At 38.0% G+C, this 144179-nt stretch overlaps 3 protein-coding genes and 1 long non-coding RNA gene across 8 annotated transcripts; 3 read left to right on the forward strand and 1 right to left on the reverse strand.

The window, feature by feature from the left end:
- Positions 1–746: 746 nt before the first annotated feature.
- Positions 747–22068, reverse strand: LOC308654171. Its single transcript, XR_014023193.1, has 4 exons — positions 21934–22068; positions 12568–12684; positions 4822–4912; positions 747–1316 (listed from the first exon to the last, which is right to left on the reverse strand). It is a non-coding gene; the product is annotated as an uncharacterized lncRNA (long non-coding RNA).
- Positions 21893–31545, forward strand: CAMLG (calcium modulating ligand). The gene is made up of 4 exons (XM_081303209.1): positions 21893–22199; positions 23938–24398; positions 25895–25960; positions 30939–31545. Exons 1-4 carry the CDS (start codon positions 22028–22030, stop codon positions 31128–31130), a joined length of 891 nt encoding a protein of 296 aa, XP_081159335.1. The 5' UTR covers positions 21893–22027; the 3' UTR covers positions 31131–31545.
- Positions 31546–37176: 5631 nt separating this feature from the next.
- On the forward strand, positions 37177–100935 carry DDX46 (DEAD-box helicase 46). Of its 4 annotated transcripts, none has more exons than XM_081289476.1 (24): positions 37177–37371; positions 40468–40491; positions 41098–41286; positions 43818–43961; positions 48319–48415; positions 49369–49534; positions 51542–51693; positions 52874–52987; positions 53638–53803; positions 54535–54655; positions 55290–55465; positions 56381–56502; positions 59696–59774; positions 61518–61600; positions 68470–68634; positions 69143–69305; positions 77838–78031; positions 79155–79292; positions 79559–79708; positions 83296–83469; positions 85164–85382; positions 86022–86166; positions 97226–97299; positions 99133–100935. In XM_081289476.1, exons 1-24 carry the CDS (start codon positions 37355–37357, stop codon positions 99178–99180), a joined length of 3120 nt encoding a protein of 1039 aa, XP_081145602.1. In that variant the 5' UTR covers positions 37177–37354; the 3' UTR covers positions 99181–100935. The 4 variants fall into 4 exon arrangements, with proteins under 4 accessions (XP_081145602.1, XP_081145604.1, XP_081145601.1 ...); XM_081289475.1 differs by having other exon boundaries at positions 37178–37371; positions 83296–83472; XM_081289478.1 differs by lacking the exon at positions 40468–40491.
- Positions 100936–115134: 14199 nt separating this feature from the next.
- Positions 115135–125310, forward strand: LOC308651502 (UPF0461 protein C5orf24). Of its 2 annotated transcripts, XM_081298624.1 has the most exons (3): positions 115135–115419; positions 120898–121327; positions 123026–125310. In XM_081298624.1, exons 2-3 carry the CDS (start codon positions 120901–120903, stop codon positions 123064–123066), a joined length of 468 nt encoding a protein of 155 aa, XP_081154750.1. In that variant the 5' UTR covers positions 115135–115419; positions 120898–120900; the 3' UTR covers positions 123067–125310. The 2 variants fall into 2 exon arrangements, with proteins under 2 accessions (XP_081154750.1, XP_081154749.1); XM_081298623.1 differs by having other exon boundaries at positions 115137–115419; positions 120898–125310.
- The last annotated feature ends 18869 nt before the right edge of the window (positions 125311–144179 follow it).

Genomic DNA, 144179 nt, shown 5'->3' on the forward strand with positions numbered 1-144179 from the left:
AGATTAATATAAATTAAAAGTCAACAACAGAGGATGTAGCTCAGTAATAAAGCACATGCTTAGCATGCACAAGGACCTGGGTTCTATCCCCAGCACCAAAACCAAACATCAGGATCCTGTATACAGGATATTGTATTGGTAGTACATATTACTGTGTACATGTATATATGTATACATATATATTTGTTTGTAGTAAATATAAAGAAAGCAAATGAATGATAATTAAAAACTCAGTACAATGTAACATTGGGAAATTAGGAGGGAGAGAATGGATTCAGGGAGGGACTTACATGGGCTTTAAAGATATTCTTAACATTTTTTTTCTTTTTTAATACTGGAAATTAAACCCAGGGGTGCTTTACCACTGAGCTACATCCCCAGCCATTTTTGTTTTTATTTTGACACAGGATCTTACTCAGTTGCTGAGGGTCTCACAAATTTGTTGAGACTGGCCTTGAACTTATGATCTTCCTGCCTCAGCCTCCCAAGTTGCTGGCATTACAGGCATGTGCCACCATACCTAGCTTAAGGTTCTATTTTTTAAACTGTATGTTGGGTGCATAAAAGCTTATTTCATTAGTTTTTTAAACTTTATGTATGTATTCATACATATATATGCTTCATATTTATAAAATTAAAAATTTCATAATAAAATTTTTTATTGCAACTGTCCTAGAACAGTGTATAAGAACCAACCCAAAGGTACTCTGAGACTAAGGAAGAGAGGTAGTCAGATCCAGCCTTGTACAAATTTATTGGGGACCTTTGGAAGTGTAGTCCTGGGCAGCAGCAAGATCAAGTAGATCCTCACAATTTGAGTAAGGAGGGGCATATAAATTGGGTAAGGACAAAAGTGTCTTCATCAAACCCATAATTGTACCTGGTTTATCTAAGGTAACATCAAGGAGACAGGTACATTCCTGATGCCAGGGTACAGTTGTAAAGCTCCACATACCACAGTAATGCTTTTGTCTATTTATATTTGCTGGAAAACTGTGCAGAAAAAAAAAACTAACTGGGATTTTTCCAGGGGACATCATGGTGGTTATGACTCAAGATGGCTGCAGTCATGTCAGGATGAATCCATACAGAAACAAAGAGGACTGCTGACATCTGAAGCAGTTATGAGAAATGAAAATGCTTTTTATCTGTACTCCATGGGAGGGATGGTGTAGTTGGAACTGTTGTCTCAGCATCACCAAATACACACCCCTTTAACTCTCTGAAATCCCCTTGCTGTTTATTAGCAAGAAGACCTATTGGTGCTCTTGGTGGTGGCATCTGGCACTGTTGGTTGTCCTGGGTCAACAGAAATTCTGGAGAAAAAAACAGATGTGGTCTGTGAGATGAGGTAAAAGAAACCATTATTTCTTATTTTAAAAATCTCCCTTGGACTTAATTTTTACATCTATAAAATGAGCATTATTGCTATCATATGGGTTGTTGTGAGAACTTAATGACATTGTCTAGACTCAGATGATGAGAAATGGAATTCTTCTGCACTTGTCAAATTATATCAGAACTCCAGCACCACCTAGTGGGAATCTAATATGACATGGCTGTGCCAGAAAGCCCTCTGTTCCTCTACAAGTTGTAACACTTGCCAGATAAAGTCCCAAGAAGGTCATTGCAGATTATGAGAGATCTCAGAAATACATCCACCAGATGCACAGTGTGCACTTCAGGTGGATCCTGATTTGAACCAAATGACTACAGAACAATTTCTTGAGAAAATCAGAAAAATGTGAATAAGGACTGGGTATTAGAGGCCAAGGTATGATAATGGTATTGTACATGTGCAATAATCTATCTTGACATGACTAGAGCCAACTTGGTTGTATTCACAATTTTGCCCACCAGATGATGGTGGCATGCATTCCAAATCCACCAGATAAGCAAAGCCGTTAACATAGTCAAACATGTTGTGACAACCACTGACACCAGACTGTTTCCTTCTTTCTTTTTTTCTTCTTCTTTTTATTTTTATTTTTTACTTTCATTGGTGCTGGGGATTGAACCCAGGGATTCACACATGCTAATCACACTTCTCTCACTGAGCTACATCCCCAGCTCCCAGAACTGATAAACTGACATTTGACGTATTAGTAGTTTTTGAAAAAGCCCTGGTACATTCTAGTTGGCATAGCCCACCTTTGCCTAGCTTAGCATATAAGCCTCTTATGCTTCCAGGTGCAGGGATCATCCTGTCTTGCTGATACACTTCTATGCATAATTTCCCAATAAATTGCATTTTGTTATATCCTCTTTCTTTTCCTTCAGAACATTCCATTTTTGACAGGCAGTTCTCATATACCAGGTTTTCCCCAATCATGCTTGGATTTTAAATAATTATTATTTGCAGATAGAGCCTAAAAGATTTATAAATAAAATATAATAAAGTCCAGAATTTGCTTTAAAATAATTCAGTGGTGGGAGTGGAAGAGGAGGATAAAGAAGAGTGGTCATGGGCTGGGGTAGTGGCTCAGTGGTAGAGCACTTGCCTAGCCAACATGAAGCACTGAGTTCAATCCCCCACACCACATAAAAATAAATAAATAAATAAAGGTATTGTGTCCATCTCCAACTAAATTTTTTTAAATAAAATTAAAAAGAAAAGAAAGGCATTCTGTCCATCTGCAACTACAAAAAATAAAAGAAAACGACGATGACAATGACGAAGTGATCATGAGATACTCACTGTGGCTGTCCAGTAGTCCCTTGTTATCTTTGTTCTACTTTTATGTGTGTGTGTGAAATTTTCCATGGAAAGAGGAAGGGAGGGAAACAGGAAGGAAGGAAAGACCCCTTAATACTTCCTCTCCTGCAAGGAAGAGCTCCAGTGTCTCTCAGACCACTGCTGCCCAGCTCGTCCATACAGAAGATAATATCACCAGCTCCCAAGACTTCCGGAAGACCATGGCTCCACACACAATGTCAACTTCACCAGTCCTTCTGGGAACAGACACACCCGAAGGACTGCTGCCAGATGAGGAATGTGGGGTTGGCACAGGCTCCGGTATCTGTTCCTCATAGCTTCAACAATACTTGTCTTCTCAGTCCCAAGAAATCCAACACTTACTTTCCTTTTTCAATCTCCCCGCAAATCAGAGCAGTTTCTGTTGAAATCTATTTATTTTTTTCAGTTCACCTCTTCTGGCACAGCCAGACAACCCTTCAGAAGAAGCCTGTATTAAGGGCAATAGAGCCCAGCCAAGCTCACCCATCGCCCAGGCCTCCCCTCCTTTTGGAATGTGGAAAGAGATTGGGTGGGTCATTCTGGATCACTTCTGCTCCTCTCCCAAGCTATACCCACTTCAACCCAATATGGACAAGGAGATTTCATGCTACAGAAATGCCCATGGGTCCTCAGACTATAAAACAGGGAAAAGCTCAATGAGATGCCAGGTTATAATGGGAGCTGTTTCTCCAGATCCAGAGCTCCTTGCTCATCCACCGGCTTTTACTGCCCCCTGGTGGTCATTTGCTTCTCATAGCAGTTCCTGAAACTGATTTCCCACCAACCCCACCACATCACAAATAAAAAAGTAAGTTAGTCACCTTCAAACCTTGCCCTAGGACACTATGTTAGTCTTTATTGAAAGGCATATATTTAGCTCTGTGGTGAAAAACTTCCTTCTAAAGCATGTTATGTATGGGTACGTTCCAGCCAATTTCTTTAAAAAAAAAAAAAGTTCAAAAATTTTCAAAGTAAAAAGCTAGGGATGGGAGGTGTATCTCAGTTTTGGTGAGGTTGTAGTCTCTCAAACTAGAGAGCGACTGGAGGTGTAGCTAAGCATGCATGAGGCCCTGGTTTTGATTCCCAGCATTAGAGCAAAAACAAATCAAAACGAAAAACCCAAAACATTGGGGAGAGGAAGGGACTCTGGGAAGATGGTGGAATAGGAAATAAAGAATCAGTCTCTTAACATAAACAACAATTGCACTAGCAGACTCTGTCTGATGTAACTATTTTGGATCTCTGGAGTCTGTTAAAGGCTTCCAACTCCTAGGAGTGGTCTTGGATGGTATTATGTTTAATTTTGGTCAATTTCAGCTCTTGGAGCAGCTGCCCACCTCCCACTGGTCAACCCTATGGAGGCAGCCATGTGTGTGTTCCTGGAGTACCAACCTGTGCGAGCAAAGGTGGGCAAAAAGGACCCTGCCCTCCACATATTAGGGATCTATGGTCTGATTGCTGCTTCTGATCACAAAGGTAAAAAGAGGTGGTAGCCCCTGCTCTTCTACCTTCCCCCATTACTGCAGGTTCCCTACCCTCAGGTGGCACTGACTTATCAGGGACTTAAGAGATCAGGGTCTTTTGTTCCCCCTTTACTTTCCTCTTTTTCTCCTTCTGGAAGTCAGACATCTGAGATTGGATTATTCAAAACAACTGCATATATGGTGGAAATTAGACTCATTATGCACACCTAGGAGAAGGCACAGGCTCAAAAAGACTTGAGAAGAACTTCAGGTTAGGCCTCAGGTTGATTGTTGTCACAGAGGCAGTATATAAAAGTTAACATTAAAAAATTAAGGCGGGGCTGGGGGGTAGCGCGCTCGCCTGGCATGTGTGCGGCTCGAGTTCGATCCTCAGCACCACATAAAAACAAAGATGTTGTGTCCGCCAATAACTAAAAAATAAATATTAAAATTCTCTCCCCCCCCCTTTAAAAAAAATTAAGGTGGAGGATCACTTGAGCCTAGATCTGGGGCAACCCCCACTCCTCTTCTTTTTTTTTCTTTTTGGTACTGGGGATTGAACCCAGGAGCACTTTACCACTGAACTAAGTCCCTCCCCATCTAAGTTGCTTAAGTACTCACCAAGTTGCTAAGTCTGCCTTGAATTTTCAATCCTCCTGCCTCAGCCTCCCAAGTCACTGGGTGAGACTCCATCTCTTAAAACTTTTTTCAACTAAAAAAAGAAAGAAAGAAAGAAAACAGCAAACCCTGAGGAAGGGGGAGAATGTGTTTTCCAGAGTTATAAGATTATCAGATTAAGTATCCAGATTTGAACAACAATAACAAAAACCCTCAAAGCATACAAAGAAACAGGAAAGTATCCCACTCAAAACAAACAAAAAAAGTAAATCAACAGAAACTATCCCTGAAAAAAGTCCTGACAGGCCGGTCCCAGCGGCACATGCCTGTAATCCCAGTGACTCGGAAGGTTGAGACTAGAGGATCACAAGCTCAAAGCCAGCCTCAGCAATTTAGCAAGGCCCTAAGCAACTTAGAGAGACTCTTTTTCAAAATTAAAAATTAGGAGCTGGAGTTGTGGCTCTGTGGTAAAAGCACTTGCCTAGAATGTGTGAGGCACTGGGTTCAATCCTCAGCACCACATAAAAATAAATTAAATAAATAAATAAATAATAAGTAAAATAAACACACGTACTCTCATATATATATATATATATATATATATATATATATATATAAATTTTTATTTTTATTTTTTTAAAGAAGAAGGCTGGGGATGTGGCTTAGTGGTTAAGTGCTCCTGGTTCAATCTCCAATACCAAAAAGAAAAAAAGACCTGAGTGATGATGGATCTATTAGATGAATACTTTAAATAACTGCTTTAAAGATGCCAGAAGAACTAAAGGAAGAAAGCCAAGACAATAGAAATATCAATAAATGGATGAAATAAGATGGAAATATCAATCAGGAGACAGAAAACTAAAAACGAAACTCACAAAAAATTCTGGAGCTGAAAAGTGTGATAACTGAAATGAAAAATTCATTACAGGAATTCAAAAGCAGGTTTGAGCAAGTAGGAGAAAGAATCAGCAAACTTGAAGACAGAAAAATGTGAACTATTGAGTTTAAAGAATAGAAAAGCCGGGCCGGGGATGCATGCCTGTAATCCCAGTGGCTCAGGAGGCTGAGGCAGGAGGATTTTGAGTTCAAAGCCAGCCTCAGCAACTTAGTGAGGCTCTAAGCAACTCAGTGAGACCCTGTCTTTAAAGAAAATATATAAAAAAGCTGGGGATGTGGTTCATTGATTAAGTGCCCCTGGGCTTAACCTCCAGTAACAAAAAAAGGTGGGGATAGAAAATAAGATTAAAAATCCTAAAGGGGGGCTGGGGATGTGGCTCAAGCGGTAGCGCGCTCGCCTGGCATGCGTGCGGCCCGGGTTCGATCCTCACATACCAACAAAGATATTGTGTCTACCAAGAACTAAAAAAAATAAATATTAAAAAAAAAAGAAAAAAAAATCCTAAAGGATCTGTGGGTCACCATCAAGTGGGCCATTATACACTGGGAGTTCTAGAAGTAGCATTCCTGAAAGCTATGTTTCCCCGACATTTCTAGAGGAAACCTTGTATTTCTAGCTCCTGCTGCCCCAGCTATCCATGAAAGATCAACCCTAGAGCCTCAGGGAGGGAGGTGGGTACAGGAAAGAGATGCTTGAGCTGGTTGGTAGAGCTTCTAAGATTCAAGCCCTGGTTCCTCAGTTCTGAAAATGATCTCATATCCTTGGGAATATGATTTTCTTTACAAAGACTCTTTTCCTCATCTCTAAAAGAGAGAGAACACCAACACCCACTTCAAGCAGCAGGAGGTTTAAATAAGGAAGTACATGCATGGAGGAATCAGATAGCTGAGATTATTTTTACCACCTTTTTTTTTTTTTTTTTTTTTTGCAGTGATGGAGATCAAACCCTCAGCCTTGCACATAAGCAAGCACTCTACCTCGGAGATTTTTCCCTGGCCCTCACAACACTACTAAAATGTGAAAGAAAATGTGGTCAAGTGAATCTTCAAAAGTCACATGGATTAGGAGCATTTTATTAAGACTTTAGCTCTTCTGAGAACCTTTCAAAGTTCAACTTTGAATTATGGAGAGTTTAAACAGTCTGTTTTAAAAAAAAACAATCTCTTACAGAAAAATGTTTCATCATTTGGATAGAAATTTTGTTGGATTCCCTCCTTGTGTATCTTTTGAAAATGGCACGTGTGTTTGTGTGTGTGTGTGTGTGTGTGTGTGTGTCTAATGAATAATTATTAAGCATAGATAGCATCATTTATTCCAGGCATGGTGGCACATGCCTGGAATCCCAACTACTTGGGAGACCGAGGCAGGAGATTCACAAGTTCAAGGACAGCCTCAGCAACTTTGCAAGACTCTTGTTTCAAAATAAAAAATAAAAAGGACTGGGGATTGGACTGGGATTGTGGCTCAATGGTAGAGCACTTGCCTTGCTTGTGGGAGGCACTGGGTTTGATTCTCAGCACCACATATAAATAAATTAATAAAATAGAGGTTCGTTGACAATTTTAAAAATATCTTTTAAAAAAAGGACTGGGGATGTGGTTTGGTGATTAAGTGTCCCTGGGTTCAATCCCTAGTACCAAACATTAATTAATTAATTAGCTAATTAATTAATTAAAAGGACTGGGTATATAGCTATGTGGTAGCATGCTCCTAGGTTCAATTCTCAGTAACACACACACCCACACACACACACACACCCCACTACACACTGACAGTAGCAGGATTTATTGTGGTATATACTGCTAAAAAATAAATGATCTAGTGCTTTCTTTTTATAACTGATGGAAAACACTGAATATTTTATAAGATGAAATAAGAGGAAGGATAAATATTTCATGATATGATTTGATAAAACAGGTTTGAAGCTGGGCACAGGAGCATGTGCCTATAGCCCCAGCTACTTGGGAGGCTGAGGTTGCAGGATCATTTGAGTCCAGGAGTTCAAGATCAGCCTGGACAACAAGGTGAAAACCTGTCTCAAAAATCAATCAATCAATAAATTAAAGGAAAATTAAAAAAAAAGAAAACAAAAATCCAGGTTTTACTTCATTCTTAAATATCACACATGATCTGAAAGAAGTTGCATAAAATATCATCTGTGAGCTTCAGCCACACTTGAAAATGCTGGTGGTCCCAGAGGACAGACCAGCTCCATGCAAAAGACTCTGCATCACTACCCTCTTCCATTCCTGTTGTTCTGAGGCTTGTCCTCCTGCTGAGGACCCATCCTAGCAGAATTTACTGAGAATAGGTGAGATAGCAATTTGGAGATACAGAAAAAGGAAGATATGCTGAGTCTCAGAAGAGAAGCACCTATGGCCGGGTACAGTGACGCATGCCTGTAATCCTAGCAGCTTGGGAGGCTGAGGCAGGAGGATCAAAGCCAGCCTCAGCAAAAGCAAGGTGCTAAGCAACTTAGTGAGACCCTGTCTCTAAATAAAATACAAAATAAGGTTGGGGATGTGGCTCAGTGGGTAAGTGCCCCTGAGTTCTACCCCTAGTACTCCCCCCCAAAAAAAAGGGGGGTTAGGAGATGTAACTCAGTGGTTAAGTGCTTCTGGGTTCTGGGTTCAATCCCTGGTATCAAAGGGAAGAAAGAGGGGCTGTAGCTGTAGCTCAGTGGCAGAACCCTTGCTTAGCATGTGTGAGGCACTGGGTTCGATCTCAGCACCCATCTAAATAAATAAAATAAAGTTCCGCTGAATTAAAAAAAAAAACTAAAAAAATATATTAAAAAAAAGAGAGAAGTGCCCTTTAACCATAGGAATGCAGAAAACACTCACAAACTGTTAGAATGTAAAGCAAGCAGCAAGCACTCCTGCAACCCAGGGCGTACCCTTGACCTGTGTCATTCCTGGCAAAGGTAACATGATGTGAGGGCAATGCCCAAGTTCAGGGAAAATTGGTGAGAAGTTGCATAACTGCACCTTGACTCCACTTCTAGTTCAGTCCTTAGCTACTGAACACCCCCAGCAAAAGGGTTGCTTTCTCTTGCTCTCAAGATGCCCCAAACTCTTCCTTGAATGTATAGTACTTGTTTTCACTCCCAGAACATCTCACTCTCCATATGGCTTTCATTCTCCCTTGAATGTGTCTCTGCTTTCCTAAATAAATCTATCTGCCTCTATCTGACATGTTCTTAAATTCATTTCTGTGATGTGTGTCAAGAACTTTGCTCATCCTGACTTGAGGGACCCTCTCTCCCAGAACTCCTCAGGGATGAAAATTGCTTCCTAATAGTGTCTATTAGTCAGGGTTCTTTAGAGGAACCAAACAAAAAGAAAACACAGTTGTTAAAAGGAGATTTTTGGTGATGGTGTTTTTTTGTTTTGTTTTTTGAGATGAGGTCTTTCTGTGTTGCCCAGGCTGGTCTTGAACTGCTGGACTCAAATGATCCTCCTGCCTCAGTCTCCCTGGTAGCTGGAACTATAAGTATGTGTCACTAACCCCAGCCTAAGAAGGAATTTATTATATTGGCTCACACAATCAGAGGCTAAATAGTCCCACAATGGCCATTTGCAGGTTGGTGAGATGGGAAAATTAGTAGCTGTTCAGTCCAAGAATCCAGAAGCCTCATTACAAGAGGGACAAATGCTGTAGCCCTGTCCCGTGCTGGAGGTCTGGAAACTCCCCGAAGTCTTCCCCACCAGTTTAGCTGAGCCACATGCCAGTCTTCTCTGGGAATACCATAACAGATACACGGATATTGGCTGTGAAGTAGGAGGAATGTTCATCCTAAAAGTGCTTAACATTTTTTTATACTTGGCCAGTCAAAGGCTATTTTTATGTACTTTACATAAAGAACTTGAGGACCCGCCAACAAACTAGACTTTGTCCTTTTTCTAGAGTGCTAATTTCATAAAACTTTGTGATGAACTTCGGAGGTTTCTCTTTTTATTTTTTATTTTGTTTTTCTTTTTTTCACTACAAATCAAATACTCTTGATAAAGTTAAAAGAAGAAGAGTGCAAGAGAGGTTGGGGTAGAGCGCATGCTTAGCATGAAGCTCTGGGTTTGATCCCCAGCACCACAAGAGAAGAAAAAAAGGTGAAGTACAAAAATATGTAAAATGAGACCTGAAAGTCAGGCATGGTAGCACACAACTATAATCCCAGCTATTTGGAAGGCTAAGGCAGGAGGATGGCAAGTTCAAGGCCAGCTTTGACAATTTAGTGAGACTCTGTTTCAAAATAAAGTAAAAAGAGCTGAGGACAGGTGTGGTGGTGCACACCTGTAATTACAGCGGCTCAGGAGGCTGAGTCAGGAGGATCACGAGTTCAAAGCCAGCCTCAGCAAAAGCAAGGCACTAAGCAACTCAGTGAGACTCTCGCTCTAAAAACAAAAAAAAAAAAACAACAACAAAAAAAAAACAACAACAAAAAAAAAACCAAAACTAGTGCTGGGGATGTGGCTCAGTCATTGAGTGCCTCTGAATTCAATCCCCAGTACCAAAAAAACAAACAAACAAAAAAAAAAACTGGGAACATAGCTCAGTAATAGAGCACCTCTGGGTTTTAATCCCCAGTAACACAAAAATTGAGAAAGAGAGAGAGATCAAACTTAATTCAGTGTGTCATACTCCAGAGCAACTGCTCCTTCTCCTTTTCCTTCTCCTTCTGAGATGAGGTCTTGCTGAGTTACCTGTTGAGGGCCACAACCAAGTCAAGATGGCACCTGGCACTTTGCCAGGAGGAGTGGTTTGTGAGCCAAAGCCACCGAGCCATTAAGATGATGAAGATTCCTTAATGACTGACTGCTGTATCTAGATGATGTTAATTAAGTTAAGCTGTGTGTAATTAGTTGGGTATATATACTTCTACTGTCCCGTAATAAAGGGGCTCCCGCTGTTTCAACCTTCACAAGTTGCTTGTCACCTTCTGGTTATTTGCCCAGTCAGACTGGGGCAGTTACCCAGACTGGCCTTGAACATGCAATCTTCCTGCCTCAGTGTCCCAAGTAGCTAGGATTACAGGCATGGTTACCAAAGACTGAGGGGTGTGGGGGAACAGGAAGATGTTGGTCAAAGGGTACAATGTTTTAGTTAGACAGGAGGAATACATAAAAAATAGTTGAGGTGATGGATTGTTAATTAGCTCTATTCAGTCATTTCACATTATATACAATATCATACCACTTTCTACCCCATAAATATATACAATCAAAATTTGTCAATTATAAAATTTATATTTTGACAATTTTATAATTTGTCATAAAAACTGAATTTTAAAAGAAGGAGGAGGCTGGTTGCTGGACATAGTGGCATATTCCTGTAATCCTAGTAACTTGGGAAGCTAAGGCAGGAGGATGACAAGTTTGAGGCCAGCCTTTCCAATTTAGTGAGAAAGTAAAAAACAATTTTTTAAAAAAAGAAGGAAGAGGTACACATGTGATTCTTTCTTTAGTTCTTTTCTGCTCTTTCCCTTCAGTTAGATTAAACTTCTTGATCTTTAAATCTGCTTTCTCTCTCTCTCTCTCTCTCTCTCTCTCTCTCTCTCTTCTCTCTCTCTCTCTCTCTCTCTCTCTCTCTCTCTCTCTCTCTCTCACACACACACACACACACACACACACACACACACTCTCACACACTAGGGCTAGGGACTGAACCAAAGGGCATTTTACTGCTAAGCTACATTCCCCAGCCTTTTTATGTTTGTAGTTTGAGACAGGGTCTTGCTAAATTGCTGAGGTTAGCCTTGAACTTGCCAAGGCTGGCCTCAAACTTGGGATCCTCCTGCCTCAGCCTCCTGAGTCCCTGGGATTACAGGTGTGTGCTACTGCTGCCAGCTTGTCTAAAGATATTCTTTTAACAACTGACATTTACAAAGTTCTGGTGTTTTGTTTTGTACCTGGAATTGAACCCAAGGGGGCTTAACCTGAGCCACATCCAGACCCTTTTTATTTTGAGACAGGATCTTGCTAAATTACTTTGAACTTGAGATCCTCCTGAGCCACTGATTATGCCACTATGCCCAGCTGCATTTTTTAAAAATGTCTTTTCTTGAGGATATAAGGATTTTGTTTTTGTATACAAATCATTCCAGGTTGGGACAAATGTGAATCTAGAGAAACACATTTTTGCTATGTGTCAAGTGTAAAATCAGCCCTTGTCTGACTTTGGAGAGTCCCAACAGGTCCAGTCAGGCCAGAAACCAAACAGAAAAAAATAATGGTGAAATCTGGGTGTGGTGGCACATGCCTATAATCCCAGAGGCTTGGGAGGCTACAGCAGGAGGAGCATGAGTTCAAAGCCAGCCTCAGTAAAAATGAGGCACTAAGCAACTCAGTGAGACCCTGTCTCTAAATAAAATACAAAATAGGGCTGGGGATGTGGCTCAGTGGTCGAGTGCCCTGAGTTCAATCCCTGGTACACCCCTCCCCCGACAATAATAGTGAAAGGTGGGAAAATAATTTATTCACTACAGCTATGTTAGGAAAATAAGGGGGATCAAACGTCTCTAGAGTACTGACAAGGGCTTCAGAATTAAATAGAGGAAGACCTGAAGCAGCCAGCAGGAGGCTCCAATATTTAAGCAGTCCTGTTCAAACTGTTGGTTTGACTGATCATTATCTCAAGTCTGGTTCTGCAGGTGATTGCAGAGAAGTCATTATTGCTGGAAGGGGTGATCCAGGTTTTATCATGAGATGATTATCCTGTGTGGGGGAGGTGACCTCAGTTCCTGTCCTGGACTGATTGCTCCCAGGTAGGCAGGCAGTCTGGTCATGGGGTGATCTGCCTGCAAGACTCTGCTGTTCCTGGAACATTTAGGGCAATGATCCCTCTCACAGGTTTACCTTATGCACACAGTGTTTCCCAATTTGTATAGAGTTGACAATCTCATCTGAGGTGAGGTTAATTCCTTTTTTTAGTGGCTTTTCCTTGAAGGTTTTTAAGCTTGATCATATTCAGTCCTGTACAGAAACAAGGAAGCATTTGTTTATTATTTAAAACTTTATACTTTGTTTCTTTTCTAGGTCTATATCAAGAAAGTTTGGTTTAGAAAAGTTTCTGAAAATAGTGCCTTTATTTAATTTCTCTAAGACAAATCTCTAGACAGATCCAAGGAATAGAGACTTGTCAAATTGACCAGTGCAATTGTTGTTTATTTATTTAAATAAACAAAGCTTAAGCCAATCGCCTCCAGTGACCTACTTTCTCCAGCCACACCCTCCCTGCCTACAATCATCACCCAGTCAGTTAATCCACTAAAGTGAATTAATGCACTCATTGGATTAAGACTATCATAACCCAATCAGTTTACCTCTAAACTTTCTTTTTTTTTTTAAAGAGAGAGAGAGAGAGAGAGAGAGAGAGAGAGAGAGAGAGAATTTTTAATATTTATTTTTGAGTTTTCGGTGGATACAACATCTTTGTATGTGGTGTTGAGGATCGAACCCGGGCCGCAACGCATGCCAGGCGAGCGCGCTACCACTTGAGCCACATCCCCAGCCCCTCTAAACTTTCTTGTATTCTGTAACGCACGAGCTTTTAGGGGACATCTCATATCGAAACCATAACACCAATTAATTCTAAATGTCACTTAACTAATTGGGGCTGGGCTTGTGGCTCAGTGGCAGAGTGCTTGCCTTGCACATGTGAGGCACTGGGTTCGATCCTCAGCACCACATAAAAATGAATAAACAAAATAAAGATATTGCATCTCTGTATAACTAAAAAATATTTTATAAAAGCTTAACTATTTATCCTAATTCCATCAAAGCTTTTACCCCAAATGACATGATATTTTACATCACGTATATAGTCATCAAATACTCTCAGAGAAAGCCTCTAGAAGTAGCTGTTGGATAAATATTGTGATAGTTATCATGGTAAATCAAAAGCCTGTAACAAATCCACTGCTTTACTTTTACATTTTATTTGATGTATATAAATATTTTTGTCTTTTATTCCTAAGGGTTGAGAGTCCAATGAAAGCAAACTTCCTTCAAGGAATTTTCGCAGTAGCATAGACTTGCACTGCCAGTGACTTAGGAGGCTGAGACAGGAGGATCACAAGTTCAAGGCCAGCCTCCAAAACTTAGCAAGACCCCCATCTCAAAATAACACAATGGCTAGATATTATCTAATTGATAAAGCAACTCCAGGTTCAATACACACACACAAAGACATAACAGAATCTGCACTTTCATATTATCAAATTATGAGTTCTTGTATATCCACAGCAAGTAAATAAATGAATGAATAAAGAAACTTGATCTAGTTATTCCTAAGGAAATTGTAACCATTCAGGATTCTTGGATGTATGTAATTCCTTCCTTTTGTGTTTATGAACTACATTGATGATAAAGATGTTTTCGCCGTGATTTCAGTAAACTATAAACAATAGAGGACAATAGCAGAGACCAAAACATGCAACTCTGAACTATTGTTTTTGGTTTCTTTGTTCCCAAAATATTAATGGACTGGGGATATAGCTCAGTAGCAGGGCACTTGCCTAGCACGTGTGAAGCTCTTGGTTCAACCCCCAGTGCCAACAAAACAAAACAACCAAAGTATATCTACATATGATTAGATACCTTTATTCTTTGTTGCCAATTATATTTGAGTTATCATGTATTGAAATAAGAAAAGGCAATATTGCATAGGCAAAGAATATTTGGTAAAAGAAAGACTTTTGTGTTCCACATGTTTATCTATCATTTTTATTTTTCTGATATTTTGGTTGTTACATTTAAAATCCCAAAACACCAAGCATTGCAAGGAAGTTACAAGTCCATTGACAATGAACTTTTTTTTTTTTTTTTTTTGTACCAGGAATTGAACCCAAGGGTGCTTAGCCACTGAGCCACATCCATTTTTTATTTTGAGACAGGGTCTTACTAAGTTGCAGAGGCTGGCTTTGAATTTGAGATCCTCCTGACTCAGCTTCCCAAACCACTGGGATTATAGGCATGTGCCACTGTGCCCTGTGACAATGGTCTTTTTAAAATCAGAAAATACAAAAAAATAAATAAATAAATAAATAAATAGAATGTAGAAAAACTAGAATTCATTCCCCATACTTCTTTTCTTTCTTTAAGGAAGACAAAGGAGCATCATGTTAATTAAAACTAGAGTAAACTAAGTGTAGTCTAGGTTGAGAAGAACTTGAAGGAAAGTGTTCAAGCTTTAAGTGTTCTCTATGGTTGAAGGACAATATCACTTTGATTCGAAGTGAAAGCTGTAATTAGGTGATTTTCTGATTTGGCTGCAGAAGACATGCCATACTATTTTAATATTCAGTAAAAACCCTTTCAGCTGTTTTCATAAATATATTGGAACTGACAGTGATAATAGAGAAATGAGAAATTTTAATTGTCTTGATTTTTGACGTTTTTCTTTTTAAAAACTGTTTGTTTCTGGTACTGGAAATTGAACCCAGAGATGGTTTACGGCTGAGTTACATCCCCAGTTCCTTATTTATTTATTTATTTATTTATTTATTTATTTATTTTAAAGATAGGTCCTTGTTAAGTTGCTTAGAGCCTTGCTGAATTGCTGAAGCTGGCCTTGAACTTGTAGTCCTTCTGCTTCAGCCTCCTGGGTCGCTGGGATCACAGGCATGCCACTACTCCTGGGTCTTGTGGGGTTTTGCTGGATACATTTCTGCTCTCTGATACATAGTAAGTGTTGGGAAAAGGAGGATCAGTGAAAGAAATTAAAGTTCTCTTAAATGCTATCTCAAATGTTATCAGCAACATTTTTCTAAGGTGTTTAATAATTAAGTTTTAATGAAACAGTAACTTTCAGATTTATATCCATATGGGCTAACTTTAACTGAAATGTTTAGGATGGTCCCTTCAGGAGTATAGAACTACTGTTTACCAGATGGATCAGAATAATTGGGTTTCTTGAAAATATCATCTTCCTTAAATAGGATTAAAATTTGTTTTCATTGTTCAAGTGGCGCATTCAACTGAAAATTTTCTTGAAAGCTGCTTGATATATTAGGAAGCAATTTTCAAATTTTAACAAATCAAATTTATATTTACCCCTCTTTTTAAGAAGCAAAGTCATAACACACTGATGTTCTTTTAAAGAATTAAAATTTTCTTCTCAATGTGATTTATGTATTGACATTCCTAGGTCCATTCTTAATAGTAGTAAAGAATCTTACAGAGAGAAACATTTATGCTTCTAGGGATAATCTTCCTTATGCCTCACTGCCTCCTAAATGGATATTACTTTTTTTTTTCTTCCATTGGTACTGGGGACTGAAATCAGGGACACTTTACAACTAAGCTACATCCCAGGTCCTTTTTATTTTTTATTGATACAGGGACTCACTAAGTCGATGAGGATGACCTCAAATTCGTGATCCTCCTGCCTTGGCCTCCTGAGCCAATGGGATTACAAGCATGCACTACTCTGAAGTGCTTGGTTATTATTTTTTGTTTTTTGGCTTAAACAACAGAACTTTATTTTTCACAGTTTTATTCCTTACAGTTCCCTACAGGCTATAGGTCCAAGATAAGGTACCAGCTGATTCAGTTGCTAGTGAGAAATCTCTTCCAGGCTTTCAGACAGCTTTCCTTCTCACTGTGTTCTTGCATAGTGGAAGGACAGAGGGAACTGATGTATTTGTCACTTCTTATAAGGTTATCACACTGTTGCTTTAGAGCCCCACCCTTATGACCTCATTTAACCTTATCACCTCCTCATAGATTCTGCTTCCAAATATAATTCCTTTAGGGGCTAAGGCTTCATTCAACACATAATTTTTGTATGTGGTGGGGGGAGGAGACAAAAACATTTAGTGTCTAACAGAACTTTTTTTAAAAAAATTTTTTGGTATTTGTTTTAATTAGTTCTACATGATAGTAGAATGCATTTTGATATAGCATATATAATGCTATATATAATTTCTCATTCTTCTGGTTATGCATGGTGTAGAATCCCATCGGTCATATAGTTATATAGGTACATAGGGTAATAATATGACTCTTGTTATTACTGCATGCTGTTTTAGCATATATTTCACAAATTTACTTTTAAAAAATATTTTAAAGGCTGGGGATATGGCTCAGTGGTCTAGTGCCCCTGAGTTCAATCCCTGGTACCCACCCCAAAAAAACATTTTAGATATTGTGTAACATGCACAATCCAAAGTAATTTTATAACAGTTCAAAAAAAACATAAATTTCAGCCAGGTGTGGTAGCACACACCTGGAATCCCAGTGACTCAGGAGGCTCAGGCAGGAGGATTGCAATTTCAAGGCCAGCCTTACCAATTTGGAAAGGCCCTAAGTAATCTATCAAGTCCCTGTCTAAAAATTTTTAAAAATAAAAAAAGGCTGGGGGTGGAGCTTAGTGGTAAAGCATCCCTGGGTTCAATCCTCAGTACCAGAAAAGTTAAAAAAAAAATTAATTAGGATTCACAATATTTGTTCTCCAGATAATAAGAGAACAAATGAGCCTGTGTGATGATGCACACCCGTAATCCTAGTGGCTCAGGAGGCTGAGGCAGGAGGATCTTGAGTTGAAATCCAGCCTCAACAAAATCGAGGTACTAAGTAAGCAACTCAGAGAGACCATGTCTCTAAATAAAATACAAAATAGGGCTGGGGATGTGTCTCAGTGATTAAGTGCCCCTGAGTTCAATCCCCAAAAAAACAAAAAGAGAGAGAATAAATGAGCTTTTGGGGAATATTCAATGCTTTCTAAGGTTTTGCAGGGGACAGTAAGAAACTATCTGCAGTCATCTTTTCTTTCTTTTTGATGTAAAGCAAATAATAATTCTACTATGACACATTTTAAAAGATATAGCTGTAAATTATGAAAGATCCTTGAATTTTTTTTAAATACTTCTATTTTATTTATTGATTTTTATGTGGTGCTGGGGATCAACCCCAGTGCCTCATATGTACTAGGCAAACATTCTATCACTGAGCCACAACCCCCAACCCGAGGATCCTTGAATTTTCTACAGCTCTATAACTACTAAAGACTACTAACGTAACAAACAACAGCAATCTTGGTATATGAATCTGAATTTTTCAGTTCTACCATAAAAAGTACTTTTTCTAATTTCTAGAATTTTTAAAATAACATTTCTGTAAGTCTGATAATAACATTCACTCAAGCAGTACCATTTATTTTAGATTGCGAAAATTTTATTGTTTTTAGTGTAACGAATTGAGTCTATTAGATTATTTTGCAACCTTTAGAATAACAATATTTTTGTTTGTTTGTTGTTTTTTTATACTGTGATTGGACCCTGGGTGAGTGCTCTATCACTGAGTTTCATCTCCAACCAAAATAAAGAAAGTGTTTCTCTTAATCAAATATGCATAACAGTTATTATCTAGAGGATCACCAAATGTGACTTCAAAATGTTGTTAACTAGAGGCTGGGACTGTAGCTCAGTGGTAGAAGTACCTGCCTTGCACATGTGAGGCACTGGGTATGATCCTCAGTACCACATTAAATAAATAAATAAATAAAGCTATTGTGTCCATCTACAACTAAAAAAAAAATTTAAAAATGTTGTAACTATTGCATATATAATCCTTATATAGAATTTTTAATTTTATAAATAATATATAATGTTGTAAAATTAAATTCTTATTCTCAAATTCAAGTTATTATTGATTGCCAGTGGGGGTTAAATCTCTATTCTCTCAAATGTTAGAAACAAGATTTGTCTTCCTTTGTGCAGTTTGTAGTTTTCACTGTTTTATTCTTATATATAAAAAATTAATACTGCCGGACATGGTGGCACATGCCTGTAATTCCAGCAATTTGGGAAGCTGAGGCAGGAGGATTACAAATTCAAAGCCAGCCTCAGCAATTTAGTGAAGCCCTAAGCAATTCAGTGATATTCTGTCTCAAAATAAAAAATAAAAAGGAATAGGATGTAGGTCAGTGGTTAAGCATCCTTAAGTTCAATCCCTGGCACCAAAAAATAAATAAATATTGGGGCTGGGGATATAGCTCAGTGGATAAAGTGCTTGCCTTGTTTGCACAAGGTCCTGGGTTCGATTCCCAGCAAACACACACACACACACACACACACACACACACACACGCATTGTAATCCAAGCAATCATTTGATCTGTGCTAATATATCAATTTGGCTATTCAATAAAGTCAACTGAAAGAGCTTACAGTGACTGGTTGTTGAAAGCAAAGTGAATAACTAGCCAGTCACTGAGTGGTGCTATGTTGTACATGTATGCAATATCCCCTGCAATCCAGCCACTTGGGAGGCTGAAGCAGGAGGCTCTCAAATTCAGGATCAGCATAGGCAATTTAGAGAGACCCTATCTTTTTTTTTTTTTTTTAAAGAGATAGTGAGAGAGGGAAGAGAGAGAGAGAGAGAGAGGGAGAGAGAGAGAGAGAGAGAGAGAGGGAATTTTTTAATATTTAATTTTTAGTTCTCGGCGGACACAACATCTTTGTTGGTATGTGGTGCTGAGGATCGAACCCGGGCCGCACGCATGCCAGGCGAGCGCGCTACCGCTTGAGCCACATCCCCAGCCCAAGAGAGACCCTATCTTGAAATGAAATTTTAAAAAAGGACTTGGGATGTAGTTCAGTGGTACAGGGGCACTGGGTTCAATCCCCAACACTGTTAAAAGAAAACAAAATAAAAATGAAAACGAACTTAAATTGAGCAACAAAAATACCACAGACCTTGTACTAGCGATCCTTTTCCCTCAGCCTCCCAGGATTACAAGTGTGTGACACTATACTCAGTGATAAACTGATTTTTTTTTTCTTTTCGGTACTAGGGATTGAACTCAGGGACACTTAACAATGAGCTACATCCCCAGTCCTTTTTTGTATTTTATTTAGAGACAGGGTCTCACTGAGTCGCTCAGTAAGTAGATTTTGCTAAGGCTGGCTTTGAACTTGGCTCCTGCCTCAGCCTTCTGAGCAAGGGAGAAGAAGCAACCCCTTTGTTGGGGGGGTTACTTTTTGTGGGCAATGACAAGCCAAAGACTGGGTTGCTCAGGAGTGCTTGCTGCTTGTTTCACATTCAAACAGTTCTTGCAGGGGGGGGGGTTCTGCATTCCAATGGTTTATGGGAATGGCTCTCTCTCTCTCTCCTCCCCCTCCCCCCCCCCTCGTGGTGGGGTTGAACCTGAGATTTTGTGTATGCCAGGCAACAGGCAAGTACTCTAGCACAGAGCCACATCCCCAGCCCTGGCACTTCTCTTTAGAGACTCGATTTATCTTTTCCTCTTGGTAATCTCAGATTCCTATCTCAATCCTGTACCATGTTTCCTTGCAAGGAGCCCAACAGGCTGATTTACACTGGAGCCTCAGGGACCTGGCCGTGGTCCCTCCCCTCTTAGCAAGTGTTGATGGAGTCTTTCACTTAGTTGATTACTGAATGCAAGGATTACATTTTTATTTTCCTGGGCCCATGGTGTTATTGTCAGGGTCCAGATCCTTGGTGTGCATAAGAAAGAATTGAGCAAGACACACAGAAGTCACAGGCAATGCACAGATTTATTAAAGGTGGAAGTAGCAGAGTGGGCCCAGCAAGAGAGACTCAAGGTCCTGATGTCTGGAAATCAGTGTCTTATATGCTTAGCTATGAGGTGTTCCCTTCCCTATACTGACCTGATTGAAGACCTTACCCACTGGTTACCTTATGATACCTGATTACTGTCCAATTTCCCCATTGGTTACTTTAGAAAACCTAATTAGAATACTGTCCAATTTACCCCCACTGGTCACTTTAAAACACCAAACCTGTGGCTGGCGTTGTCATGGTGATACATCCTCAGTGGCGGGAGTTGTCATGGTAACGGGACTTAAGGTAAACAGGGATGTGACCAGTTTTCTGTCTTGTCCTCCAGCCAAGTCCTTCTTATGTACCCTGCCTCTGCCATTTTGGCTTCCTGAAGTCCTACCTAACTGGCAATTTTGCCTGGGGGCTCCTGCCTCCATGTAAACTTACTTAAAATACTTTATAACTGTGCTGCTATTAAAGACGACTATAACTCAGATTTGGCTCGTTATTATATGATAATAATTGTTTCCTCTGATACTAAGAGAAACTAAAATCGGGCTGGGGATGTGGCTCAAGCGGTAGCACGCTCGCCTGGCATGCGTGCGGCCCGGGTTCGATCCTCAGCACCACATACAAAGATGTTGTGTCCGCCGAGAACTAAAAAATAAATATTAAAAATTCTCTCTCTCTCTCTCTCTCTCTCTCTCTCTCTCTCTCCTCTCACTCTCTCTTAAAAAAAAAAAAAAAAAAAAAAAGAAACTAAAATCGAAGCGTTTTCGTGGGCTCCCAAATTACTAGGGGCCCTCAACGTTGCGCCTACTGGGCCTGCTGTTCTAGGAACTGCAGCGGTGGACAAAACAAGGCTTGCCTTCACCGAGCTTGCATTCCAGCTAGTGAGACACAAACAAAATTAGTACACTTAGCATGGGGAGGTGATTGAGAGTGAAGGAGAAACAACGCAAAACAAGGGAACATAGAGGGCTGTGCGGTGTAATCCCAGCGGCTCAGGAGACTAAGGCGGGAGAACCGCGAGTTCAAAGCCAGCCTCAGCAATTTAGCGAGGTGCTAAGCAACACAGTGAGACCATGTCTCCATAAAACACAAAATAGGGCGGGGGACGTGGCTCAGTGGTCGAGTGCCCCTGAGTTCAATCCCCGGTACCAAACACACACTCAGAGTTCTGTTAATTTAGATAGAATGGACATGGAAGGCTTTCTTGGGAAAACCTCATTTGAACAAGAATGTAAGCCTAGAAGAAACCGGGCGTGTTTCCGGAAGAAGGGCGGTTCAGGATGAGAATCGGCATCCCCCAATAAATCCCAGTCAATGCTCCCCCAGGCGTCGCTCCCGCAGTTATGTATTTCCCAGCCGGCGAGCAGACCACAGAAGGTCTGGAGACAGGCGCCTGACGCTGCAATCTCCATTTTGCTTCCTGGCAATAATGTAGCATGAACCCGCTCCTCACTGGCGTCCTTGCCCACCCGTCAGGCCGAGTGCTGGTTTTCTTTACCTCCGCATGAACAGCGGAGGGGACTCAACAGCGGGGAAGGCAAGTAAGTGAGAGCCAGCGAAGGCGGGTAGGGACGCGTGCCCTCTTTGCCCTCACCCAAGATGGCGGCCAGAGCCTGTGCGCGGTCCCTCGGGCCGCGCGTGCTCAGCCGGCCGACTCTGGCACCGCGCTGGGGGGCGGACCTACCGTGGGAGGGTGACGTGTTTTCTGCGGCCCTAAGTCATCCGCGCCGACACCTCCTCTCTCACCACTGCCAGGTCCCTCACACTGTGGAGGAAGGATGGAGCCGGTGACCGTGGCCACCGACGGCGGGGACAGACCCGGGGCCTCGGCGGGCTCAGGCATGTCTGCTTCCCAGCGTCGGGCGGAGCTTCGGCGGAGAAAGCTGCTCATGAACTCGGAGCAGCGCATCAACCGCATCATGGGCTTTCACAGGCCCGGGAGCGGCGCGGGTGAGAGCCTCGGTTTCCCCTGAGTTTTCCGCCCACCCCTTACGGTCTTCAGGATCATTCTGCCCTCCCTCCTCCACTGCACTGACGTTGTGGACCAAACCCTGCTCGCTGACCTCCATTCTGCTCCTGCCTGTATAAGTGATGCCCCCCCCCCCCTTCTCACTCCTTAACTCCAGGACGGCCCTAGTCACTCCGCACAGTTTTCCCGGAGCTTCGCTGAGACTGTCCCCACCCGGTGCAAAGCTTTGGCCCCTGAGTCCCTCAGCCCTTTCTTGAAGGGAGTACATTTCATCCCCAGACTGACCTGTCCACCGCGCCCCTCAGGGCAATTGTTTTCGTTTCCATCTGTTCCACATGCTTTTCCTTCCATTGCCTTCCCGGCCTCTACTTTCTATTGCCTTTTGCTGTATAACTCTTGTCTTTATGAACTGCCTGCTCGTCCATCCTACGTGGATCAGGGACTCATATCTTGGTGTCGGTGTTCAGTGCTCTTAACACTGTGACCAACAGACCTTCTAGAAGAGATGGGGGGAAAGTGATCATCTTTTATAGACCCAACAGGTGCGACATCCTCACCTGAGATTTTTCTCTCATTAGGTGAGGTTACTGCGGTTTATTTCGGGAACCACATTTCACTCTAAAGGAAAGTACATTCTCACCCAAAGACTTGTCCCATAAATGCTTTTGAAGTGAATATAATTGAACACTTAGAATGCTAAGTTTAAATTTTAAGTGTGTTCTTAAGTGATTGCCTTAGTCAGTTTTTGCAAGCTCCTTAGATCTTCGTGACTTCTGTGAGGCTTGGGTAGTGTCAACTTCAGACAGTTCAAATGAGATGTAGGAGCACCCTTAGAAGAAACGTTTTTTCCATTAATGGTTAATATCAGGATCTTCTTTCTTTCTCAGAGCATTATTTATTATATATAATATTATATATAATAAATAACATGTATGTAATATATAATATATATGTTATAATATATATAATATTTATATATATACACACACATTTTGGTACCACGGGTGCTTCACCACTGAGCCACATCCCCAGCTTTTTTTTTTTTTTTTTTACATTTTATTTAGAGCAGAGTCTGGCCAAGTTGCTGAGGCTGGCTTTGAATTTATAATCCTTCTGCCTCAGCCTCCCTGTATTATAGGTGTGCCACTGCACCCGACTACTTAGTATCTTTCTGTATTTTGTTCTTTTGTTTTGAAACTTATTTCTATTTTGTTTTGTTTTGAATCAGCAGCATCCTAAAACTATGTAAGTACTTACTAATGGCTGCCCTAATGGCTGCCTAACAATAGTTGTAGGCTATGCCACACCCTATGCTCACAGGGCTCTGGATTCAGAAATTTTATTTTAAAATTCAGATCTTAAAAATCTTTAATGGCTTTGTATTTTTAACCAAATAAGCTAGTGCAACCAATGCAGTCATATTTCTGGAATATGTTATCCATGAAAAGTTGGTCTTGACAGCTTCTTCCATCCTTGAGTATCTTTCCTAGTTTATTAGTCCTATCTCCTACCCACAAAATTTGGATTATTTCCTCTGCAGGAATACTCTTGGGTGATATCGTTTGATGGTATAGAAAGAGGAACTTGTTTTTATTTTATGCAAAACGAGTATTTTGATTTAGTGACTGTCGAGTTTTAGCTGCAGCAACATATTTTAAAAATATTAACACATAACGCATGTGTAATAACAGAAGGCTTTTAATTTTTTTTCCCCCTTAGAAGAGGAAAGTCAAGCAAAATCAAAGCAGCAGGACAGTGATAAACTGAACTCCCTCAGCATTCCTTCCGTTTCAAAGCGAATAGTGCTGGGTGACTCAGTCAGTCCAGGAACAACTGACCAGCAGGGTGGTGTTGTGGAGGTAAAGGGGACCCAGCTGGGAGACAAATTGGACTCTTTTATTAAACCACCGGAGTGCAGTAATGATGTCAACCTTGAGCTCCGACAGCGAAACAGAGGGGACCTGACCACGGACACTGTCCAGAGGGGTTCTCGCCATGGCCTAGAACAGTACCTTTCCAGATTTGAAGAAGCAATGAAATTACGGAAACAGTTGATCAGTGAAAAGCCCAATCCAGATGATGGAAGTGCATCAGAAGAATTTGACTCTTTTCGAATATTTAGATTGGTGGGATGTGCTCTTCTTGCTCTTGGCGTCAGAGCTTTTGTTTGCAAATATTTGGTAAGGAAAGAGCTATAAACTGACTAAATTTGGAAAATGCAAGTTGGCTATATATGATAAGTACTTTTAATTCGCAGGATTAATTGCCAATATTAAGTTAATATCTACCAGATTTATGGAGCTATTTGGAGGTGTATTATATAAACTTCATTATTCACCATAGTTATAGAATGAGAGCCTATTAATAATTATTAAAGGTATTCTTTATGCCAGCTACCATAAAGTGCTTTGCTTGTAATAATTTATTTAATTTTCATCCTTTATGAACTAGATATCATTTAAATCTGTAAAGGAATGAAGACACGGGTTAAATCATTTGCCCAAGGTCACACGGCATCTAAGTGACAGCTGAGATTAAATCCAGGCAGTTTCATACTAGAACCAAAGGGTTAAGTGCCAATATAGAAAGTATATTAATTATTAAGTTCCAAATAGTATAGAGTTCCTGTGTGTCAAAAGGTATTTCAACATTTTCATAATGTTGAAGTAGTATGACAGGCCTTTTTTGTACCATGATGTGGTCCTGTTATTTTACAGTAGTGGAAGGCTGCAGAAAAGCATAGCTCATAGTTCACTCGCATCTTGCTCTTAGAACTATTTCTGTTCAATAGACATTTTAAGAATATCTACCATATATCAGGCACATAAACAAATTTTCCAGGTAATTAAGATTTATATCATTAAGCAAAACAGTTTTTGAAAATCTTTTTATGCAAATGTTTCTTTAGTTATAATCAACAGATCTGATTTTTTTTTCTCCCTGATAATAAATTATAGCAAAGATTGATGATGCTTTTAACATTTAGTGAGCTAGGTAGCTGCTTTTATCTCTCTTATCTAAAGGACTCTGTGCTTTCATGCTTTTAAAGCATCATCTCATTTTTGTGCCTCGTTTTTTCAGGAGCTTTTTTTTTTTTTTGCTTTGGTTTTCTTCACTATGAACTTTTCAATTGTTTAGTTCTCACTGCTCTCACTGTAATATGCCACCTAGTGATCTTTGCTTCTTGGTTCCCTTCATAATATTTTTAACTTTAGAAATAATTATGTAAATTAAGTGTTACTTTGATCTTTTCCATTTTGCCTAAGAAGCCAGATCATCAAGTCATTTTATCTATAGTGTGAATAGCTCCTCATTTGAGGGCTTAAGATGGTAGCCATCTGAGTTATTCTTTGCCCCAAAGTCTAAGGAATGAATGGTGTATATTTTGAGTGTTAGGCCTTTTAGGTATACTTCAGGTTGTCAGTTAGATCCTTCTAGGTGAAGGAAATTCATGATGTATTATTATATATCTAGCACTAGTGTATACTCTTAAATAATTTTAAAAGTAAATATTTATGAGAAGACTTTGGGGAAATTGAAAGAACTATATAACTTTCAGCCACTAAATTAGTATTTTATTGTAGTTTTTTGCTTGGAATTTTATAGCTTTTGTTTGATTTATTGTGGTTTGAATGATTATGTTGGAAATATTTAATTTTATCTTTTATCTTCACAGTCCATATTTGCTCCATTTCTTACTTTACAACTTGCATACATGGGACTGTACAAATATTTTCCCAAGGTAAATTAAAATCTTTTCTAAGTTTGGTGATGTATTTAGATTGATTCATGACTAGCTAATTTTAAGAACTTAAAAAAAAAAATGGTCCTGCTGGGTACAGTGGCTCATGCATGTAATTCCAGCAGCGCAGGAAGCTGAGGCAGGAGGATGGAAAGTTCAGAAACACCCTCAGCAAATGAGGCCCTAAGCAACTTAGCAAGACCTCATCTCAAAATAAATAAAAAAGGCTGGGGATGTGGCTCAGTGGTTAAGTGCCTCTGGGTTCAATCCCCAGTACCAAAACCAAAACTTGTCTGACCAAGTTTTATGTGGTTCTACTTGTGTTCTGGATCAGTGATGCTCAAAATATGGTTTGCCTGCCAGTGCTGATCTTCAAACTAATTATGTCTCAAGATGTATTAAGTTCAAAATGGAGCGATCAGTCCCAGCTGCTCAAGAGGTTGAGGCAGGAAGATTGTGAGTTCAAAGCCAGCCTCAGCAAAATCGAGGCACTAAGCAACTTAGTGAGACCCTGTCTCTAAATAAAATACAAAATAGGGATGGGGATGTGGCTCAGTGGTCCAGTGCCCCTGAGTTAAAAAACAAAAACAAACAAACAAAAAAACTCACATAAAACTTGGTCAGACAAGTAAAGTTATCTTGGATATCAGGCAACTTGAGCTCCATAAGACTGTGTATACATCTACAGTCCCTGGTACTCCCCAAAAATAATAAAGTGGATAATCAGGAATTTTCGTAGTACTTTTATATTATCATACACTTTCATTATATTTTACAAAAATGTTGGTCCATGTGGTTTGAGGTCCTTAGGGTAGTATTAATAGTACTTGTCTAAGAAAAGTGTTCAATTTAATTACTAATTAACTTTAGTAATTCATTTTATTTATAATAAAAGAAATACATTTTTTTTTTAAAGAGAGAGTGAGAGAGGAGAGAGAGTGAGAGAATTTTTAATATTTATTTTTTTTAGTTCTCGGCGGACACAACATCTTTGTTGGTATGTGGTGCTGAGGATCGAACCCGAGCGCGCCACATCCCCAGCCCAAAAGAAATAAATTTTAAAAATTGGTTTGAGGGCTGGGATTGTGGCTCTTCGGTAGAACGCTGGCCTAACACAGGCAGGACCTGGGTTCAATCCTCAGCACCACAAAAAATAAAGGCATTGTGTTGTGTCCATCTACACCTAAAAAATAAATAAAGATAAAATAAAATTATTTTGACTATCTTACTATGCCCCTTATTGAACACTTGGTAACAATGCACTTTATCTTTATTTGAGTTTTTTGGGTTTTTTATTTTTTATTTTTTTGGCTGAAAAATGACTAGTTGGCTGTTTGCTTAGCCTTTTTTTTTTTTTTTTTTTGTATGGGTGGTGCTGGGATCCAACTCAGGGCCTCATGCATGCTAGACAGTGCTCTACCACTGAGTAATACCCTCAGCCCTGCTTAGTCATTTCTTTTTCTTTAGAACTGGGGATTCATATTAGGGGTGCTCAACCACTGAGCCATATCCCCAGTCTTTTTTATATTTTATTTAGAGATAGGGTCTTGCTGAGTCACTTGGGGCCTCACTAAATTGCTGAGGCTGGTTTTGAACTCTTGATCCTCCTGCCACAGCCTCCACAGCTGCTGGGATTACAGGCATTCACCCCATGCTTAGTCATTTCTAATGGGCCAATAGATCTGTTTTTGGTTTTGATGGATTTAAAATATTTGTGTTTTGAAGCTCAAATTGGTCAAATACAGAAAGTAAAAGAGTAAAGAAAGAAATATCATTTTAATTAAAGCATTGGCCTAGAAGTTCATTCTTGCATTGGGGATGTAGCTCAGAGTTGGAGCACTTGCCTCTTGCCTAGCATACACAAGCCCCTGGGTTTGATCCTCAGCACCATAAACACACAAAAGAAGTTTTCCCTATAGTCATAGTGGTAAGCTGTCCAAGAAATATTAAAAGAGAAAAATAAAAAGTGTAGAAGTATGATCTGTAGCATACTCCTTTTTTTGTGTGTGAAAAGGATGCAAAATAATTCATATTTGATTTTGTTTATATATTCATGAAACTATTAACAGTAATAGTATTGGGGCTGGGGATGTGGCTCAAGCCGTAGTGCGCTCGCCTGGCATGCGTGTGGCCCGGGTTCGATCCTCAGCACCACATACCAACAAAGATGCTGTGTCCGCTGAGAACTAAAAAATAAATATTAAAAATTTTCTCTCTCTCTCTCTCACTCTCTCTCCTCTCTCACTCTCTCTTTAAAAAAATAAATAAATAAAAGCTATTTTAAAAAAACAGTAATAGTATTAACAGTAATAGTAACAGAGCTGTGTATAGATTACTAGGTAAATGGGGGAGAAACAAGAAAGGGAGACTTTTACACTTTCGACAAAACAACATTTTGTTATGGTGGTTTCTTTCTTTCTTTTTTCTTTTTTTTTTTTTTGGTACCAGGGATTGAACCCAGGGGTGCTTAACCACTGAGCCACATCTCATCCCTTTTTATTTTTTTAATTTTGAGACAGGTCTCACTAAGTTGCTTAGGGCCTCATTAAATTGCTTAGGCTGGCTTTGAACCTGCAATCAGCCTCCCAGCCACTGGGATTACAGGCATGCTCCACCCTGCCTGTTTTGTTATGTTAGGTTTTTCCCCTTTTCTTTGTGGTGCTGGGGATTGAATCCAAGGGCACTCTACCTCTTAGCTACATTCCCAACCCCAGTCCTTTTTATTTTTTACTTTGAGACTGGGTCTAAGTTAAACTTCCTGTGTTAGCCTCAAATTTTAGAATCCTTCTGCCTCAGCCTCTGGAGGAGCTGGGATTATATGCATGTGCCAATGTGCCCAGATGCTGCAGTAGTTTTTAAACACACAAATGAAAGAATTGTGCAGTGAACACTATCTTTACTATGTAGATTCTGTAATTAACCTCTCATTATATTTGTCATGTATAGAATTTTTTATTTTCAAATCCATCTTATTTTTCTTGCTCTATTTCAAAGTATGTTATAGATGTACATATCTGTATACTTCACCCCTCTAACATATCATTAACTCCAAGTCAATGTTTATGGTTCTTTTTATTTTTTTAGGGAGGGTTTACTGGGGATTAAACCTAGAGGTGCTTTACCACTAAGCTATATTCCCAATCCTTTTTAAATTTTTTTTTTTTTTTTTTTTTTTGAGACAGACTCTAGCTCAGTTATTAGGACTTCATTAAATTGCTGAGACTGGCCTCAAATTTATAATCCTCTTTCCTCAAAACTCCTTAGTCACTGGGATTATAGGTGAACATCCCCTTACCCAGCTGGTTCTTTTTTGTTTTGTTTTGTTTTTGCACTGGTGTAGAACCCAGGGATGTCTTACCACTGAGCCATATCCTCAGCCCTACTTTGTATTTTATTTAGAAACAGAGTCTCTGAGTTGTTTAGGGCCTTGCTAAATTGCTGAGGATGGCTTTGAACTTGTGATCCTCCTGCCACAGCCTCCAGAGCTGCTGGGATTCAGGTGTACACCACTATGCCTAGTTTATTTTTATTTTTTATTTTGAGACAAGGTCTTGCTAAGTTGCTGAGACTGACTAGCTGGTTCTTTTTATTTAAGGTTAACTTTTTGTAAAGGAAATGCGCATGTTCTAAGTGAACCATTTGATAAGTTCTGACAACCTGCAAAACTCAAGGTTTAGAATCTTGTATCATCCCAGAAAGTTTGATTGTGTCCCTTTCCAGGCACTCCCAGTTCCTCTCCCACAAAGGTCTAATTTTCTTTTTCCCACCATAAATTAGTTTTTTTTAGTAATTAATAGGATCATTTATTCCTTTTTGTGTTTTTATAAGCCTTCTTTAATTCTGCATGATATTTTTGAGATTCATCAAGTTTTTGAGTATATTTATAGTTGATTCCATTTTATTTTGGTGAGTGATAAATCAGGAGTATGAATAAATCCATTTGTTTATTTGATTTCCTGTTGATGGATATCATGGCTGTTCCCAGTTTTGGGTCATTTTGACTAAAGTTTTAATTCTAAGAAACTTTCTCTGTGTCTTGGTGGACATGGGCTTCATTTTTCTTAGTTAATTATAACTTTTATTTTTAATTTTTATGTATTTATTTTTAGACAGGGTCCCTCTCTGTTGCCCAGGCTGGTCTTAAACTCCTGGGCCGAAGCCATCCTCCCACTTGAGCTTCCTGAATACTTGGGACTGCAGGTGCACCACCATATCTGGCATAACTTTTTATATTTCTAAAATTATTGAACCATGTGAGTGGTTTTCTTGATACCAATCAATAACTTTTTTTAAAAAAGCAACTTTGAATTTTTTTTTAAAAATGAGACAATAAATGTTCTCTCTTCCCACAAAAGTATTCTTGTCCGATGATATCCTGTTGTGCATGTAATCAGGTGTGAATTTCTTTGCATATCATGTAGGACCTTTAAGGATGTTCCTGTGATATGGTTACAAATTACTCAGTGTTCTCCAGTATGATCAGCATTCTTCTGCCTCTGGCTTTTGTTATCATGAGACTTAAAATAAGATTTCTCATCTTATTTCTCCCAATCTAAGTGCTGCTCCTTCTTGAAGACCTGTTTTCTACCTCCTATAGAATTATTCCTTTATTTACAGAAAACTGGGACAATTTCTATCTCCTTTGAGCCCTAATGCCACATTGTCCGTGTCATTCATTTAGCAGTTATTGAAGTCCTAACTAATAATGATTTTCCTGTTTTTTGCCTTGTGGTATCATGTATATTTCAAATTGTGCCTTGTTTCCAAGATGACACCTTTTAAAAATTTTTGATAGAATCTTACCTGCTATTGCCTATAGTTTACTGATTTGCCTATTGTATTCTCAGTAAATGCTAGCATGTTGTTTTAAAACTTTCTTAACAAGCTCTAAACCAGTTAGGCAGAATTCATCATGTTTTATAGAGTTTATGTAGTCTGCTGAAAGATGTAAAGTTAATTTGAATCTTTGTCTTTACAGAGTGAAAAGAAAATAAAGACAACAGTATTGACAGCAGCACTTCTATTATCTGGAATTCCTGCTGAAGTGATAAATCGATCAATGGATACCTATAGCAAAATGGGTGAAGTCTTCACAGATCTCTGTGTCTACTTTTTCACTTTTATCTTCTGTCATGAACTGCTCGATTACTGGGGCTCTGAAGTACCATGAAGCCTGCAGAACTCAGAAGAAGCTTACAAAAAAACCAATTATTCTTCTATATTGCAGTGTCTCTAAAAGAGGCATATCAGTTTACACCTTTATATAATTTTATTTCATAGGGATTATAAAGCTAATAGGAAAGGAATGACAGGTTCCTTGATTTGAAAATGTTACATTTGTATTAGTATTACTATGAAAAATAGAATACCAGTGTCATTAATGATTTTCCTTGTTTAATTAGAATCCCTAGTCTATATATCTTTTCCCTAACTTCTCAGATTTGTAATTCCTCTTTTGGGGCCTGAGCTAATGCTTTGAGAGAGCAGATAAATGTGGTCTCAGCCAGCCCTGAAGATTGTTTCTTGTATTTGTGTCATTCTGTCCTGAAAAATGAAACCATCCTAAAAATAAAATGAAAAAAAATGAATTGAGTATTAAATCATTTGGTACTACATTTTTTTTTTTTTTTACAGATTTTTGTATGGTCTATTTGGTTAATACTCATGATATTAAAAACACATACTTTATTTTGTATGCTCACTAAGTCTTATTTTGTATAATTTTATTTTAAACCAGAGTAACAGAATAATTTAAGTCTGTTCCTTTGGTTTGAGATTAAGATTACAAGCATACACATTTTCTGATTTCAAAATGAATCTAGAGAGAAATATAAAGCATCCTTAGACTTGTCACCCCCTTAATCCCTAGGAAAACACTAGTGATCTTGAATTGCATGTTTACCACTTTTGTTTCCTTAAATTAAAAAAAAAGTAGGGGGTAGGCATGGTGATGCATTCCTGTAATCCCAGTGATGGATAGGTTGAGGCAGGAGGATCATAAGTTTGAGGCCAGCCTAAGCATTTTAACAAGACCCTCAGCAACTAAATAAGAGTGTGTTTCATTCTCAAATTTTTAGCCTTCGACCCACTCTGGCTTCATGAGTGAAGGTTGGAGACGTGAGGAACCACTAGGGAGTTTTGAATTAAAGAGACAAGACTCTAATTACCTTTTTTTTTTTTTTTGAGAGTTTTTTTTAATATTTATTTTTTTAGTTTTCGGCGGACACAACATCTTTGTTTGTATGTGGTGCTGAGGATCGAACCCGGGCCGCACGTATGCCAGGCGAGCACGCTACCGCTTGAGCCACATCCCCAGCCCTCTAATTACCTTTAAACTAGCTTCAGGATGGCTCCTCCTAGCTCCAGCCTCCAGCCACCCAATGTGGTAGTGAAAGTTTACTGAAGAGAGGAGAGAGAGAGAGAGAACACGCCAGGGAAGGGAACAAAAGATTCTGGGGAAAATCCCATCCAATGAAGATTAAGAGGGGCAGCGTCCCAAGGTGGGGGGGGGGATGATTAGCCCTCAATCGGACCTGGAGAAGGGTGGGGAAAGCTCTGACACAGCTGTGTCTAAGGGTCTCTCACCCAGACAGGGAGGTAACTCAAATCATGTGCAAGGATGGCCTCCCACATAAATTTATATACCAAGAAGACCTGTAAGACAATGGAATATTACTCAGCACTAAAAAGTAATAAGATCATGGCATTTGCAGGCAAATGGATGGCATTAGAGCAGATTATGCTAAGTGAAGTTAGCCAATCCCCCCAAAAAAACCAATGCCCAATGCCTTCTCTGATATAAGGGGGGTGACTCAAAATGGGATAGGGAAGAAGAGCACGAGAAGAAGACTACCACTAAATAGGGAAGAGAAGTGGGAGGGAAAAAGAGGGAGAAGGGGAGTTGCACAGAAGATGGAAGGAGAACCTCATTGTTACACAGAATACATATATGATGTTGTAATGAGAAAAAGAAAATCAAGTGTGTCACATTAGATTGGATAGAGAGAAAGGATGGGAGAGGAGGGGAGGAGTAGGGAGGATATGAAGGGCAACAGAATAGACAATATGATTGATGTATGTACATTCCATGTATGTATTATATGTCAAAATTCATTCTGCTGTCATGTATGACTAAAATAAAAAAAAGAATTTTTAAAAATTTAAAAAAACAGGAATAGAGATGTAAAGTAAAAAAAGAAAAAAAAAGAAGACCTGTAAGATACCTGTTGTTGCCACTTTTTCTCTACAGTTGATTGACATCCCCCTGATTATTTGCTTCAGTATGTTGAATAATATCAGATGGAAATGGAATCTCTTCGTGTTCAGAAAAATTTAAAATCTTTTTAGGAATTTTGACATATATGTCAGCTAAATGACTGACAAATATGGTCATTTAAATAGGACATCTTCAACCATGTCACCCAGTGGGTTTTTTAGTCTGATTAATTATTCCCAGTGGTATTAAAAACAGATGATTATAAGTTTCTCAGAACTGAGTCAGAATCAAAATCTGCTTTGGAAGCCAGGGCTATTTGCTCTAAGTGACATATTCGAGAGAGTAGCAGCTTCCCGCAGGACAGAGAAGTAATGTGAATTAACCACCAATGTATTGTGGTCATAAATTATTATGGCAGTGAGAATTGCCTTGTTAATGGGTTCTCTCAGAGGGGAGTTGAAATAAAGTGTCTTCAAATGAGCCTAGATCTAGGTATCATGCCTAGATTCTAGTTCTAGCAAGATGAGTGATATAGGACTAAGTGTGTTTCCTGAGTGTCCGTTTTCTTAAAATCAAGAAATTTGAGTATGTGATTAAAAAATCTGTTCCAGCTGGGCGTGCTGGCAATGCCTGTAATCCCAGTGGTGTGGGAGGCTGAGACAGGAGGGTCATGAGTTTAAAGCCAGCCTCAGCAAAAGCAAGGTATTGAGCAACTCAGTGAGACCCTGTCTCTAAATAAAATACAAAGTAGGGCTGGGGATGTGGCTCAGTGGCTGAGTGCCCCCGAGTTTAATACTCTGTACCCCCCCCCAAAAAAAATCTGTTCCACCTATTAACATTAATTCTGTGACCAAGCAATATTCAAATTGCGTTACATCCATTCCCTCTGCATGATCTCACCAGTCCATGGCTGTACTATACTTAATATAAATTGCTAGTAACCCACTTCTCTCCCACTTCTATTTCTCCCTTGTACTCCAGATTCATATAACACCTTATACAGCCATAAGTTCCTGGAAGTGTAGTAGGCATCTCAAGCATCTCACATCATGACTAAAACAGAATTGCTCATTTCTTTCCTTCCCCGTCAAATGCTGCTCCCATGCCTTTCTCATCTCCATACATTATGACAATCAAACTATAGCTCTGTTCAAAATCTGGGAGTCTGGGCTGGGGTGTGGCTCAGGGGTGTGGCTCAGTGGCAGAGCACTTGCCTAGCATGTGCGAGGCACTGGGTTCAAGTCTCAGCATCACATATAAATAAATAAAGACCCATCAATAACTAATAAAAATATATTTTTAAAAAGCCTGGGAGTCATCTTTCTTCTTCCCTTTCCCTCACAGCTTACAGCCAAATGATCAGTTTGTTTTGAGAGCTTCCCCCAGAATACATCTGGAATCTGACCATATCTTGTCTCCACTGGTTAAGTCACTAGTGGTTTTCTTTTTCTTTTTTTTTTTTAATATTTATTTTTTAGTTCTCGGCGGACACAACATCTTTGTTGGTATGTGGTGCTGAGGATCGAACCCCGGCCGCACGCATGCCAGGCGAGCGCGCTACCGCTTGAGCCACATCCCCAGCCCCACTAGTGGTTTTCTATTTTTGTTTTTGTTTTGTTTTGAGAAGGCTCCTGCTATGTTGTCCAGGCTGGCATCTCAGCCTCTGGAGCAGCAGAACACCTGGAACTACAGGACCCCAGGTGGCCTGTTTTCCTATTTCTCTTAGACTGAAATCCATCTCCTTCCCTATAGCCTACATCCCAGCAACTTATGTAGCTCTGGTACCTGTCCCTCCTTGGTAATATTGGTTCAGTCCTTCCTTACCCTTGGCAGGGTGCCAGACTCTCCAGTCTATCCCTCTTCAATGCAGCTCACAGCTCACACAGGCAGGCAACCGCCATAGGGATGAGAGCTGGAACTCAGCTTGGAATCTTAACCTTACACTATTTTTATTTTACTTTAAAAAATCATCTTTATTTGATATTAAATTTTATATAGAATAAAACATCAATTCAAACTGTATAGTTTGCTAGGCATGGTGGCACACCCCTGTAATCCCAGCTACTCAGAAGACTAAGCAGGAGGATCACAAATTTGAGACCTGCCTGGGCAATTTACCTAGATCCTGTGTCAAAGTAAAATAGGCAGAGGATGTAGGTCAGTGGTAGAGGGTTTAACATGCATGAAGCCCTGGTTTCAGTTCCTAGTACCGCAAAAATTAACTTAAGTGTAATTCAATGAATTTTAACAAATGCCACAATAAAGATATAGTACTTTATATCTTTATAACTGCCACACAACTGCCACAATAAAGATATAGTACTTTTGCCCAGCATGGTGGCGCCCGCCTATAATCCCAGCAGCTTGGGAGGCTGAGGCAGAAGGATCATGAGTTCAAAGATAGCTTCAACAACGGCGAGGTGCTAAGTAATTCAGTGAGACCCTGTCTCTAAATAAAATACAAAATAGGACAGGGAATGTGGCTCAGTGGTCAAGTGCCCCTGAGTTCAATCCCCAGTACTAAAAAAATAAATAAATAAAAATAAAAAAAGGTATAGTGCTTTTCTATTTAGGTGTAAGAAAGTATATAGCAGTACAGTTACATGTAGGGTAAAAATGAGAGATTCTTCCCCAACTTCATGACAGCTTTCTGCAAAATCTTGGGTATGTGTTCCACCAGACCATTAATTCCCAATCTTGGCTACTTCAGGGTCTCCTAGGAAGCTTAAAAATCCCCAATGCTTCAGGGTATGGCACAGGCCTGTAAACCCAGCCACTGAGGAGGCTTAGGCAACATGATTGCAAGTTGGAGGCCAGCCTCAGCAACTTAGTGAGGTTTTAAAGAGTTTAGGGAGACTCTGTCTCAAAATAAAACATTCAAAGGGTTAGGGCTATATAGCTCAGTATTAAAGTGCCCCTGGGTCAATCTCCAGTTAAAAAAAAAACAAAAACAGAGCTGGGGTTGTGGCTCAGAGGTAGAGTGCTCGCCTACCATGCATGAGGCACTGGGTTCAATCCTCAGCACCACATAAAGATAAAATAAAGATACTGTTGTAACTAAAAATAAACGAAAAACTGACTAAGTAAGTCAGGTCATCAATGGAAACCCAGGCATTCATATCTGATTTTCCTTAACCCTTCTCAGGGCAGGCAATGTTGAGGGGAGGGAAAAAATAAATAAATATATATTACATATAAATATATATTTATATAAAAATCTTTCTTTCTAAATAAATATATTATATATAAATATATATTTATATAAAATTCTTTCTTTCTCTCTCCTTCCTTCCTTTCTTTCTTTCTTTTTTCTACTGGGAATTAAACCCAAAGATGCTTTAGCTTTCAGACAGGGTCTACCCTAAATTTCAAAGGCTTTTCTTGAACTTTCAACCCTCCTGCCTCAATCACCCCAGACACAGGGATTACCGGCATGCACCATCAGGAGGGACAAGAGCTGTCACGTCTTTTGCTAATATATTTTTAGCTCTTGTCTTCTTCATCAGGTTAACTCCTAGTCAGTCTTCAACTCTCACCTGCAAGCTGAAAGGTCACTTACTTCCTCAGGGAGCTCTTTCTTTTTTTCCAGTATGCACTTTCCTTATGGTATTACATCTTTTTTGTTTTTGGTCATATCCATCCCCCACTCTCCATGAGATCTAGCACAAGCCTGGCACACAACAAAAATGAGTGACTGCATAAATGAATAAAGTGCGTGAATCGAGAAGGTTATAGCATTATTTAGGAAAGATTAAGACGGACATGAGTAAACCCTCTGGGGCAGCAGCTGACTGTCCAGGACGTGTCGGTGGCCCCAGCAGCAAAACCACACCCAAGGATCCCGAGACTGAGGCGCTGCCCTTGAACGCAAACTCTCATTTGGCACAAACCTGGCAAGGGCATGCCTTTCTGGCGCTGTCCGCGCTGCGCGCCCTCCAGCCGAGAGGCGGCGCTGTGGAAAGACAGCAGCTTCCGGCCGGCAGTTTCCTTCCTTCTGCGGTCGGTGCCAGCACGTCCTGTTGTCGTTGGCTGCGTTGGGATGGCTTCCTCTGCTGTCTCTGCTACCAGTTCTTAGTGCTAAGTCTTCGCCTGACGCGCCGAGGGTAGCGGGTCTTTCTCCTTTGTCCCTTTCGCTTGCGAGTCGTCCTCACGGACGCGGCTTTCCTGCAGTCGGCAGAATGGGCAGGGAGTCGCGGTGAGTTAGTGCGCCGAGCGGGCGAGCGGCTTCTCGGGGTAGGGAGAAGAGGCGGGAGTTGAGGTGGTGGCGGGGCCAGGCCTGGGGTGGCCTCCACGTGTGGCCACTGTGCTCCCCAGCCACTGAATGTGCTGGAGCCTTCGGCTGAGGGAATGTCTGTGCTTGGGTCGGTGATGGGCACATTCTTACCCTGCACTGCCATCACCCGTTTTGAGCCTCTGGAGCAAGAGCAGCCCTCCAGGCCGCCTGGGACGGGTCACCCCATCCTGCCACTTCCTACCCTGGTTGCCTCAGCTAGTAGTGATCCCAGTTGATTTTTTTTTTTTTTTAAATCGCTTCGCATTTGCAACATTTCTCGGCTCCTTTCACTATGTATTTCAGTTCTTTTTGCGCGGATTGTCTTTTCCCAAGTTGGTTGAAAGGACCGTGTGGGCATTTTTACTGCATCTTCAGCATTGTACTCGACCGGCTTTTACTGGGCTGCAGTATTTGTTGAGTGGATGTTTACTTCGCAAAAGGATTTCATATTTCTTTGTTATCTGCTTTCTGTATTCTTTAAACTCAGCTGGGAGACCTTATTAGGACTGTGAAATCTCTTAAGATTGTTGACAACTGGCTCAGGACCTTGACTTTTTTTTTAATTTTAAATATAAATATTTGATATGTATTTAGCAGTGACTGAAAGATGCTTTATGTCTAGGGACAGTGACGGTTTTGCTTTGTTTTTAATGCTAAATGCTTTATTGTGGCATACTTTCAGGGAAATGAACAAAGTGTGAGTAGAGCTTGATGAAATTTAGCAAATATATGAATTGTGTAACCATCATCTGGATAAAGAATACTTCCTTAGCTACAGAAAAATCCTGTGAAGATCTTTTAAATTTCTCTAAAGGCATTTTGTTTTGTTTTGGTTTAGTTTTGGTACCAGGGATTGAACTGGGGGGGGGCACTCGACCACTGAGCCACATCTCCAGCTCTATTTTGTATTTTATTTAGAGATAGGGTCTTCCTGAGTTGCTTAGTGCCTTGCCCTTGCTGAGGCTGGCTTTGAACTCGAGATCCCCCTGTCTCAGCCTCCCAGGCTGCTGGGATTACAGAGTCGGTCCCGCCCTGGGCTCCCTAAAGGCATTGCCATTCATTTGGCTATTCAGACCAGAAATCTGGAAGTGATATTTGATTCGTCTTTTTTATTTCCTACATCTAGTTGGATTCTGCATCCTTTCCCCATTCCTGATCTCCCTCACTTGAGGCCTTTAATCACTTATTGCTCATACTTCTGCACCTCCTTCAAATTGATTGCTCCCTGAATTGATTATCATTCTTTGATCTTGCTTTTCTAATCATTAGAGCTCTCATATTGCAGCCAGAGACACTTGTGAAATAAAGATAAAATCAGTGTCATCTCCCTGACTTGTTTTCAGTAGCTCCTTTTGCTTCCAAGATGAAATTCAAACTTTGACAATAGCCTTCAAGGCCTCCTCCTAGCCTTTTAGCCTTCTGCCATACCTTTATGTCCTAAAGTGTGTGCTTTAGTTTTTGTTCAAGCAGGAATGAAAGGCTCAGGTGGGAAAGAGCAGGGTGTTAGAGAAATACTCTAAAGAATCCAGTTTTCCTACATATATGGGTTTCATGAAGGATTGAGAAGGAGAAGGTAGGTTTTGAAAAAACACAGAAAATGAATTATCAATTTAATTTTGAAGATAAAAATTTGTGAGCTTTTGAAGATTTCGAATAGGGTCAGAAGATGATCCTAGAAGCAGGAAGATCAGGAGTCTCTTAAAAAAACTAGCTGGGCACGGTGTCTCAAACCTGTAATTCCAGTGGCTTAGAAGGCTGAGACAGGAGGATGTCAAGTTTGAGGCCAGCCTCAGCAACTCAGTGGGGTCCTATGCAACTTATTGAGATCCTGTGTCAAAAATAAAAAGGGGTGGGGATGTGACTCATTGGTTAAGTGCCCTTGGGCTCAATTCCTAGTACCAAAATTAAAAAATAAAAAAATTACTCAGTAGTTAAATCTCATATAGATTAGTGACAGTGATAGCTCTGAAGAGGTGGTATAATGTGAAAGGATTACAGAGGTGAAATTGGTAACACTTGGTGTTTTATTGGTTGTGTAGAATGAAAAAAAGAAAAATATTCGAGTTAACTCATGTTTTGAGCCTAGTGACTAGAAGTTGGGATGATACATAGTTTGGGGTAGGGAAAGGTAACAAGTTTGTATTTCTACAAAAGATGAATCAGGTGTGATCATTCCTTAATGGTCTTATCCAGGGTTATAGCTTTGAGTAGTCTTTGTACACTAATGGCTCCACAGTATATATTTTCAGACCAAACCTCTTCAACTCCAGACTCAGATTTTACCTATGGTTGTACATCTCCACTTGGATACCTAATATTCTGATTTCCTACCTTTCCCCTAAATGTACTCCTTCATTCTTTTCATGTTAGTACATTAGCAACTTTATTTTTCTTTTTGGTGCTGGAGGTTGAACACAGGACTTCATGTATGTTGGGCAAGCATGATACCACTGAGCTTCACTCCCGGCCCTATTTATTTTTATTCTTTTTTTGAGATGGGGTCTTGCTGTGTTATTCAGACTGATCGTGAACTTATGAGCTCAAGTGATCCTTTCTCCTCATCCCCTAGTAGCTAACTGGGACTATGGGCATGTCACCATACCCCAACTAATAGCTTTCATCTTCCTCAAAATAAGTCCTATATAATGTCATATAAGAATTTCTATAATTGGCTGCCTTGTTGTTTATTTGACCTTCTCTTGTGGCACTCTCTAGCTCATTAAGCCTTGGCCAAAGCTGGCTTCCTTGCTGTTCCTTGAATGTGCCAATAGAGCTTCTCAATGACTTTGCAGCTGTCATGGTTCTTCATGGTTCCTACCTTTATTTCCTTTAAGCTTCTATAATAAATGTCACTTTATTTTATTAGTGAAGTCTTCTCTAGTCACCAGCAATAAAGTAGCAAGCTTCCTACTGTCCATTCTCTCTTTTTCCTTTGCTCTGATCTGTTTTTCTCTATTGTACTTCTTGACATATTGCATATTTGTTTCTTTACTTGTCGGGCATCTCCTCCTTAACCAGAACGAAGCTGCCTGGGACTCGAAGGTAGGAGCTTGGACTATTTTGTTTATTGCCCTTGCTTCCCTTTCAAGACAGTTTTCCACCCCTGTACTGTAACAAAAGAGTTAATTCTTTTCTTCCTTTTTTTTTTGGTGCTGGAGATTGAACCCAGGGGTGATTTACCACTGAGCTACATCCCCAGTCTAATCAGAGCCAGATTTTTTTATTTTTTCTTTCTTTTTCCAGATTTCAACCATTCTTAGTATCTCAACCTGCCATTCTGACCCAAGCCATGAATATGTTCTATTCATGATGGTTCTATTTTGATCCTGCCCCAAGAGAACTGACCATTGGGTTCAGATCAGCCACTGGAATACACAGGAGAAGGAGACAGGATAGAACTTTCTCTAAGCCCTCCTGTTTTAAACTACTTTAATAAATTGTTTTAGATTTAACCTAAGAGTAGTCTAATTTTTATTTTATAATTACTTGATTACATATTTATCATGTCTGGCTTCCTAATTAAAACAGTTTATGAAAAGTCCTTTCTGTTTTTAATTTGTCTCATGAGATTTTATTGGAAAAAACTAATAAAACAATAGAATGCAAGCTGTATTTGCTAAGCTTAACTTTGACTTCATGCTATTGTAGCCATTATCGGAAACGATCAGCATCGCGGGGACGTTCTGGAAGTAGATCTAGAAGTCGCTCACCTTCAGATAAAAGAAGTAAACGTGGAGATGACAGACGATCTAGAAGCAGAGATAGAGATAGAAGGAGAGAGAGGTCTCGGAGCAGAGATAAAAGAAGATCTCGGTCAAGGGACAGAAAGCGTCTAAGGTAAGACATTAATCTCTGGGGCTGGGGATATGGCTTGCCTGGTATGCACAGGGTGCTAGTTTCAATCCTCAGCACTACATAAAAATAAAATAAAGATGTGTCCATCGAAAACTAAAAAAGAATAAATATTAAATTCTCTCTCTCTCTCTCTCTCAAAAAAAAAAAAGTCATTAATCTCTGAAAGACTGCTCATAAATTGGGCCTTGTTAACTAAATCAGGCTTCTCAAAAAGTGTGTTTGGACTGCAATTTAGAGGCCCATTTGTGGGCCTTCAGCTTTATCCTTGTTCTTTAGATATAGTCAGAAGGATTTGCCTACCGAGATTCTATCTAACAATATTTTAAATTTGGAAACTTAGGTTGTATTTTCTATAATATAAAGAGCCCCTGAAGCCTATTGTAATAGGTAAAAGTGAAGTTTAAAAAAAAAAAAGGTCGGAAGTTCTAATATTATTCTTCCCCAAGCAGCTGACTACTTGGTTTCAGAGCAGCCACTGGAATAGACAGGAGGAGACAGGCAGAACTTTCTCAAAGCCCTCCTTTCTGATTTGAACTACTTTATTAAAGTATTCTAAGATTTACACTAAAGCAGTCTAATTTTTGTTTTATATTTTCTTGATTATATAATCATTGGATCATTGACACTAGTTAAGAAGCCATGACCTTTCTGGAGTTGAAAAACGGTTATTAAAAAATAATTTTCTTGGGGCTGGGGTTGTGGCTCAGCAATAGAGTGCTCGCCTAGCATGTGCAAGGCCCTGGGTTCGGTCCTCAGCACCACATAAAAATAAATAAAATAAAGGTATTGTGTTCAACTACAACTAAAAAAAATATATAATTTTTTTGAGTCAGGCAGAGTGGTGCATGCCTATAATCCCAGCGGCTCATGAGGCTGAGGTGGGAGGATTGCAAGTTCAAAGCCAGTCTCAGCAAAAGCGAGGTGCTAACCAACTCAGTGAGACCCTATCTCTAAATAAAAATACAAAGTAGGGCTGGGGATGTGGCTCAGTGGTAGAGCACTCGCCTAGCATGTGTGAGACACTGGGTTTAATCCTCAGCACCACATAAAGATAAATAAATAAAGGTATAAATTTTTTTTTTCTTATACATTTTCTCGAGAAAATAGGAAGTGGAAACATGAGGCTCTGGGTTCAATCTGCAGTACAATGACAAAAAAAAGGAAAAAAAGGCAAGGAAGACAAAGTTGTACTGTGAACAGATTACAGAGCTGTGAACTGGTACTATGAACAGATCTCAGAAAGAATTTGACAGTATTTTTCAGACTTTGGAAGGAGAGGATACAATGATATTATCAGGGAAAGTATTAACCTATAACAGCGTGACTAATGCTAACTAATTCAATTTCATATTACATGGTTCCCTGAATAATTTCACATCGTTAATCACTTAAGTGAAATTGATCATTTAACATTTGTTTTTGACTTTTTAGTGTGAAAGCAGAATCACAAGATTTTAGATCAAGAAGCATTGTGGGGTGGGTACTGGGGATTGAACTCAGGAGCTCTCAACCACTGAGCCACATCATTTGTATTTTATTTAGAGACAGGTTCTCACTAGGTTACTCAGCCCCTCACCGTTGCTGAGGCTGGCTTTGAACTCGAGATCCTCTTGGCTCAGCCTCCTGGGCTGCTGCACCCAGCTCAGGAACATTTTGAGAGTATCTAGTGAAGTCTTCATATTTTATAGATGAGGAAATTGAGACCCAGAGAGTTGGAGATCTGACCTTTTCATGTCACTAATTACTAGCAGTGCCAGTGAAATTCTTGCCTCCAAATCTTCAGATCACTGATCTTTTCAAAGTCTCTGCTCTGCCCATCCTTCGGCATTTTTTGTGTGTATGTGGTGCTAGGGATCAAACCTGGGTCTTGCACACTATAGGCAAGTGAGCTCTACCATTGAGCCAACATAAAATTAGTACCCTCATTTTTTCATTGAGCACTTGCTGGACTTGGCTTTACTTGTTTCATTTTTTTAGCTGTTTTGATCCTAAAAGCCTTTAATAATTTATGTTTTTTTGTTGTTGTTGTTGTTTCGTTACTAGGTATTTAACCCGGGGATGCTATTAGTACTGAGCTATATCTCCAGCCCCCAAAATTTTTAAAAAATTTTTTGACAGGGTCTTGCTAACTTGTTGAGGCTGGTCTCAAACTTGGTGATCCTCCTGTCTCAGCCTCCCAAGTCCCTGGTTCACAGATGTGATACTGTGCCAAACAATAATGGTGATAATTAAGAAGCTTTTTTCAGCTGGTTGCTCTGGCATACACCCATAATCCTATCAACTTGGGAGGCTGAGGCAGGAGGATTGCATATCTGAGGCCAATCTCGGCAATTTAGTGAGATCTTCTCAAGAAAAGAAAAAGGTCTGGGGATGTAGCTCAGTGGTGGAGAACACCCCCACCCCCTGCATACATGCACACACATAAGCAGCAGGTCTTTTCAAATGGACAGAATTGTGATCTGAAATAATAGTTCTGTTGGTTACAGAATAAATGAAAAGTGTCTGTTTTTCAGGCGTTCCAGAAGTAGAGAGAGAGACAGAAGCCGAGAGCGAAGAAGATCTCGCAGCCGAGACAGGAGACGCTCAAGGAGTAGAAGCCGGGGCCGGCGATCCCGATCTTCCAGTCCTGGCAATAAAAGCAAGAAAGCTGAGAATAGGTAAACGTCATGCAGGTTGGAAAACTAGCTCTCTTCCCTGTGCCTTTTTTTTTTTCCTTCTCTTTTAAATTTATTCTTATAAACAATTATTGAATTTGGCTCCTGCTATGAACTATTGACAGAATTTTAACTGAGTATAAGTTCATGATTTTGTTGGAAAATACTAGATTCTATCAGGTTTTTTTTTTGGTGGTGCATGCTAGGCAAGCACTCTACCGAATGAGCCCCTCTATCAGTTTTAATAGTTAATGCAGTTTACCCTTATTTAATACATACTATTCATGATCAGAAATATGTTTTATAGACCTCTTTCTGGATATTATGTAACTTCCTTTGAAATTATTTTCTTAGATAATGTTTCTGACATTGTTGACAAATAAACTTTGAATTTTTGGTATGCATTGCTGAATTGCTATTTAGGAAGGGTAAGCTTTGCTTGATTTTTTTTTTTTTTTTTTTTTAGTCAGGGATTGAACTCAGGGGCACTCGAACATTGAGCCACATCCCCAGCCCTATTTTGTATTTTATTTAGAAACAAGGTCTCACTGAGTTGCTTAGTGCCTCACTAAGCAACTTTTGCTGATGCTGGCTTTGAACTCCCAATCCTCCTGTTTTAGGCTCCCGAGCTGCTGGGATTACAGGCATGTGCTACAGTGCCCAGCTAAGCTTTGCTTGTATAAATTAAATATATGTGTTTCCTGGAGATGCCAATAACATTCATTATTTTTTTTTTTTAAACATTCAGTTTTGGGATGTAATTTGTACTTTACCTATTATTTCTTCATTGAGTCATAGGATAGTTAATATGTAGACCTAAGTCTGTTTTCTGTATATTCTTCACGTAATTATTGGTATTTTTTCCCATGTTGCTTATTTTACTTAATAAAATTTATTTCACTGTCAGTGTGATACTTTTGGGATTTTAAAAAAATTAAGAGTAATATATTCAGAAAAGTGAATGAAATATTAACATACAAATTATTAAATAATTTTAAAGCAAACACATAATAGATCCTCTAACAAGAATAAGAGATAAAATAGTGTAGTTAGGTTTGGTGGTGTATGCCTTTAATCCCAACGATGTGGGAGGTTGAGGCAGGAGGATTACAAGTTCAAGACTGGGTTTAGCAATTGATTAGCAAGGCCCTAAGCAATTCAGTGAGACCCTGTCTCAAATTTTAAAAAATATAAAGGTCTGGGGATGTAGCTCAGTGATATAGTACCCCTGAGTTAAATCCCAAGTATCAAAAAGAAAGAAGGAAGGAGAGAAATATTGTCAGTATCCCAGCAGTCTTTTATTTCCCTCTTTAATTCAGCTATCTACTTTCCTAGATAAAATTACTATTGATTTTTATGCTAGTAATTTCCTTACATTCCTGTGTGGTTTTTCCCATCTGTGTCTTCTGAAAAAATAGTTTAGATACCTGATTCTTAACTTTACATGATTTACATGAATAGGGTCCCATATTTTTTTTTTGATATTTATTTTTTTGTAGTTGTACACAATAACTTTTATTTATTTTTATGTGGTGCTGAGGATCGAACCCAGGGCCTTGCACATGTGAGGTGAGCGCTCTACCGCTGAGCCATAACCCCAGCCCCAGGATCCCGTATTTTATGTGTGTGTTTTTTTGGGGTTTTTTTTTGCTTAATATTTTTGAGATTCATTTTTGTTGCTTCTAACAGCAGTTCCTTTTCATTACTGAATAGTATTCTGAGGTGTTAATATACTTCATTTTGTCCATTCTAGTGAGATGGATGTGAGCGTTTTTATATATATGTCCTAGAGAACATGTGCAGCAGTTTACTTAGGTTATATATCTAGAATTGAAATTGCTTGGTCATAGGTATAACTTTGTTTTTATTTCTTAAATTTTTTTTAAATTTATTTTTTGGTGGTGCATGGCCTTGTTCATGCAAGACAAGCACTCTCCCAACTGAACTACATCCCCAGCCCTAGCATTGTTTTTAGTAGATAACCTTTTCCAAAGAGTTTGTACTAATTATATTCCTACCATCAACGTATGAGAATTCTGTTGCTCCATACCCTTTTAAAATTGTGAGTCCTTTAAATTTTTTCCACTTTGTTATATGTGTAATAACAATATCACTGTGGGTTTTGTTGTTTTTTGTTTTTGTTTTTTAAGATACATTCTCACAATGTTGCCCAGACTGATCTTGAATTTTGGGCTCAAGTGATCCTCTTGTCCCAGCCTTCTAGGTGCTGGGACTGTAGGCATATTATGTCATGCCTGGCATTTTCATTGTTTTAATTTATGTGTCTCCCTGAGATTGGAGACTTTTCATATTTTTATTGGCCATTTGGATTTTCTCTTTCCTGAAGTATATCTCATTTTAAAATTCATTTATGGAGGCTGAGGATGTAGCTCAGAGGTAGAGTGATTGCCTAGCATGTGTGAAGCCATGGATTCAATCCCTAGCACTTCAAAAAAATAAGTAAATAAAAATATAAATTGATTTATAGGAGTTTTTTGTTTATTTTTTGTAAGGACTAAGTTGACTATGTCTTATCCAAAATGTTTGAAACCAGAGTGTTTACAGTTTGGATTTTTTTGTATTTGGGGCTATTTGGGTTTTTTTATTTTTTAGTTGTTGATAGTCCTTTATTTATTTTATGTGGTGCTGAGAATCGAACCCAGTGCCTCACACATGCCAGGCAAGTGGGCTACCGCTGAGCCACAACCTCAACCCAATTTGGGGCTATTTGTATATTCATGATGAGATGTCCTGGGGATGAGACCCAAGACTAATCAGAAAACTTATTTATGTTTCATATATATTTTATTCACATAGCCCAAAGGTAATTTTATACATTATTTTTAGTTCACCTGCATTTAAAAAAATTTTTTTTATAGTTGTAGATGGATGGCATGCCTTTATTTGTTTTTATGTGGTGTTAAGGATTGAACCCAGTGCCTCATACATGCTAGGCAAGTGTTCTGCCACTGAGCTACAGCCCCAGTCTAGTGCATCTGCATTTTGAGTGCAAGTTGTCATATGAAATCAGGTGTTGAATTTTCCTCTTGTGGTGTTATGGGTGCTCAAAAATTTAGGATATTGGAACATTTCAGATTTTGGATTTCAGATTAGGGTGGTTCAATTTTTAGATGATTAGAGATCTTATGCATTTAGAATAATGGATATAAACCTGACAAGGTCAATATGAGAAAAGAAAATTGTAGGCTACATTCAATATAAACATGAAGATTAACATTAAATCCAACAGTCTATGTAAAAGGTAGCATAAATAAATTGAGTTTTTTTAAAAATGGGAACATGGTTTAGCGTTACAAAATTGTAAATGTAATTTACAATTGTAATGTTTACATTTAATGTTCTGTGTTAATATGATTTAAGGAGAAAAGTCATGTCCTTGTTAAATAGATTAAGGAAAAATATTTTATTAAACTTAACATATATTCATATTTTAAAGTTTCTTAGAAGAATTGAGTTGAAAGAGCATTTTATAAGCTCATCATAAAATTAGAAATATAAAGGAATGTAAATATTCTTGAAGAACATTGTTGGAGGACTTTTTCTGCCAAGTGTCTGAAGGTTGTCAAAAAGTTATTAAAATCAGGTCAGTGTAGTATTAATGTAGGGCTGGTCAAATAGACCAGTGGAACCATATAAAGAGCCCCAAAACACATCCTGGTAGTCACTGAGGACAAGTTATTAAAATTTGGTGTTAATGTCATTTGCTAGTTTATAATGAAATAAAACTACTTGCCTACTGTGTGCATAAAAAACAATTCCAGATAGATTAAAGACCAAAACAGGTGGCAACATTATACCTTTTACAAGTTTATGCTGAAGAATATCTTTTTTATCTCTGAATATCTTTATCAAGTCTGGAAGTATTTGTAATCTCGGAGACTAACACCACATATAAAGGTGGGGGAAGAATGATTAATTTGATTACATTAAAATTAAGACATTTTTAGTCATTATAAGAAACCTTGAGTCAAATTCAAGCCAATTGTGGTTTTAAATCTTATTATATACATAAATTACCTTACAGAACATTAAGATCTTAGTATATTTCTCTAGTTTTTATTTTCCTATTTAAATTTTGGTATTGTTTTTAATATGGTACATTCAGATTTTCTTGGTTATATTTCTAAATAGTATTGTTTGCCATTAGTGTCAGGGATTAATTTTTTACATTATATTTTCAGGATGTTTTTTAATGTAATATGAGAATGCAGTTGATTCCTAGAAGTTTATTTCTTAACTAACTAAAAAAGTGAAATACTGGTCTGTGGAGGCATTTTAAAATGAATGTTTCCAAGGACAAATAGTTGATATCTCTTTCTCTGTTTCTCTTTTTTGGTAGGTCTAGGTCCAAAGAGAAAACAGAAAGTGGGGAAAGTTCTAAAGAGAAGAAAAAAGACAAAGATGATAAGGAGGATGAAAAAGAAAAAGATGCTGGCGTATGTTTACTAACTTATAAATAATCTTTATGGTATCAGTCTTGCTTCTATAACAAATTATTTATTTATAGAGCTGATTTTGTTTTTCCTCCCAGTACTGGGGATGGAACCCAGGGTCACTCCACCACTGAGATGTACATCCTCACCCCTCTTTATTTTATTTTGAGACAGGTTTTTGCTAAGTTGCTTAGGGCCTTACTAAGTTGCTAAGGCTGGCCTTGAACTTGCAATCCTCCTGCCTAAGCCTCCTGAGTTGCTGGGATTATAGGCAAGCACTGCCAAGCCTGGCATTTTTTCTCCCTCCTTTGGTGGTGGTGCTAGGGATTGAACGAACACAAAGCCTCACACATACATTCTAAGACATGCGCTTTCTGAGCTACATTGTCAGCCCTATGCTTAATTTTAAAATACATAATGGCATAAGATAAAAGGAAGATAAAGTAATAGTTGTCTCCGTGAGAATTTTTTTCTCAAAAAAGTTGCATTTTATTCACATCATCTGTTTTTATTTACAAAATGTGATTAGACCATGTAAATGTTGTCAAATTGACTTCCAAAATAGTTGTATGTTTTCACATATGTATTTTTTAATTTTTGGTACTGGGGATTGAACCAGAAACACTTTACTATAGAGCTATATCCCCAGTGCTTTTTATTTTTTATTTTAAGATAAGATCTCACTAAGTTGCTAAGTCTGGCCTCAAACTTGCAATACTCCTACCTCAGCCTCCCAAATTGCTAGGATTATAGGCATGGGCCATTATGCCTGACTTATGAATGTGTTTTTTAAGATGTACGATCTAGTAAATCTGGTCTACATTTAGCAGTTTATATTTGTGCCTATTTTGTTTTCCTTTTTTATAATTTGGAGAACTTATTTGGAATGTCACTTGGAGTAAAACTGCTAATATTGGTCTTGCTTTTTATTTTCCTTTTCTCTTCCCCTTCCCAAGAACTTTGACCAGAATAAACTGGAGGAAGAAATGAGAAAGCGAAAGGAAAGAGTTGAAAAATGGCGAGAAGAGCAGCGTAAAAAGGCCATGGAAAACATAGGGGAACTGAAAAAAGAAATTGAAGAGATGAAACAAGGGAAAAAATGGAGTTTAGAAGATGATGATGGTATATTTATTTGTTATATTCCAGAATTATTAGTAAATTTCATATGAGGATAGGGGCTTTTTTTTTTGAAAGTGGAAAATATACATGATATATAAAAGTAGACAATTCAGTGGTAATAAGTACACTCATAGTGTTGGAGAGCCATTGTCATTGTTCATTTCCTAAACTTTTTCATCATTCTAAACAGAAACTCTATACTTATTAATAACTCACCATCCTGCCTCTCTCAGAGTATATGTCAAGAACTATGTAATGTTTTGAACAACCAACAATAAAAAATAAATAAATAAATAAATAAAAAGTAAGAGAGAGAGAGAGAATTTTTTAATATTTATTTTTTAGTTATTGGCGGACACAACATCTTTGTTTGCATGTGGTGCTAAGGATCGAACCCGGGCCGCACGCATGCCAGGCGAGCGCACTACTGCTTGAGCCACATCCCCAGCCCCAGTAACTTTTACTCTACTTTCAGTCTCTATGAACTTGCCCATTTTAGGAATCTCATAGAAGTGGAATTGTTCAATATTTGTTCTTTTGTGTCTGGCTTATTTCAGTGTGCACAATGTTATCAAGATTCATCTATATTATAGCATATGTGAGAATTTCTTTAAATGGCTGAATAATATTTCATTGTATTTATATGTCACATTGTATTTATTCATTCGTTATTATTTTGCACCTTTAGGTTGTTTATGCATTTTGGCTAGTGTGAATAATGCTGCTATGAGCATTGGTATGCAAATATATTTATTTAGGTACTTATTTTTTTCTTTCTTCCTTTCTTTTTTTGTACTGGAATTTAAACCTAGGAGCAGTCTACTACTGAAGTACATCTTTAGCCATTTTAAAATTTTTTTAATTTTGAGATGGGATCTTGCTAAGTTGCCAATGCTGGCCTTTAACTTTTGGTTCTCCTGCCTCAGCTTCCCAAGTTGTTGGATGTACCACCACAGCTGGAAGCTCTTTAATTGCTGGTATAAATGTTATTAGAGTAAATGAAGGACATGCTTTCAAGTCCCTTCTCTAATTTTTCATAATTTATAGAGAACCTCTCCGCCTATTATTATTATTATGTGTATGGTACTAGGCATCAAACCCAGGGCCTCACCTTTGCTAGACTAACTCTATCCCAACCTACCTCTCTGTTTCTGTTTTAATTTTGAGACTTTAGTGAAGTGAAAGATTGTGGACTTGGAGGAAAATGGAATTTTGGCCCATTTTCTGAAAGTTCCAAAGTGGTTTGAATACATGCATGGATTATGTCTATAAAAGATCATGATGTCTTCATTACATAAAATTATTTTTAGTTATGAGTAATGTGCCATTTTTTCTTTCTGTGATTGGGGTACTTGAAAGAAAAGAAATGATTATAAATGTCATTTAGCAGAGAAAGTTTTTAATTCTGCTTCTAGTAATATTACTATAAATCTAAAATGGAATTTTTTTTTTTTTTTTTTTGCTGTACTATAACTAAACCTAGTGCCTTATACATGCTAGACTCGTGCTGTACTACTGAGCTATATCCTCAGCCGTGGAGATCCATTTTCTAAGCATAATTAAATGACTTATTGGCATTTATTTTTTCATCATTGTTATTTAAAAGTAATACATGGTTGGGCTTGATGGTGCAGGCCTGTAATCCCAACTATTTGGGAGACTGTGTCAGAAGGACTGCAAGTTCAAGGGCAGCCTGGGCAAATTAGTGACATTCTATCTCAAAATATAAAGGGCTGAAGATATAGCTCAGTAGTAGAACACTTGCCCTAGGCTTAATCCTCAGTAACACATACACCCACCCCACCCCACTCCACCCTCTGCAAAAAAAAAAAAAAGTAATGTGTGATTTAAAAGTATAAAAACTTCTAAGTGTAAGTATTGAACTGTAGTGTGGCTGGAGTAATTGGAAATGGGTGTTAGCAGTGGGAGGAAAGGTTAGAAAGGTAAGGTGTGGTCTGTGTCGGGTATTTTAAAACACAACGTACAAAGAAATACATTCTGATATTTTAGATGATGAGGATGATCCTGCAGAAGCTGAAAAGGAAGGAAATGAAATGGAGGGTGAGGAATTAGATCCATTAGATGCGTACATGGAAGAAGTGAAAGAAGAAGTGAAAAAGTTTAATATGAGAAGTGTAAAAGGTGGAGGGGGAAATGAAAAGGTATGGAGTTTTTTCCTTCTTTTTAAAGATTTATATTCCCACTTGGATAATTCATCCTATTCTTGATTTGCATTTTAATTGAGTTAATATTTTTGTTTTTCTTCATCTCAGAGATAACAATACTTTTCCCAAGTACCAGAGAAACTGATGAATTTTTAATTTTTTTTTTTAAAGAGAGAGTGAGAGAGGAGAGAGAGAGAGAGAATTTTTAATATTTATTTTTTAGTTCTCGGCGGACACAACATCTTTGTTGGTATGTGGTGCTGAGGATCGAACCCGGGCCTCACGCATGCCAGGCGAGCGCGCTACCGCTTGAGCCACATCCCCAGCCCCTAAAAATTTTCAAAATGATGAATTTTAGCTGTAAATGTACTTTCAAAAGCTGTTCTATTACCACCATCTTTATTTAGTATCTTTGTTTACATATTACTATCTCAAGTCCTTTATAGCATTTATTACCTTTTCATATGTTATAATTTTTATTGTGCTTTCTATTTTTTCCACCTGCCTTCAAAATAAACTCCAAAGAGTGGTGACCTTGACCTGTCTATTGATTCATCCAAACTCCCAGAACAGTGCCTGGCTTGTCTAATGAGTAAAAAATATCATTTGATAGTATATTTAAAATATATCATCATATCATATAACATCATGGAAAAAACCATGTATATATAAATGGTTTTTTATTTTTTATTATATTTTACAATGTAATATAATTAAACTAGGCACATGCCTGTAATCCCAACAGCTTGGCAGGCTGAGGCAGGAGGATTGCAAATTTGTGACCAGTGTCAATCTGTAATCCTAGTTACTGGGGACACTGATTGAGAAGGATTGCAAATGTAAGGGCAGCCTGGCAACTTACTGATACCCTGTCTCAGAATAAAAAGTGAAAAGGGATGAAGGTGTAACTCGGTGATAGAGTGCCCCTGAGTTCCATCCCTAGTACTGGCAGGGAGGGGTGGGGGAATGTGTGTGTGTGTGTGTGTACACACATATAAAACATAATTATATTACATTTAAAATTTTATACAAATTAAAGGGAAAAAGCACACTACTATTTGTCATTTCATTAAGTTGTTAATAAATTAATTTGATTATAAATTATGACACCATTGTTCTTAGTGTATAACTTGTTTTTCCCTTTTGCAAAACAATTTATATTCCTTTTTTATTTTAGAAGTCTGGGCCAACAGTCACAAAAGTTGTCACTGTCGTGACAACCAAAAAGGCAGTTGTAGATTCTGATAAGAAGAAAGGTGAACTGATGGAAAATGACCAGGATGCCATGGAGGTGATTTTTTATTTTTAATTGATTTTGACTTTATTCGAGATAGTATCCTACAAGCATTTATTGCATAACATTGATTGAGACATATTATTCAGCTATGCAGACTATTATGAGGAACCCTTGCTATTCTTAGTAGTGTAGTAGAATTTATCTAAATGTGGTAGAACATTCCGAAGTCTTTCATTCCTTGCTGTGTGCATTTTTTCATCCCCCTCATCAGCTCACCTCAAGTTTACAATATGGAGAGAAGAAATGAAGTGACAGAATGAATTAAATTTCTTTGCATTAGTATAGTGAAAACAATAGCAAAACTTCATTAAGCCATTACTGAGAATTACTTTAATTTTGTATTGCAGTATAACTTTCTATAAAGGCAAAGAAAAAAGAAATTTTGTTATAAAACTTTGCAGGAGGTGTTATAAAAATTCTAACTGACAGGAATAGTTTGAAGTGATTTTTGAAATTAGGTGTTAAGTTCTGGTGTAGCATAAAAATCTCATGGGTTAAGCAGTCTGTTTAGAATAAAAGCAAAAAGAGCCCTAGAGTAGTTTCTAGGAGAGGAGACTTTTAAAATCTAGAACTGTTGCTTCGTATAAGGGGACAGTAATATTGAATTTTTTTACTTTTTTTTTTGTTGTTGTTGTAAACTAAAGTATTCTTCAGAGGAGGAAGAAGTTGATCTTCAGACAGCTCTTACAGGATATCAGACCAAACAGAGAAAACTTCTGGAACCAGTTGATCATGGAAAAATTGAATATGAGCCATTCAGAAAAAACTTTTACGTTGAAGTTCCAGAACTAGCAAAAATGTCTCAAGAGGGTAAAGTTCTTTTATTTGTTTATTGGTTATAGTGGGCTCAAAGGGGAATATACTTCACTCTGCCCAGGAGTAATGTGGACAAACCTGTGAGGTAGAGGGTTTTAGGGAAATATTTTTTAAATGAGCAAAATTAATTCAGCTTCTTGTTTTTAGTGTTTTAAAGTGAGATTGCCAATAAAATATGTTTGTTAGGCTTGGTGTGGTGGCACATACCTATAATCCCAGCAGCTCGGGAGGCTGCGACAGGAGGTTTGAGAGTTCAAAGCCAGCCTCAGAAAGGGTTAGGCACTAAGCAACTCAGTGAGATTCTGTTTCTAAATAAAATACAAAAATGGTCTGGGGATGTGGCTCAGTGATTGAGTGCCCCTGAGTTCAATCCCTGGTACAAAAAAAAAATCTATTAGTCCTTCTGGTATTTAGGAGATACATGGTGAATATGGATATTATTGGTTGAATAAAGGTAATTGGACAAGTCATGGTACAATAAGTGGCTGTATTACTCCTTTTTTTTAAGATAAAAAATGAAAGATTGTTGAAATGAGGGTATTTCTGGTCATCTTTAGTTGATTGCAACAGTAACTGCTTTAAGTGACTTTCAATGCTTCCTTCTATAACTCTTCCATAATTTTGTTTGTTAAATTTTGTTTGTTAAATTGAAAAAAAAAATGTCCTACCATGCCTAATTAAAATAGAAAGCATCAGGAATTTTTGATCTGGGCTTTGTTTTGCAGAGGTGAATGTATTTCGATTGGAAATGGAGGGTATCACAGTCAAAGGAAAAGGTTGCCCCAAACCAATTAAGTCTTGGGTCCAGTGTGGAATTTCCATGAAGATCTTAAATTCTCTCAAAAAGTAAGTGATTATCTACATTTTTCAGTATCTTACTACTCAAAATTGCCCTTTCTTTTTTTTTTTTTTTTTAAAGAGAGAGTGAGAGAGGAGAGAGAGAGAGAGAGAGAGAGAGAGAGAGAGAGAGAGAATTTTTTTTTAATATTTATTTTATTTTTTAATTCTCGGCGGACACAACATCTTTGTTGGTATGTGGTGCTGAGGATCGAACCCGGGCCGCACGCATGCCAGGCGAGCGCGCTACTGCTTGAGCCACATCCCCAGCCCCAAAATTGCCCTTTCAAACAAATATTTCTCTTGGTTACATTTTTCATCATCTCAAAAAGAAAGCCATATATTCCCATCACCTCTACATTCATTAATGTACTTTGCCTATATATGTTTAGTTATACTGGACATTTTATATAAACACTATCACTTAACATGTAGTCTTTCTGATTATTTTCACTTAGTATAATCACAGTGTTTTCAAGATTTGTTCATATTGTAGAATCTCTGAATACCACATTCCTTTTTATTTCCAAATAATAGTTTCTTGTATGAACATGCCACATTTTGGAAGAACTTATTTTTATGGGATTCTGGGGCATCAGAAGATCTCAGTTCTTACCTTCTCTTTCTATTCTTTGTTTTTAAGGCATGGGTATGAAAAGCCCACACCAATCCAAACGCAAGCAATTCCTGCTATAATGTCTGGACGAGATTTGATTGGCATTGCCAAAACAGGAAGTGGAAAGACCATTGCTTTTCTGTTGCCCATGTTTAGACACATTATGGATCAGAGGTCATTAGAAGAAGGAGAAGGGCCAATAGGTATAGTTCTTCTCATTAAATTAATTTTTGACATATCCTTGTTGTCAGTTAATCAGAAAGACCTGATATCCTATATTGTTCTTAATTATAACAATAAAGATGCCTTTATGTACAATTCCTTTATCATTTTGGCACTTTGGGGCTGATTTCCCCTTACCAGCAGGTGGAGTGAGAATCTTCAGAGCTCTGGAGTGACATCTCAGAAGTACAAAAACAGCCTCTCCTGGCACAGCTCAGTTTTTAAACTCTGACTCGGCAGGTAGACCCCTCATGCATATATCTGTTTAATTTATGTTGAGGTTTGTTCCTAGCCCAGTATCAGTGGATATATAAACTCAACAAGGAAGATAATATGGAAATGTATTTTCCTATTTTTTTTTTTATGGCTTTATAAGTCTGTAGTATCGGCATTTCATTCAGGGTTAGGTCTTCAGATTCATTTTGGCAGAGATATCTTCTGCAAATTTTAGTAGGGTTTTGGAAAATTGTTCAGCTCCTTTCTTGGAAATACAGGGTACTGTTTATTTCTTCTCTGTCTGAGCCAATCAGACCAAGGTTGTTTCCTGAAGCAGCGGTATGGCTTCTGCAACACAGTGAGTTACTTGATTTTCTTTGTTCTGTGATTTGCAGTTGAAAACTGTTTTCATTCTGTTCAACCAAGTATTTTCCTGAAGGTTGAGTGTGGTATTTTTAACTCTCATTTATTTTCCTATAGCATGTTCTTAAAAATCTGCCTACCCTTCACCACAATCTCTGCGTTACAAAGCTTTTGAAATAGAATTTTCAGAGTTGCATAATTTTTTTTTTCTAAATTAAGAAGAGATGACTTTTATTTCAGGGGTTAAACTTAACATTTTAAAACCTAGCTTCTTAAGAATCTTGGTGCTTAGGCTTTTGACATATTTATCTTTTCAGCTGTCATCATGACTCCAACTCGAGAACTGGCTTTACAAATTACTAAAGAATGTAAGAAGTTTTCGAAGACTTTGGGACTTAGAGTGGTCTGTGTTTATGGAGGAACAGGAATCAGTGAGCAGGTACTTACAACAGGAACATTCAGTTTTTCCATCATTTCTCAAATTGAATGGTTCAGTAAAGTAAGAGTGACTTTTACTTTAGTGTTTTGAATAGTGACTTTTCTATCGTAAGGAGGATTAGGTGTAAAATAGTTGTAAGAATGAATTATGTGGGCTGGAGTTGTGGCTCAGTGGTAGAGTGCTCACCTAGCATGCTTGAGACACTGAGTTTGATCTTCATCACCACATATATAAAATAAAGATACTGTGTTCAATTAAAACTAAAAAATGAATTAAAAAAAAGAATGAGTTATGTTATGCAGAATGAATATGTTCTGAAAGTCTAATATACAATATGGTGACTATAGTTAATCTTGTATTATGTCCTTAAAATTACAGAGTACAGAGTAGTTTCTTTCTTTTTCTTTCTTTTTTTTTTTTGGTACCAAGGATTGAACCCAGAGGCATTTAACCATTGAGTCCCAGCTCCAGCCCCTTTTGTTTTTTATTTTCAGACAGGGTATTGCTAAGTTGCTTCAGGCCTTGCTAAATTGCTGAGGCTGACCTTGAACTTCCAATCCTCCTGCCTCAGTCTCCCAGATTGCTGGGATTATAGATGTGCATCACCATGCCCTGCTCCCCAGACCTTTAATACATTATTGTATGTGTATTTCTACTGGGAACTGAATCCAGGGATCCTTTACCATCAAGCTATATCTCTAGTCCTTTTTATATTTATTCATTTGCTTTACTTATTTATGTACTTACTTACCCTGGGGATTAAACGCAGGAGTACTTTACCACTGGGCTAATCCCTAACTCTTTATTGTTTATTTTGAGATAGGGTCTTACTAAGTTGACAAGATTAGATTCAAACTTGTGATCTTCCTGCCTCCCCCACACGTTGCTGAGATTACTGGCAAGGTCCACCCAGCTCTAATACATAATATTTTTTGTTGATTATACCTCAGTAAACCTAGGAGAGTCACATGCAGTGGCACAAACCTATAATCTCAACTACTTGGGAGGCTGAGGCAGGAGGATTACAGTTCAGCTATTTAGTGAGACCCTGTCTCAAAATAAAAATAATATACTAGAGTGCCCCTGGATTTAATCCCTGGTACTGCATGTGACTGCAAGCTGACACACACCTCACACAAGCCCGGGTGGTAGGAGAATGATTATGTTAATGCTCTATTTTTAAAATTTGAGGGCTGGGGTTGTGGCTCAGAGGTAGAGCGCTCACCTAGCGCATGTGGGGCCCTGGGTTCGATCCTCAGCACCACATATAAATAAATAAAATAAAGGTATTGTGTCCAACTACAGCTAAAAAATAAATATTTTTTTTAAAAAAAGATAAATAAAAAAATATAAAATTTGGAGTAGTTTTATGTTAACATGATCTTCCTCTTCTCCTGCCTAAGGAAGTTAGAATATTTTCCATCTTTGTTTTTTGATAAACTCAGGGGCACTCGACCATTGAGGCCACGTCCCAGCCCTATTTTGTATTTTATCTAGAAACAGGGTCTCACTGAGTTGTTTAGATCCTTGCTTTTGTTGAGGCTTGCTTTGAACCCTCTATCTTCCTGCCTCAGCCTCCTGAGCTATTGGGATTATAGGCATGCACCAAAGTATTGAGAGCATTTAATAAGTTGACCAGTTAGATTAATAAGAACTGGAATTTGCCCTAGGACCTAGGTCTTCTGATTCCCAGATTGGCATTTATTGTCTTTAATGCTTGTTGACATCTTGAAAAATGGTGATGAATGGTATGCCATAATATCACAGTTTCATCTGCATTCTTAAATGATTTTAGAAAGAATTATTTAAACCATTTTGACTCTCTTTGGCTTGGCATTTATCTAAGTGTCTTCTAAAGAATTGTAGCGATAGATTTTTATTTATTTATTTATTTGTAGTTGTAGGTGGACAGTATGTCTTTGTTTTATTTTTTTGTGATGCTGAGGATTAAACCCAGTGCCTCACACATGTATGGCAAGTGCTTTGCCACTGAGCTACAGCCCAACCCCAGATATTTTGTTTAATTAGAATAAAAAATAATGGGTTCTATGATCAAATAAGTCCTGGAAGTGTTCGATTATACAAAGTTAAAACAGGTTTTTTTTTTCTTCAAGACTTCATAGACTGAACTAATATACATTGAGATACAGGATAATAAGATATAATTTAAGTGGCATTCTCTGAACTTACTTAAAGTAAAATTCTTTCTTAATACTAAAACCAGGGAATATTTGATTTCCTTATCCTAATGCTATTTTAAATACTTGAGCTTGCTTCTTTTTAAAAAAAATATTTTTTTGTGGTTATAGATGAATGTCTTTATTTTATTTGTTTATATTTAATGTGGTGTTAAGGATCAAACCCAGTGCCTCACATGTACTAGGCAAATGCTCTGCCACTGAGCTACAGCCCCAGCCCACACTTGGTTTATTTACTGAGTTCATCTTTGTCAATTTTTTGGATCACATTTTGTAGTAAGAAATGCATTTAGAAAACAAATTTTAAAAATAGAAATACATTTCTAAAATAAACTGGTACATGCATGCATATTACATTTATATAAATCAAACAGAAGTTTTATCATGTGCTGAGTATGGTGGTCCTTGCCTGTAATCCCAGTGACTGGGAAGCTGAAATAGGAGTATCACAGGTTTGAGGCCGGCCTCAACAATTTAGCAAGACCCTGACTCAAAGTAAAAAATTTTTAAAAAGGGGGTGGAAGTATAATTCAGTGGTAAAATTCCCTGAGCTCAATTCCCAGTACCTACTACCCCCAAATTGTGATGTTTAGGGCACTGGTATTTTTCATTCTATTTAATTACTTAAATGACTGGTTGTAACTTATGAAATTAATTTAATTGGTGGTAACCCTAAATTAGAAACATTGATATGTTTCTGTGTTTTACACACCTCTCTTCATCTTCCTTTCATGGTTTTGAGACAGTAGTAAATTAGAATTGGTAAAATTCTTTAGTTTCATTGGTTTCAAATTTATGGCAGCATGTGGTCATGCTACTCTTAAATATTCCATTAGTAGTGCTCCTGCATTCCAAAGAATTTAGTCGGAGATTTTAGAGTGTTTTAGTCGGATCTTGTTTTGCTTGGTAGAACCATGCAAGGACCAGATACTAGATTTTTTAATCTGTTTAAGCATTAGTGATGATCAACTAAAAAATTTCATCTTTTTAATTAGATTGCTGAGCTGAAAAGAGGTGCTGAAATTATTGTTTGCACACCTGGTCGAATGATTGACATGTTAGCGGCTAACAGTGGTAAGTCAGAGGTATTTTTTTCTTGTTCTGTTTTAGTTATGGATTTCATACATTTTTTTAAGCAAATACAAGAAACCAATAAAGGGTTTCTATGTTTCCTCTTAAAGCTGTAATATCTTAAAATTTGTATTGTAACAAGTTTATTATCATAAGTAGTAGTAGTTTTTTTGTGATTTAATTTAAAATTTCTTTTCAGAACCAACTATATCTGATCTCTTAGCATTTAGATTTTGAATCCATTTTTCACCTCGCTTTACTTTTAAAAGGATACATATATTATCTTATTTGTTATTATAAAATTTAGGCTTTTTTCTTTGCAGTATCTTACAATACTAGATAAATTAAGATATTGCAGCTTCAAGAAATTTTACCTTTTGTAAATATTGCATGTTTTTAGCTCATATTGCTTTGTTAAATTATTCCCTATCAAAACTGTTACTAAACTGTTGACATTATTTAACTTCTGTGGAGAAAGGCCCTTCAAGATTTATAGAACTGGGCTTCCGAGACTTAAACCATCAAAGGTAGGTAATTTAATGCTGTTCCCAACCTTGCAAAACTAATTGGGGCTGCAAATGTTAGTGTGGAATACTTAAATATTAGGAAGCACTTATTTTGGCTCATTTTTAATTTTTTGATGAAAATGCTTTCAAAGATTTCTTTGCAGTATTCAGTATATACATACAAGGGTAATAAAAACCGAGTAATGCATGTTTCTAATAGCATTCTGCTTGAATTTCTGTATGAACTTAATTCTAATTCTACATGAAGTTGGCAAAGTGACATTGAAATGGTTTGATAAGTCATTGTGCTTGTATAGCCTACGAAAAGTTTTGGGATGACTGCTGATTAAATAATCCCTTGTTTTTTCTCAATGCTGCATTGATTAAATCTCCTGAAATTCATCTTGATTAATTTACCTTTTTCCTTTATCTGTCCTTATTGGTTTATCTTTAATAACTATTTTATATGTGTTTTGCCAGGTGATTGACTCAACAGTTGATAGCAGTGCTTTTATTAATTCTTTGGAAAAGGATTCCTGTGTATTTAGCTTTCACTGGTTAAGAAGCCAGGAACATTTATTTAAATCAGTAGGAACTCATTTAAGTAAAATTGCAGTTGTAACTTTTTATAGAAAAATAGAAAAATGTATTTATATAATGCATTTTGTATTTAAAGATTTTGTGTAATATGTTAGTTACCTAATGATGTTGAATAGTTTCTCATTAATGGTTTGACCTGCCCATTTAAGGAGCTTCTAAATATAGGGAAAATAGATGATAAAGTAAGATAAAGAGAAATTTTCTACATCTGAAGTAGTTAGCACTGGAACTTGCTTTCCACACATACGCTGTAATCTCTAATATGTTTTTTTCTAGGTGATGCTGTCAAATAATGGCTGATGTGGCTCGATGCTTCATCTCAGTCTTAGTTTTATGATGTGTTTTGGAGAGGGCTGTTTTCTGAATTTTACAGGTTCTTCAGGCCCTATGATGGTATGCAAGAGACGAGTTTGACAAAATAAAGGGCCTCATATACCCATTGTCAGAAAGTATTTGTCACTAGATTAAGACATTGTAGACCAAAATTTCTTTTCACTGTTTAAAGATACCTAACCTACCCCTGTGGTTAAGTCAGGCATTTTAGTTCCCTTTACAGTTTTTTAAGTTCTTGGTAGTCATAAAATGACTTGTGACTGATTTTTAGTTTTTCTTTTTGTTTTTATTTTTCTTCTCATCTTAGGTCGGGTTACAAATCTTCGAAGAGTGACATACGTTGTTTTGGATGAAGCAGATAGAATGTTTGACATGGGTTTTGAACCACAGGTAATTGCTGAGTTTCTTAAATGTTTTGAAATGTAAATATGACTGTGTAACTGCCATAAGAATGAAATGTTTATGTGGTTTCTGAAATTCACACACATTTTTTTGCCTAGAAATATAGTATGTTAGGGACACATGGAATTAAAATAGATATTTATTTATGTTTCAGATTCCTTATAAAACTTGTTTAGGAGGTATTTATGCAGGCAACTCCTTAGAAGTCTAAAACCATCATAAATCAAACTAGAATTAGAAAATGGAACTGGTTTCTGAAATTCACACACATTTTTTTGCCTAGAAATATAGTATGTTAGGGACACATGGAATTAAAATAGATATTTATTTATGTTTCAGATTCCTTATAAAACTTGTTTAGGAGGTATTTATGCAGGCAACTCCTTAGAAGTCTAAAACCATCATAAATCAAACTAGAATTAGAAAATGGAACTGGAGACTGTCATGCTAAATGAAATAAGCCATTCCCAAAAATCCAAAGTTCAAATGTTCTCTCTGATATGTGGATGCTAACACACAATAAGGGGCAGGGGGGAAGTATAGAGGTTCATTGGATTAGACAAAGGGTAATGAAGGGAAGGGAACGGTGATAGGAAGAGGAAAGACAGTAGAAAGAATTGGACATGACTTTCCTATGTTCATGTGTGAATACACCACTAGTATAACATCTCATTCAACCACAAGAATGTGGTTTAATTAGAGTAAGTTATACTCTATGTGAGTATAATATGTAAAACTTTCTATAGTCACATATAACTAAAAAGAAAAAATAAACAGAATTAGAATACTAATCTTAAACTTTCATATTTTCTAGTTACATTTTCTTTTCAAATAAATTCTTTTAATTTCTGCTTTTAACTACCCTCATGATCTAGGTAGCATGTTGTTATTTACATTCTCCAAACATAAAAACTAAGGTTTAGCCAGTTGCAGTGGTGCATGCCTGTAATCCTATAATCCCAGTGGCTTGGGAGGCTGAGGTAGGAGGATTGAATTCAAAGCCAGCCTTAGCAATGGTTAGGTGCTTAGCAACTCAGTGAGACCCTGTCTCTATATAAAATGCAAAATAGGGCTGGGGATGTGGCTCAGTGGTCAAGCATCCCTGAGTTCAATCCCTGGTACCCAAAAATAAATAAATAAGATTCAAAGCATTTGACCAGCTCTGGTTTTTATATTTCTCTTACATGCAGCTTGGTCTAGTATAAGATTTCACTGATAGAAATTTATAAAGACTTTTTTTTTTTTTTTTTTTTTTTTTGGTGGTGCTAGATATTAAATCCAAGGCCTTGTACATGGTAGTCAAATACTCTACCACTGTGCTATACTCCCAGCCTTGGAATCACATTTTGAAAGGTAGTAGAAATTTTTCTTAAAAAGAATAGCAATGTGTCAATGTGCTCTAATAAAAAATTTGTAATCTCAGACTGCAGTAACAGAAATGTCACCATTATGTTGTTTGCAGGTACTGTGCACTAAAAAGAGCATACTGTATTTTTCACCTACCAACTTATTCCTTTTCAATGGTTGAAAAATATATTAAAGTTATCTTAAATGTAAACATTTTATTTTCCACAAATTTTCTTAAATTCTTAGCAAAAGCAAACATGCCATTTAGGATCTCCTCTTAAATCTACTTACATTCTTTTCTGTAAAACATGCCACACCCTTAAAGCCAATAGATGAACTGGAAAACTTGTGGGGTTTTTTTATTTTTGTTTTTGTTTTTTTCTGTTGTATTATACTAGAGAGAGAACTGAGGGGCACTTTACCACTGAAATATACCCCCAGCCCTTTTTATTTTTTATTTTGAGACACTGTTGTAAAATTGCTAAGGCTAACCTTGAATTTGCAGTCTTCCTGCTTCAGTCTCTAGTAGCTGAGTCTATGGGCATAAGTCACTGTGCCTGCCTAACCAAGAAACTAAAGAGATTCCAAGAAAATACTCCTGCTTGGGAGACTGAGGCAGGAGGTTCACCAGTTCAAACCCAGGCTCAGCAACTTAGCGAGGGCTTAAGCAACTCAGTGAGACCCTGTCTCTTAAAAAAGGGCTAGGGATGTGACTTAGAGGATAAGCGCCCTTGGGTTCTATCTCTGATACCAAAAAAAAGGAAAATATTCTTCGTGGGGCACAGTGGCACATTCCTCTAATCTCAACCTCTGGGGAAGCTAAGGCAGGAGTATTCCAACAAGATAAGCCTCAGTAGCTTTGTGGGACCCTCAGCATCTTAAGGAGACTTTATCAATATCACCTTTGCTGTTTTGAAAACATCCTATTACTTTCTATCTCCTTTCACACTCATAGGCTAAAATTAAATGAGTCCTACCTCTTATAGACAATTGTTATAAAGATCCTTTAAAAGTTTAACATTCTGTTCTATGCTTAGACAGTGTGCAATATCTTTCTTTATTCTCCAGAAAATCATTTACTATTAGAAGCTTAATTAACAGCTTAATTACTCATCTGCATAATTATCTCAACTATAACTCTTAAACGACAAAAATGATCCCTGTGATTTTTTTTTTTTTTTTTTTTTTTTTGGTGCTGGGGATTGAACCCAGGGTCTTGTGCATGTGATGCAAGCACTCTTCCAACTGAGTTATATTCCCAGCCCTCCCTGTGATGTTAATATGTATTTTGGAGCCAGGTGTCATGGTGCATGTCTATATTCCAATATTTTGGGAGGCTGAGGCAGAAGGATTGCAAGTTGGAGGCCAGCCTAAGCAACTTAGTTAGATCCTGTCTCAAAAAATAAAAAGGGCTGAGGATGTGGCTCAGTTGGTTAAGTACTCCAGGGTTTAATCCCCAGTACCAAAAAAAAAAAAAAAAAAACCCACAAAACAAAAAACCCAATATATATTTTGGAAAAAATTTACCTTGATAGAGATCCAGAAAGTCAAAGATCAAATATTTTCTCTAATATGCATTAGCTAGTCCAAAATAAAGGGGGAAAAACAAAAAACCTTTGCGGGAAGGGGGTTCTATTAAAATAGAAGATCAGATCAGTGAAGTAGAGGAAGGGAATTGAGGGAGAGGGAGGAAGAACAGGATAAGGGAAGAACAATGGAAGTGAATCTAACATAACTTTCCTATGTACATATTTTTATTTCCTATATACATATTTTTCTCTTTGTCTATTTTTTTTTAAATATATATTTCTTAGTTGTAGGTGGACATAATACCTTTATTTTATTTTTATGTGATGCTGTGTACTGAACCCAGTGTCTCACGTGCTCTAGGCAAGCACTCTGCCACTAAGCCACAGCCCATAGCCTTAGCAGTTTATCAAGGCCCTGGGAAACTTGGTGAGACCCTGTCTCAAAATAAAAAATAAAGCACCCTTAGTTTAATCCCAAGTTCCCTTGCCAAAAAAGATAATATTAGTATTTGTAGCTAGTTGCCTGCATATTTCCTTTTATTGAGTTCTATAATACTTCATGTATCTGAAAGTTATTGTCTTGTGTTTTTTAATTTTACCTTGAAGACTTCCTTGTGCATTTCTTACAAAGCAGATCTAGTGGTCATGAACTTTCTCAGCTTTTGTTTATTTGAAAGTGTTTTAATGGTTTTTTTTTTTTTTGTCCTGCCTTCTCTCTTCCAGAGTTTTCTGGTGAGAAGTCTACTGATAGTTTGTTGAAGTTTACTTGTATATGACAAGCTGCTTCTTGTTGCTTTCAAGATTTTCTGTCCTGTCAGAAAGTTTGATTGTGATAAATCTTCGAATGAGTCTTTCTGGGTTCCTTTTACTTAGACTTCAGTTAGCTTCTTGAATGTTTAAAGTCATGTTTTTCATTAAATTTGGGAAGTTTTTGTTTTTTAATTTATTTTTTGTAGTACTAGGGATTTAACCCTGGGGCATTCTACCACTGAGCTACATTTCCAATCCCATTTTTCTTTGACATATGGACTTGCTGAGTTGCCTTGTTCTCCAACTTGTTATCCTCCTGCCTCAGCCTCCTGAGTTGTTACCATTATAGGTAAGCACTACTGTGCTTGGCAAATTTAGGAAGATTTCAGGCATTATTTTTCAAAATTTTTTCTGCCTTTCTCTCTTGTTTCTCCTTTTGGGACACCCATAATAGATATATTGTTCTGCTTGATAGTATCTCATGGGTTCCTTATGTTTCCTTTTTCTTTAACCTTTTTACTTTCTGCTCCTCAGATCTAATACTTTCCATTACCCTATCTTCAAGTTTATTGATGCATTCTTCTGCATTCAAATCTGCCTAGATGACTAGTAAATTTTTCATTTCTTGTACTTTATAGCTTCTTCTTTTTAGGTTCTGTCTCGTTTTTGATATTTGCATTTTGTTAATGAGTTGTTCTTGATTTTTCTCTATATCTTCCTGAAGCTTTTTTTTTTTCCCGATGTGTGAGTATGTGTATGTGGTATTGGGGACTGAACTGAGGGGTATTCTGTGACTGAGCTACATCCCCAGTCCTTTTAAAGTTTTATTTGAGAAATAGTCTTGATCTTGATGATAAGTTGCTCTGGCTGGCCTTCAACTTGAGATATTCCTGCTTCTACCTTTGAGTCACTGGGATTATAGGAATGCATTACTATGAGTAGCTCCTATAGTTGTTTTTGTTGTTGTTGTTTGTTTATCTCCAACACAGTTGTTTTAAAGCATTTGTCTAGTAGATCTGCCACCAGGTCATTTCCATGGACAGTTTCTGTTGATTAATTTTTTTCCTTTGAATGGTCCATACTTTCCTGTTTGTATGTCTTGCAAGATTTTGTTGAGAACTGGTCATTTGAAACTAATAATGTGGTAACTCTGGGAATCAAGATTTTTTTCTCCCTTCTTAGAGTTTACTTTTGTTGTTGTTATTTTTATTGTTAAAGGCTGTATTTGTGCCAAGGGTTAGACTGAGGCATAAACTTAACGTCTTATTTATTTTCTGAACCTGTAGCTTTTCCTGAGCATGTGTGAGAATTTTCTTATTTTCCCTGTGTATTTGATTGTTTTTGAATGTCCTAGTCTTTTTATTAATCTTTATTTTCTTTTTTGCCATAAAGTCTCGTTATGTTGACAGGCTAGTCTCAGATTCCTAGGCTTAAGTGGAACTCCAGTTCCAATTCCAGCTTCCTGAATAGCTGTTTTTTTTTTTTTTTTAATGTCCTAATATTAAATATTTGGGTACCAAAAGGGGAAAAGGAGGACAACAAAAGGAAGGAAAAGTGGGTACTGAGCTTTAAATTGCCTGGAAGTCACTTGAGCTATAGGGAGAGGATCTCACAGTAAATTCGGGGGATGGGTGCAACAACAATAGACACTGTCTCTTTATTTATACATTAGTGATGTAAAGTAGCAATCAGAGCACAGATCCTTGATATTTGGAACACAAGGTCCTTCTTGGCAACTCTAAACTTCCAAAGCTACATGCAGTCAGCTCTAGGAACATGTTCGGGGACCTCCCCTGCAATAGGGTAGGGGGCACAAAATATTGACTTCTACTGTGTTTAAAACTGAAGTTATTCATAATTTACCTCCAAAGATTTCCCCTGGAAGTTGTAAGCTTTCAGACCTCAAAAAAGTCAGTACAGGGCTGAGACCTCAAAAAATCAGTACAGTGGTAGAGTGCTTGCCTAGCACATGTGAGGCACTGGGTTTGATTCTCTAGTGCCACATTAAAAAAAAAAAAAAGTTGTGTCCATGTACAACTATGTAATATTAAAAACAACAACAGTACAGTCACATCAGACAGATTCTACCATTAGAGTAGTTGTCAAAAGAGAGATGGGTTGTGGCTAAGTGTTAGAGTGCGTGCGTAGCACATGCAAGGCCCTGGGTTCGATCCTCGGCACCGAATAAAAATAAATAATAAATAAAGTAAAGGTATTGTGTCCAACTACAACTAAAAAATTAATATTAAAAAAAAGAGAGACAGAAATATTTATACCTGGTACTTCCATGCTGCCATCTTCTCAGGATTCTCCTACTCTGTGCATGTATGTTTGGAACTGAAGGTTGAATTCAGGGGTACTTTACCACTAAGCTACATCCCCAGTTCTTTTAGTTTTTTTTTTTTTTTTTTCCTTTTAATTTTGAGACAGGGTTTTACTAAGTTGCTGAGGCTGGCCTCAAACTTAAGATCCTTTGCCTCCCCAGTCTCTGAAATTACAGGGGTATGCCACCATGCATGGCTTTTTGTGTGTTTTTATTATTTTATATTCCTAGCACTTAGAACAATGCCTGGCACTTAAGTGCTCAGTAAAAATAAGTTAAATAAATGAAGGAAAACAGTGATAGTTATAGGTTAATACCTTGCATCCTAGATATAGTTTGAAGATGAGACTACTGAATTTATTAATGGATTTTGGTGAGATGAGTGACAGAGAAGGATTTGTCAAAGATGGCATCTAGACTTTTGGCCTAAGTGTGTAGAATTTTTATTTCTTGAGATAGTTGGAGAACAGCAAATTGGGGAATAAAGTGAATTGTCATATTCTAAGGTTACAAGTTTAAAAGTTATTGAAATACTTTTTTAAAAGTAACTGAATGGGGCTGGAGTTGTGGCTCAGTGGTAGAGCACTTGTCTAGCATGTGTGAGGCCCTGGGTTTAATTCTCAGCACCACATATAAATAAATGAATAAAAAATAAAAGTACATCAGCATCTAAAAATATATATTTTAAAAAAAGTAACTGAGGGCTGGGGCTATGGCTTAGTTGGTAGAGTGCTTGCCTTGCATGCACAAGGCCCTGGGTTCGATCACCAGCACCAAAAATAAATAAATAAATAAATAAAAGTAACTGAAAAACATTTGTTCTCAAAAGTTTCTTCTACTTAACTTTAACATTGCATAAGCTTTGGAGTCTATTATATTTACCATATTTATTTGTGTTGTTTTCTCAGGTCATGCGCATTGTGGATAATGTCCGTCCTGATCGACAGACGGTTATGTTTTCAGCTACCTTCCCCAGAGCTATGGAAGCTTTGGCTCGTAGAATCTTGAGTAAACCCATTGAAGTACAGGTTGGAGGCAGGAGTGTGGTTTGCTCAGATGTGGAGCAACAAGTGGTGGGTATTGTTGTTAGGAAATCCCTAGTTTCCTTGATATGTAGGCAGGTTGTATGATCTTTTTGGGATCAGTGTTTGTGAGGTGGATAGATAATTTTAAAAATTAAGTGGTCTGCATTCATTGCAGGCTTCAGTATTTTGCCAGGTGTATTTGACTGTGCTGTTATGTGGAAGTGACTATTTAAAATACTCTTTTTGGTTTCTTTCATCAGAGGTGGGGTAGATAGAAATGTAACACACCTGTCTTAATCTTTGATTACTTATGAAGTTAAGAGATGAGCAAACAGATGATTGCTTGCTCATATTTGCAAAATTTTTATTCCCTAAAGATTTATAATTTTTTAACTTACTTGCTTTTCAGTTAAAGTCAGCATTTTCCTAGCCCTTCCTTAAAATATAGAATTATCTTGAATTATTTTGTATTCACCACACACTAAATGAGTATTTCTGTCCAAAGGTTGTGTTTGCATTTTTAATCCAATAACTTGGTGTAATTTGGTGTTTTCAGATTGTGATTGAAGAAGAAAAGAAATTCTTGAAGTTACTTGAGCTTCTAGGCCATTATCAAGAATCAGGATCTGTCATTATATTTGTGGATAAGCAGGAACATGCTGATGGTCTATTAAAGGATTTAATGAGAGCATCTTACCCTTGCATGTCTCTTCATGGAGGTAATGTTTAAGCTCTGTGGTATAATCTGAATGATAATATTTGCTTTGTTCTCTGTAATTTAGAATTGTTTTATATTATTTATCTCAGTTTTTACTGAGCTTTCTGGGATCATCAATCATATTAGAGATAAAGTAAATGAGATAGGCATACATTGGATTTTTGTGTAAGTTTAGATATAATTTCAGCATTTTTATGTATATGTGGGGCTTAGAACACATGTGAAACAGGTACAGTTTGAATTACCCTCATCAAGAAGGTATTCTGGCTGTCTGGCTTTGTACTGTACTACTTTGGAATTTAGAGGCAACGCTCTTTAATTTTCTTATAATTCTGCAATTTGGGCAGAATTTGACATATATATCTACTCTGTGTTTCATGCTTTGTAGCTTATTCGGGGTTTGAGTAGGGTGGCTCAGTGGGGCTTATGATCTACTTTCAATTTGCCTCACTTATGTGGCTGGCAAGTTGGCACTGGCTCTTGACTAGGACATCAGTCAAGCTATTGGCCAGGGATTCTTGTGGGCTATTAGGTTTTTTAAAGCCCAAGACAAGAAGCAGAATCTGGCATGCCAATAGGGACAGTCCTGGGAATTAACAGAGTTTTTATTTCTTCTGTGTACTATAGGTCAAAATAGTCCCAAGACTGGTCCAGATTTAGGGGGATGGAGGTATAGACTCCACCTCTTAACAAGAGAGTATCTTACCACATGCAGAAGATAATGTGGGACAGGAGATACTTTTTGTTGTCATCTTTGGAATATAGAGTCTACCATACCTGGCTTCATGTGGGATGAAATTAAATGGGCTTGTATTCCTTTAACTTTGTAAAAGCGTTTGTTTTATTTGCTATGCTGGGGATTGAACCCATAACCTACGTACACTAGCCAAGGACTCTGCCTCTGAGATACATCACTAACAGGGTTAGGTTAGTTACCTTCTTACCTCCTCCTTTTTTTTTTTTTTTTTTTTTTTTGTACTGGGGATTGAACCCAGAGATATTTAACCACTGATCCACATCTCCAACCACCCCCCACCTTTTTAAATAGTTGTAGATGGACAGCGTGCCTTTATTTTATTTTATTCATTTATGTGGTGCTAAGGATTGAACCCAGTGCCTCACACATGCTAGGCAAGTGCTCTGCCACAGAGCTACAGCCCCAGCGCCCCCAGCCCTTTTTTATATTTTATTTAGAGCCTGGGTCTCTCTGAATTGCTTAGTGCCTCAGGTTTGCTTTGAACTTTTGATCCTTCTGCCTCAGCCTACTGAGCTGCTGGGATTATAGCATGTGCCACTGTGCCTGGCTGATTAGTCAACTTTTAATGTTTTAAAATGAGTTATATTTTCCTTTTTTTTTTTTAATGGTAAATATATATTAAACAAATTTTCCCTTTTTAACCATTTTATTTATTGATTGATTGATTGATATGATCCAGGGGCACTTAACCACTTAGCCGTATCCTTAGCCTTATTTTTTTTTAATGTATTTTGTTTTACACAATACCTTTATTTTATTTTTATGTGGTGCTGAGGATCGAACCCAGTGCCTCACCGTGCAAGGTGTGCGCTCTATCACTGAGCCACAACTCCAGCCTCCTTATTTTTTATATTTTATTTAGAGGTAGGGTCTTGCTAAGTTTTTAGGAACTTGCTAAATTGCTGAGGCTGGCTTTGAATGTGTAATCTTCCGGCCTCAGCCTCCTGAGTCATGGGATTACAGGCATGTGCCACCATGCCTGGCTCAGATTTCCATTTTAAGGCTAAATAATATGCCATTATTTTTATATACCACATTTTCTTTATTTACCTGTTAATGGAGACCTGGGTATCCTTTTGGCTATTATGTATGATTGACTGAATGTGATGTACAGGTATCTTGTGTAATGTCTTCAGTTACTTTGGATGAATGCCTTGGAATGGAATTGGTATGGTAATTCTGTATTTAAGTTTCTGAGGAACTATCAAATTGATTTCCACACTGCCTGTACCATTTGATATTCCCACCAGCAATGCACTGGGGTTCCAATCTCTCTCTGTCTTGGCTAACACTTGCTGTTTTCCTTTTTGGTTTTTTGGTGTTTTTTGTTTGTTTGTTTGTTTGTTTTTGATAATAGCCATACTAGTGGGTGTTATGTCAAATCTCATGACTCTGATTTGTATTTCTCTAATAAGATGTTAAGCATCTTTTTAATGTCATTATTGGCTATTTGTATTTCTTATGTGGAGAAATGTATGTTTGAGCCCTTTATCCAGTTTTTAACTGGCTTGTTTTGGTTTTTGCTATAGGGTTTCTATGTTCTGTATGATAATGTGTTACCAGCTATATGATTTGCAGATGTTTTCTCCCATTCTGTGAATTTCTTCTCTTTAGATATAGGGTCTTTTGAGTACCAAAGTTTTACATTTAGAATCTCAGTTTATTTTCTTTTTGTGTCTGTGCATTTGTTGTCATATCAAGGAAATCATTGCCAAATCCAAGATTATGAAAATTTTATCCTTCTAAATGTTTTATAGTTTATTAGCTCACGTGTTTAGAACTTGGTGGGGTTTTTTTGTCCTTTTTTTTTTTTTTTTTAATCAACCCAGCCTGGTCTTGAACCCACTGCAGCCTCCCGAATGACTGGGAGGGACTACAAATGTAGTGTGTGCCACTATCACCCAACTTGATACATTTTTATTTAATTTTTATATATGATGTAAGATAGGGTTCAAGCTTTTGCATCTGGCCTCCTTTACCATTAATTAATTAATTGACTGTATATGTGAGGATTCTCTTCTGGGCCTTGTTCATCTCCATTGGTTTATGTCTGTTGTATGCCAAAGTCTTTCTTTATAATTTGACTTTTTTTGCTTTTAGTATTTTTAAAGAGCATTTCTAGGTTCATAACGAAGTTGAGCAGAACTTTGGGTTGAGAACTTAGGTTTCTCACATACCTTTAGCCCCTCCCCCAGCCTTCTTCACTGTTAAAATCCTTGCATCAGAATGGTACCATTGTTAAAAATCAACAAACCTACATTGACACATCACTGACATACAAAGTCCGTAGTTTATACTAGGGTTCACTGTTGGTGGTGTACTTTCTATGGATTTTGACAAATTTATATTGATTTTTGTCCATCATTATAGTATCATGCAAGATAGTTTTCAGTGTTCTAAAAATCCTTCATCACACTCTTCCCCTTAACATTGGCAATTATTAATCTATTCACTTTTTCTAGAAAGCATTGCATTTACTTTTTAAATTAATCTCAAATCACTAGTATAACTAATACTGATACATATAACTTTTATTTTTGCCATATTGGCCTCATTATCTTAAAAATGTTTTTGTTGCTATTTGCTGCAAAGCTTCTAGTCCAGAACTTTAGTAATTCTATACATTTGAAACATGGGCTCAGGTTTCTTACCTGTGATAATTTTCTTTCTGCTGTTTGTTATTCTGTATATCTTAATTTAAAAAAAAATTAGTTGTAGATGTACACAATGCCTTTATTTAATGTATTTAGTTATTTTTTGGTACCAGGGATTGAACTCAGGGGCACTCGGCCACTGAGCCACATCCCTGGCCCTATTTTGTGTTTTATTTAGAGACAGAGTCTCACTGAGTTGCTTAGCACCTCACCATTTCTGAGTCTGGCTTTGAATTCATGATCCTCCTGTCTAAGCCTCCCCAGCTTCTGGGATTACAGGTGTGTGCCACTGCGCCCGGCTAAAGTATTTATTTTTATATGGTGCTAAGGATCGAACCCAGTGCCTTATATGTGCCAGACAAGCGCTCTACCACTGATCTATAACCCCAGTCCTATAGTTCTTAATTTTAAATGTTTTGTTTAAAACTGGTTTGTCCATGTATGTTTGAGAAGTGTGGGTATTGATGTGTCTGAAATGCATGTTTTTTTTTTTTGTTTTTTGTTTTTAATTTTTAGTTGTAGTTGGACACAATACCTTTATTTTATTTATTTATTTTTATGTCGTGCTGAGGTTTGAACCCAGGTTCTCGAACATGCTAGGCAAGCACTGTACCACTGAGCCACAACCCCAGCCCCTGAAATGTATGTTAATTATTGTTTTTACCTTTGTAGAAGAGATAAATACAAACAGCAAAACATGGTCCATTCTTGCTAGAGTTATTAGAATTGCTAAAAATATTTATGTCTTTGGAATGTGACTAAACAAGAGAGAATATATTGAATATGTTCATTTGTGAGGATGCACACTATGGTATATTTATTCTTTGAAGATTGATCTGCATAAATGGCCAGTCTTGTTGACAAAACTAGCATTTAATGACTTGATAGCTCTTTATTTATGTTTACTCTGTATATAGTGAGGGGGAAACTCAGAAATATAAGACTGTCTTCTATAGAGCTGCCTATAGCTGCTCAGGCCTGGAGGGGATAGGGTAAGTGGTGGGAGATAATAGGAGTGTGAATTGTATGTTCTACCCACTGTTAGCACTCAACCTGAGAAAAATTTCTCAGTACAACAGTCAAAACATTTCATGATTGCTTGACTTTTTCATTAAGAGATTTGCCAGGACAAGATAATTGTGGTTTATGAACAAAATACATGAAGAACATGTTGTTCTTAATACTATGTTTTTTTACTTACCACATGCCAACATTCACTTAAGGTGGATTAAAGAATGAAAGAAGAGATCTGAAAATATTTTGATTAAACCATGACTGAAAATTCTATTTTGTCAGTCATCCATTTCTTCATTTTTGCATTAATATTGAATAATTAAAATTTTTCTTGAAAACATCCTTGGAGTAATATGGTGAACTAAATTTGGAAAGCATTCCAGTGGTTTCTGCTTCCTCATAATTATGGTGTAAAAGAACAAAGACTTTCTGGAGGACAAAATGCTTCTTTGAGGTCTTTGACATGCACTATTAGTATTGATTTTTTTTTAAATTTTTTGTTTTAATTATACATGACAGTAAAATAGCACTTATATACTTTGATATATCATACATAGATGGGATATAATTTCTCATTTTTCTGAGTATACATATTGTAGAATCACATTGATCATACAGTCACATACATACATAAAGTAATAATGTCTGTTTTATTCTATTATCTTTCTTATCTCCACATCCCCTACCTTCCCCTCCTTTCACTTCCTTCTACCTAATCTAAGGTAACACTATTCTTTTTTTTTTTTTTTTGCATTACAATTTTTCATATCTCTGTTTGTATATAAGGTATGTTGATACCCAATTCAAGTCTTCATACATGTACTTTGTATAATGATGACCATCACATTCCACCATCCTTGTTAATCCCCTTCCCCCTTCCTTTCCCTCCCACTCCTCTTCCCTATCTAGAATTAATCTAATCCTCCCATGCTTTCCCTCCCTACCCCACTATGAGTCTCCCCCCTTATATCAGAAAAACTTATGTAAGAAAATCCATTCCAAAGTATTGATTTTTTTTTGTTTTTTGCAAATAACAAAATATCAATTGCCTTAAATTGTGAGGAAATTTTATTGTTTCACACAATGCAAAATCTCAAGGCAAAGTGATTCCAGATTTACATTTTGAATCCCAGTTTACTTTTTCCTTTTGTTTCTGTGCATTTGTTGTCATATCGAAGAAATCATTGCCAAATCCAAGGTTATGAAAATTTTATTCTTTGTTTTTCTTCTAAAAGTTTTATAGTTTTAGCTCTCATGTTTACAACTTGAAGAGGTTTTTTTTTTTGTTTTTTGTTTTTTTTTTTTTTGTCCTTTTTTCCCTTGTTTTGAGGTCAGCTCAAGTTGGTCTTCCAGCAGAAAGGCTGTGCAAATGCAGTCATCAACTTCCAGAGAAAACAAGTTTAAAGAGAGAGACTATTTCTATGTATGTGTATGTCACATATATATACCCTGCCCCCATCCCCCTTTTTTTCTTTTCACAGTATTGGGGATTGAACCTAGGGCAGTCTACCATGGAGCTACATCCCCACCCGTTTTTTATTTTGAGACAGGGTTTGCTAAGTTGCCCAGGCTGGTTTCAAACTTGCAATCCTCCTGCCTTAGCCTCCCAAGTTGCACAAGCCACCATACCTAGCTCTCCTAATTTTTAATTACTAAAATTTTCAAACATAGAAAATCTGAAAAAAATTATATAGTAAACACCCTTATTTATAGTAGATTCTACAAATAACATACGTGTGTGTGTGTGTGTGTGTGTGTGTGTGTGTGTATAAACACACACAGCCTTGTGTATTCTAGGCAAGCTCTACCACTGAGCCCATGCCTCTAGCCTCTAGGTGTAGAGCACTTGCCTAGCATGTGTGAGGCATTTGGTTGAATTCTCAGCAACACATAAAAATAAAATAAATGAAGGTGCATCAACAACTAAAAATGTGTGTGTGTGTGTGTGTGTGTGTGTGTGTGTCTGGGCCTTGTGGCACATGCCTGTAATCCCCGCGGCTCTGGAGGCTGAGACAGGAAGATTACAAGTTCAAAACCAGCCTCAGCAAAAGCGAGGTGCTAAGCAACTCAGTGAGACCCTGTCTCTAAATAAAATTTAAAATCGGGCTGGGGATATGACTCAGTAGTTGAGGGCCCCTGAGTTCAATCCCCAGTACAAAAAAAAAAAAAAGATATAAAACCTCATAAATTTTCCTGTCAATCCCTGTTCCTACCCCAAGAGCCAACCACTTCAAACTTTTTTTTCCATATAGGTTAGTTTTATTTGTTTTAGAATTTCAGACAAATGGAACCGTATAGGATGTACTGTTACTTTTTAAGAGGTAACATATGTTTTTTGAGATTTGTCCATGTTGTTGAAAGTATCAGTTCTTTATTGCTGAATAATATTCTAGTCATTTCTTTGGGACACATAGGCTGTTCCCAGGATTTCGTCTACTTAACCACCCCATAGAATACACCATAATCAGTATATAGAACTTTCCATTACCCCACAAAACTCTCTCATCTTGTCCCTGTAAAGGTAAAGGTAATTAGAAAGGCACCCCATACCCTGGTTTGTAACATCTGGCAAACTTTTGGCCTTTTTTGCTCTCTTTTCTGTGGGTTTTGTTTGCTGTGCTGGGGGCACTGCTGCTTTCTTACAAGAATTTTTGTAAGTGATATCAGCACATAACCTTTTTACAGTTGGCTTTTTTTTTTATTATTATTCAACATAATAACTGAGATTCACCTAAGTTGTTGCCTAGCTTGTTTTATTTACTGTCGTATTTGTTTATTTTGTATTCATTTATATGGCTGTGTCACTTCTTATTCATCCATTTAAGAACATTTTGATTATTTCTAGATTTTAAAATTAAATGAGGGCTGGGGATGTGGCTCAAGTGGTAGCACACTTGCCTAGCATGTGTGAGGCACTAGGTTCGATTCTTAGCACCACATAAAAATAAAATATATTGTGTCCACCTAAAAAAAAAACTAAAAAATTAAAATAAATGAGCTGCTGTTAAATATTCAAGTAAAGGTTTTTTATGTGAATGTAGATGGGATTACAGGGTCATATGGTAAATGTATCTGGGAATGGTTTACTTCATGTATATTTTGTTCATTTAACTTCTAGAATCTGCATTTATGTCTTATATCTAATTTGGGAAATTTATGGCTTGTTATTTCTTTAATTTTTTTTCCTACCTTCTCTCCTTTTTTGTGTCTCCAGCTTTGTGTATGTTTTACCTTTTAAAGTTATCTCATATGTGATTTATTCAGTCTTTTTTAGCTTCCCTCTCTTTGTAATTCAGATTGTATAATTTTCTTATCATTTTTTTTATCTTCTTCTTTATCATTTTTAACCTTCAGTTAAGTCCCTCTGATGAGGATTTGTTGTTGTTTTTATTTTATGGTGCTAGGAATCAAGCGCAGGACCTCATGCATGATGCATGATAGGCAGGTGCTTTACTGCAAATCTGTAACCCCAGCTCTTATCCAGTGAATTTTTTTTTTTTTTTTATTCAGTTGTATTTTGTGTACATGTGTGGTACTGGGTATTGAACCAAGGGCCTCATGCATGTATTTTGTTAGTCCTAAACTTTCCAGTGGTTTCTCGTCTACATTTTCTTGTGTTTTTTGTTTGTTTGTTTGTTTTGTTTTGTTTTAGATTTTCAAGACATTTATTATAAGCATTAAAAAATCCTTGATCATAGTTATTATAGGTGCTTGAAAAAATCTTTATTAAATATAACATCTGTGTTATTTTGATGTCAGTCTCTAATGATTATTTTCTGTTGATTTTGTTTCAGGTTTTTCTGTTTGTATGCCTAGTAATTTTTGTTTTTACATTGAACTTTGTGAATAACACATTGTAAATATTCTGAATTCTCTTATGTTCTGAAGTTCCCACCCCAATGCATCCCTACAGCCTCCCAAGTTGCAGAGATTATAGGCAGGTATAACCACACCCAACTCACCATTGAATTGCTGTAGTCTTTTATTTTTATAGTGTAGACGTTGTAGGTGTGGATTTGTTTTTCCTCCACATTTAGATTCTTTCTCTGTCAAAGGGAATGGGAAATTTAATTTGAACATGTTTTATAGTTTTTCTCTTTACTTGCAGGTATTGATCAATATGACAGAGACAGTATTATAAATGACTTTAAGAATGGGACCTGCAAACTTCTTGTGGCTACCTCTGTTGCTGCCCGGGGTCTAGATGTGAAACATTTGATTCTTGTAGTAAATTACAGCTGCCCCAATCATTATGAGGATTATGTGCACCGAGCAGGACGGACTGGAAGAGCAGGCAATAAAGTAAAAAGAATTTTTAAATACTTGATTTCCTTTATGTTACAATATAGGCGCTTCTTTAGTGTTTTAAGGACTAACTAATAAGAGTTATAGGGACAATTTGAAAAACCTTTGATTATCAGGGTTATGTGGAATGGATGATGTTAATCATTTACACACACGCGCGCACACACACACACACACACACCCCTAAGTCTTATTGAAAGGATGCGCTATCTAGATATTGTTTAACAGTTGTGTCTCCTTTTAGATTTTTTGCCCTTGTCTAACAATTTGTATATACACATATACATGTAAGTACATAGGCTGGGATGTTTCGTGGCCTTTTTTTTTTTTTAAACATGAGATCATAAAATAGACCTACCCACATACACATCACACATAGATATATATGTTCACACCCCCCCCCCCTTTTTTTTTAAACTGGGCTAGGGATCAAATCCAATGCCTTCTGCATGTCAGGCAAGTGCTCTGCCACGGAGCTACATCTCCAGCCTTTTTAATTTTATTTTAATAGTATTTGGAGATAGCGTCTTGCTAAGTTGCTGAGGCTAGCTTCAAACATGCTGACTTTCTGCCTCAGCCTTTCTAGTTGCTGGGCTTACCAGAGTATGCTGCTGTGCCTACCCTCTTTTATTAGTCTTAAAGAAATATACAGAATGCTATATCCTAGGAAGTTAATATGTGTTAAAGTGGTATAGCAGGTAGTAAAAAGAAGATGATATTAAGCATAAAAGAGAAAAATTAATGAAATTAATATGGTAATGCAATTGTTTATTTGTGTCAAGTTTCATTTTTTTTAATTACAAAGAAATTAGATATTTTCTTGTTTTATGTATCTTTTTTGGGGTGGGGAGTGTTGAGCCTGGGACCTTGCACATTTTACACAAGTATTCTACCACTGAACCACATGCCAGGCTGCTTATTTTATTTTTAAATGTTGAAATTACATATTTTCCTTTGAACTATTTAAGAATTTAATAGGACTCTTTTGTGGCCTTTAAAGTTCTTTAGTGTTGGTGTCAGTCTCAAGAGGATTTATTAGGTGGATCATATTTAATTTACTTTTGATCTAAGTAGGATTTGTCTTATTAATATCTAATAATTTTACTTCATCATTCTTTAGGGATATGCCTATACTTTTATCACAGAAGATCAAGCTCGCTATGCTGGTGACATAATTAAAGCTCTTGAATTGTCAGGGACTGCAGTGCCTCCTGATCTAGAGAAACTTTGGAGTGATTTCAAAGATCAACAGAAAGCTGTGAGTTTTTTAACTTGTGTTTCTTTTATGCAAATCATAATGTGAATACTTGATACTTGGACATCTTGATGGACTGTTTTGATTTATTTCTTTAAAGAGGAAAAAGTAAAAACAGTTCTCTTTCTTTGCTTGAATTTAATGTTTTATAAAGTTCTGTAGAGTTCTTCATTTTTCTTACAGACTAGGTGAAGCATTTCTGTTAAATTTGCAGGTACCACTTTGGAAAATATTTAAAATCTCTAATTTAAAAAATTTTTCTTTGAAAGGAAGGAAAAATAATTAAAAAGAGTAGTGGGTTCTCTGGTAAGGGATTCAAATTTGATGAAACCGAACAAGCTTTGGCTAACGAGAGGAAGAAATTACAAAAAGCGGCTCTTGGTCTGCAAGATTCAGATGATGAGGATGCTGCGGTTGATGTAAGTATATTCTAAGTTTCACTAACATCAATTGAAGTAATTATCCCTTCTATGCTAGAGGGCTGACCATAGGCTTGTTGAGGGAACCAGTCCCTAGAAACCTTGGCATGTACCCTCCCAATATTATTTTCTCTTTGTGTATTTTTATTTACTTATTTTTCCCTTCTCAACAACAGTTTGTAGAAATATTTTCATTTTAGAAGTTTACTTATATTATTAGTGATGACTTCATAACATTATATGGATATTTCAGAATTGAATGAATTAAACACCTGTTTTTGAATGTATGGATTATTTTCATGTATTCACTATTTGGAATATAGCTATTATAAACTATATTTCATTGTTCATTCTTGTACATATAACTTTTGCACACCCACTAGATTACCTCTTGAGGATTAGTTAATCCTCCCGTACATTTAAAAATATTGTATTAGTATTGTTTTTTGTTGTTGTTACTGCTGCTATGTTGATACCGGGTCTCTTTCCTTGGGCTCATGTGATCCTTCTTCCTTGCCTCCTCAATAGCTGGGACTACAGGTCCATGCTACTGCACCCAGCTATCAATGTTTTTTATTCTTTTTAAATTGAGTAATTATCAAATAGCTTTATTAATAGTAATACTCAGAATTTATTGAGTGCTACTAAGTAGCACATGCTGTGCCAAGTGCTTTACCAGGGATGTTTCATTACTTCCTCACAGTTGGCATATAAAGTACATACTCAAAATATTTGCCATTTTATAATCGAGCAGACTGAGGCTTAGAAAGAAATAATAACCTTTTCAGGTTTACACAGCTAGTATTATTCTTATTAAAGCCTATATTCTTAGCAGGTTAAGGTTTTCAGAGTGTGGTTTTACAGCATTAGAAAAGAATTGTTACCATTATAATTTTGGAAAATCTGTCTAGTATATACAAATAATGCACGTCCAAGGATATGAAAAATTCTTTTTTTTTTTTTTCTTTTTCCTTTTTGAGTACCAGGGATTGAACTTGGGGCACTTGACCACTGAGCCTCATCCCTAGCCCTATTTTGTATTTTATTAAGGGTCTCACTGAGTTGCTTAGCCTCGCTAAATTGCTGAGGCTGGCTCTGAACTCTCGATCCTCCTGCCTCTGCCTCTGCCTCCCTCACTGCTGGGATTACAGGCATGTGCCACCACACCCAACCTGAAAAATTCTTAAGGAAGACCATTTAACTTTGGTTAAGCTAGAACATTTCCAGTACATTGATCATACCACAGTTTGTTTGTTTTTAAATTAGATTAAACCTTATTTTGCTTATGGGAATTAGGAATTCAATTTCATCTTTGCATTGAGGAAATGGAGGCTCTGTAAAAGTATTTGGGTAATCCCAGTGGCTTGGAAGGCTAAGGCAGGAGAATCGAAGGTTCTAAGCAAGCTTTAGCAAAAGGGAGGCACTAAGCAACTCAGTGAGATCCTGTCTCTAAATAAAATACAAAATAGGCCAGGTGCCCCTGAGTTCAAACCTCAGTACCAAAAAAAGAAGGTATTTGATCTAGATCTACACAGGGAAGTAAGCCTAACCAGGACCAGAGCCCAGCTCTCCCATTATCCCAAGGTCATTTCTTTTTAGTTTACCTACTATCTCAAAATTCAAAAAAATCCATTTTTAATTACCTATTACTGTGTAAGAAATCAATACAAAACTTAGCGGGTTAAAATAATAAGCAGTTATTATCTCATAGTTCCTGACAGGCAGGAATGGGTGTTTAGCCAACTACTTCTGGCTTGAACTTTCATGGGTTGCAGCCAGGTGGTTGGCCCAGTCCCCTGATGGTTTGACTGAGGCTTCTATGATAGCTCACTCACTTTGATATTTACAGGATGCCTTTGTTCTCTTCTCTGTCTGTGTGTCCTCGGGCAGCTGGCTTCCTCCATAGAGAATGATCCAAGAAAGAGGAGAGGAAGCTTTAGTGCCTTTTATGACTAGTCTTTGAAGCTACACACTGTCACTTCCATTTTCTTCTATTAGAAGTCACTGAGTTCATCTCACACTCAAGGGGAGGCTTTACTTCTTAAATAATTTGTAGCTGTATTTTCAGATCATCTCTTATTACTTTTTTATATTACTTTTTAACAGTTTTAAAAATCTTGTGATTAAATATTTGATTGTTTCTTTGGTCATTAAAGTAATGTAGAACTTAAGAGAAAAAAAGTGAGTAAAGCCCAAAATAAAATCATTCCTATTGATAAAAGACCATCCACATTCTCCATTCCTGATTTAACATATTTGTTTAGATTTTTATATCATATGTGCTGTTTAATTTAAAACAGCTTTACTAAGCCAAATGTTAGGTTTAAAACTAGTTGATAATTAAAATTTTTGCATAGATAATGAAAAGCTGTTGACTATTTCAGTAAAAGGGCTTTCTAAATTAACCTTATATATCTTTAACCTCAGAGAAACTTTTCTCTGCAGTTGAGATTGAGAAGATAAAGCCTTATTAATCTAACGTGGATTTATGAGAGGATTTGTGTTTCTAATCAGTGCCATCAGTCATTGTTGGGCAAAAGGCAGGCTTTTAAAAGAAGTGCAATAACCAAGCATGATGGCTGGTGCCTGTAGTCCCAGCAATTCAGGACTCCTAGGCATGTGGATCACTTGAGCCCATGAGTTGTAGCCCAGGCTGGACAACGACCCTGTCTCAAAGAGAAAAGAAAGTGCACTGCATGAGGGCTCATGTGAGTTCTGGAGCGCTGAGGCCTTCAGCACTGCTCTTAAACCTTTATGGGGAAAACAGTCTTTATTTCTTTTCTTCATTGATTCGGAAGAATAAAGCCCCTTTTTCTGATTGTGTTATCCAGTTATTAAAGCAAATCCAATTGCATTTTAGGTGTTAGGACTGGACACCTTGCCTGCAGAGCAAGTCATGACGTATTCTGAGAATTACTGACTATATTTTTACTTGTCTTCTGGATATGAGTTATAGCACTTCTTCTAGCCTCTTTGCATTAAAATTTGTCCTTAAGGTCTAAACCCTGGAATAACTCAGCTGCATCATAAGGACTATTTTGTATTGGCAGCACATGTTTCCTCATTTACTAGACTAAATGTTTTCTGGACTGCTTAGAAGTCTGATTAAATGGTTCATGCAGCATTCTCTCTCTCTCTCTCTCTCTCTCTCTCTCTCTCTCTCTCTCTCTCTCTCTCTCTCTCTCTCTCTCTCTCTCTCTCTCCTCTCTTTTTGGGGGTGGGGGAGAGGGTGGTGCTAGGGATTGAACCCTGGACCTTGTGCATGCCAGGCAAGCACTTTACCAACTGAGCTATATCCCCAGCCCTTGTATCTCTTCTTGCTTGCTTGCTTACTTACTGTATGTCTGTCTTTCACGATAGACAACATATTATTTAAATGAAATGTATCCCTTTAATAAATAGCTGCACAAGGCCATGGGTTCAATCCCCCAGCAACACCCTCACCCCCCCCCCATATATATATATATATATATATATATGTCTGATTTTATCTTTTTAGTGGAACAGTTTCTCACTCATTTTGTAGAAATTAAATTGGCATTTCTAATCTAGTTTTTACTAATCCTTCCTGTATTTCCTTGGTCTAGATTGATGAACAAATTGAAAGCATGTTTAATTCAAAGAAGAGAGTAAAGGATATGGCTGCTCCTGGAACATCTAGTGTTCCTGCTCCGACTGCAGGAAATGCTGAGAAATTAGAAATTGCTAAGAGATTGGCTCTTAGAATCAATGCTCAGAAGAATTTGGGCATCGAGTCTCAGGTATTAAGTAATTTGTTCCAAGTCTCAGTACTTTTGATTTAGATGCTTTTCAGGAATTATGCTGAGCATAAATGAACAAGTTTTCCTAGAAATTGAGTTTGTGAGAATACAGGGTTCTTTGATAATTGCATTTGGATGATGTTGCTAGTCTGATTAACTGAGCGACTTCATGCCTCTTCTGGAGTACCTGTTAGCCATAGATCATTTTTGTAGAGCAGATGAGCATGTTCTAAAAAATCCAAAATTCACGATTGAGAATGTTCAATGGTAAAGCACTTACTTAGCATTGCTCAAAGCCCTGAGTTAAATCACTAGCACTTTAAGAACAAAATGCTCTAAGATCTGAAACTTTTTGATCACCAACCTAATGTCCAAAAAGGTTTGGATTTTGTAGCATTTGGGATATCAAATTTTCCTATTAGCTATGTCTACCTTAAAGTCTGTGGATATTCTGAAATCCAGATAAAACTCTGAAATCTGAAATACTTCTTGTCCCAAGCATTTCATATAAGGGATATTCAGCCTGTACTAGATTTTGATTGGTCTTCCCCAAATCCAAGGCAGTTCTTTCTTTCTTTCTTTTTTTAAGAGAGAGAGAATTTTTATTTATTTTTTTTTAGAGAGAGAGAGAGAGAGAGAGAGAGAGAGAGAGAGAGAATTTTTAAAATTTATTTTTTAGTTCTCGGCGGACACAACATCTTTGTTGGTATGTGGTGCTGAGGATCAAACCCCGGCCGCACGCATGCCAGTCGAGCGCGCTACCGCTTGAGCCACATCCCCAGCCCGAGAGAGAATTTTTAATATTTATTTTTTAGTTTTCGGCGGACATAACATCTTTGTTTTGTATGTGGTGCTGAGGATCGAACCCGGGCTGCACGCATGCCAAGCAAGCGCGCTACCACTTGAGCCACATCCCCAGCCCAGTTTGTCTTTCTTAATCTGTTATTGACTGAGTCTTTTTTGGGCTGACAAATATTCCCTGAATAAGTAAGCATTGGGTTATGACTCAAACTAACATGTATTTAAATTGTGGAGAAATGTGTTCTTAAAATATTTAATGTGGCATCTTTTTCTTGGAAGCATTTAAGTTTTAATTAAGAGTAATTTTTCATAGCATTCCCAAAGAATGGCTTATTAATTTCAACAGTATTTTGAAGATATTGTGTAAGTCATTTACTGTAATTTATTGAATGTTTTTTGGGTCAGTGGGAAAGGAGAAACTCAGTGATGTTAGTGGTACACAGATTCTAATTCAAAGGAAATGTTTTTAGAAATACTGCATTGTATCTGCTCTCAAGAGTTAATGATCCACAGAATGTCTGAGATGTAATAGAAAATTGACTGTTTCTTCGTTTTCTCATCAATGATAAGGGAAATACATTAAACTACTAGTTATATATAGTGCTAAATTAAGCATATGAATAGGACAGTAATTAGAAAGTGTTTTTTTGTTTTGTTTTTGTTTTTGTTTTTGTTTTTGTTTTTTGGTTGGGGGGATAGTGCTGGGATCAAACCCAGGGCCTTGCACATGGTAGGCAAGCATTTGACCACTTAGCTATAATCCCAGCCCTCAAAAGATGATATTTTTCTTTATTTAAACAGATTAATGACTTTTCGGAGAATAATTTGTGGTGAGTTCTCTGGTTTTGTCTGTCCTCATTTGAGATTTGACTGTAGATCTTCTTTAACTACAGGATGTGATGCAACAAGCCACCAATGCAATCCTCAGAGGTGGCACCATTCTGGCTCCCACTGTGTCTGCAAAAACCATTGCAGAGCAACTTGCTGAAAAGATCAATGCCAAGCTCAATTATGTGCCTTTAGAAAAACAAGAAGAGGAGAGACAGGATGGTGGACAAAATGAGTCTTTTAAGAGATATGAGGAAGAATTGGAGATCAATGACTTCCCACAGGCAAGTAATAGGTCTAAATATTTTTTAAAATTTTCTTTTAAATTATTGATGGGCCTTTTATTTATTTATATGCAGTGTTCAGAATCAAACTCAGTGCCTCAGCATGCTAGGTTCCACCACTGAACCACAACCCCAGCCCTAAACATTTTTTTATGTTGTGAAGTAGAAACTCTTTGCTTCTTTAAGAACAGAAATCCTTCCTTAAAATGCATGAACAACTGGACCTGGTGACTCACAGCTATAACCCCAGTGGTTTGGGAGGCTGAGTGAGGACAGTTATTCAAAGTCAGCCTTAGCAACTCAGTCTTAAAGTTAAGAAAATTAAATAAAAAGGGCTGGGAATGTAGTTCATTGTCAAGGGTCCCTGGGTTCAATCCTCAATATTGCAAAATAAATTAAACGTGAACATTTTAATAGCTACTTTATTTTTTACCTAGAAGGGGAAGACAGCAATTGAAATTCATTTTTTTTTACAAATCTGTTCTAGATACGTTAGGATCCAAAGGAACTTATAATATGTACATGTATTATAATCCTAATATTGATGATAATATATTAGCCAATGTAATATGTGTCAGCATCCTGATTTATAAAATCCTTGTTATGAAGTGATTTTTTTTCCTTCCACCCTTCTTTTAGACGGCTAGGTGGAAAGTTACTTCAAAGGAAGCTCTACAGAGAATTAGTGAATATTCTGAAGCTGCAATTACAATAAGAGGAACATACTTCCCTCCTGGCAAAGAACCCAAGGAAGGAGAGCGGAAAATTTACTTGGCCATAGAAAGTATGTACTATTGGTTCTTTTTCAGGCTTGAGTTGGATCAAGGTTGACATAGATGTAATACACACAAGAGAATGTAAGGTCAGTTCTAGGAAGGACTGAAAAGAAGGAATACCTGAAAGAAAAAAATAGTTTCATATATTATTTGAGGTTTTTTTTTTACAAGTTTATAAATATACAAAGAATGATCTGTGTGTGGCTCACATTTGAAAATCATGCAAAAAAGAAGTATGCATTTTAAGGACTGACCCATTTATTCTTCATAGAGGTATAATATTCCAGCCAAAGTTTAGGTTAGAAAATAAATCAACTCTGTTAGTCCACTTAATGTTTAAGCCAGTGTTGCCTCTGAAGTTATACATAATTGAGTTCATTCATACCTTTAATAAAATGACAAATAGACAATTAATACCATACCCTAAAGGATATAAATAATAAAGAGCAATTAAGGTTGGTTTACAACCATATTTCATAGCATTCCTGAATGAATTCATTCCATTGGCAGTTTCCATCTTGATCCTCCCCCCCCGGGGGGGGGGCGCTATTCAGTTGCAACCTGATCTATTTTATTTAATCTGAACATCTTTGTAACAGACTTTAAAAATTTTTTTGTGGGGGATTTTTTTTTAGTTCATGTGCAAGAGAAGCAGAAAGAACTGGATTGTTAGATAAGTGGACCACTTGTGCTGGCTTCATGTCCATTGCATCACAGCATTGTTTTCAGTATAGAGCCCAGATTGCCAATTTGTTCTAAATGTCCCCCATTTAGAACTGGTTTTAAAATTTATCAACAGCCTTATGCTATTTAAGGCTTAAAGCTGAAATAATGTCTACTTAAGGTTTTAATCACTATTGCAACTTTTAAAATTAAGGTAAAATTCAAATTACATAGAACTTATCATTTTGACTGTTTTAAAATGTGCAATGTAGCCAGATATGGTGGCACATGGGTACAATCCCAGCTACTCTGTAGACTAAGGCAGAAGATCACAAGTTCAAGGACAGTCTGGGCAACTTAGCAAGATCTTGTATCAAAATAAAAAATAAAAAGAGCTAGGGATATATCTCTGGTGGAGCACTTGCCTAGCATGTGTGAGCCCCTTGGTACAGTCCCCGTGTCACAATGAATGAATTAATTAATTAATTAAATGAAAGAAACAATTCATTGGTTATTTAGTGCATTCATAAAACTTAACAAGATGAAATGAAAGCAATACTCAGAAATTTATTGCTATAAGTGCCTAAATTACAAAAGATCTTAGTTACTACCTTCTTTTGTGCTAGATAACCATTTTCTTGTGGGCTTTGTATGATGCTATGGCTCAAACCCAGGGCTTATGCATTAGGTGTCTACTGTTGAAGTACATCTTCAGGCTGGCCTCAAACTCCTGGGCTCAAGCAATTATTCTTCCATAGCATTCTTTTTTTTTTCTTCTTCTTTTTTTTTCTCTTCTCTTTATTTTTTTTCTTTCTTCCATAGCATTCTGAATATTTGTATCCCATGTTGTTTCTCTCTCTCTCTCAATATACATGAATATTTGTTGTTATTTGGTTATTTTTGTAGTGATAACCCTGGTTTACAGTTAACATCTTAATATATATCACAGTGTAATTGGATTAATACCAATTTAGTTTTTGTTGCTTTTTGTTTTGGATGCTGGGAATTGAACTCGGGGCCTTGTGTATGATAAGCACACCCAGTATCTCTGATTTTAGTTTTCATAGCAACAAAAACTTTGCTCCTATATAGTTCTGTCCCATTGCTTTTTTGTTGCTATTGTCACAAAGTACATCTTTATATATCCATTATAGTCCCTTCAAAATAAGATTTATAAGATTTATAATTATTATTTTATATAGTTGTCTTTTAAATCATACAGAAAATTATGAGAAGCTACAAACTAAAAAGAATACTAACTTATATTTACCTGTGTAGAAATTACCTTTACCAGTATTCTTTATTTCTTCATGTAGATTCAAATTACTGTCTAATGTCTTTTCACTTCAGTCTAGAGGTTTCTTCTAGGACAGGTCTACCAGTAATGAACTCTCCTGTTTATTTTAACTGAGAATGTCTCAATTTCACCTGTAAAAATAGTTTTTTTCTGCTTTCAGTTTTGATAATTGGTTGGTTTGTTTTTGAGAGGGGGTATGCTCTATTGCCTAGGCTGGCCTTGAACTCCCCAGTCCTCTTGCTTTATTCTCCTGGATAGCTGGGAATGCAGGTTTGTAACATTATGTTTAGCTACACCTTCATTTTGGAAGTATAGTATTCTGGATATAGAGTTTTTTTCTTTTAGCACTTTGTACATCATTCTCAGTCTTCTGACTTTCGTGATTTTTGACAGTTGTCTATCTTATTGAGGATCCCTTGTAGTGATGAGTTGCTTTTCCAGGATTCTTTCTTGTGTGTGTGTGTTGTTTTTTTGTTTTTGTTTTTAAATTTTTAATATTTATTTATTTATTTTTAGTTTTTGGCGGACACAACATCTTTGTTTGTATGTGGTGCTGAGGATCAAACCCAGGCCGCATGCATGCCAGGCGAGCGCGTTACCGCTTGAGCCACATCCCCAGCCCCTCTTGTGTGTGTTTTGTTTTGATTTATTTTTGTGGTACTGGAGATTGAACCCAGAGGTTCTCTATCACTGAGCTACCTTCCCAGCCCTTTTATTTTGTGACAGGATCTTGCTAAATTGCCCAGGCTGGTCTTGAATTTGCCATTCTCCTGCCTTAGCTTCCCAAGTAGCTGAGTTCACAGGCATCTGCTGCTGTTCTGGGCTTCTCATTATGTTTTGACACTTTGATTTTTTTGAGCATGTTCTACTTGGATTTGGGGTGGGGAGGGAAGTATTGAACCCAGGGAAACTTAGCCCCTAGTTTCTTCCCCAGCCTTTTTAAATTTTAAATTTTGAGGCAGGATCCCACTAAGTTGCCCAAGCTGGCGTGGAACTTGCAGTCCAGCTTTAGTCTCCTGAGTAGCTGAGATCAAAGCCATGTACCACCACACCTGGCTCTATGTTTTTTGTTTGTTTGTTTTAAAGATTTTTGAGAGGGCTGGGGAAGTAGCTCAGTGGTAGAAAACTTACCTAGCATGTATGAGGCCCTGGATTTAATCCTCAGTATTGAGAGTGGGGGGATAAAAGCTGGTTATGATGGCTCATACCTGTAATCCCGTTGATTCGGGAGGCTGAGGCAGAGGATTGCAAGTTCAAGGCCAGTCACTTTAAGGAAACTCTGTCTCAAAATATGGAGTTGGCAATGTAGCAGAGTGGTGAAGCACTTCTAGGTTTAAAAAAAAAAATGTTTAGATGTATAGATTTCATCAAAATTTTGTCATTTCTTTATATGTTCTTTCTGCTTCTTTTCCACTTCTCTGAAACTAGTTATGCCCGTGTTGGTACATTTGGTGGTGTCCCATGGTCTCTTAGGTTCTGGTCATTTTTCTTCATTCCTTTTAATTCTGTCTTCTAGACTCAATCTTGATTGACCTATCCTCAAATTTTATGATTCTTCTATTGGCTTAAATCTGCTGATGAGCAGTTTTTAGTCCATTTGTTGTACTTTTCAACCCCAGAATTTTTTGTGTGGGGGGGTTCCATATCTTCTCTCTTTTCTCTCTTGGGTGCTGGGAATTGAACCCAGAGCCTTGTGCATGTTAAGTGTACATTATTATCACTGAGCTATACTCCCAACCCTATTCTTTCTTTCTTTTAAAATTAGCCTGATATTCTTCAGTTCTATCTATTTGCCGGCAAATGCCATAATTTCATTCTTTATGGCTGAGTAATATTCCATTGTGTATATATACCATACCACATTTTCTTTATCCATTCATCTGTTGTAGGGTACCTAGGACTATTGTGAATTGAGTGGCTGTAAACATTGAAGTGGCTGTGTCACTATAGTATGCTGATTTTAAGTCCTTTGGGTGTATACTGAGGAGTGGGTAACTATTCATGTGGTGGTTCCATTCCAGGTTTTCTGAGGAATTTCCATACTGCTTTCCAGAGTAGTTGCACCAATTTGCAGTCCCACCAGCAATGTATGAGTGAACGTTTTTCCCCACATCCTCACCAACATTTATTGTTACTTGTTATAGTTTTAATTTGCATTTCTCTAATTGCTAGAAAAGTTGAACATTTTTTTCACATATTTGTATTTCTTCTTCTGTGAAGTGCTTGTTTAGCTCCTTTGCCCACTTATTGGGTTACTTTTTTTTTTGGATGTTAGGTTTTTTTGAGTTCTTTGCATATCCTGGAGATTAATGCTCTGAGTTACAGATGGCAAGGCTTTTTCCTATTCTAAAGTTCTCTCTTTGTGTTCTTTATTGTTTCCTTTGCTGTGAAGAAGCTTTGTAAATTTGATACCATCCCATATATTGACTCTTGATTTTACTTCTTATGCTTTAGGAGTCTTGTTGAGGAAATTGATTCCTAAGCCAACATTTTCTTCTGCTGGGCACAGGGTCTCTAGTCTAATGCCTAGGTCCTTGATCTACTTTGAGTTGAGTTTTGTGCAGGGTGAGAGATAGGGGTTAACTTTCATTCTACAACATATAGATTTCCATTTTTCCTAGAACCATTTGTTAAAGAGGCTATCTTTTTTCCAATGTATGTTTGTAGCACCTTTGTCTGTTGTGAGATACTATGGGTTTGTCTCTGTGTCTTCTATTCTGTTCCATTGGTCTTCATATCTGTTTTGGTGCCAATACCACGCTGTTTTTGTTACTGTAGCTCTGTAGTATAATTTAAGGTTTGGTATTGTGATGCCTCCTGCTTCACTTTTCTCACTAAGGAGTGCTTTTGCTATTCTGGGCCTCTTATTTTTCCAAATGAATTTCATGACTGCCTTTTCTATTTCTGTGAAGAACATCACTGGAATTTTAATAGGAATTCTTTTATATTTTTACATGGCCATTTTGACAATCTTAATTCTGCCTTTCCAAGAACATGGGTCTTCTTCAGTAGTTCTCATTGTAGAAGGCTTTTACAAACTCTTTTGTTAGATTGATTCCCAAGTATTTTATTTTTTTCTAGGCAATTTTGAATGGGATAGTTTTCCTGATTTTTCTTTCAGCTGATTTAACATTTTTATGTAGGAGTACAGTTGAGTTATGGGTGTTAATTTTATAACCTGCCACTTTGCTGAATTCGTTTATGAGTTCTAATAGCTTGCTGGTGGAGTTTTGGGGGACTTATATAGAATTGTGTTATTGGCAAATAGGAATAGTTTGAGCTCTTTTCCTATTTGTATCCCTTGAATTTCTTTCTTTTGTCTAATTGCCGGGCCAGCCCTATTATTTTCTAGCTCTTCATTATGATATTTGCTGTTTTGATAGATAGTATTTTCTTAGTTTTCTTTATTTTATTTTTTTTAATGGTGTTTTATTTTTGTTCTTTAGTTGTCGATGGACCTTTATTTTTATTTATTTTTTTGTGGTGCTGAGAATCGAACCTAGTGCCTCACACATGCTAGGCAAGCACTCTACCCATGAGCCCCAGCCCCAGCTGTGTTCTTTGTCGAAGGTTTCTTTTAGCTCTTTGAGCTGATAAAAGTTTAAAGTTTTTATTATTAATTTCTTTTTCTTTTTTCCCTCCTGTGAGTGGATCATACTTTTTTTTTGTTTGCATGCTGAGCTACAACTCCAGCCCTCCCAGCCCTTTTTTAAGGTTTCATTTTAAGTCATTTTAAGTCAGGGTCTCACTAAATTGCCTAGGCTGGCCTCATTTCTGAGATCCTCATGCCTCAGCCTCTGAAGTAGCTGGTATTACAGTTGTGCTCCACCATGAAGTCAGATTTTTATTTATTTTTTATTTTTTATTTTTTAAAGAGAGAGTGAGAGAGGAGAGGGAGAGAGAGAGAATTTTTAATATTTATTTTTTAGTACTCGGCGGACACAACATCTTTGTTGGTATGTGGTGCTGAGGATCGAACCCGGGCCGCACGCATGCAAGGCGAGCGCGCTACCGCTTGAGCCACATCCCCAGCCCAGATTTTTTTTTTAATATTTATTTTTTAGTTGTAGTTGGACACAACACCTTTATTTCACTTATTTATTTTTATGTGGTGCTGAGGATCTCGCACCAGGGTCTCGCACATGCAAGGCGAGCACTCTACCGCTGAGCCACAACCCCAGCCCAAGTCAGATTTTAAAATGGCATCATTTCATGTATTCTTTTTTTTTAATTTTTTAGTTGTAGATGGACACAGTATCTTTATTTTTATTTGTTTATTTTTATGTGGTACTGGGGATCGAACCCAGGGTCTCACGCATGCAAGGCAAGCACTCTACCACTGAGCTACAACCCCACCCATCATTTCATGTATTCTTAAAGAATTTCTGTCTGCCAGTGGCTCATTATTTTTCCAAATCATGTAACATTCTTCCTCAATGAGTGGCAAAATGGGGATTACTGGCATCTAGATGTTCAAGCAGAGAAAATAAAACTTACATCTCTCTGTGCTTGGAACTGGACAGGTTTGGGCTACTGTGTTCATTAGGCCATATAGGATGGAGAGACAATGATATGCAGAGGAATCTGATAGTGCAACCTCTGGTACACATGGAACCAGACCTTTATTCTCTGCTTGAATATCATGGTAATCATTAAGCAAAACCCATATTTTTAAATGTCTGCTTTAATAAAGAGGTAAATCAGAAAAGTGATTATTTGCTTTGAAAAGGGATCTTTTTGTGTGTGTGATTTATTAAAAATAGTTATCCTTGGGGCTGGGGATGTGGCTCAAGCGGTAGCGCGCTCACCTGGCATGCGTGCGGCCCGGGTTCGATCCTCAGCACCACATACCAACAAAGATGTTGTGTCCGCCGAGAACTAAAGAAAAATAAATATTAAAAATTCTCTCTCTCTCTCTCTCTCTCTCTCTCTCTCTCTCTCTCTCCTCTCTCACTCTCTCTTTTAAAAAAAAATAGTTATCCTTGTGTAATATAGTTTTATTTATATTATCATAGTTCAACTTACATATAACTTAATGAAAACACATCTCCTGTGCTATTAGTGGCCATAAAGTTAAATACCTACTACTGTATTCAGCCCACAGCTTCTGCTTGCTTTTCTTTCCACCTAGTTTGATCCTGGTCACTTCTCTCCACTATCAGCCACACTCAATAAATAACATCTAATTTTTATGATTATCTAGGCAATTTTTTTTCCCAGTAAAAGAGTAACCTCATCGAAAAGAAATCTTAGAGTATTCTAGAAACGTAATGATGCTGAATAAAAGCTGGGGATCGGTAATTAAATGGATCTAAAGCTTTTAGAATTTTTAGAGATAATTAGATTTTTTAAAGGATCATGTAGTTTTTGAAACTCCAGGCAAACTTAGCTAACAGGATGAAAGCAGGTGTTGCTAGTGTGGAAGGAGCCTAGTGTCATCTGTTTTTAGTTCTGTAATTGGAGGGACCCCACTGCCTGGCTCCTTGAAGGCTCTGTGTGGCTCAACAGCTCCAGGCCTCCCACTAGGCAGAGGGAAAGAGAACAGGAAGGACTTACATGCCTAAGTCAGCCTGTATAATTTATATAGCCTGTTGTATGACCCTCTCTTTTTACTAGTGGAGAATCCCTTAAAAGCAACCAGAGTTGTTTTAGGACCAATGAAAGGAAATGCCTCTTTCTCGTTGCTGCCTATAAACATGTGCAACCTATTACCAAGAGAAGTTACATAAGTCAAAAATTTAAATGTCCTCATTGTCAAGCTCTAGCTAAAGTAGGAAAGTTATGCTTCCAGTTGGATCTAGCTGAGCATGTGATTTCCTTCCCTCCTTCTTCTCTTTTTCCTTCTCTCTCTCTCTTTCTTCTTAAAATATTTTTAGTTGTAGATGGACACAATATTTTTATTTATTTATTTTTATGTGGTGCTGAAGATCGAACCCAGTACCCACACATACTAGGCAAGCGCTCTACCACTGAGCCACACCCCAATCCCTGATTTTTTTCTTGTTAAAATAACACAAGAATACCAACAATGAGCTTCCCAGCAACTCATGCCAAGCAACTTATTTTTCTTCCAAATTTTGTTTGGGGTGTAATTTTTTTTTTAAGGTGTTGAGGGACCTTTATTTCATTCAGTTATTTATATGTAGTGCTGAGAATTGAACACAGTACCTCACACATGTTAGGCAAGCGCTCTACCACTGAGCCACAACTCCAGCCCCTTGGTTGTAATTTTCGGTCTGACTTAGCTCTTGCTTTTACACTGCTCTCACCTTTATCCACTTTTCCTTTCTAACACTCTACCTTTCTTATATCTTTAAAAATGTTTGTAGGGGCTAGGGTTGTGGCTCAGTTGTAGAGCACGTGTGAGACACTGGGCTCTTTTTTTTAGAGAGAATTTTCATATTTTATTTTTAGTTATTGGCGGGCACAACATCTTTGTTTGTATGTGGTGCTGAGGATCGAACCCGGGCCGCACGCATGCCAGGCGAACGTCCTACCGCTTGAGCCACATCCCCAGCCCGAGACACTGGGTTCTATCCTCAGCACCATATAAAACTAAAGAAAAATAAAGGTATTGTGTCCATGTAAAACTAAAAAAAAAAAAAAAAAAAATTAATTTAACAAAATGTTGTGCTTAGTGGTGGTGGAAGGGCTTAAATATATTGCTATAACTTTACAGCCATCCCCTTTGCCCTTTGCTCTTTGTTAAACTGTTGCCACATCTTTCTCAGAAATGAAAGCAAATACAAAAAGAAAAAATGGAGGGAGACCTCATGGACCAGCAATGAATGCTTTTTTCAGCACCAGAGGGACACACGAGGGACACATCTTCAGGGGGAAAATGGCAGTGGGTTTTATAGGTCCTTAGCAGAGCCAGGTCATGGGAGGAATTAGTTACTTTTGGTGAGCACGACCAGGCCATGGGAGGTTTGTTGGTAGGGTTAATTTAGGGCCAGGCAGGAAGGCAGGTAGGGAAACACTAAGGAAGTTCTCTTCCTGGGGCCCATTGTTCATATCCTTCAAGAAAGTTAGTCCCTTCTAGTAAGGGAGGGTGGAGTGTGTGGAATTTATCTCATGTCTTATGAACTCTTTCCTTCAGAGAGAAAGAAGTAGCTCTCTGCAACTTGTCTGTTTATACTTTGACATTTCAGACTCTCTTCTATTTTGGTCCAGCTCTTTTCCTGTTGTAAATGTTCACTGTGCCTTGTACCTATACTTAGCTACTCTCTGAGTATGGTTCCCTGGCTTCAGATCCTACCCCACTTACCTTTGATGGCTTTCTAGACCTCATTTATATTTCCAGCCGTGTGTCCCATAACTTCAACTACAGCAGTTTCAAAATTAAATTTCATCCACTCGCTTTGCTAAAAACACCTTCTCTTCCTCCTGGATTCAGTATCTTCCTTACTGCTTCTAACTTCCTTACTTGCTAGTCAATTTCTAGTATCTAAACTTGTTCACTATTCACATCCACTCAGAAAAAAACATCTTGTCCATTCTCCCTCAGAAATGTACTTTCATGGTGGTGTGAATATAGTATTGTGAGAACACTGAGAGAAAGCACTGTACTTGGAGAAGTCTGGGAAAACTTCTTAGAAGTGAAATTTAAAGTTTTTCCAGGAGCCAAGAGCAGTGGCACACACCTGTAATCCCAGCTACTTAGGAGGCTGAGGCAGGAGGATCACAAGTTCAAGGCCAGCCTGGGCAACTTAGTGAAACCCTATCTCAAAATATAATTTAAAAAGGGCTGGTTGGGGCTGGGGTTGTGGCTCAGCAGTAGAGCACTCACCTAGCACTGGGTTTGATCCTCAGCACCACATAAAAACAAACAAAATAAAGGTGGGCTGGGGATGTGGCTCAAGTGGTAGCGCACTTGCCTGGCATGTGCGGGGTGCTCAGCACCACATAAAAATAAAATAAAGATGTTGTGTCCACCAAAAACTAAAAAATAAATATTAAAAAAAAATCCCCCCCTCCCAAATTTCACTCAAAAATAAATAAATAAATAAAGGTATGTGTCCAACTACAACTTTATAAATAAAGTGGGGAGCGGGGGAGCTGGTGATGTAGCTCAGCGGCAGAATACCATTTGGTTCCAACCCCAGCACCACAAAAAATGAGTGGGGGGGTTGTTCTGATAAATTGCTTCCTAATCATTCTGTTATAATGGCTTTACAAGTTTGTTTTTCTAGTAGTCTGCAAGATTGTAAAGGGCATGAATGGGTTCTTTGTATAATGAATCTCTTATAATATATCATGCATGGTGGGTGCTAAACATTTCTGGAATTAGTAACTGGATGAGTGTCTCCAGCCCCCTCATGCTTACAGTACCTTACAGTATTCTCTAATGCTCTTTTTTCTGACGATTCTACACTTCTCTTACTCTTCAATAATGAAGCCTGCTTTTCTTAATTCTGTACCATAACACATGTGGTTCCTTTTGTAAAATACTTTTATCATTCCCACAACCTGGATAGTCCTCTTTTATTCTTTGAGACTTTGTTCATCTGGGCATACCTGTAATCCCAGCGGTTGAAGAGGTTGAGGCCGGAGGATAACAAGTTCAAAGTCAGTCTTAGTGAGTCATTAGCAACTCTGCAAGACCCTGTCTCTAAATAAAATCTAAAAAAGGGCTGGGGATATGGCTTAGTGATTAAACGCCCCTGGGTTTAATCCTTGGTACCAAAAAATAATATACAGATGAACATTTTCCTCACACATTTGCAGACTCACAGGACACAAAAAAGGTCCTGTAAATATTTATTAAATGAACGAACCAAGGGAGTTGTATTTCCTCTTAGCTGTATTATCTTCTGGATATATTCCTAATCAGCTTTTCTTTGCTGTTTTTAATCAGTATACCAGAACTATTAATACTGCATGTATTGAGAACTCCCTTGGTCACATCTGAGAGTCTAAAAGTAATCAGAATAATAAGCAGTCATTATGTAACATGGGTGATATTCTACCAGCATTGAACAATTACCTTGGCAGGCAGTACAGTGTTCCTAAAAGTCACCTACTATATTTCCCTCTGAACCTCCATGACTTGCAAAATATCCAGTGTAGTTCTAGTAATATGAATGATATATTTTCTATTCAATTAGGTGCTAATGAACTGGCTGTGCAGAAAGCAAAGGCAGAAATCACCAGGCTCATAAAGGAAGAACTAATCCGACTGGTGAGTAAAAACTCTTCTCAGGGACTTGTTTTATTTTAATAAATTTTTTATAATAAATTATTGAGGCCCTGTGCTCAGTACCCAGTACCAAAAGTGTATATATGTTATTAAACTATAATACAAATAGAATCAAGTACATAAATCGTAATAGTTCAATGAATTTTTACAAAGTAGGCACTTTTATGTAATTACTTACCAAATCAAGAAATAAAGAACATTATCAGCATCTAGAAGCCTTGCCCATGACCCTTCTATTATTCATCCCCCTCAAATGTTATATTATAACTTTTAAATTAAATTATAGATTTATTTTGTATGTATTTGAATTTAAGATTAAGTGGATTCATATGCTAAGTACTCCTTTTGTATTATTATTATAATACAAAATACATTATTTTGAGGATATCAATTCATGTTATTATAGTAGTAGACTTTGGGATTATTTCAGTTTGGGGCTTTTATGAATAACACTTCTATAAATACTCCTATCCATGTCTCTTTGGTATACATTAATATGCTTTTTTTCTTGCATATATACTGTGGGGCAGAATTGCTGTTTATAAGATATGCAGATTTTAGCTTTTTAGTAGTATAACTCCACAGGAGTTAATCCAGTTTACTTTTCTTCCTGCAATGTATGAAAATTCCAGTTATTCTACATCTTTGCCAACATGTGGTTTTATCAGTGTTTTTCAACTTGGGCAACAATTTGATTTTGGAAGACAGCCCTTTACTAATTACCTTTCCAAAAGAGACAGATACATCCTTGTATCTTCAGTGCCAGTTAAAGCTTTTAAATTTTTTCTACAACACATATTTTGGGATAAGTTTTTTTTGTGTGTGTGTGTGTACCAAGGATTGAACCCAGGGGTGCTCAACCACTAAGCCACATTTCCAACCCTTTTTATTTAGGGATAAGAGACTCGCTAAGTTGCTGAAGTTGATTTTGAACTTGGATCCTCCTACTCTCAGCTGCTGAGAGTACAGACATGGGCCACTTCACTCAGCAGATAAGGGAACTTTTAACGGAAATCTTAGCCTTTCTCTTGAGGAGCCTGGTGTGGTAGTGCATACCTATAATCCCAGCAGTTCAGGAGGCCAACACAGTGAATTCCAAGCAAGCCTCAGCAATTTAGCGACCTAGTGAGACCCTGTCTCAAAATAAAAAAAAAATAAATAAAAAAGGGCCAGGATGTATCTTAAGTTAAGAGCCTTATGGTACCCAAAAAAACAAAACAACAACAACAAAAAAAAAAAAACAAAACAAAAAACAGTGATTTGAGAGCTTTTCTAAAATTCTACTTACAGAATGTTCTTTTAGGGGATCGAGGGCGTTCGACTATTTTCACCAACAACTGATAAAAACAGAACCATATATTTGCAGGTGCCATCACCATAAGTTGATTTAAAACATACTTGTCAGCCAGACACAGTAGTATACATGTACCCCTGTAATCCCAGCTACTGGGGAGACTGAGGCAGGAAGATTGCAAGTTTGATTTCAGCCTGAAAAACATAGTGAGACCCTTCCTTAAAGTAAAATTTTAAAATGCAGGGAGGGGGATATATCTTGGTGGTGAAGTGCTTGCCTAGCATGTTTAGGCCTTCAGTTCAATTCCCAGTACTGCAAATAATAATCATATATATATATAAATAGTTGTCAAGGAGTACTTGGATGAATAAAGAAAAATGATCAGTTTATTGAACAGTTTCTTCTACCTCAGTGCAATAATATTAACATTTTATTTTAAATATCTAATAGAGTTTTATGAGTTGATAAAGGAAATGATCTTTTTCTTTTTCTGACCATATATCTTTTATTTTCTATTGCAGCAAAATTCATACCAACCAACAAATAAAGGAAGATACAAAGTCTTATAAACATTTAGAAAACGCTTTTTACCTGTGCTGGTCTGTGATATATGTGGCAATTGTCTGAAGTTTACAATGTATTGTAAATTAAGATTTTTAAAATTCTGTCTTGCTGATTTTTTAAATATAAGAAACCAGTATTTGCTAAAGAAATCTTCTGTCAGTAAGTACCCCACAATTATTCAAATTACATTTAAGCAGGTCTGTTTTCAGAGTATGGTGTCTTTAATGTAAAACTTAGATGTCAATATTTTAAATATCTGGATAATATTCCAGAGGTTTGAAAAAATGGAAATATTGGGACTTTTTGTTGAAGGTATTAAAGCATACAAGTCACTAAGGGGCTACTCACCCTCTTTCAATGAAATTGTGATTATCTCCTGAGAAAAGGTAAAATCCTTTGTCAGCCCCTGCTCCCTTGAGTTTAAATCTTACTTGACTCACTGGAACAAATGAATTGGATTTAAAAATGTTAAAATAGAGATTTTACACAATTGGTTCAGAGTTTTTGTTTTAATTTTTATCATTATAAATTGGCAACAATTGGACTACTTGTAGTTTTTGTAAATTAAAGATTTGTAGTACAAGAATTTTTTGCATTTCTTTTCAGTGCAAAGAGTTTTAGTATTTACTCCTTTTAGGTTTAGTATTTACTCCTTTTAGGAAACCTCTGGCTCTATGCCTAGGTACTAAATCTTTTTCATCTTCAAAAGAAAGTGATTGTAGTCTATAAATATTCAATATGATTCATTTACCCACTGAAATTGTTTGTTTAGACATCCGTACATATGATATGTACAAATGCCCTACTACTTTTAATCTGATTTTCCTTCAGGATAATTGAGTAGGTGTTGAACTTTTTTTTTTTTCTTTAGGAATGTTAAAATATACCAGTACCAACTTTTAGATAGAATTTTGCATTTCTTGGTGAAATTTAGTGCATAAGGAATCAAAGATTATATTTTTGAGCCCTCAAGATTGAATTCCTAAATATTTTAATTTAAATGACTATAATTGGGTCATCTACTATTCTTTTCAAGATTCCTGGTATATTAGAATTTCATATTGTAGCTTCTTGAAAACAATTTTTTTCAGGAAGTAAATAGGTACATTTCTTAAATTAAGAGACAGAAAAGTTCTTTATTCTTGATTTACAGTTTTAGAAAAAAAATCAAAGCCTACTATAGTTAAAACATTTTAATATTACCTTCAGTGGCTTAAATGACAGGGAGTTGTAATCATTACTCCTTCAGTATAAAATTATGTGTACTAACAAGTAAGATATAATTGGGAAATATTCTGGGGACCCTCACACATCTACTTATTCTATTGAAGAAGAAAACAGACAAAACCCATGTAACAACAGAACCAAATAAACCATTTACTCTAAAATTCCAGGCATCATGGGCTCCTTTTTTCCCCCCTTGATAGTTTATTTATTTACTTATCTTCATCACCAGTGGTAGTTTATTTTGTCTGATAAAATGTGTCACAGTCCCACATTGGTGACAATTGGTGCTCCCTCCAACCTACTGGATCACTTTGAGATTCAGAGATTTACATTATTTTAGCATTTCCTTTATGTTTGTATGTCTAGTTGTAATGTGCCACTGATAGTATCTTGCTCTAAAATGAAACACTTCTGTTAGTACATTTTTTTAGTGTCAAGCTGACTGATTTTTAAAATTTGAATGATGTACAGACTTTAATTTGTTTTTTAATGCAACATCAATATTTGCTCATGAATAAAGTCAATTCAATCTACATTTTTCCAATATTATCTTTTCTTCCAGTGCTTTCTCTTCTACTGTTTCTCTAACTTTATTTATATTTGTAGACAATCAAGAGAACTATTATACTCAGTGTATCTTTATAAAAAATTTCTAACAGTTTACTATTCAAAATACTTAACAGTTCTAATTCTAAAAATTTCTTCCTGGGCTGGAGTTGTAGCTCAGTGGTAGAGCGCTTGCCTAGCATGTGTGAGGCACTGGGTTCATTTCTCAGTACCATATGTAAACAAATAAATGGATAAAGTTCCATCAACAACTAGACAAAAAAGAAGCTCTTGTTAAAAATTCCTCCTGAAGAAACCTATTAATCTTTGATATTCTTAGTATTTAGCATAAGACAAATATAGATGAATTCATAGTTTCATTTGCTAGTCAGAGTTTTACCACAGTGGGATCCCACAAATTGGAGGTTGGGCTGGGGGTGTAGTTCAGTGGTAGAGTGCTTGCTTAGTATGCACAAGGCCCTGGGTTTGATCCTCAGCACTGCAAAACAACAAATAAAAATGGAGGTATAGAATGAAAATGAAAGGACACTGGCAAAGCTCCCTCCAACTCCTTTTTTTTGGTACTGGGGGTTGAATCCAGGGGTGCTTAACTACCCTGCCTTATCCCCAGCCCTTTTTTATATTTTATTTACAGACAAAGTCTCATTAAGTTGCTTAGGACTTCCCTAAGTCTGGCTTTGTTGAGTCTGGCTTTGAACTCACAATCCTCCTATGATCCTCCTGCCTCATCCTCCTGAGCTGCTGGGATTACAGGTCTGTGACACGACACCCAGCTTTTTTCACACATTATTATTTTTTTAATATTTATTTTTTAGTCATAGGTGAACACAATATCTTTATTTTATTTTTATATGGTGCTAAGGATTGAACCCAGTGCCTCACGCATGCTAGGTGAGCACTCTACCTCTGGCCATGACCCCAGCCCCTTTTCACACATTATTATTTGACATGTGTCCTTTTTTCATTGGCTTTGTTGGTGTATGCATGATGTTCCTCTAATAGTCACATGCTTCTTTGAGTTTTGATCTTTTGAGGCAGCAATCCCTATGTATAAAGAGTTGATTGTATTTTTTTTTTTTTAAGGAGACCCAGCTCTTTAATTTTAGAATTTATAAATCCTAGTAAGCTAGCTGAAGTGTACTTGTAATCCATCTGCATTTGCGATTGCAAAGCTTCAGAACTGTAATTCATCCGTGTCTGAACTCTTTTCTCTATGGTGCCTAGCTTTGCTTTTGTAGTTATCAGTGAAGTTCCTTTAGTGACAGATTTAATGTTCCCTAAAAGCTCATGTGTTAAAGTCATTGCAGCTTACATAAGATAGGAGCCAGGGGTAGAGGGAGGTTAAAATGGTAATGGAAGTGAAGCATAGGGTAAATAGCTACATTTTGTTTAATAAAATAGTATTGATTTATTGATTGATTGATTGTGGTACTAGGGATTGAACTCAGGGGTGCTCTACCACTGAGCTATGTGCCCAGCCCTTTTGATTTTTTTATTCTGAGACACAATCTCACAAAGTTCTTTAGGGCTTCACTATATTGCTGGGGCTGGCCACAATCTTCAGATCTTCCTGCCTCAGCTTCCCAAGTTGCTAGATTACAGGTGTGTGCCTTAACTTCTTGGCTTGTTTTGCTTCTTTTTAGATCATGGCTGAATTCTTAAAATTGGCAAGAGTTTTGAGTGACTTGCCCAATGTAGTCTATTAAAAATACTCTTGTATTCGAGTCTCAGGGTAGGTTTGATGATGCCTACCTGTAATGCCAGCTACTCAGGAAGCCGAGCGAGGATCATTTGAGTCCATGAGTTTGAAACCACCTGGGCAACATAGTGAGACTTCCCTCTCAATAAATAGTATAAAGATAGATACATTGATTGACTTTGGAGCCACCAGCCCTTTACATTTTGGTACACAGTTTTGTTTAAGAATGGTAATCTTCTGCCAGGTAGTGCTGTGGCACATGCCTGTAATCCCAGCGGCTCAGGAGACTGAGACAGGAGGATCACGAGTTCAGAGTCAGCTTCAGCAATTTAGCAAGGCATTATGCAACTTAGTGAGACCCTGTCTGTAAATAAAATACAAAATAGGGCTTGGGATGTGGCTGAGTGGTTAAGTGCCCCTGAGTTCAATATCCATTACTAAGATTAAAAAAAAAAATGTGGAAATCTTCTGATGTGAAAAAGTAACATTTATATTTGAAAAGAGGGTGTATAGCTGGGCAGGGTGGTGTATGAATGCAATCCCAGCTGTTTGGGAGATTGAGGCAGGAGGATCACATTGCAAGTTTAAGGCAATTTAGGGAGACAGTGTCACAAAATTAAAAGGGAGGTGGGGTGCACCTGTGTTCAATCCCCAGTGGTACAAAAAAGTGGGGGGGAAATGCTTGCATGCATATAATAGAGAGAGGATGAATGTGTGTTGAGGGTTAAGGGAGTGTTATAATTTGAATCTGGAATGTTCCCTATAAACTCATGTGTTAGAAGCAGTGCAGCAACCTCCAGAGGGAGGAGCTTTTTAGGAAGTGATTGGATCATGGGGATTCTAACCTCATCAGTGGATTAACTCATTTGATGTGTTAATAATTCAAACAGACTGCTGAGTGATTGACTGCTGGTGTAGCTAGAGGAAGTAGGTCACTGGGGGCATGCCCTTGGCCATGAGCTGATGACTTCCACCACCACATTCTTAGGTGCTGCCACTGTGATGTTCTTCCTTACCTCAGCCAATAGAGCCAGCCGCAAACTGAATCCTCTGTAACTGTGAGCCAAGATAAATCTTTTCCTCCTCTAAGTTGTTCTGTCAGGTATTTTGGTCTCAGCAACATAAAGTTGACTAACGTAGGTGAGTGTTAACTTTTTATTTAGTATAATTATAACCATCAGAAAACCTTGCCAGGCACAATGACCCATACCTATAATCCCAGCAATTTAGGATGCTGAGGGAAGAGGATCACAAGTTCAAGGCCAACCTCAGCATCTTAGCAAGACTCTGTTTCAAAAAATTAAAAATGTTGGTAAAGCTCATTGGTATAGCACACTTAGTTTCAGTTCCCAGCACCAAAAACAAAAGATCTTATTGTGGTGGAACATTTAATTTTAATATAATATCGTATTCTTAAACACCTGCTTAATGAAATATCTGTTCAACTCCTAGGCAGCTCTGTGGAGCTAAAAGTGGCTAAATTTCCCTCACTAGGTAAAGAGTTCCTGATATGTTGGCATTTATGATACTTGAAAGTTTTTTTTTGTTGTTTGTGTTGATTCCCTATATCCATTTATTTATAATTTGCCTCAGGCAGGAGTTCCAGTAGGATTGTGAAGAAAAAATTTTAACAGACATTCTTTATAAAATCCCCACAGTATCAGTGACTAAATTCTGTCAAATCACATGCCTAGAAAAGAATTTACTTTTGATTATTTTTCTTGTTTCTGGCATCAGTTTATAGGAGTTCATGATTTTGAAACTCAAACCTTCAAGAAGAAATTCTAATTGCACTAACCCTGCCAAATTGGGTAGGAGAAATAAAATTTAGTAAAAAGACGTTTAGCTGGGCCAGGCATGGTGGTGCACACCTGTAATTGCAGTGGCTCGGGAGGCTGAGGCAGGAGGATCTTGAATTCAAACCAGCCTTAACAAAAGTGAGATGCTGTCTCTGAATAAAACACAAAATAGGGCTGGGGATATGGCTCAGTGGTTGAGTACTCCTGAGTTCAATTTCCAGTACCAAAAAATAAAAAAGAAGTTTAGCTGGATGTGGTAGTGCACACCCCTTTGGAGTATTGGAATCCTAATAATACTAATTTTAGAATTTAAAATGTTTTGAATAATGTATGTAAGGAAATACCTAGTAGCCTGTTTTGAAAATTATTCTTTTTATAATCTTGCATATAATAAAGGAAATGTGAGCGTTCAGTACAAAACATGCTTTTTCCACAGAAAACACTTTCTTTGAACTTGGTAACAGATTTTTAGCAACCTACCAACTCCAGGCACTAGAAAGTACAGCCTTAGCTATTAAACTGTCTTTGAAATTTATCCCTCAATTGCCAAGAAGTGCTCAAATACTATTCAGCCAGCCTAAGGATCCCTGAAAGCAGCATCTTTTCTCTCTCTCTCTCTGTTTTTGTCTCAAATGTGTCTTTTGAGAGTGTAAGTGTGGACTTTTCATTAGTCTTCCCATCCCCCAGACTGACCCAGATCCCAAGTCTCTGTCATAGGTTTTGTTTTGGAAAACTTGGTTGCAGATGGATGGCCTAGGAGCTTCAAAGAGAGCAAACATGGTTCTATAACTTTTGCTAGTATAATGACTGACATGACAACTTTCCCTTTCTTTTGCTCTTGGATTTGATTTGGTTTGAGTTTGTGTGCATATGCTGAGGATTAAACCCAAAGGTTCTTTACCACTGAGCTACATCCCCATTGCTTTTTATTTTTTATTTTTAGACAGGGGCTTGCTAAATATTACTTAGAGCTCACTAAGTTGCTGAGGCTGGCCTCAAACACTGGGATTATAAACAAATGCCAGTGTGCCTGGCTGCTCTTGGATTCTGATGGCCTGTCATCTAAAGCAGTGATCTCCAGCATGGGGCATATACACAGTAACCCATTGAGAAACAGGAAGAAAATATGGAAGCTTCTGTTTTTAATTTTAGATCTCACCCTTTATTTTTTTTGTAAGTTTTTAATAAGTTGTATATACTGTTACACTTTGGATATAACATTTCATATCCAAAATTATGAATGTTCATATATTGGGGGATACTTGGACACTCCAATCTTGCTCTTCCCAGCCTCCAGAACTGTGAGAAATAAAGTTGTTTTTTGTAAACCATCCAGTCTGTGTTATTTTTTTTACGGCAGCCTGACTAGACTAAAACACTTTGCCCTTTATTGCTAATACAGCTCTCTACAGCCAGTTGCTATGTATAAAAATCTAGAAAATGAGATTCATTATTTCCTATGTTTATAATTCAGTTCAAGGAAGTATTTAAGAACACTTGACCTGTATAATTCCAGCGGCTCAGAAGGCTGAGGCAGGAGGATCAGAAATTCAAAGCCAGCCTCAGCAAAATCAAGGTGCTAAGAACTCAGTGGGACCCTGTTTCTAAATACAAAATAGGGCTGGGATGTGGCTCAGTGGTTGAATGCCCTTGAGTTCAATCCTTAGTACCCACCCTTACCAAAATACTTTCAGTCTCAATTGAAAGGTGTTTAGAGGCAGGCAACTCCCAGATTTGGACAAATATTTCTTTTATGGTTTTGTTTTTGCATTAACGCAATCACTATTTGTCATTCTAAGGTTTTATTAAAACCTGGTTTGGGGCTGTGGATATAGCTCAGTGGTAGAGACACCTTGCCTAACATGGGCAAATCCTTGAGTTTGATCCCTAGTACTGGAGACCTGGAGACACACACACACACACACACACACACCCGCAAAAAAAAAAAAAAAAAAGAAAGACTGATTTGTCTCTGTGATCTGGCCTATCTTGAGTCAGGCTAGTCACCTATTGGAGAAGCAATAAAAAATGTTGGATTGAATTCAAAGTGTGTAAGTTATGGGGAAAAAAAATGTTAGGAGGTAAATGAAGAGTGCTACATTAAAAAGTATGCTTTTGTTGCAAATAAGCACTGATAAATGGCTATGGTCTTGAAAAATCCTCTACATTAGACACTAGTACATTATATCTGTTTTGTATGTACCTTGGCACTTCATTAGAACCATCCTGAGATAATTATCAAAAAACTGATCACGCTTGTAATCTGCCTGTAATCCTAGTGGCTTGGTAGGCTGAGGCAAGGGGAGCACGAATTCAAAGCCAGCCCTGTCAGCAGCGGTGAGGCGCTAAGCAACTCAGTGAGACCCTGTTTCTAAATAAAATGCAAAATAGGGCTGCTGATGTGGTTGAGTGGTAGAGTGTCCCCGAGTTTAGTCCCTAGTACTGAACTTAGTACCCCCACCCAACCCCTGCAAAAAAAAAAAAAGTGGACCCAATGTTTTCATTATATTGAACACTGTATTCTTTTGTTGTTGTTGTTGTTATTTTCCCCCTCAATAGAATAAACTTTAAAAGTTTAAAGATCTTGGGTGTCCTGCATCTTTCTGTATCTTGCATTTAATTAATAATTGTTGAATGGACTGAGTAACTTGCCTATAGTCACTCAACTAGTAAGTACCACACCTCAGTTTTAAATCTATATGTTCACTTAAAGCCTGCCTGTCCAATTCAGTGAATATTGTATAGGAAGTAAAATGCACTGCATGCATGGTGTTTTAACTTTTTTCAGTTTGGCCTACTCATCAAGCAGAATTATCATTAAAATATGACAATACTGTTTTTATTATATTCTGCTGCCTAAGGGACAGGAAAGCAGATGTTGTTAATATAATGTTATTATATTGTTAATAATGTTGTTAATAATGTTAAGAAGATGTTGATATAAGGTAGTAAACTTGAGTAATTTAACCTTAAGAATAGGTAAGTGTGTTATCTTAGCAACATTCTACTTAAATTTTACCTTTCCTTCCTTCTTCATACTCTGAAGGAACATTTAGTTGGCATTCCCTTACCAAGTCTTCCACCATGTCTTAACCAGGGAAGCTGGGCGTACTGGAGCCTGCCCATGGTCCCAGCTACTTGGAACAGCTGAAGTGAGAGGATTACTTAAGCCCCGGAATTCAAGGGCAGACAGGGTAATGTGGCAAGACCCATACATACATACATACATAAATTGGAAAGCATGGTATAGCTTGTCAATACACTTGTACAGTTTTAACACAGTAAGCTGTCCAAATCCTTGTATCGATGTTCCAGAATTTATCAGAGTCACAAGTCACTACTGATTTTTTTTTTTTTTTAATAAGAGGCATAACCCTATAAAAACACTAAAGACATTTGCTCTGGCTAAGGGATCTGAGCTTTAGATCTATGTACCTTAGAGTGTTCTTTAGATGCTGCTCAGGGATCCTGAAAACTAGAATGTGAATTTTGAACAGTATCCTTACCAGTCACCTTTTGGGGGGTTTGAACAATATTAAATTATAGGTATAGAAAAGACTAGCTAACTACTTTTTCCACTTCCAAAATATCTATGTGGTCTTCCATTGTTCCTTTTTCCCAGTGAGATATAATAATAGCAAAGTGTTATTGAACTGTAGCGAACTTTTCTGAAACTAAAGAATCTCACAAAGGAAAAAAGTATGATAAGGAAAACCTAAAACTGGACATTTTAGACTGCCTCTTAAAATCCACTGCCAGTGCTACTTACAGGTTCTCGCACTTCCTGTGAAGTTAGGGGGAGCACAGCAGCCTATTAAATCTCCTCTTCCTTCTGACACCAATCCCAATTCAGGGCTCCCCGAGACATATCTTTTGGTTCAGTTTAGTAGAACAAAACTCACTGAAAGGTGTTCCACCATGGTTTTATTGCAGTGAAAGGATACAGATTAAAAGAAGCTAGAGGAAAGGCCCACAGGGCAGAGTCCAAAATTTCCCACTGTAGACCTTCTAGTTATACTCTCCCTTTCAAGTCCTGGTCAGTGTTAACTGTTTTTGGTAACTCTCTGCGAATATGCCAGCCTACCAGAAAATCCTACCTTCCCAACCAGGGAAGGTCATTTAAGCTTTGGTGTCTAGAGTTTTTATTGGAGCTCGTCAAATAGACATGCTCAGCTACCCATGTGGCTTATCTCAGTCTCCAGGACCTCAGGATTTGGAACTGATACCCTGTGACTCAACACTGCCACAGTAAATCACATTGATAGATAAACATTCCTAAAAGCCTCAGGCAAAAAAATAAATAAATAAAAAGGAAAGAAAAGGAAAATATGCTCTTGTAATCCCAGCTACTCTGGAGACTGAAGTAGGAGGATTGCCAGCTTGGGTAACTTAGTAAGACCCTTTCTCTAAAAAGTAAAAATAACTGGTGCTTGATGGTAGAGATTCAATCTCCAGCACCACAAAAATAACAACAAAACAGAACAATTCTCCTCTAACTTTTCACCAAGGGTAGAAATAACAGCATTTGTATTTGCCACGATATGCCAGATTATGCTATAGTAACATCCCTAGTTCTCTGATTTTAAAATACAAGTTATTATTCGTACTAAATTCTCTTTCTGTGTTAGAAGGAAAGCTTTACTGTGGGTTTTTTGTTTTTTTTTTTAATTCCGTGATCCAGGATGACAGCTGCTTTAACATCTGGAATATCACAGTCTTAATGGCCGAGAAGAGTCTTGGAGGGTCTCACACTTGTCATTTCTTTGACCAGTGCATGTCACGTGGCCATATCTGATTTTGAGAGAAGAGTGGCTAACAAAGTACATGGAGCTAAACAGCAGAGATTAGTTGTATTATGGCATCCAATAAAGGTATTCCAGAGGTCTGTTCTCATTTGAGAGTCTTGGATGCCCTAAATGAGCACTTTATCACACAGGTAAGTAGCATCATTTGATTTTGGGCAACTCTGGTGAATAAAATTAGGACATGGTTAGACACTAATAGCTGACTGCTCCAATCTGAGTCAAACTTTCTACAAATTAGAGTTGACTTGTGAGCAATTGCCTCAAAATATGATAGATTCCTACATAAAAAGTTAAAGTTGTGGGGCACAGTGGTTCACACCTGTAATCCTAGAGGCTTGGGAGGCTGAGGCAGGAGGATCTCTAATTCAAAGTCAGCCTCAGCAAAAGCAAGGTGCTAAACAACTCATTGAGACCCTGTCTCTAAATAAAATACAAAATAGGGCTGGGGATGTGCCTCAGTGGTTGAGTGCTCCTGAGTTCAAACCCAAGTACCTCTCCAACCAAAAAAAAAAAAAGTTGTCCATTATAATGACTATTGTGAAGATAGTTCATAGATTTTGCTGAAGTGCTATTTTGTGTAGTTTTTACACTCATCTGCTCCACTGAATCTGTAAAATATATATATATATCATATATATATATCTATATCATATATATAGCATAAATAAGCAGGTATGTCAAAAGGTTTGGAATGAGTTTTTCCTTCCTTGATAAATTATCCTCAGGTGAGATTTACCAAATGACTGGCAAACCTTGTCTTATGACTTTTCCTGGCTCAGCTACCCAGGAAGAAATGTCTATCCAGTGTAAATGTACTTACTATTTTTCCTGTGAATGCCTCACTTTCTACTCTACCAACCCATGTCAGGCACCTTGAAATCCCAACTCAAAACTCAAATCTGCAAGTCTTCCTCAGCTATTCCACTCAAGTCTGCAGATGAGAAATGTGATTGATGAGTACTTTATTTTTATTCAAGACTTTCTTGGACCATCAATATTTGATTATTTTTAAAAATATAACAAAAAATTGTATGAGCTTAAGATCTTTTATGGAAAAATTTAAATATTTGGAAATAGAATAGTATAATGGACCTCCAAATACTGATGGTTACTTTAAATAGAATTATTATTCAATTTTACAGCCCTACAATGAGGATATTGTCTTTATTTCACACATTATGTGGAAGAGCAGTGACTTGCCACAGGTACCATAGGAAGCAAATGGCAGAAAGGAATTCAGGTCCAGGAATGTTTGGCTTCCTGTTATTCTGGCTACCCCTACATTTGGTATGCAAATCACCTGACATCCTTAGTATGAAAGTTTCTGTTAAGTGTTTTTGCGCACAAATGCCATTTTATTTATTTATTTTTTTAATATTTATTTTTTAGAAGCAGTTGAACACAATATCTTATTTTATTTATTTATAAGTGGTGCTGAGGATCGAACCCAGGTCCTCGAACGTGCTAGAGTGCTAGACAAGCGCTACACCGCTGTTTACTGGTGAGGAGTCCTTGCTTCCCCAAATGCTGAAGTATAACACCAGAGAAGCACGCAGAGGCAAGTGTAGAGTGGAAAGTGGAAGGCTTTGTTAAAGGATAGCAGAAAAGATTTCCTCCTGGAGGAAGAAGGAGACCCTCCTTGAAAGGTGGAATCTGAGGGCTGGGGATATAGCTCAGTTAGTAGAGTGTTTACCATGCATGTACAAGGCCCTGGGTTCAATCACCAGCACCAAAAAAAAAAAAAAAAAAAAGTGGAATCTGTAGAAGGGGGAGGTCTTCCCTTTGTTATATCTTAGGTCTTCTTTTGGTCCTCCCACGTGGGAATGCCAAAAGGTGGGAGAGAAGTGGACTGATGGGGCCGGGGGAGGGTGGTTTGATTAGTACCTCCCTGTTTGCTGGGAGCTACTTCATTAACAGTTCTTTAGGATGGGTTCTGGGCCTTGGGGACATTAATTTTTCAATTTTCCCGGCTGTTGTTCTGGTTTCCTGGACTCCATTCTCGATAATGGTTTCCATTTTCTTTATCTTACTCAATGTTAGACCCAATTTACCTAACTACACTAACTACCTATTTTTAAATCTGGCTTCACTTTGTCCCCATGCCAATTCAATAACAAGGACATGGTTTTGAGAAAAAGGAAAAAGAAGTTTTATTGCTTTGCTAGCAAAGGAGAAACACAGGGGATCCTGTTCTAGAGGCTGTGATTCTGCTCATCAAGGAAAACTGAGGACTTTTTTTTTTTTTTTTTTTTAGAGAGAGTGAGAGAGAGGGGGACAGAGAGAGAGAATTTTAACATTTATTTATTCTTAGTTCTCGGCGGACACAACATCTTCGTTTGTATGTGGTGCTGAGGATCGACCCCGGCCCCACGCACGCTAGGCGAGCGCGCTACCGCTTGAGCCACATCGCCAGCCCCAACTGAGGACTTTTAAAGGAGCTATTCAAAGGGTACTTTCCAGGTGTGCTCTGGTAGGGGGTCCTAGGGAGCCCTAATGGCGTGTTAGAATTCACTTGTTAATTTGGGAGACATTCTCTTCCCAGATCCTCTGGCAGACATCTACTTCCTGTGGAGCATAGGTAACTCAAGGTAATCTTGTTCCCCGCCCCCAGGTTAGGGAGAAACTAAGCCTCAGAGCATATATTCAGAGTTTATATTCCAAAGATGAAGTGGACCATTGTTACAACCTGAAATAGTTATGATGTATTTCTTGGGGTGCTATGATGTATTCTTACAATATATTAAAAGAGTAAAAAGCCTTGCTTAGAGAAAACTTTTTTTGGTAGGTTACTTAATACACCCCCAAATTTGTATACATATTTTACTATTTCCTGTGTTGATATTTTCCTTTTTATATAAACAATACAAAGCATAATCAGTTCTGGTTTCTAATATTTTATAGGAATGATTAAAATGTTTAGAATCATGTTATGAAACCCTGCTTCCCAGAAAGTTCTACTTTCCCAACAGGGGACTTGCACCTGAGTCTTGGTTTCCAAAGTTTTTATTGGCGCTCAGCATGTAGGCAATAGACCATATGAATGAATGGTTTGATTGTTTTGTGTTTGACTTCCCTCTTGTGCTTTCACTCAGAAAAGTTGTTGCTCCTTTCATTCCCAGGTTAAGAACAGCACCTGGCAGCGCTCTGCGCTTGTGGCAGAGCTCAATGTTCCCTTGACTCCTCAGATAGCCTTCACTGCCAGGGAAGACAAGCCATCTCCTTACCCAATCCCTACTGCTTAATAAAGTGGTTTTTCCCTCATTATCTCCACTAATTCTAGACCCTCTCCTTTCTGACATCTATAAATTTATAGGAGGAAACTGAGGAAGTTAATCACTCTGTTAAGTGGGTTTTATATGTGGTGACTGTTAGGACAAATGATGCACACACTTGATGGAGATGGCAAGCAAACCTTGGATCAGCAAGCTTTTCTTTATACAGAGTCAGCTGAATAAAGAGTCAGTTGGTGGAAACCAGCACGGCGCACTCTGGCGCACTCTGGGGCAGAAAATGGGGTAGGGCTGAAGCAAGGGTCTGGGTTATACAGGTTTCATTTAGAGTGGTCTAGGAAGGCAATTTCTGGGGTTCATTGTATTGGGGTCAGATGCCAATCAAGTGCAAGTTCCTTTTGTGTTCCTCAGCTTTGGCTGCCACCTGGTATTTTAAATGACAGAAGCTTAGGAAAAATTACTTGTGTGCCTGGTCACACGGCTTATACATCAAAGGAGTTAGACTTATTTTCCATATCCTTCAGTAACTGATACACCAGACATCTTTTTTTGGTGGTGGTGATGGTGGTGGGGTACTGGCAATTGATCACAGGGCTTCACACATGCTAGGTAAGTGCGCTACCATTGAGGTCCGGTCTATTTATTTATTTTTGGTACTGGGGGATTGCACTCAGGAGCACTCAACCACTCAGTCACATCCCCAGCCCTGTTTTGTATTTATTTAGAGACCGGTCTCACTGAGTTGCTTAGCGCTTCACCTTTGCTTAGGCTGGCTTTGAACTGGCAATCTTCATGCTCAACCTCCTGATCCACTGACATTACAGACATGTACCCACTCCCCCGCAGGTTTATTTATTTTGAGACAAGGGTCTATTGCTAGGTTGCCCAATCTGGCTTCAAACTCACCATCCTCCTGCCTCAGCCTTAGTAGCTGAGATTACTAGTGTGCCTGGCCACACGGTTTACTGCATCAAAGTGTTACCGCTGTTGGCCGGTGACCAGTCCTTGCTTCCCCAATGTTGAAGAATAACACCAGAGAAGCACGCCGATGCAAGGTCAGAGTAGAAATCAGAAGTTTATTAAAGGACAGCAGAAAAGACTTCTCCTGGAGGAAGAAGGGGACCCAAGAGGTGGAATCCGTGGAAGTGTGGTTGTCTCCCCTTTTTATAGTTCTTTCAGTGATGGAATGTAGGTTGGAAGGCCCGAGGGGTGGGACACCGGTGGGCCAAAGAAGTAATCTGGGCAGGAAAGACTTCATTATCACTTCTTTGGGATGGGCTATCTCCAAAACTATTGGGGGCTGTTTCCTGGGTTCCTTTGGGCCTAGGGGCTTTTCCGGGACTTCATTAACATTCCATGAGTTGTCCTGCGTTTCCGGAATCATTCTCAGCATGGCCTCCATTTTAGACCTCACTCGATATTAGACCCGATTTACCTAACTACACTGACTACCTAACTTTAAATCTGGCTTCAAAAGGAGTTTGTAATCAACTACTGCTTGTCCCATCACTTCTTGCTTGATGGTGGAATGAAGAATATGGCAATTCTAAAGAGGCATAGATGTAAAAACTTAAAATATGATGAGACTTTATCACATGACCCTAGGTCTGAGGTTCCTGTAAAGGTAAAATTTCTAAGCTGTTTCTAAGCCGCAAAGCCTGAGTTAAAATGTAAAAGACTGGGCATTGTAAAGTTTCTAAGCTGCAAAGCCTGAATTAAAATGTAAAAGACTAGGTATTGTTAAGTTCCTCTGCTACACCCAGAACCTGAAATTCCTGAGATAGTTAAGACAACGCCCTACTGGCCATTTAGCCTAGGGCCCTCAAACCAATCAGTTTGAATGTGTACCCCCGCTTAGGGTGACCAATCACCCCTGCCCAGCCTGTTCCTGCCAATGAATGTACTAATCATGTCTCTAGAGTTGTTGTTCAATTTTCCCGTGCCTCAAGGTGATTTGTTCTGATGTATGCAAAGCCCCCCCCTCCCCAAAAAGTGTACTTAAGCTCTGTGTGACCACTGCTTGCAGCCCTGGGCTGCTCTATCTTCCTGAGTGAGCCTGGAACCTCAGCATGGTGAATCAATAAATCCCCTTATGCCAATTGCATGAAGCCAGTCTCTTGTGTGGTCTCTTCCTCCGACACTTCGCCGGACCCTTACAGTTCCCAACACCTAGTATATGAATATTCCCATTTTGTTTGCAGATGGAGATTTCCCCCTATCCATCCGTTAAGAAACCAGTACAAACCAAGTCCCTTAACATGGTGTGGGAAGCCTACAGCACAACGAGGCAGTAACAAACCCTTTTCACAAACAGCCATTTAAAAAGCTGTCTCTGGAACGAAACTGTTGGGTTCAAATCCTGATAATCATTTATTAATCCTAAATTGTAGAAATGAGGTGGGTGGATGTTCCGACATCACAGAACTGGGATGAGAATCCAAAAGAATCAATCCCTTCTAGCTGGACCCTCCTATCCAGCGACCGCTCATAGGAAAACCCCAGCTCAGACCGCTGGACTGGCCTGGTCCACATCGCGCAAGCGCAGCCTGGCCTCTTGGGATCCCTCCTTAAGCTCGCGTGTGCTAGTCGTCGGCGGGAGACTGGGTCTCGCGATGCGTGTGTGCGTGCGTGTGCGTGCGCGGTCCTCGCGAGCTCGCGCACGCCGCCTCTCGCAGTACGGGGCTGTGGCGGCCTCTTCCTCCTGGGTCCGGGGCCGCTCGGTGCGCGGTGCCCGCGGCGGGAGCTGGGCGCCGCTTTTGCCTCGCCGCTGCCGCCACCAACATCAGTGCCTGTCCCTCTGAATCCTTCCCTGCCCCGTGCAGAGTCGGCGGCTGGGGAGAAAGCGACGCCAGTGTGAGGTTCTCAGCGGATGGGCAGCCCCTGGACTCGCTGAGGGGCCGGGCTTCGAGTGGCCGAGGTAGGTGGGCGCGCGGCTTCTCCAGCTGGGGGAGCGGCGGCGGGGCTGCGGCGCCCGCGGGGAACCCTAGGACCGCGCCTTGTAGCTAGTGAGGGGAGCGCTCCGACCCGCGCCTGCCAGGGAGAGAGCGCAGGACGCGGACGTAGCCTGCCTTCCCGGTGTGGAGCCATCACGGGAGAAATTCCTGCGGCGGGGTTGGGGGAGGGCTCACCCTTTCTTTTCTTTGAGAGGTCAAAAACCGCAGTCCTCTCTCCGCCTTTTTAAATAAGAGCCTGTTGGCTTCGAGATTGGCATCTAGACGAAGTGGCCTGGGGACTTCGACGCTTACAGAACTCAAGAGTGGACAGACAGCAGGTTATGAATTTTGATGTTGGGAGGGTACACAGCCTTCTCTTTACTGTGGGCGCCTATCTTCTGCAAACTTGTTATTGCAAATACATTAATAATCGCTTTTGGACACACAACTGGTGATACATTTTCGAACGCCTTATGGATTCTGGCACTGGTGAAACTGCGCCGGAGGGCAAAGGGAGTGGAAAGAAGACAAAGGAGGCCGTTATTTATGTTCTGTCCTGGTATCAAAACTTTCCATGGTAGAGCAGGATATGTAGCAACTGGCTTTTGTTGGATGGACTTTCAGAGTGATTGAGATGGGGCACAAACGAACACTTTATTTAGATTTATAAAATCGTATGTGGTGATATGTAATTATTAGCAAAATGTTCTTAAGTGTATATGTCTGAGAATTGTGATGTTATTTTTGGAGTAGAGCAGAACTTGGGTTTCTTGAAAGGAAAGGTTTCTTCATCTTTAGAAAACCCATGAATGCCTTTGAAATTACTAAAAATAGTTACAGTTCTTTATGTTGGCAGTAATAACTGCCACGTTTAAGATAAGGGAAAAGAATTTTTTTACAAAAAAACAGCTCACTGAAAAGAGTTGGAGAGTTAAAAATACACAGTAAAAATCGTCAGGAACATCAAGTTTTAGCTTATCCTTTAAAAATTCGAATTTAGTCATGGTCAAAATATATTGAAGCTCTTAGTTGACCCCCCTACCTTCAGTGAATCATTTTAAAGGATATTCTTTAACCTTTAGAAGTCAACACAGTGGCTTCCATTCACTCCACGCTTTTTAAAAATGTAGTAGTCAATCTCAACTTTCTTCAGAATTGTGCATGCATACTTTCAAAGAAAGAATCAAGAACAGTTAGCTGGCAGTCCCTGGAGTGGAAGAAGGGAGAGCAATATGAAATGCAAGGTTAATGCTTATGTATTATGCAGATGCTGCATACAGGCATATATACCTGCATATAAATACATATGATGTTTTGCACACAAGGATCTGATCGTGCTGATTCATGTCTTAATAAGGTTGAAGTCTGAAAATTGGATTGATTTTAGCTAATTCCTGTTTAGTTCCTTAGTTATTGGATAAGCAGAATATAATACTTTTTTTTTAAAGAGAGAGAGAGACAGAATTTTAATATTTATTTTTTAGTTATTGGCGGACACAACATCTTTGTTTGTATGTGGTGCTGAGGATCGAACCCGGGCCGCAGCATGCCAGATCCACATCCCCAGTAGTAGGGAAGGAAAAACAGAAAATTCACACTTCAGAAGTATTCTTTATTCAGTGTGTCATTGTTACCCATTGGAATATACATCTGTACTCCTGTCCATTTTGTGTCCTAGTACTTAGAATACTGTCTTGCATGGAGTTGTCCCTCTATAAATGTGATCTATGTCAAAAGCAAAATAACACGATACAAACTGAAGGCATAAATTCCTGGAGAAGATTAAAGGAATCAGAAATGTGTTCTTTTTTTGTTTTTTAATTGTACATCTGAGTTTTTATTTTATTTTTTTCTCAGTGTAGTTTGGTATCTGAGTAAAGGATACGTGGCATCATTTTTCTTCTAAAAGCCTAACATAATAGAAGCTGAGACTATATATCCTGAGTGCTGGCAGATTGTGAATGTTGTCATATATTAAGATAAAATGAGGTAAAGGAAGTAAGGTCCAGAGGGAAAGTTTCTAACAGGATGATTTCTGGTTTTGGGGGGAATGGTAATTGTTTTCATTTCCTTTATTTATTTATTGTTTTACAGAGCCAGAGATCAAACCCAGGGCCTCACCCATGCTGTGCAAGCACTCTACCATTGAACTGTACCCTAAGCCCAATTTTCAAATAATAAAGTTGAAAAGGGGTTTACTTTTCCTCTGATAGTCCTTTCACAGGTCTGTGGGTTTCTCCTTGTATTTGCATATGATCTCTAGTCTAACTTTATGGGCAAAAAACGGTTATTTTGATTCCTATTTAATTCTTGTATCTATTTCTCAATTAGTGTATAAGTTGAGGAATGTGTGTAGTCCTTTTTTTCCCATTTGGAAGGGAAATCTATCTGTTTTTATATGTTACCAACAGAAAGGTTTGTGGATATTTGTCCTGAAAGTGGCTAAAGAGATGAATTAAAAAATAGGAATATTTTAAGTTGAGTCTTATGATTTCATTGTAGTATAGCTGAGTGATTCTTGTGGTAGGGAATGATTTTGCCCTCCAGGGAACATTTGACAATATCTGGAGAAATTTTTGGTTGTCACAAATTTGGAGAGTGGGGAGAAAGGAAGGTGTTGCTACTGACATCTAGTGGGTATAGACCAGGGATGCTTTTTAACATCTTATAGTGCACAGGACAGACCCCACAACAATTTTCTTACCCAAATGAGTGTTGCTGTTGAAAAACCTGCATACAAATACATATGATTTCTGTACTGTAAATTGTTTGTTCAGAATTCGGATCATGTAAATTCGTATTTGACTAAACCATTTCCCTATGTGTGACCCTGGCAGGTTATTTAAAGTCTTTGCCTGTTTCTGTAATGTAAGTTTCTCATAGGCATGTCCTGAGAATTAAATCACATAATGTGCAAAGTGCAAAGTTTACTGCTTGGCACATATCAAATGCTCAAAAACTAACTTTAGGTAAATGTATGTTTGGAACTTATTTTTAAGATCTCTCATTTCTTACCTAATATTATAATTGGAGCTGGTAATGTGATATTTAATAAGTAATTCTCCTTATATCTTTGGGAAGTGAGTGAAAAAAGTATTCTTTTTAGTGATTGTGTTTGGGCCAGTCTTGTTTTATATTCCCAGGCTTATAAAGCTCTTGCCATAAACAAGTAGCTTCTCATTTTAAATATTTTTCCTTCATACTTAAGACGTTAAGCCAGTTGTCCAACAGTTCTATATCTATTGATTCTCAGCAAGCATTTAGTAATCCAACAGTTCAATTCTGATTTGATTCTCAATTCCTTTTGCCTTTATAAACTACACTAAGTTTACAGTGAAATCAGTGGCAGTGACTCAGGAGGTTGAGGTAGGAGGATCACAAGTTCAAAGCCAGTCTGTGCAACTTAGTGAGACCTTGTCTCATAATATAAAAAGGACTGGAGATGTAGCTCAGTGATAAAGTTCCCTTGGGTTCAATCTCCAATATAAAATAAATAGGTAAATAAAATAAAAATTAAAAGGGCTGACGATGTAGCTCAATGATAGAGCACCCCTGTATTTAGTACACTACAATTCATCATTGTCATTACAATAAAATTTTAAAAATGAGTTTATAGTGGTTTTGGCTCACTGTTTATGACCTCTGGTAGTAAGTATTTTCATAACTGAGGTGTTGATGCAGTTATACCCATATGAAGGGTGCAGGCAAACATTTAACAACTTGAGACTGGACCTTAATGTACATTTTGACTTTTTTCCTAAATCCAAATTAGAATCCATATCCTTATCTTTCTTACCTGTTGCAATGAAATACCATAGTCTATAAGGCTATGGCTATTTATGGCTGGCTTGTCATGGGGTGGTATTAATACTTTTTTTCTTCTTTTTTTAATAGTACCTGGGATTGAACCCAGGGGTGCTTAACTACTGAGCCATATCCCCAGTCCTTTATATTTTTTATTTTGAGACAGGGTCTCACCAAGTTGCTTAGGGTCTTGAAAAGTTGCTGGGGCTGGACACAATATCTTTATTTTATTTTTATGTGGTGCTGAGGATCAAACCCAGGGCCTCACGCATGCCAGGCCAGCGCGCTACCACTTGAGCCACATCCCCAACCCAACAGAGATATGAAAAATTGTGATACATATGTGTATTAAGAATTATAATGCAAACAAAAAAAGTACATGTATAATGGCATAAATTGGTGTGAACATACTTTATATACAGAGAGAGAAAAATTGTGCTCTATATGTGTAATAAGGATTGTAATGCATTCCACTGTTGTCGTGTATGAAAAAAAAGTTGCTGGGGCTGGCTTTGAATTTGTGATCCTTCTGCCTCAGCCTCCAGAGTCACTAGAATTACAGGCATGCGTTGTATGTGACTTAATACATTCCTTAAAAAAAAAAAAGTTGTCCATGGATTGATTGATTGATTGATTGATAGATAGATATGCAGTGCTGACGATTGAACCCAGGGTCTCAAACATGCCAGGCAAGCACTTTACCACTGAGCCACAACTCCAGGACCAATACATGTTTAATATAGAGAAAGAAATCACATGGATGTCCTCTTAGTTAGAGACTTTAAACTGTTCAGGGCTCCTGTAAGGAAAGAAGATCCTCACAACACTTATCATCAAGGAAGAAAGCAGTGTTGCACATTGAAGATTTTGTCTTCAAAATAGGAGGGTTTTTTTTTTAATGGTTGTTAACCATGTTTTTGTAGTATAAGTCTGTGTGTGTGTGTGTGTGTGTGTGTATTATAAACATATATAAAATGTTCACTCATTTTAACTAATGGAAACCTTATTTTCCCTTTTGTGTTGGTACTGCCTTCTGTTTGGCTAGAGGATGTTTGAAGGGAGTATGTACCATGGGCCAAGAGATTATGTTCTTTGCTTGGCACATTCTGTCCTTTGTAAAGTGTAACATACACTCAGGGTTCTGTATAAATAATAAATTACAATAATGATGGAGTCTCTCTTGTGGAAACTGTGGTCAGGTTAGAAGTATACATGTTAGGAATATAATAAAAGGCCAAAGGGAGCCATTCTAAGAAAGTTAGGCAAAGTGAAAAAAAAGAATCAGATTAATGAAGAGTTCTTGGCATTATTATTATCCTTTTGGGGTTTAATAATCTAAAAGAAAAAAGCCTACAAAATGTAACATTTGTTTTCTGCTTACACTAGCTCCTAATCAGTGAATATCATGATTACTAAATTAGTATTATAATTGAGTTATCTTATATGACATTTGTCCTACCTGTGATTAAGTTGAGAAAAACAAGGATCTTTGAATCTTATGTGTTTGTTTATAAATGGTCTAGAGTCCTGCCTGTCGGCCTAATTTTAGGTAGTCTACATAGTTGTTGGAAGACAGACTATTTTCCCACTGAATGCTGTCTGTCAGATATGTATTTGTGTATGTGTATTTATGCATATTTGTCTCTTATTTTTGGTAGAAAATGATGCATCCAGTTGCCAGCAGTAATCCAGCGTTCTGTGGGCCTGGCAAGCCTTCCTGCCTCAATGAAGATGCCATGAGAGCTGCTGATCAGTTTGACATATATTCCTCCCAGCAAAGCAAATACAGCCACACTGTCAGCCACAAACCAATGGTTTGTCAGAGGCAAGACCCATTAAATGAAACACACTTGCAGCCTACAAGTGGCAGAAGCATAGAGATAAAAGATGAACTAAAGAAAAAGAAAAATCTTAACCGATCTGGTAAGCGTGGCCGGCCTTCAGGAACCACCAAATCAGCAGGATACCGGACCAGCACAGGCAGACCCCTGGGAACTACCAAAGCCGCTGGATTTAAGACAAGTCCAGGCAGACCTTTGGGTACAACTAAAGCTGCGGGATACAAAGTCAGCCCAGGGAGACCTCCAGGTAGCATTAAAGCTCTATCCCGTCTTGCCGATCTTGGTTATGGCTGTGGCACTGCTGCTTTTCCTTATCCAATGATGCATGGCAGAGCAGTTCATGGGGTAGAGGAAACCAGCAGCGAAGTCAAGCCACCCAATGAATGAATGAGGCAGGAGAGGAGGGCCACGTTTAGGAGATTGTGAATAATCCCAAAGCTTCATGGTTTTATTTTGTCACATAATTTTATATTCTGGACTTTCTAAATTTCTTTTTCTGTTGGATTTTTTCCCCCTGCTTTTGCTCAGAAGCTGCCATATGCTGGCTGACAGATCCATTCAGGGCATAGCAGTGGCACCGTATTTGTACATAGGTTTAAGCATAACACCTAATCATTTTTGTCTTTCTTTTAGGCTTATGATTATGTCTTCTGTTTTATTACTACTTTTGGGCCATTCTAATAGATGCTTTATATGCTAAACAACTGAAACCATTATATACCTATATTAGTTTGTGAAGTAAGCCTACAGTATAATAAAGATAGTATATAAGGTATTTTAACTGGTGGAGCAAAAAAAGCAAACTAATGATTCAGGATTACTTAAGTAATGGCTGTGTGAGTTTTTGTAACATTTTCATGAGAGTGCACAGCTGTTTGTATGCTTTGGAATTTACATAGATTTCAGATGTTAAAAACTTATTTTTAATGTTCTGAGTTTTTAAGCAGCTTCTTATTTATTGATCTACATGGCATTAATTGATTTAACCATTATTCCTAAAAGAATTCTTTAGTGTTTGCCTCTTAGCAGTGATAGGTTATGTATTTTTAATTGCCTAAGAGCATATATACCAAACACTACAAACAATTCATATTTACAAAAAAATTTAAACTATTTTATAAAAACTACACATTACATTTTTGGTGAAATACAATGCATTCTGAGAATAGCATTTTTAATATAATAGAAAAAAACTTTCTTAAGATCTGCATGTAGTTATAGTCACTATATTTTGCTTTTCATATACTTGGTGGATTTTAAAGTATTATGTTTAAAAACGTATTAGTAGTGCTTATTTCTTCGGAATTTTCTTAGTTTTTCTGAGAATTTGTCCCATTGCATAGCACTTACTATGTTTTCAGGTTTATATTTACCAAAGGGCACAATTTGAGTGGTAGACTGTAAAATGGTATTAACAGAATGAAGTTTCCTGTCAGAACCCAAATATTAAGAAATATAGAAATCCATCTATGCATGAAACATGTAAAAGAAAATTGTTGCTTAGTCTAATTAAAAATATTATTATGGCTCTAGTGAGACCACTTTCTCCAAAAGGATTCCCCCCCTGCCCCAAATAATGTTTGCTTAAAGCAAAGTAGAAAAAAGGAAGAAAGTGTTGGGCAAAATGTACCATTGAGGTAGAGGGAAATCTCCCCTCCCTTCTTTCTGAAAGTAATGTTCCTTATCAATATGCATTTTATTCATCATGAGTTTGTTCTAAAAAAATTTACAAACTTCAGATTTGAAAAAATTCCACTGAATTTAAAGATACAATGTTTGTACTTCCAATTTTAAATGCCTTTGAGATTAAAATGTAGATTTGCAGGACCCAGAAACTTAAAATAATTAAAAACTTAAAAGGGCACATAATGTGTTGGTTGGGCTTGCTCTCAGTTAATGCAAACTGATTGCAAATGGATGTCATGTTTCATACCTTTTTTATCAGGAAAAAAGCAGCAAGCCTTCAGGTGTTCCAGTGATGCCTGACACAATGAGCTGGACTTTATGCTGCTCTTTACAGTAAGAGGTGTTGCATTTTTTGTGGGGACTTTGTGCACTGGCGACTAAGACAGTGACCTCAACAATATTAGCTTTGCACAAACCATAGCAAACAATGTTGGATGACTACATAATTAATTGTAACATTCTGGCAGCTAAATTGCTACAAAAGTTTCTTCTTGCAGAAGCTTAGAATATAAAACTTTGAATAATTTACTCAGAACGGTATAACTTCTGACACACACAAATGCTTGCATCTTTATTTATGTGTTCATCTATCCAGTTCTCTTCACTTAGCTGTTTCTCAAGATGATGTTCAGCGGTGGCTGCTTAGAAATACTTTCAAGCTAGTTCCTGAAGACAGTTTTTTTAATGTACACCATTGTCAAGGATTTGGTTGCATGTTAAGTCCATTAGACATTGCCCTTTCAGTTTCTTTTCATCCCTGATTTTGTTAAACATGCTCTTCCTCTTATCCCCTGCCTTTTCCTGCATTCATTCCCTCTCACCCCAGCATATCTACTCAGTGGTGCTGTGCTGTGTGTCAGAAGATAAAGTAGGTGTATTATTGTATAATGAATTTTGTATACATGTTTCTGAAATGGTGAAATCAGCTAAAGGAGGTATGTTTATAATAGTGTTTATTATCAGGAGCTATGTCCCAGGAAAAAAGGGGGACAAATGGCTACAGTTGTGAATGGATAACATCTTTTAGAAAGCCAAGTTTACTGTTCATGTGAACAGTTACCTGGAATATTAGATATATATGCTGGAGAACATCTCCTGATTCCACTTACTTTTCTCCTCGTGAACAGTTCACTGGTGCCATGCTGAAGAGAAAGACATATAAGTGATAACATGAATGAAGTCTTAAAATATATAATATTTTTACTTCTATATAATCTAAAGACTACATCGTGCATCTTTTGTAACACTGTCTCTTGTCATGATAAACACTGAAATAGCATGTTAAACAGTTGCCTATACTTTTAATATAATCAGTTGGGGAAAACTGGCCTTTCCCTCCACTGTATGATTGTTCCTTCAAAGGTAAATTGCTAATTTTATACTGTTTAATTCTATTCTTCACAAAATAGGTTTCACTATTCTATGTTAAACTATTGGTCAGAAAATGATCTTTTTTCAAGTAAGTTTGCTTTACTTTTTTCTTTTAAAAAACATTTTAACACTTCTTATTTACTATTGTTATTAATAAGCTAACACAGATAAAATTTTCATTTTTTCACAGATGAAACCTTGCATAACTAATCTTTAGTATGGGATGATTTTGATACTATGTAGGGGTTTTGCACTGGATATTAAAAATATTGGCACAATGTATTGAAAGAAAATTAGTATCTTGTTTGATTTTCAATATTTGGGGACATTTTTAAAATCAGTGTTTCAATTAGACTATAAAAATTCTATTTATTTACATTTTAAAGAAACATCTATCAAACTGTAAATTTACATATATTTTCATGAAATAAGAATAAAGTTTCTTTGAGTTAACAAGAGAAAAGAAGTCTGGATCTGTTAGGTTAAGGGTAATTTGTCCAGTGTAAGAGTAACCACAGTGTATGAGCTAAAAAAAAAAAAAAAAATAAGTAAATAATAAACTTCTTTATATTCTGTGAAGCTTTAAAAGAATAATTCAGGGGATACTGATTATAACTGCTACTCTGTCATTGTTCCCATATGCAGTGAAATTTTATGGTCCCTTTATAAATGTGTTTATAAAAGTGTTCACAATAGTTCAAAATATTTTTTTCCTTGGACAAAATAATTTCATGCTATTATGTTTTTGTTTTTATTATAGCTTAAATATTTACTCTTAAACTCTAGAATATATCTAAATCTTTTCTTTGGTTTTCCCTCTTCTTTCAAGTACATAAATCTGTGCCCTCACATAATGTATTTGATTTTTGGGAAATTTAATGCTATAGTAAATCCAGTGTGTGATTTAAAGTAATCAGACTACTTTGATTCTTTAAGTTTTTATAATTTCCTTTCCCACATAATTATGGAGAAAATAATTACCAATTACCTGATAATAAGCACGCTGTCCTCTGCTGTAAAAAGTCTGAATAGATACTGTATATGTTTTTATGTCCATGAACTTGAGCTACTCGTGTGCAATTATGTGTATGGGAATGGAGTAGTGTTCATGATTTGTATCTACATCATCATATGGATGTATATTTATTAATAAAGTCATTACTTTAAAACCAACTATGTGTTGACTACTTTTATTGTTTTTAGCATAGTACCTTTTCATGTAGAGTAATAATAAATAGTATACCTTTTTCATGATTGTGGATAGTGTATTTTTTTTTTAAATTTCACATTCTGAAATCTACCCCTCTAAACATTTTGTTTTTCTTAAAATGGTTATATATTTGTAATTTTAAATCCTTGAAAGTATGTTTACTTATCTTTCCATTTTCCATTTATTAAGATACATCAGGCTAATATTCTAAGGCTTATATTTAAATCTAAACATTATCAATCCCTTTGGTTTGAAAAAATTCAGGCTGGGCTTGGTGGCACATACCTATAATCCCATTGACTTGGGAGTGTGAGGCAAGGTGATCGCAAGTTCAAAACCAGCCTCTGCAAGTTAGGACCTCCCTAAGCAATTCAGCGATACCTTGTCTGTAAATAAAATATTTTTAAAAATGGGCTGGGGATATGGCTCAATGGTTAAGCCCCTCTGGGTTTAATCCCCCCCAACCAGGTATTAAACATGGCTCATTGTATTCTAATTTTTTATGTTAACTTTAAAGAGACCAGCATGGGCATCTTTCATAATTGTCAAATATCTGAGATATTAAAAATATGCTTTCCTCTAATTATATAAATGTATATTTTTGTTTTTCCCATTTTCCCTGAAGCCGCAGATCATCTAGAACAAAAGTTGGCAAACTACATCCCCCTGTCTGTTTTTGTAAATAAAGTTTTACTGAATATTTGTTACTTTTTTATTATTACTTTTCATTTTTTTTTTGTTTTTTGTTTTTATGTGGTGCTGAGGATCAAACTCAGTGCCTCACATGTGTGAGGCAAGTGCTTTAGCTCTGAGCCCCTGCCCCAGCCCCAGCCCCAGCCCTAATGTTTGTTACGTGTTTACTGATCATCTGTGGCTACTTTTGCATTACAGTAGTGGAGTTAAGTTGTGACATAAAACCTGCAAAGCTTAAAATATTTACTATCTGTTCCTTTTCTTCATGAAAAAAAAATCCCTTACGTAGAAAGATAAGTTGAAATAGAAAAGACCAAATAAAATTTGAAGTTGAATTTCAAAAACCTACGAAAGAATTGATGGTGCATGCCTGTAATCCAAGCTACCCCAAAGGCTAAGACTGAAGGATCATACATAATCTTTCAAACATCATATCTTAGCAACACAGTAGACTGTAGAATGCTGGTTATTTATTGTCATGATCAAGCACGTGACTGGGAGCTGCATCTGGCTGGCTGCCACTGCCCAGCATCACAAGAGAGTATCATACCCTATCACTAGTCTGGGAAAAGATAAAAATTCAAAGTATAGTTTCTATTCAGTGCATTTAAGTTGACCCTTCATAGATGGTGACTGTATACAAGACAACGGCATCTGTGAGTGATGACAGTTTTACTTCTTTCTAAACTTTGCAATTTTAATTGCCTTTTATTCCCTCTTGCACTTGCTATAATCATCAATACAGTGTTGAATAGAAATGGTGAATGTGGATACCACTGCCATTTTCCTGATGTGAGAGGGAAAATGTTCACTCTTAATATTATTAAGCATTATTGTGTTAGCTGTACGTTTATGGTAGATGTCTTCTAACAGATTGAGGAAGTTTTATTTATCTGTTTTTGGTATGGGGGAGGTTGTTGAACCCAGGGGCCTTAACTGAGCCATGCCCCTTTTTATATTCTATTTAGAGACTGGGTCCTGCTAAGTTGCTGAGGCTGTCTTTGAACTCTTCATCCTCCTGCCTCAGCCTCCTGAGCCACTGGGATTACAGGCATGCCCCACCATGCCTGGCCCCTTTTAAGTTTTTAGAGTATCATGAATGCATGTTGGATTTTGTAAAATGCTTTTTCTGCATCTGTGCATTATATCATTCATTTTGTGGTGTTCTACAAATGTGTATTCTACAGCTATGGTGTATTAAATTAGTTGATGTTTGGATATTAATCCAGTCTTATATTTCTAATATATATGTGGCATAAAATTATTTTTACATATGTTGCTGAATTTGGTTGGTTGTTTTCTTTATTTTTCCTTCTTTGGTTTATTGTTGTTTTTTGTTTTTGTTTTTGTAACACCCAGGGCCTCATGTATGCTGGGCAAGCACTCTACCATTGAGTTACACCCCAATCTGATTTGATAATACTTTCTTAGGGTATTTTGTCACATAAATATTTGAATCAGGATCCAAACATTGGTCCCAAATTATATTTAGTTGATATGTCTCTTAAGTCTCTTTTATGGATTCCATCTCTTTTTTTTTCCCTCCTCTTATTTATTGTTGATGAAATTGGGTAATTGTCTCCCAAATTCTGGATTTTGCTGATTGCAGTATTTATTTCTCTAACTTCTATAGTTCTGAAAACCTGTAGAGAGATCTAGAGATGTGATGAGATTCCAATTTTATTTTTTGTCGTCGTCGTTTTTGTTTTTTGGTACTGGGGATTGAATCCAGGGATGCTCTACCACTGAGCTATATCCCCAGCCCAGTTTATGGTTTGAGATAGAGTCTTAGCTAAGTTGCTGAGGCTGGCCTCAAACTTGCAATCCTCTTGACACAGCTTCCACATTGCTGGGATTACAGGTGTGCTCCATTGTGCCCAGCTTCAATTTGATTTATTGAGCAAGGGTTTTTCTTAGGTGATATTATATACTTCTGTTGCATCATGTTAGGTTGTCCATAATAACTGGTTGTCTCTTACTGTGATATTAAATTTGATCCGTGAGTCTAGGTATTCTTAGCCTTGTCCATGCATTTAAAAATTCTTCATCGGGCTGGGGATGTGGCTCAAGCGGCAGCGCGCTCGCCTCGAATGCGTGCGGCCCGGGTTCGATTCTCAGCACCACATACCAACAAAGATGTTGTGTCCGCCGAGAACTAAAAAATAAATATTAAGAAAAAAAAAATTCTCTCTCTCTCTTTCTCTCTCTCCCTCTCACTCTCTCTTTAAAAAAAAAAAAAATAAATAAAATAAAAATTCTTCATCTTTTTCCTTAATAATTTTAGTAGCCATTGGTGATCTAGGCTTAGCTCCATTCTTTCAATTATTAAGATACATCAGCTAATATTCTAAGGCTTTAATTTCTAACTTTTTAAAAAAATTTTAATTTTAGAAAAGTTAGAAAATAACTTTTTAAAAAATTATTATTAGTTTTAGAATTATCTGCAAACTTTTTTTTTTAAACTTGATTTTTTTTTCTTCTAGAGAGAGAGAGAGAGAAAGAGAGAATTTTTAATATTTATTTTTTAGTTCTCGGCGGACACAACATCTTTGTTGGTATATGGTGCTGAGGATCAAACCCGGGCCGCACGCATGCCAGGCGAGCGCGCTACCGCTTGAGCCACATCCCCAGCCCTATCTGCAAACTTTAGCAATGTATTGATTTAAAGAAAATTTTTTATTCTAATTAGTTATACATGACAGAAAATGACTTTAAACTCTATTGTTTCCTTAATAGTTAGCTCAAATACTTCTATATAAAAAGTTTTCCCTTGATCAAATATTTGGTATCCTGAAGTACACTTTGTGCAGTAAAGACAGGAAAATGCCTGATTCTCTTTACCTACCAGTTTTCAGAATAATGAATTGGTTCTTCAATATCTTCCAAAAGTGATTAAAAGTTTTTAATTTTAGTATGGACTCACAATTGTAATATGCAGTGCATTTCAGTTTTTTTTTTTTAAAGAGAGAGGGAGAGAGAGAGAGAGAGAATTTTTTAATATTTATTTTTTTTTAGTTATCGGCGGACACAACATCGTTGTTTGTATGTGGTGCTGAGGATCGAACCCGGGCCGCACGCATGCCAGAAGAGCGCACTACCGCTTGAGCCACATCCCCAGCCCAGTGCATTTCAGTTAATACTGAGATTTATACATTTTGATGTTCAAATTGTCCCATCTTTGGCTAGTATGAGCTGGTTTGGTTCCTTGGTCAGATTGACATGACCCTCCTATTCTTTGATAGCATCCTTGCATTTTGGTTTGACAAGATGTCCCAACTAACAAAATGGTCTTTTAGATAGCAAGGCAATCTTGAACAATTTTTTTGAACTTTAGGATGTGTGATTTTTAGAATAATTTTGTAGAATTGCTATTTTACAAAGTATTTATAAACTGAAAGAAACTTATTATAATGTTTTTAAATTTTCTTGTAAATACAGGATTTTTTTTTTTTTTTTTTTGTACCAGGGATTGAACCCAGGGATGCTTAATCACTAAGCCACATCCCCAGCCTTTTTAATACTAATAAGCCACATCCCCAGCCTTTTTAATATCAAATAAAATATTTTATTTAGTATTAAAAAGGCTGGGGATATGGCTTAGTGGATCTTGCTGAGTTGTTTAGGGCCTCAGCCTCGCAAGCCACTGGGATTACAGGTGTGCGCTGCCATGCCTGGCTTTCACAAAGGGTCTTGCCAAGCTGCTGAGGGTCTTGCTAAATCTCTGAGGCATTTCCTGCTTTGATAAATTACCCTCTAAACTTTTTTTTCCCTCTCTGCTTTGCCCCTGCCATAGCAGCCTACCAATGAGAAGAGAAGTATTTGAATAAACTTGTTCTTTCATGGCATCTAGTAAAGTACTGTTTTTCTTAAAGTTCGTTTATATGAAGATAGATTTTGTTGACCTAAGCCTTTGTGAAATGTTTGAACCCTGATTTTTTTTAATATTTAATTTTTAGTTGTAGATGGACACAATATTTTATTTTTTATGTGGTGCTGAGAGTTGAACCCAGTTCCTTACGTGTGCTAGGCAAGCGCTCTACCACTGAGCTACAACCCCAGCCCAAACCCTGATTTTTGACAGATAACTGAGTACTGGTAAAGCATTCTTCTAGGGCACTCTGGTCTATTTCAGTAACCTATTTGATTTCATCTTCCTAATTTGATATTTGAAATATTTTTAATTTTGTTTCTGTTTGTAGCAAAACACATTGAATCTGGATTTGAGTCCCTGCACAATTACTAGCATATTAACTTTGTCAAGTAGCTTTTTTCTTTCTAAGGAAAGAAAGTGGAGAGAAAGAAATGAGAAATAGGGCTGGGGATGTGGCTCCAGTGGTAGCGCACTCGCCTGGCATGTGTGTGGCCCGAGTTTGATCCTCAGCACCACATACAAACAAAGATGTTGTGTCTGCCGAAAACTAAAAAAATAAATATTAAAATTCTCTCTCTCTGTCTCTCTTTTTAAAAAAAAAGAAAAAGAAATGAGAAATAATGTATATGGGCAATTTCCATACTGACTGAGAGTTTGGAAACTAAAATACCTAACATTTTGTTATGATGATTTAAATTTTGTTTATTAATTTAAAAATAATTAAATGTCTTCAATTAATTTACATGAAAATGTTTTGATATAATGAATTCTGAATTCCTGATCCATGCAAATGGTGTGAGATAATAAATTATTATTGTTTTAAGCTACCTAGTTTTGAAGTAATTTTTTATGCAGCACTAGATAACTGATAACATGAATCACTCACCTAAGGAGTCTCTAATTCATGAAATTTCCCTCTCAAAACAAGGTTAAGGGTCTTGGAGGTGTGACTTGGTGGTAGAATCCATGGTTAGCATGAGCAAAGGCCTGGGTGTAATTCCTAGTACTTCAAACAAGCAAAAGGTTAAAACTAAATCATGCTAATATTAATTTATTAATTTAACCACCATTATCATCGACTATTGCTTTTCTTCTTTTTTTTAAAAATATATATATGTATTTGTAGATGGATAGAGTACTTTATTTATTTATTTGAGAGAGAGAGAGAGAGAGAGAGAGAGAGAGAGAGAGAGAGAATATCCTTTTTGTAGATGGACACAACACAGTGACTTTATTTTTTTATGTGGTGCTGAGAATCAAACCCAGGTCCCGCCTGTGCCAAGCGAGCACTCTACTGCTGAGCCACAATCCCAGCCCTTGCTCTTCTTCTTCTTCTTTTTTTTTTTTTTAATATTTATTTATTTATTTTTAGTTTTCGGCGGACACAACATCTTTGTATGTAGTTGCTGAGGATCGAATCTGGGCCGCACGAATGCCAGGCGAGCGTGCTACCGCTTAAGCCACATCCCCAGCCCTTTGCTCTTCTTCTTGACAGAGAAAACAGCTAGCTTATCTGCATGCATCTTTTTCTCCTGTTACAATAGAGAAGGTCATCCTCTTACTGTCTTAAGTTTATCATTCCCTGGAAGTGTATCTTTCTTCTTAGGGATTATCCTCTTCTCTGTAATCTTAAACCTTTCCCTATAAGATCCTTTTCATTAGTGTTTAGGTGAAACCAACCTAATTTATTTGAGATGGAGCCTTACTGTGTTGCCCAGGTTGGCACCACACTTCTGGGCTCAAACAGTTTCACCTCAGTCTCTTAAGTAACTGGGACTATAAGCGTGTGGCACTGTGCCAATTTTAAAATCAGCTAACTTAAATTGAATACTTACACAAGCTATTATCAAAGTATTGTTTGTATGACGGCATGTGTTAGCTTTCTGTCACTGATATACCTTTGATAATCAACCTGAGTAGAAAGGCTTATTTTATTTTGGCTTATAGTTTTAAAGTTTTGGATGTTTCAGTCTGTATCAATCAGCCCATTGCTTTTGGGCCTGTAATGAGGCAGCACATCTTGGCAGGGAGCAAGCACATGGTAGGATTCAGTCTCATGGCTAGAAGGTGAAAAAAGAGACCAAGGTCTTACAATTTCTTGAGGCCACAGCTCCACTGACCTGAAGACTTCCTATAAGGTACCTCTTAAATGTTCTACCCCCTCCCTGTAATGCCAAGCTAGGAACCAAACCTTTACCACATGGGTCTTTGGGGGATATTTCAGACCCAAACTATAGCAAAGCATCTGAAATAAATTAGTGATCATATAACATGGTATGAAGTCTTGAGTTCAGGTGGTGTTCCAACCTTAGCTCTGTCAATACCCCAGGTGCCACAGATCAAGAATTTTTCTGTTTCCTACTGAGACAAATGGAACTGACATCTATGGGAGAAAGCCATCTGAGACATGGCTTTAGGACTTAGTGCCCAAATTTGAAATACAGAATTAAATTTTTTTGGGGGGGGGGGGCTGGGGATGTGGCTCAAGCAGTAGCGTGCTCGCCTTGCATGCGTGCGGCCCGGGTTTGATCCTCAGCACCACATACAAACAAAGATGTGTCTGCCGAAAACTAAAAAGAAATAAATATTTAAAAAATTCTTTATCTCTCTTTAAAAAAATAAATATTTTTTTTTTTAAGAATTTAACCTTTATGGGCTGGGGTTGTAGCTCAGCAGTAGAGCGCTCGCCTAGCACATGTATGCGAGGGCTTGGGTTGGATCCTCAGCACCACATGAAAATAAATAATAAAGGTATTGTGGGGCTGGGGATGTGGCTCAAGGGGTAGCGCGCTCGCCTGGCATGTGTGCGGCCCGGGTTCGACCCTCAGCACCACATACAAACAAAGATGTTGTGTCTGCCGAAAACTAAAAAATAAATATTAAAAAAATTCTCTCTCTCTCTCTCTCTCTCTCTCTCTCCTCTCTCACTCTCTCCTCTCTCACTCTCTCTTTAAAAAAAAAAAAAAGGTATTGTGTCCAACTATACCTAAAAAGTAAATATTGGGGCTGAGTCTGTGGCTCAGCAGTAGCGCGCTTGCTTGGAATGTGTGAGGCACTGGGTTCCATCCTCAGCACCACATATAAATAAATAAATAAGTGTCATTGACAACTAAAAAAATATTAAAAAAACATAAATATTAAAAAAAGAATTTAACCTTTATTTATTTGTTGTTTATAGTTTTTAATGTGGTGCTGAGGATGGAACACAGGGTCTCACCTGTCCTAGGCAAGCACTCTACCACTGAGCCATAACCCCAGCTCCAGAATTAATATTTTACTGCTGAAGTTTATACTTGTGATCATACCAGGTATCATCTCATGTATAAGAGTAAAGTCTAATTTTGAGGGAGAATCAAAGTTTAGGGTGTATATTCTGAAAAATGGTGAGAAGCCTGTGGTTTTTAAAAGTTTTTTTTTTTAAACTACATTGTATCTTGGGAATATTATAGATTATTGAAGGAGGTCAGTTGAATCCCCTTTTATTATTTATAACTAAGAAATGTTCAGTATCAAGAAAATAGCAAGTTCCGATAATGCTAAGTGAAGTTAGCCAATCCCAAAAAACAAATGCCGAATGTTTTCTGTGATATAAGGAGGCTGACTCATAGTGGGGTAGGGAGGGGGAGCATGGGAGGAATAGACAATTCTAGGTAGGGCAGAATTGTGGGAGGGGAAGGGAGGGGGCAGGGGGTTAGCAAGGATGGCGGAATGTGATGGACATCATTATCCAAAGTACATGTATGAAGACACGAATTGGTGTGAATGTACTTTATATACAACCAGAGATATGAAAAATTGTGCTGTGTATGTGTAATAAGAATTGTAGGGGCTGGCTTTGTGGCTCAGAGGTAGAGCGGATGCCTAGCATGCGTGAGGCACTGGGTTCAATCCTCAGCACCACATAAAGTAAAAAAAAGACGTGTACACCTATAACTAAAAATAAATATTAAAAAAGAATTGTAATGCATTCTTTTTTTTTTTTTTAAATATTTATTTATTTATTTATTTATTTTTAGTTCTCGGCGGACACAACACATTCTGCTGTCATTTATTTTTAAAAAATCAATTAAAAAATTAGAAAATAGCAAGTTTGCCAGGTGCGGTGGCACACGCCTATAATCCCGGTGGCATGGAAGGCTGAGGCAGGAGGATCACAAGTTTGGGACAAGCCTCAGCAACTTAGCAAGGCCTTAAGCAACTTAGCAAGACTCTGTCTCAAAAAAATAAAGAAAAAGGGCTAAGGATGTAGCCCAATGGTTAAGTACCTCTGGGTTCAATCCTCCATACAAAAAACAAACAAGAATACCTGTCCAAATACATTTAAAACACAAATGTAGGGAGGAATCGGACATAATAGAAAGAAGGATCCATGTTGAAACGTCCAGATGAGTCAGATTGGCTCATTTTCATTAATCATAAACTCATTTAGTGCTCTGTCCTACTGGCTTTATGTGCACTCTCAAATCAGGTATGGAGAGTGACAGACAATAGGTTAAAGAAGGAAAGATGAGCTGTTATGTACTGTTGGGGATGAGGCGGGTAGTAAGCCAAATGATGACTGTTATGGTTTGGATCTGCTGTGTCCCCCAACGTCTCATGGTGAAAGCATGCCCCCCCTGCCCAATGTATATTCAGATGTTAGGCTTTTAGGTAATGATTGAATCATGAGGGCTCTAACCTCACCAGTGGAATAATCTATTTGATGGCTAAATGGACTATTAAGGGGTAGGACCTAGTTGGAGGAAATAGGTCACTGGGGACCAGCCCTGGAAGGATTTATCTTATCCCCAGCCTCTTGCATGTTCCTTCTCTATTTCTCTCTCCACCCCATTCCTTCCTCCTTCTCAGCTGCCATGGGCTGAGCAGCTTTCCTCTCCATGCCGTCCCATCATGGTGTTCTGCTTTACCTCAGGCCCAAAGCAATGGGAATGGCTGAAACTGTGAGCCAAATCAAATCTATCCTCCTCTAAGTTGTTGTTTTTCTGGAGGGTACTGGGGATTGAACTCTGGGGTACTCAACCACTGAGCACAACCCCAGTCCTGTTTTTTGTATTTTATTTAGAGACAGGGTCTCACTGAGTTGCTTAGCACCTTACTTTTGCTGAGACTGGCTTTGAATTCATAAGCATCCTGTCTACTGGAATTATAGGTGAGTGCCACCGCACAAGGATTTTTTTTTAAGGTAAACTTAACTAGAAATGCTAGGTTTTTTTTTTTCTTTCTATATTTGGTTGTAGATGGACACAATACATTTATTTTATGTATTTGTTTTTATGTGGTTCTGAGGATCAAACCCAGTGTGTTAGGCAAGTGCTCTACCACTGAGCCACAACCACAGCACCATCTAAGCTGTTCTTGTTAGGTATTTGGGCCACAATGATGAAAACATGGCCAACATGATTGGAATGATAAACTCTAGAACCGTGGGCTGTTTCATCCATGTTGTTCATTCTCTCAGATCCTCCTGAACCCATGTGAGGGCTTTCTGTATCAAAACCATGGCAGCCTGTTTAGAATACAAAGATCATCCAGAGTCAGATTAATGATGTATCTTTCTGGTCTAACAGTCTCTCTCTGATGGGCACAAGGAGACCATGGTTATCCTAGTAGAATTATGGGATCAAATTCATTATGACTTTGAAGCGTTTACTAAGCTCATCACTTTTACACTCATTTAATCTACATGGCTTTATATATTTCACTGCCATTTTACAGATGAAGACAACAAACTTTAAGAACTGCTGACCCAAGGTTATAATATATAAGTGCTGGAGCTGGAATTCACCACTTGCTCAAACAGCCCAGGTTCCCCTTAACCCTGGCATACTATCCAACAGACTGCTGTAAAGACCTTTGAAATAGATTCCTATTTTCACTTTCTTATAATAACTTTGAAAGCCACACTCTATTGATTTAGCACTGGTGGCTCCTCCAAATTTGCTTTATTCAATTTTAGGAGGCCCTTCCTGCCAAAATGCCTACTTTCTGACAAGGTGGGGGTCATTCTCTCTCTCCTCTTTTGCCAGCTCAGGGAATATATTTATGGCCAGCTCAGATAGAAAAGCTGGTAAAGGTTTCAGAGATATTTCTTGGTTTTAGGGCTGATTTGGGGAAAAAGGAATCTAGTTTCTAATGACTCATTTTGTGGGAGAGGAATTTTAGTTTCTGAGAATAAGAAATATCCAATTTCCAAACCATATTTTCCATCTTGAACAAGAAGCCAGTCTATTTATACCAACTGCTTCCTTTAAAACTTACAAAGGGCCTTTCCTGCCTTCGTATGGGCAGAACCTCAAGCTCTAACCACTCTATGACCTCCACCCTCCATCTTTCTGTGGAGCATAGACGGACCCAATGTGTGAGATCAGATGAGATGTGCGTGTGAACCATGAGCCATAATCGCCAGTGCCCATGTGCACACAATAGCAAAACCATCAAACTGCCTGATATCTCCTCAAAAGCTTGTCCAGGAACCCTATCAAGTGTGCTGTTTCTCTTAGGCTCAAACATAGGCATAGTAAATCCTCATTCCTTTGATATTGTTTGCTTCTTAATGATTTCTGTCTTGAAGTGAGCAAAAGAACCCGGGGCTGATTGGCAACATTCTTGATGACCCAGCTGGACCTCTCACTTTAAAGGGTCCCAAAGAAGAGAACTGACAACAGCAGCAGCCTGTGTGGAGCTGCCTCGTGGCTGACAAAGTGGCGTGTACAGCTTTGTTTCATGTCACCACAACCAGTGGGTTCTGCTCTGGCCGTCCTCAGCTTGAATGACACTGCTGCTTTCTGTTTGACTGCTTCCATCCTTTGTTTGGCTTCTCTTATGCTTACCTTTTAAATTCTGTTTATTGTTTCTGTTCTGGTTTAAAGTTTGAGCCTTGCATCCTACAGTGGACACCTTCAGGGAGGGTGGATTTGGGCTGCAATGGCCCCAGTCTTGATTGTCCTGGTATTTTAGGCTGCAGGAGGGTTTCACCTCTTTGGTAGTCTCTGTAGGCACTGTTTTGGATTCAGTTGTAGTTCTGCCCTGAACCCGACACATCCCTGTTTTACGAGTGCCTTTGATTCTTCCTGTTATTTTCTTCTCCATGTCTTTATTTGTGGGGACCTGAAACTTGTCAGATCTTGTGCCATTTGGCTGTTCCTGTGTGGTTAATGTCTGTACTCTCTGGGAGATGGCTGTACGCCCTTGGAGATCCTGAGACCCTGTCTTTCCTCTTTGCTTGTCTTATAAAACACCTTCTTTCCTGCTTTTCAGTTGAAAGAAAGCATGAACTTGAACTCAGCAGATCTTGGACTTAGTATAAGAGCTTCTTGAGGATTTCTTAAAAGTTTCTGGACACCATCAATAGCCCAATGGGAAGCTTATTTCCCCCTTTTCTCTTTCCTCTCTTACCTATTTACTTAATCTTTTTTGCCGACATCTTTGTTCACAGGCCTCATGGAACCAGAAAAGTCACATACCCACCTTGAGTCCATTCTTGAGGTTTTACATCTATCACCTTGACCTCTGATTGTTGGTCATTGACTATAAAGATATCAGACATTTTCTGAGCATTCTGAAAGACTCACCCCTTGGCTGTCTGATAGCTAATTGGGACCAATTTGAACTTGATGATCTCAAGAAAAATAAATGATTTCTCCCCCACCCAAATTGTCTAGCCTCAATACAAGCTGGGGGACCATGTGCATTGGCTAATAAAAATAGGTCCCTAAACTATATCACCATTTTCCACCTCTAACCATTCTGTAAGGAGAAAAAGTAGACAGAAATTCTCTATGTCCAAATCTTTATGAAGCTACATTAGGTCCTGGACTGAGGGACTCCTTTTGGGTCTCTGTGGCTGTAACCTCTAAGTCTGCTAAGTCTACAGACCCACCACCCAGACATTCTGATTGACTCTCACCTCCACCCAGTGCCCTGCCAGCAGCCTAGTCCCTCTCCTCAGAATCCTGCACCCCCTTCACATCCAGCACAAAGATCTACTCCACTCCCTTCAGCACTGCCCTTTCTATCTCCTGAACCAACTGACAGCTCTTTCCTGGCTCCTTTCCCACTTCATCCAAAGTGGAAGCCTCTTCCTCTCAGTCTCTCAGACCACCTAATCCACCCATTCTATCTCTAATGGAATAGAGGTCAGGAAACAAGAGGATACCCATCCTACTCAAGGGAATCTGTTCCTCCTATGGGAAGTGTCAGATGGAGGTGGAGAAATGATTAGGGTGCATGCCCCCTTCTTAGTAATGGACATGGCCCCAAATAAGGAAAAGTTTAGGAACTTTTCAGACAACCCTAATAGATTCAGGGATGAGTTCCTTAAATTGAGTTTGACCTTTGTCTTTGCTTGCAGGAATATGATTGCAGTAGGAATTGTACTCTTAATGAAAAGGAATGGATTCTTAAAAAGGTTGTTGAAGCAAATGGTGCTGGGAAAACTAGAAATCCATAAGTTTTAGCAGAATTAAATTGAACCTCTATCTCTCACCCTGCACAAAACTCAACTCAAAGTGGATCAAGAACCTAAGCATTAGACCAGAGACCCTGTGCCTACTAAAAGAAAATGTAGGCCCAATCTTCCATTATGTTGGCTTAGGATCCAAATTCCTCAACAAGATTCCTAAAGTGCAAGAAGTAAAAAGAATATAAGTAAATAAAATAAAATAAAAGGTTGTTGAAGTAGCTTACAGATTAAGCAGATAACACCATGGAATATAATGTCCAATAACCTGAGGAATGTGTGGTTCCAAGTGTAGACCCTAAATGGGACTCCCAGGAGCACATCCACAGAGCTAGAATAGAATATCTTACAACCTTTGTTTCTTTTCTTTCTGGTACTGGCGGTTGAACCCAGGGGTGGTTTACCACCGAGCCACATCCCCAGCCCTTTTTATTATTACTATATTTTAAACTTTGAGACAGGGCCTTCTTAAGTTGCAGAGGCTGGCCTTGAACTTGCGATCCTCTTAGCTTCCTTGTCGCTGACATTACAGGCATGTGCTACATGACTGGCTCTAACCTGTGTTTCTAGGGGAATGAAGTGATGCCTAGTCAAACCTGTTATTATGACAAAATTGAGGTCACCCAGGAAAAGGAAAAAATCCTATGGTGTGCTTAAGACACCCTATGAGAGGCCTCCTAAAAATACACCAATACTGACCTGGAGTTGGTGGGAGGGGAAGCTTGGATGATTATACATTTTATGACAAAAGCTGCCCCAGATATTTGAAGGAAAGTATAAAAACTTAGGTAGGACCCCAGGCCCTGCTGCTGGCCTTGGTGGGGGATGCCTGTCGAGAGCCACCTGTGGACTAGGTGTGAACTAAAATCAGCATCGTAGCCAGTGAATAGGAAAATCTGGTGTTTGGGAACTTCCCATGGCAATCCCAGAGGGCAAGACTGCCCCAATAAATGTGAATTTCTAGTCAGCTTTGCCTGGTCCCACATAGCACCAGAGATGGGATGACTTGCCGCAGCCACACAACCTTTCAGGGATGGGTGTGACCTGCCAAGATGGCAATCAACCTGTTGACAGCAAGACATTAGGAAGCAAGACCTCACCCCTGAAACCTTATCCCTGCCTTTGATATACCCCTTAAAAAAACAATGGGAGACATTTTCTAATTATTCAGCTCCAGCTTCTGTGTGGGTTGGACCTATCAGGTGCTCCAAGCTCCTTAAAACTATTTTTCTGACTCTGTGTCTTATTTCTTCACTAAATATTTAATTTTCTATGGTGGCTTATACCCTCCTGGGAAGGAAGAAGGAACCCCAGCAAGGCACTGGCAGCCTCATGATAGAGGCCTTCAGGGTATATAACAATAAAGACAGGGCAGAGGAGGCCAAGAAGGGTAGAAAACTAGGAAAAAAGATATACTCTTGACTACCCTGATTTGGCCACAAACTGAGGTTAACATACAAAGCTCCCAAGATCTACAGTCAGCCTCCAGTGCAAGCTGTGATGCCAAGGTCAAAATCAGTGAGCATACTGACAAAAGGAAGGGCACTTGAAGAGGATTTGTCCTCATCATCCCTGAGAAGGCCAGCTGGGCAGCAGCCCACGTCCAAGCATGGTCCCCCAAGTGGGAAAATTGGCACTTGGATTGAAGAGGCCTGAGTCCTGCTCTCTTCCAATGTCGGCTTGCATGATGATGGTTATAGATGGGCAGCTTCAGATGAGAAGTTTTACTTTTCCCCTCAGTTGTAAAGTTGGGTCTACAGCCATTGCCCAGTCCATCCTGTATGTTTCAGAATGCCCTATACCCCTGTTAGGTAAGGATCTTCTTAGTAAACTGGGTGCTTCTATTTTCCTAAAGGAAGAATAGGTAACAGGTTGCTGCAGAACCAGGATAAGGAATTCATCTACCAGTCCTCCTTGACAGCCCCAGTTCTAAACTCCAGCACCTTCCTGACAACATAAAGACTCAATGCAGGCCTCAGTTTGGAACACTGACTTTACAGATATGCTGTAAATATAGACCCGGTTTAGGTACAACTGAAATCTGGAACAGACCATTCTTGGAAAAGGCCATACCCTCTCGAACCTGAAGTTCTAAAAGAATCCAACAACTGTTGCAGAGGTTCTTAAACACGGGCTCATCAGGCCTTCTGATCTTCTGGCAATACTCTATCTTGTTTAAAAAAAAAAGGCTTGTAGGGAAATAATGATTTGTTTCTCACCTCTATGGTTAAAGAAGCAGACATCACCATATAGTCCTTAAATTTTACACCCTCACCCGAGTCCATACAGGGGAGGTGACAGAATTGCTTTTGTGTAAATTATGTAATGCAAATTTTTTAATCTTCGCCTTAATACTTTTTTATTTTGTTTTATTTTGAATGGTCAGCCATCGTGGCCCCCCTTTTTTTCCCCCAACTTGAGATGTATGAAGGCTTTTGGTCTCCCTGGGAGTGGGATAAGGTGTGGAGGCAGCCAGGGCTTACCTGTACACTGACTTGAGACCAGTTCAATAAAAGTGCACACCTTAAAACAAAAAAAAATGTACACCCTGCTTACCCAGGTCTTTTAGAATTCCCAATACTTGATAGTCCTAGATCTAAAAGATGCTTTCATTTATATTCTCCACTAAGAATCACAGTAACAGGGCTGGGGTAGTAGCTCAGTGGTAGAGCACTTGCTAAGCATGTGAGAGGAACTGGGTTCCATTCTCGGCACCACATTAATAAATAAATAAAATCGTGTCCATCTATAACTAAAATAAATCTATCTATCTAATCTATCTATCTATTTATATCTCACAGTATCAGGTACAGTGGCACAAGCCTATAATCCCAGCTAGTTGGGGGACTGAGGCAGGAGGATTACACATTTGATGCCAGCCTGGGTAGCTTAGTGGGCACAAAATAAAAAGTAAAGTGGGCTGGGGATGTAGCTTAGTGGTAAAGTACCTCTGGTTCAATCCCTAGTCTTGTGGGGAAAAAAAAAAAGAAAAAGAAAATGAGAAAAGGCTGGTGGGGTGGAGTGATAATAGGGAACCCCTCTTGCGGGAGGCCATCCTCGCACGTGATTTGAGTTACCTCCCTGGCTGGGTGAGAGGTGCTTGGACACGGCCGTGTTAAAGCCATCCCACACCCTGTCCCAGGTATGAGGGCTTGTCCGTGCAGAGGTGTGCCTGGCCACTGACCTGAAGACCCAATCGCTGGCCCTGACCTTGGGATGCTGCCCCCCTTAACCTTCGTTGGATGGGATTTTCCCTTGAATTTTTTGTTCCCCAATAAAAGCTCATTCCCTGGCGTCTGCTCTCTCTCTTGCCAGTCTCTTCTGTAAATCTCACCACTGCATTAGGTGGCTGGAGGCGGGAGCTAGGAGAAGCCGTCTCGGAGCTGGGAATAAAGGTAAATGAGAGTCTGTCTCTTTAATTTAAAACTCACTAGCAATTTTTATGCATCGAACCTTCTTTTATGAAGCTCGCGTTGGTCGTGTGGCAGACCCTCTGCTGAGATGAAGATTACTAGAAGGCATCGAAGTCCTCAAAGCTTGTCCAGGCCCCTGCATTAAGACTCCCTGACAAGGAGCAAAATTCAGAACTATACAGTGACACACATTGCTTGGAGATATTTACTTACTAAATCATTTCCAAAGCTCTTTGGCTGAACAATATCCTTGTGGAAGTTCATGGCCCTTTAACAAGGCCATGCTCTCTTCCCCCAGTATCATGGGTACACAGAGACCTAGAGGCCAGGAATAATTCAACTGTTCTTTCTAGTCGTGCACCCCATGGCAAGGTCTGGCTATGCCGCCTCCCTGCAAATACCCACCTGGCCACAAACTCTACCACCTCCTTCCTTGATGAGACTCTAGCCTATGATTATACTGATGACCTGTGGCTCAAAAGTGATTACACTCTGGGATTTCTTGCTCCCTCAGAAATCTCCATATTTTACCCAAACCCACTTCTTTTATACTGTAATAAGAAGGCTATAAGCCTTATCTTGGCAGGCAAAAGGGCCACAGTAGGTATGGATGCACCATGGGGAGGGTTGGCCAATCGTGAAACTACCCTGCACAATCTAACCACAATTGAAATAATCACCCAAACACCCATGAGACTATTACAGGACTAAAGTTTCCTTAATTTCTTAGCAAATTTGGTTCTTGACAACAGTCTAGCACTAGATTATCTCCTCGTAGAACAGGGTGGCATGTCCTGTGACTAGTACTTTCTGCTGTATTTTGATAAATACTTGTACTTAGGACAAGTTGAGGTAAACATTACAAGGATATGTGATCAGACCCAGTGGGTTTACAGGAAAGCTGTAAGGGATGCTTTACCTGGCATAATAACGTGGTCTCTACCCTTTCTTGGACCTCTGTTAATTATCTTACTGTTAATGTTCTTTGTTTGGTCCTTATGTTATAAACCTCTTGGTTAAATTTATTTCCTTGAGGTTACAGCAGCTTCAGGTCAAACTGAAGGTGATGTAAGGTTTTCAACAAATACCTTCAAAAGAGGAATTGGGACTTTATCTGCCATTAGAATAGCCAGCAAGAGATCTTTACACCTCCAGTTACCAGAGGCTGGATGTCCTCAGTCAGCAAGAAAGAGCTAAAGATACTTTTGTTCATGACTCCTTAAGATTAAGGAGAATAAAATTTCTCAGGGGGAATGAGAATAAGAAACTGTCAAGTTCCCAATCATGTTTTCTGTTTTTCAGAAGCTAATTTGGCTGAATTTACACTACCTGCCTTCTTTAAAGCTTGTAAAGGGGTTTTCCAGCAGCCTCTGGACAGCTATATTATCTGTTATATGATCTTCCTGGGATGGCAGTAATGAGCCTTTGCTATCTTCCAGATGAGCAGACCCAACATGCATGAGCCAATAACCAATCACCATTCTGAGTGTAGACCCGATCCAAGGTGCCTAGAGCAAAGATCAGATGAAAGGTGTGTAGAAATCCTGAACAGTAGGCAACAACAGTAGTGTGGCCTGCACACACAACCACTAACCCATAAAAACTTTGCCTGATATCTCTTTTAAAAGCGGGTCCAGGAACCCTATCCGCGGTGCTGTTTCTCTCCAATTCAAGTACAAGCCCTAATAAAGCCTCATTGCTTTGGTATGATTTGCCTCTCTGTAACTTCTCTCTTGGAGTAAAAGCCCCCTGGGCTGTTCGTCAACATTTCTATGGCTTGCTTGGGGGTAAGGGAGAGACCTTGGTTCTGAGGCTGCTTCTGAAGAGGCCTTCCAATGTCTCTTAGTTCAAAAGACTCAGCATGCCACAGTGCCATACTTGGGGGATTGTTTTCTGAGACCCTACCTTAGTTAAAATGAACCAACAAAAGACTCCTACCTTGAGCAAACAGGTACGGCTAAGACCACAAATGTAGCATATTCAGTTATAAGAATTGTCCTTTAGACATTTCTAAGTTAATGTGAAATTCTAATTTCACTGGGTTTATCCTGATTCTAGTTGGCAACCCTTGCTAGAGTAGCGTGTAAAGTAAGAGATTTGAAGATCTGCAGCTTCCAAAGGTTCTGCCTCTCCACAAGGTGCCTGAAGGCGATTTCAGGGCCTGTCTTTGGAAACGCAGGGTGGAATCTCCTCAGGCTGGAGAAGTGCCTGCTGCCCACACAGGTGCTGACTTGCACGCAACGAATGGGAGCACGGACCTCTGCTGGAGCCCTCCTCTGGACTTCGGGGTCAGGAGAATTGAAAAAGACCTGCGACATCTGGGGCTGGGCCTGGAATGCCAGTCATACATCAGCGGCCAGAAGCTGTCCGCCCGACTCCAAGATGGCGCCCGCGGCA

This window comes from Spermophilus citellus, assembly GCF_964194105.1.
Source record: "Spermophilus citellus genome assembly, chromosome: 1".
Taxonomy (NCBI): domain Eukaryota; kingdom Metazoa; phylum Chordata; class Mammalia; order Rodentia; family Sciuridae; genus Spermophilus; species Spermophilus citellus.

Excerpts from the sequence above, each read along its gene's own strand:
- CAMLG (XM_081303209.1), top strand. The coding sequence starts at position 22,028 with ATGGAGCCGGTGACCGTGGCCACCGACGGCGGGGACAGACCCGGGGCC. Across the intron at positions 22,200-23,937 it reads CAGGCCCGGGAGCGGCGCGG|AAGAGGAAAGTCAAGCAAAA; the intron begins GTGAGAGCCTCG and ends TTTCCCCCTTAG. Across the intron at positions 25,961-30,938 it reads TGTACAAATATTTTCCCAAG|AGTGAAAAGAAAATAAAGAC; the intron begins GTAAATTAAAAT and ends TTGTCTTTACAG.
- DDX46 (XM_081289475.1), top strand. Across the intron at positions 40,492-41,097 it reads AAGCTGCCTGGGACTCGAAG|CCATTATCGGAAACGATCAG; the intron begins GTAGGAGCTTGG and ends ATGCTATTGTAG. Across the intron at positions 55,466-56,380 it reads AGAAGGAGAAGGGCCAATAG|CTGTCATCATGACTCCAACT; the intron begins GTATAGTTCTTC and ends TTATCTTTTCAG.
- LOC308651502 (XM_081298623.1), top strand. The coding sequence starts at position 120,901 with ATGATGCATCCAGTTGCCAGCAGTAATCCAGCGTTCTGTGGGCCTGGC.